This window comes from Euleptes europaea, chromosome 18 (genome assembly GCF_029931775.1).
Source record: "Euleptes europaea isolate rEulEur1 chromosome 18, rEulEur1.hap1, whole genome shotgun sequence".
Classification (NCBI taxonomy): domain Eukaryota; kingdom Metazoa; phylum Chordata; class Lepidosauria; order Squamata; family Sphaerodactylidae; genus Euleptes; species Euleptes europaea.
In genome coordinates this window covers 12,299,518-12,440,851 of record NC_079329.1, presented here as the reverse complement: position 1 = coordinate 12,440,851, position 141,334 = coordinate 12,299,518, and the positions used below count along the sequence as shown (strand labels likewise).

The window sequence follows — 141,334 nt, the reverse complement described above, 5'->3', positions numbered from 1 at the left end:
GGCTCTACCACTGAGCCATGGCCCCTCCCTATAAGCATGGGGGGAAACTGAATGATGGGACTTTTGGGGGCCCTTGGGACGGTTTTCTTAATTGCGCTGTTGAGAATCACTATTCCTGCGTTTCCTGGGAGTGAGGTCACATTGGAATGACAGCACAGAGGGGGAAAGCCAGTACCTCAAAAAACTCCGAGAAGGGATACTCCGTGGATGGTGGGGGCATCTTTCTGCCCAGATGCCTGGCAGGTCTGACCCATCTCTGTTTTCTCAAGGGGATCCAGTTCCTCGTGGAAAATGAACTGCTGCGCTCCACCCCCGAGGACATTGCTCGTTTCCTCTACAAAGGAGAAGGACTCAACAAGACGGCCATTGGCGACTATCTGGGCGAGCGGTGAGAGGGGGTGGGGCAGTGGGGGGCAAGGAGCAAGAAAGGATGGGTCAGGCTTGGGAGCCAGCTAGAAAGAGGTTTATTATATAAACAATTTATTTGTTTATTAGTTTTATACCCCACCACCCCCTCGACAAGCAAGGCTCAGGGTGGCTTACAACAAATTAAAATGCAATTCAGTGGGCAATCTTAAAAGCAATAGTGGGAGAGAGGCAAGAGTTAGGCCGTATTTGGGCTGGGTTTGCTTGGGCTGTCCTGCTGGAGACCACTAGGACAAAATATCACTGTTTAATACTTCCCTATATTAAACCGGGGGGGGGGGGGACACACAAATCAGCAGGTTATAGATCAAATCAAGCCTGAACTGACCCTAGAAGCTACAATGACTAAACTGAGGCTATCGTACTTCGGTCACATCATGAGAAGACTGGAAAAGACAATCATGCTAGGAAAAGTTGAGGACAGCAGGAAAAGAGGAAGACCCAACAAGAGATGGATTGACTCAATGGCCATCTGTCAGCAATGCTGATTCTATGACCTTCGGCAGTTCATGAGAAGGAGGGCCTCTTGGCCATCTTCTGGGCATGGAGTAGGGGTCACTGGGTGTGTGTGGGGGAAGTAGTTGTTAAATTCCTGCGTTGTGCAGGGGGTTGGACTAGATGACCCTGGTGGTCCCTTCCAACTTTATGATTCTGTGATTCAATCAAGGAAGCCAGGGCTCTCGGTTTGCAAGATCTGAGCAAGTCTCTTAGGGATAGGACGTTTTGGAGGACATTGATTCATGGGGTCGCCATGAGTGGGAAGTGACTTGATGGCACTTAACACATACACACACACACATTAAAGAAAGCAGGCACAGCATGCAAAAATCTGGGCTGGAATTCTGGTGTGGTTGTTTTATGTTTTTTTTGGGGGGGGGGAATCAACGTAGGGGTGCATTCAAAAATGTAGTGGTGCAGTTCTTCCTACTAACTCGTTCGGCTGCATGCCATAAACCAGGCCTGAGTAGCGTAGAGTCAAGTCACTGGGGAACGGGTGTTGGTTGGGCTCGTTCCTAGACGGGTACAGATGGTGTTGTCAGGTGGGCCAAGGGGATCCGCTTCGCTTTAACCTTCTCTCCCCACCTTTATTCAGAGAGGAGTTCAACATTGCCGTGCTCCATGCCTTTGTCGACTTGCATGAATTTACTGACCTCAACCTCGTGCAGGCCCTGAGGTGAGTCTCCGGATCCCCAGCCCTTTTTCCTGATTTGGACTTTTTTTTAAATTCAAGCTGCTGACCTAACTGCTCTCGCCAGGTCCCCAACGTGAATCAGCCATTTGCTCTTCGAATACAAAAGCCTTTTTTGGCATTAAAAGAGAATCGTACAGCGTTTACAGTAAAATCATGATATAAGAGCATGCAAATACCATACGATAAAGTTTGCTATAAAATCATTTTTATAAGAGCATACAAATTCCAGTAAATTGGTTACTTGATTATTCAATCCTGACTTAACTGTTGTGTGCTGCAGAGCAACAATCACACTGTCTAATTATGAGCTGAAAAAAACCTTGACACTGAGTCAATAATTATTGGCTCCTGTGTGGTCATGAGGTGGGGACACCTTAGATTTGGCAGGTAACCATTCCCTATCAGCAAGTAACGAGTCTGTGAGATTAGATCGGCCACTCTTCTTGGAAAAGGCCTGCAATTTTCCTCCTCTGTGCATCAACCAGTCTTGCAGCGGCCAACAAATCAAAACCAAGCCCTGGTTTTGTTTGGGTTGATTTAAAAATTATGACTGCAGTTCAACAGGAAATGTTCTGGTACAGAAGGAAGGTTTCTGTTTAAGAGAGCCAGTGGGGTGTAGTGGTTAGGAGTGGTGGACTCTAATCTGGAGAACCGGGTTTGATTCCCCTCTCCTACACATGAAGCCAGCTGGGTGACCTTGGGCTAGTCACAGCTCTCTCTGAACTCTCTCAGCTCCACCTACCTCACAAGGTGCTTGTTGTGGGGAGAGGAAGGGAAGGTGATTGTAAACCGGTTTGATTCTCCTTAAAAGGAAGTGAACTGGATTTGTTTCCCCACTCCTACACACGAAGCCAGCTGGGTGACCTTGGGCTACTCACAGGTCTCTCAGCCCCACCTACCTCCCAGGGTGTCTGTTGTGGGGAGGGGAAGGGAAGGTGATTGTAAGCCGGTTAGATTCTCCCTTAAGTGGTGGAGAAAGTCGGCATATAAAAACTAGCTCTTCTTCTTGTGACCAAACCTCTTTCTTTGCCTGTTTGTGGCATGTCTCCCTCGCCCCCAATCCAGACAATTCCTATGGAGCTTCCGATTGCCAGGAGAAGCCCAGAAGATCGACCGTATGATGGAGGCCTTTGCCCAGCGGTATTGCTTATGCAACCCGGGTGTCTTTCAGTCTACAGGTACTGGGTTGCGTGCAAGGGGGGTGGGGGTGGGGGAATGCTTGTTCAGAACAAGACATGCTGGGAGCCAGTCATCTCTAGGATTGGAATGAATTCACTGCTAATCTAAGTAGATCAACCATAAACTCATCTGCACTAGCTGTCGAAGCTGGAGCAGTGTGGGCCAGGTTATCCAGGTACCCCCTGGCGACTAGCGAAGGGGGGACTTACCAACAGCAAAAGGAGGCCTAGGCCGGCAATGTGGTGATGTTTTTCCAGCGCACATTGCAAGGGACATCAGCACAGGGACACTCTGTTATCTTGGCAAAAACTCTTATGATAGAAGTCATTTTTACCATAGACTTTTGCCCAAATACCAGAGCTTCCCTATGTCACCGGTGGAACCGGAAGCAGCATTGCCATGTTGCCAGTGACGCAAGCCTTGGCCTCCTTTTACTGTTGGTAAATCCCCTGCCAGTTACCTGATTGGCGCCAGGGGGGAGAGCCCCAGAGCAGGGGTCCCCCCGCCTCCAGTGGGGACCTGGCAACCCTAGTGTGGACACCAAGCATTTGCAACACATTTCTCATCTTTCCTGTTTGATGGGTTGGCCAACTCAGTAGCTTTAATAAATCGGGGTGGTGACTTTTCCCCTCACGTGGAGCTGCAGGGGCAGGGGAAAGCTGCACCTGTTGCGTTTCTGCCTGTCACACAGGAGCCACAGCTGGGGAAGGCACTGCGAAACCTGGCTAGTCTGTGGTTTGAATTGTATCCCACGGTAATGTTTTGTAGTAGGTTGGAGAGATGTACATTCTTCTTCTTGGTCATCCTGCCCTGAAAAAAGATATGCATGCAAAAGTCCTCAGTATCCAGCAGCAGGGGCGTAGCCCCTTCCTGCCTGGAAATGTAACTCACTAGCTAGCCTTAACAAAACCACTGTCTCTCAGCCTCCGAATCACAACAGTGTTTATCGCTGGCCTATCTTAGAGGGCTGTTGTAACAGTTGATTATGTGATTGGTGAGAAACAGTAAAAAGTTTGTTTAGCCTTTTGGATGAAGTGAGTGCCATAGTACTAAAACATCAGTCAGAAACCCATAACCTCTTCAGTCGATTGAACCAACAGCAGCAATATCCTTAACCATAAGAGGGTATATCAACAGGCAACTGGTTGGCCACTGTGTGAACATACTGCTGGACTTGATGGACCTTGGTCTGATCCAGCAGGACTTTTCTTATGTTCTTAAGTGGCAAAGGTCACAGGGGAAAATAATCAAGATTCCATCCGCACTAAGCGAAAGTTCAGTTTTAATCCCTTGAGCCCAAAGGCTTTGCCACCCTACTAAAAACCATAAGAGAGGCAGCAAAGCAAGATTTAAAAAAAACAAACACAAACCTTTTCCTGTTTGTGTTCTTTCCCCCCGCCCTCCCAGATACCTGCTACGTCCTCTCCTTTGCGGTGATCATGCTCAACACCAGCCTCCACAACCCCAACGTCCGCGACAAGCCCACGGTTGAGAGGTTCATCACCATGAACCGCGGCATCAACGACGGGGGGGACCTGCCTGAGGAACTGCTGCGGGTGAGAGGCTGGAAAAGGACACGCGAGGCCCCCGGCCTGGATTGATGGGCCCGTCGGTCTGGCCTGGGGCGCTTTTCTGGGTGACGAGGAGGCCCCCTTCCATGCATGTTTCCACCTTCTCAAAAGTCCACGGCCCTCTTGTGAGGAAATTTTTACATTCTCCTCTTTTTTTTGCGTGTAACGCTTGTACCGCCGGCTGGCAGTTGGTATCTATGATGTGCACATTTGTTGCCGTTTGGGGGATAATGGCTGTCCTGAATCCTTAGACTCTTGCTCACCCGCTCCCCTTGCTTAATTATCTTTATTTGCCTCCGCTGTCGGGGACAACGTGGTCTCGGTTGCTGTGCCAAACGCACGTACGTGTGCCCATTCGCGCACCCTTTATGCTTGCCTTGGGAAGGGGAGTGGTCTGCCTGTAACTCCTCCCCCTTGCTCCCCTCCCCTCAGAACCTCTACGACAGCATCCGTAACGAGCCGTTCAAGATCCCCGAGGATGATGGGAACGACTTGACACACACTTTCTTTAACCCTGACCGGGAGGGCTGGCTCCTCAAACTGGGTGAGAGGTGGCCCCCCTTTAAACGCTACGGCCTTTCCCCTTCCATTCCCGGCTTCCCTTGCCCTTGCCCCCCCCTCACCACCGCTCCCCTCCCACCCCCCACCCCGCGATTCTTTGCACGTTCTCTGCGCTCTCCTCTCTTCCCCCCCCACCCCACCTGTTGTGTCATTTGAAGCATGACCTCTCTCTCCATCAGATCAAAGGGATCCTCCTGAAACCCGCCCTCGTATCCCTCCCCTACAGCCAACGCATAAAAGACCTGCTGGGAATCCACTGCTCATCACATGACAAGGATCTGGTGAAAACCAGTATCCTCCCTCCCTCCACCCACCTCCTCCCCCTCCCATCTCCCCACCGCTCCTCGTTGAGGTGGATCTCCTCTGACGGATGATGGGAGGGGTCTGCTGGGATCTGTGTCATCCGCCTTGAGCCCAAGTGAGAAAGGCAGGCTGTGAATAACATCTATAAATACATATTTGGGGGGGAGGAGTTCCCCCTGGAAAGTGCGGATCTGTTTGAAGAAGTTTGTGCAGGTCATTGAAGCCCCGTCCCCTGACTACTGAAAGACTTGTCCATCCCTTATCTGTGCCATCTTTCCCCAGGCATCGTTGACATGATTTCATGCCAATGTTATTCAGTCTTTAAGTATGTGAAACTTGAATTTTTTAAAAAAGATGGACTTCTTAGGATGCTAAAGACTGTATCTAGTACCACATTCAACGCTGACGCTTATTCGGTCCATAGTCTTACACATTCCCAAATAGGGATAACTCAACAACAACAACAGCAACAAATAGGGATAACTCTATTAGTTGTAGGGTGACTTCTACCAAAGACGTACAGATTGTTTGATCGGTACTCAACCTTCTCATCATCTTAAAATGACAGTTGCCAAATTACTTTGCTGCATACCTGTTCTCTCTAGTATCAGAGGAGCATGCCTATTATTTTGGGTGCGGTGGAACACGGACAAGATGGTGCTGCTGCAGTCGTCTTGTTTGTGAGCTTCCTAGAGGCACCTGGTTGGCCACTGTGTGAGCAGACTGCTGGACTTGATGGGCCTTGGTCTGATCCAGCAGGGCCTTTCTTACGTTATGTACTTAAACCTGGGAGAGGGGCTGATCCCCCTTTGGATAAAATTCTTGCAAGTGGACCTCCCCAGTCGACAAGGTCTTCACCAAGCATGACATGAAGGTTTTGTACCATCAACTTCAATGAGGGTAGAAGTTCCATCTTGGTTGTCTCCTTCCACTGACAGTTTGGCGGCACTTGGGACCACTCGGAGCAGAGGGCGCTACAAGTTTAGAACTGGAAACGAGGCATTTCTACTCTTACAGGAGAAGAAGCGGAGTTACATTAACACCGTAGCTTGGTCACTTCATCCTCTCTGGCCTGAATTGGGGCACCAGAACGATACAGCCGAGGGTTGCAGAGGGGCTAGGAAAATTGTATCATGGGCCACCAACCAGCCAGCCCTGGCTTAGAGGCAAGTGGGTCGAAAGTGAAGGGGAAGGAGAGGCGGTCCGTGTGGCCCCGCAGCATAGTTTTAAGGTAGGCGCCAAGAGACACGACAGAGAAAAAGGGCTGCTTACCCCACTGGCTGCCCACACAAACGGAAGGGGTGAAAACACACCCCTCCTTCCTTAAAGCTAGTTCAAAGGTTGTGAGCCTGGGGCTCCAGTTCCTGGCCCAGTTAAGACGCCAGCGGGGGGACAAGCTAGGCATGAATTTTCACCTCCCTTAGCATCTGTCTGTGCCTCTCTAGGAAAAACCTATCGCCGACCTGCAGGCGGTGGCAGCAGAAGCGATTGGCTCCCACGCTGCTCGAGAGCCAATCACGTCCAGCCCCACTGCCTGCAGTAGGGCGATAGGTTTCCATGTGACGTGGCCGCATTGAGGGAGCCCAGCCATTGGCCCATGTGACTTCTCTTATTCCCCCTCCCCCAGTAAAATTAAACCATCCCTTCCCCTGCCTCCCCACCCCATCCCAGTGCCCCCAAATGCCTGTGTCTGTGTCGGAGGATTTTTGATTTGACCATGTACTTCTACCTTATGTTGATGTAACTTGTTCTCCTCTTTCTCTCTCTCTCTCTCTTCCTCCTCCTCTCTCTCTCTTTCTCTCTCTTTCTCACCCCCATTCTCTCTATCCTGGCTCCCCTGTCCCCGCCTCTCTCTGCCCCCTCTTCCCCCACCACTGCTGCCCCGCCCCCCTCTCTCCTCTACCGTCCCACGGCGCGGACTACATTTGTTCCACTGTCTGAATACTGCCCCCAATCCAGGAGGTAGGTGAGAAGGGGGGGCATATGCGTTTGAGCTGAGAGCTGGGGGGGCGGCGGTGGTGGGGGCACGATAACTTGGGGTTAGGAGGGCTGGGAACGAATTGTGCTGGATTATCCAGAACGGGTCCAGTGGGTTAGAGATTGACGGTGGGGCTGAGTTTCAGGTTAGGATCTCTTTTTTGTTGAAGAGGTACAGAATGAAAGGGGTGGAGAGATAAAGCATGTATTTGTTTAGCGGGATTCAAAATTGAGCGATTGCGTGGGCGGGATGGAGAGTGCAACTCAGGTTCTCCCAGATTGGCCTTTCCTAGGGGTACAACAATTTGTCCAAAGCAGCATAGGAGAAAATGGAATCCATCTCCAGACGGCCCATTGCCTGAAGCCAGCAGCTGGCAGTGCCCATAAAGTAAATCCACAGTTGTAAAAAGATGCTCCACGGATTCTTATTTTAGGAAGGTAGGGCGCTCCCTAGTAGTCATCGCTTTGCAGCTGGGGCTTGATAGAGAATCATTCAGTTGGAAGGTCTAGTCTAACCCCCTGCACAATGCAGGAAATTCACAACTACCTCTGCCCCCCACACACACCCAGTTACCCCTACTCCATGCCCAGAAGATGGCCAAGAGGCCCTCCCTCATAATCTGCCCAAGGTCATAGAATCAGCATTGCTGTCAGATGGCCATCTAGACTCTGCTTAAAAACCTCCAGGGAAGGAGAGCTGACCACCTCCCAAGGAAGCCTGTTCCACTGAGGAACCCCTCTAACTGTTAGAAAGTTCTTCCTAATGTCTAGACGGAAACTCTTTTGATTTAATTTCAACCCGTTGGTTCTGGTCCGGCTTCTGGGGCAACCGAGAACAACTTGGCACCATCCCCTTTATGACAGCCCTTCAAGTACTTGAAGATGGTTCTCATATCCCCTCTCAGTCTTCTCCTCTCCGGGCTAAACATACCCAGCTTCCTTCAACCTTTCCTCATAGGACTTGGTCTCCAGACCCCTCACCATCTTTTTTTGAAAACATCGCCACCCCATCCCACTGGGGTTGCCAGGTCCCTCTTCGCCACTGGCGGGAGGTTTTTGGGGCAGAGCCAGAGGAAGGCGGGGTTTGGGGAGGGGAGGGACTTCAATGCCATAGAGTCCAATTGCCAAAGCGGCCATTTTCTCCAGGCGAACTGATCTCTATGACCTGGAGATCAGTTGTAATAGCAGGAGATCTCCAGTTAAGTACCTGGAGGTTGGCAAGCCTACATCCCACCCAAGACTCTTGGGGCAGTTGAGAGGCTAGCCTCTTTATTGTGGCCCACACCATCTCAGATTGCACTAGGGGGAGGAGGTTAGGGATGGTCACATATTATTTTTGCAGAAGCCCCTGCAAAACAGGAAGCCAGCACAAGAAGCAAAAGGTGTGGGGTGGGTGGGCGTAGAACCTTTCGCCTTCCTGTGCAAGTTTCCTATTTGCATTGAACATTGATGCAAAGAAACGTTCAAAGCTGGAATCCACCCCACACACACAATCCAAAATGGAGCGCTCCATGCAGTCACCTCCTGGCATCTCATTCTCCTGTAAGTAGGGTTGCCAACCTCCAGGTACTAGCTGGAGATCTCCTGCTGTTACAACTGATCTCGAGCCGACAGAGATCAGTTCCCCTGGAGAAAATGGCCGCTTTGGCAATTGGACTGTATGGCATTGAAGTCCCTCCCCGAACCCCGCCCTCCTCAGGCTCCGCCCCAAAAACCTCCCACCGGAGGCAAAGAGGGACCTGGCAACCCTACCTGTAAGTGTGAACTAGGCGTTAAGGTGCCGCAAACCTTGTGTGTGTTGTGTTCCTCTAACAGTGTAACGTAGCGAACCCTTCCGGAGTTGGTTGTCGTGAGTGACCCCTGTGCTCTTTTTCTCCCCTTTCCAGTCCTGCCCTGTTTGCTTGCTTTAATTGGTTTATTTTTTTAACTGCATCTTTTATTGCATTGATACGTTTTCGTTTTGTTTTTCGCTAAGCAAGACTTCCTGCTTCAGGCTAGGGAAGGGTTACCAGCCGAAAGAGAATGCATTAAAAAAAAAACTAAACTCCACTTTCGCTTTCAGGAGGGCGAGTAAAGACCTGGAAGAGACGCTGGTTCATCTTGACAGACAACTGCCTCTATTACTTTGAGTACACTACCGTTAGTACCGTTTCTCTCTTTCCCTCTTCCCCCTTTCCACCCCACTCTCCCTTCCCAGCATCATAGAATCCAAGAGAGCCGTCCAGTCGTCCGCTATACAGGGGCATCATGTGGGCAAGAGATGAGGGCTTAGGTCTGTTTAGCATGGAAAGGTGGTGGTTAAGGGGAGACATGATAGAGGTCTATAAAATGATGCATGGTATGGAGAGAGTGGACAGGGAGAAGCTTTTCTCCCTCTACCAGAACGCGGGGTCATCTTCTGAAGCTGAAGGGTGAGAGATTCAAAACTGATAAAAGGAAGTATTTTTTCACACAGCGCATAGTTAAACTGTGGAACTCCTTCCCCGGGATGTGGTGATGGCTGCCAACTTGGAAGGCTTGAAGAGGGGAGTGGCCATGTTCATGGAGAAGAGGGGTATCCATGGCTACTAGTCACAGCACTGGTGTGACTTCACCTCAAGATCATTGCCCTGTGCTTTGGTAACATCTGTGTTAGACTACCATAGTGCATTATTTGCAGGGCTGCCTTTGGAACAAAAGTCTGGGGAAACTTTGGAACCCGGCTTGCTGGGAGGTAAAGTGTAGACGACTGGGGAACACAGTGTCAAACCACCACGTAAACATAGTCTGCCGAGTAAACATCGGGATGTGACGTCACCCCATGGGTCAGTAATGACCCGGTGCTTGAACAGGGGACTACATTTACCTTTATATTGTGTAAGGCCCTGGTGCAAGACAGATGTGGGTAGGGTTGAGGGGAGAGACAACACAATGTCCAGTTTTGCTTGGATCAGCAAGACCATCTGAAGTCCCCTCCCTGCCCCCTTTAATGTTGGCCCCATGTTGGGATCACAGATCTCCCAAGTACTGCACATTGTTGGTGAAGCCAAGGGATCAAGAGGTTCTGTGCTATACATTAGCTCACAGGGAAAAGAATTTCCAGCTCCCTTGTCTAACTGCAAAAGAAGAGCAATCTACATTCATAGGTTCAAGCTGCAGCCTTTCACCAGCTCCCAGGCCCATCTAGCTTTATCCCATATCTATGATTCTTTGGGCCTCCAAATGATCAGTTTTCTCCTGTTCCAGTTTTTTTTTTAAAAAATAAATTTATTCATAGGACAAGGAGCCGAGGGGAATCATTCCGCTGGAGAATCTGAGCATCCGGGAAGTGGAAGACCCACGGAAACCGGTGAGTGGCATTGTGCTGCCTTTTTGTTTGTTTCCGCATGAACAGTGGATCGGCCTGATGCTTGCATTTCAGAGCAAGTGTGGGATAAATTCTATACCTCTTTGATAGGGTGTTGCGGAGCAGGTCCAGGGGTTATAACACTTCTCGGCCTTTTCGAAGCACTCTTTAAGCAGTTTTCATTGCATTAATCCCTGGAAGAAATCCAGTACCACAGGGGTGTGGAACCTGTTTTCTGCCATGGGCCTTTTGGATATTTATAAAATCATTCGCGGGCCATACAAAATTATCAACTTAACAATTAGCCTGCTGTGTTTGGTCAAACATTTAGCCAAAAGGCATGACTGGAGACGGCTCCGAGTGTCTGCCACGTAGAGCGACTTGCTTTTGAGCTCTGCCGTCCCCAGCTGGGCCCGAGAGATTCAGGCAGGTCAGCAAACACAAGATGGAGTGAGCAACAAGCCGCTTGGGGCTTGTAGGCGAAGGAGCCTGGTCTAGTAACGCCCTGGTCTGGCACTTTCCCGCCCTATGCGTCTTTTGCAGGACTTAGAGGGGAAAGGACTAGAAGGGAAATGGGGTACCGACCAAGCCCCAAGCAGGCAGCTGCCCAGATGGATACTAGTCATGATGCATACCTATTGTCTCCAGGATCAGAGGAGCATGCCTATTACATTAGGTGCTGTAGGACACAGGCAGGACGATGCTGCTGCAGTCGTCTTGTTTGTGGGCTTCCTAGAGGCCCCTGGTTGGCCACTGTGTGGACAGACTGCTGGACTTGATGGGCCTTGGTCTGATCTAGCAGGGCCTTCCTTATGTTCTTAAGATCTGCAACTGGTTCTTTACAGAACTGCTTTGAGCTCTACATTCCAAACAACAAAGGCCAGCTCATCAAGGCCTGCAAGACTGAAGCCGACGGGCGGGTGGTTGAGGGAAACCACATGGTCTACCGCATCTCTGCGCCCACCCAGGAAGAGAAGGACGAGTGGATCAAGTCTATCAAGTGAGTGCAAGGCAAAACGTTCCTTTTGGGTGGGGTGGGGGTTGGAAATCCCAGCGTTGGGTTCTTCTCTGCTCACTTTTCTGGTTAGGCCTCACCTGGAGTACTGTGTTTAGTTTTGGGCACTGCAGTTTAAGAAAGATGTAGACAAGCTGGAACATATCCAGAGGAGGGCAACAAAGATGGTGAGGGGTCTAGAGACCAAGTCCTATGAGGAAAGGTTGAAGGAGCTGGGGATGTTTATCCTTTTTCCTTTCCTTTTATCCCTTAGAAGCTCCTTGATCCATTGATCTTGAGCAGCATATATAATATATAATAACATATCCTGCGAGAAGCCCAACAATGACAGTTTCTCATCTAAGATTTTTTGCCATGAGGATTTAAAAGGGTCGTGCTTCAGAGAAGCTAGGAACCCCTCAGTGCTAAAGCACAGTTCAAGGTGTAGTTTAAAGGCGGCTAACCATGCCCTAGCTTCAAGTGACATTTGGCCAAACTCGGAACGAAAAGTAACGCCAGCAACACATCGAGGGGCGTTTAGGAGTTTTTGTAAGAACTGAAGCAATGGATGATCTATAGATTCATTAACAACTGTTATCCAGATGGCAACACCAAAAAGAATAATTGCGATAATTTTTAGATTAAAAACCTGAATAGCCGCTGGAATATATTTGCCCCCTTTGGTGTGGAAAAAGGTGACAATAGCACCAACCCCAGATTTAATTTTGTTGGCTCTGTTTATCCTGAAGAGGAGAAGACTGAGAGGGGATAGGATAACCGTCTTGAAGGGCTGTTATATAGAGGATGGTGCCGAGTTGTTTTCTGTTGCCCCAGAAGGTCAGACCAGAACCAACGGGTTGAAATTAAATCAAAAGAGTTTCCGGCTAAACATTAGGAAGAATGTTCTAACAGTCAGAGCGGTTCCTCAGTGGAACTGGCTTCCTTGGGAGGTGATGAGCTCTCCTTCCCTGGAGGTTTTTAAGAAGACGTTAGATGGCCATCTGTCAGCAATATTGATTCTATGACCTTAAGCATAGAGAGAAGGGGCTGTGGCTCAGTGGTAGCGTCTCTGCTTGGCATGCAGAAGGTTCCAGGTTCAATCCCCAGCATCTCCAGGGACTAGGCAGGTAGGTGATGTGAAAGACCCCTGCCTGAGACCCTGAAGAGCTGCTTCCGGTCTTAGTAGACGATACTGACTTTGATGGACCAGGGGTCTGATTCAGTAGAAGACAGCTTCATGTGTTCATGTGTCCAGCATGCTTGTCTGTTACACCACCACAGGAGAGGATGCAGTACAGACAGGAGACCCTGCCCTTTCTCCGCACCTCGCTGTTTCCCGACGGGTGACGTGACTCTGCCTTTTCCTCCTTTCTCCCAGAGCTGCCGTGAGCGTCGACCCATTCTACGAGATGCTGGCCGCTCGTAAGAAACGGATTTCTGTGAAACAGAAACAGGAGCAGGCGTGAGGTGGGGCTGCTCCGGCGTCTCGCCCCTCCCTCCCCCAGCGTACCTCCCTGCCCTTCTCCTCCCCCTTCCTGGTCCTACTGCCGAGCCCACCTGCCTGGAGCGCCATGAGACACAACCGCCCCCATCCTTCCTCGCCCGTCGTGGATTATCTGACTGCAATGCAGCTGTGCCGTTCTGACGGCTCGCCAGCACCCCCCCCCAACACCCCCCCTTCTCGTCTCCAGAGCTTCCTCTTAGCCTTTTAGGATTTGCCTCTGGTGGGGCCTTGGGAGCCGTGGGTTTGTGTAGAGAAAAGGAGGAGTCGTTCCCCGTCTAGGGGCGGCTTTGTAGGCTGTCGGCAGACATGAGCCGAGGGCTCAGAAGGCCAACCGGCGCCTCACCCCACCTCGACTTCCAGGGTTACGCTCCTGGACCCTGCGCAAGGGACATTTTCCACTAGGCTGGACCATCCCACTCCTCCCCCGCTTTTGAGCCAGTTTACACGTTTGGCGAAAAAGCATGTGGTAAAGGCAGTGCCGGGCTTGTTATCACACCAGGACACAGATGGGGGGAGTTGCACGTTCGAATGGCTCCCCTCTATGTTCGAGCGAAAATCTCGCATGCTTAAAACGATTGCGTCAAGTAGAAAGCTAGGCTAAAACCCTGACAAGCTAGCTTTCTGGAACTGCAAAAGGATCCTGCCTACCCTGAGCACCGGAAGGGAATCACCCGTCTAACCAGATGCCCTCCTTAACTCAGAGTAGAAGGGACCCTCCCGGGAAGTGATCAGGGGTCTGTTTTGACCTGGGAGAGTATTCCAGCATCCGATTTCCCTCATCTGCGTTCTAATGTGGCGCAGTCATAGGAGAACTGTCCACGCCACATGTTTTCTCCTGAGCATGTAGGTCGGCTCCTTAGAGTTCATTGCCAAACCAACTACACTGTGTTTCCGAGGAACCGGTGTCCTGGCCCTGACCGACAAATACGAACCGGGGCTGTGCCGTGCCTGTTTGGCGGCGGTTCTGCGAAAGGAAGTCGAACGTACTGACAACCAGCAAGAGGTGGCAGAGAGCCGGACAACTACGGACACCCAAAACAGAGAGCCGGACAACTACGGACACTGTTTTGAACACTTGGTTCCTCAGTCAGGAACGCCCACGGCCCGTTTGCGCAACTGACAGTTCTGATTCTTCCCAGCAGGGGGCACCGTCGCCCCCACCTCGTTTATTCCCACTTTCTGCTGTATGGGAGAAATCGACCACTCCCCCCCACACACACACATTCCTATGGATTCAGCGAGACATCCTGTCTGAAACGGATCCTGTTTTCCGCTGAGCGTCCTTTTCTGCTCAGAGACTGCCTTCAGAGGACTACTCTTGGAGTTGTTTTCAAATATCCTATTTATTTTAGTTTTTGCCCCTAGATTGATAGATCTGTATGCCAGAGGATCTGGAAGGGTTAGGATCTGCCCCTGAGCCTGTTGCACAGACGAGGAGATAATGCCAGAATTATGCCTGGCGGGGAACTTAAAATTAGAAACACCTTCACCTTTCCACACTGTTCCCAGCGTTAAGCTATTACTTCACCTGAAAGCAGTTTTGTCTAATACTAGTGAGTTACTATTGTACATGCTCGTGACTAGACAGGAGTGCTAATGGGTGGATTTTCCCCTACACACATACATTTTCCCAATGCCTGTTTGTGTGGGCAGTAGGCATTCACAGCTATGTTCGTGATAAGAAGGACAGAAGCGGAGAGGTAGGGGTTCCAGATTAGTTAGACCAAGGCTCTTTTATTTTAAAAAAGTAAATGGGCCTGAGATCATATCATCCGAGCTTTTAATAGGCTTTCTCTAAATTCGTATGTGCAGGTATTGTCCCTTCCATGTCACTAGCAGACCTTCAAATCTAGTCTTCCACTACTGCCTTGCCTTAAGGGATCTCTTTGGTATAGCAGCTCAGGTTCTGCAAGGCTTTTTAAGGTTCTGTAATAGCATCTCAGGTTCTGCAAGGCTTTTAGGGGCTTTGGAGCTGAGCTTGCTCAAGCTCCTGCGGAGCACTTTGCCCCAAAGCCCTCCAATCTTCGCAAAGGACTCAAGCTGTGAGCCCTGTGGCGCCGAGTGGTAAGCTGCAGTACTGCAGTCAAAAGCTCTGCTCACGACCTGAGTTCGATCCGGACAGAAGTCGGGTTCAGGTAGCCGGCTCAAGGTCGACTCAGCCTTCCATCCTTCCGAGGTTGGTAAAATGAGTACCCAGCTTGCTGGGGGTAAAGTGTAGACAACTGGGGAAGGCAATGGCAAACCACCCCATAAACAAAGTCTGCCTAGTAAGCGTCGGGATGTGACGTCACCCCATGGGTTAGGAATCACCTGGTGCTTGCACAGGGGACTACCTTTACCTTTTGCCAAGCTGTGTTGCAAAGTGCTCGCACAGGTCCCTGGCTACAGCAAGAATGTGCTGCGGTCCACGTACATTTCTGTCCGATTGGTATTGCCTTCCACAGGGACCATGCAACCTGTGGAATGCGACCATGAGAGTCAGCATCCCTTTCGAATGCAGTTTGGTTTCAATGTGTGTCTCAGTACCACGCATCGCAATGCTGACTTTCCCCAGTTAACATAATGAAAGGAAGAACCATAGAACCAATTAGAGACAGTGAGGAAACAGTGTGTGCATTTGGCATAAATTAATTTTCAGCCCAGGCGCATGTGTGCATGCAAGAGAGAGGGGGTGAGCTATCCTATAGCAGTGTAACTGGTTCAGGAAAGGCGAAGCTAAATCAGAGAGAGTCATTGGCAATCTGAGTTAAGTACACAAAGGTTATTTACGCATGGGAGTTTTGCCTGAGGTTTGTTGCTGGCTGGACCCACACTTTCATGTTGGGGATCTATTCACCAGCAGTCTCCAAGCTCAATTCAAGTCCCCGCCCCTTGAAATGCTGCTTTGTAATTGGCTTACTTGTAGTGCTTACTGTGAGAGAAAATCCCCCCCAAACCCAATTGCCACATAAAAAAGAATTTTAAGAACAATGACATAAAAAAATGGAGCAATCTGAAAGCGGGGGAGAGAAATCCAAGCCTTGGTTTTAAAAAGATTTTCTTCTCAGAAAGAGCTCAGAGGAAGCAGGAAGTATTTGAATCTCCGCCTCTGGACTCGCTGCTTTGTAATTGGCTGTGAGCGAAACCAAGCTTGGGTGCTCCGCCCTTTGCCTTATGCATGGGGATTTCACCCGGGCTTTGCTCAGGGGAGAGGGAAGAGTCGGGTTAACAGGAATGGGAAGACCCGGACATTGTGCGGGCTGGCAGCGAGGTCATCTCTAATGGACAGAAAACTCCTGCATAACTCCAAGAAACAGCCGAGACAGACCTGGGGGTGGGGTGAACGTGATTGAAAGTACCCATGCATAAACAACCTTAGGTTGGTTCCTAGCTTGGATAGATGATTCTGGTCAGCAAGCCAGGCATGTTTATTGCCTGTATTTGTCCTCTCTCAACTTCTAGGGAAAGCTACTAACTGAAGAGCCTTGCTCAAGAGAGCCAAATGTTTCTCTCTCCCACCCTGCCTGTTGAACTTTTTCACCGTTACACCCCTGGCTAGGCTCAGGTCCCTAACAAGTCCTTCGGCTTTGCACATCTGTCCTCGGCTTCTGACTTTTCAGCCATTGGACTAAACCCCACATGAGGCCTACATCCTTTATATTGGCATAATGAGGTGCGTGTTCAGATGGTCAGCCCCACTGCCAAAAAAAAACCCTTGAGTCTCTCAGCCGCCTTTGACTAACGCACATCTCCCCCCCCCCAGAAAGCCCAAGATTCTACTAAGCACCTTTTCTATAATATTCAACCCCCCTCCCCTCTAGAACATCTCTGTATCCAGGCGTGAATTCCCCCCTCACCCACATATTACCAGCTGGGCCTCTGCGCCTTCCCTATAACGCCAGGATATCTCAGTGGGGAGGGGCGTGGCTCAGTGGTAGAGCATCTGCTTGGCATGCAGGAGGTCCCAGGTTCGATCCTTGGCATCTCCAGTTAAAGGGACTAGGCAAGTAGGTGATGTGAAAGACCTCTGCCTGAGACCCTGGAGAGCCACTGCCGGTCGGAGTAGACAATACTGACTTTGATGGACCAAGGGTCTGATTCAGTAGAAGGCAGCTTCAAGTGTTCAATGTAACGACTCCCCTTCTGGATTTTGTGTATGTATGTGCTGCCAAGTCACGGCCGTCTTATGGCTTTCAAGGCAAGAGATGTTCGGAGGTGTTTTGCCATTGCCTGCCTCCACGTGGGCTGAGAGAGTTCGGAGAGAACTGTGACTGGCTCAAGGTCACCGAGCAGGTTTCATGTGGAGGGGGGGGGATCGAACCCAGTCCTCCAGATTCGAGCCCGCCGCTCTTCACCACTGTACCACACTGGATTTTAGATCGTCCCAAATTCAGTCCATTTCCCCCCTCCGTTTTTTGGCAACTACAAGAGAACCACTTCTACCCTCAAAAAAATAAAAACTCAAAATCTACTTCTTTTTAATAACTGTTGCTAAGAAGGCCAGTAGTTCTGGAGAACTTCCTTTCGAAGCTCTAGACCTGAGGCAGCTGAAACGAAGTAGTCCTTTCAGGATTACGTCTGAGTTTTCCAGCAATATCCCTGATTTCCTCCTCTCCCAACCCCTTGGATTTCTGTAACTTTATTTCGGGGCAGGGCCGACCTGTTCCAGAAGAAGGAAGGGAGAGGGGGCATTCCTCTGGTTTTTAAATCCATTTCCTATTATGATAATGATGATGTCCATCTTTTTTTAAAGAAAATTTATTATTTAAAGATTTAATGTATGCATCTCTGGATGAAATGTAAACATGACAAGACTTGTTTATGCTTTGCCATCGTCTTTTGTAAAAAAAAGGTATTTGGGGTAAGTAGTCAGCCTAGAGTATTTGGGATGCTCTAGGCTGATTCTGCATTAAGCAGGGGGTTGGGCTAGATGGCCTGTATGGCCCCTTCCAACTCTATTATTCTAGTTAACGGAGAATTTATTTGCACAGTTACCAGTCCGGGTGGGGTGGGGGTTGAATCACAGCAAAGTCACATGCCCCAATTTAGAGAATAGCGATTGCTGAGAGAGCAGGTCGCTGTAGAGGGCTCACTTGGGGTGATAGGGGACTGTTCCTTGTGCATCAGCCCCTTGCTGGGTGCATTTCCTTTGCCCCCTCCCCATTGTTCACTGGGCATTGTTCAGTGTCTTTTCCACAGTCATGATTCAGTGGGCATCTCCAGGCGGCAGGACAGTGTTTGCTCAGGGCGCCGTCCCCGCAAATCAGCGTTTTGCCACAAAAGCAGCTGACGTTTATACCGCTTGCATAAATGTGTTGGTTCTGTGGGCCACAGGGAAGTCTATAGGGAAAGTACGCACAAAAAGGATTCTGCAGTTGCTGAATTCGGTGTCCCCAGTACCAAATTCCAGGCCATTTTCCCGCACGTGCTCAAAATCACAGAATACGCCCAGCCCTGGTATCCAGGTTTAGCAAGCAAGTTGGCAGTGGTCAGTCACTCCCTTCTGAGCAGCGGCAGCTGACCATTTCAGCTGACCCTGCTTTTCCTGCGGGAGCCACTGGATTAGGTAGATCAGTTTAAATCCCAAGGGATTTGGTCCCCAGGTATTAAGAGTGGGAGCTGGCAAGGCAGAATTGATCTTCCCTGGAGCCTCCCGGATCCATCTTCTCAGTAGCTGAACATCTCCCAAAGCACTTTATTCGTTCCCGAATAATACTTGGTGTTTATATAGCGCTTTCTAGCATTCAAGGTGCTTCTTGTATTCTACCTGATAATCTTTGCAATGAGCCTGCTTGGTCTCCAAGAAGAGGCGAACAGTAGTATAATTTTCTCTCCGATCTTGTGAGCATTTGCCGGTCTTCGTTTCAGGAGGGTTAGCCATGTTGGTCTGCAGTGGAAGAGCAAGGTTCGCGTCCAGTAGCGCCTTAGAGACCAACAAGATTTTCAAAGTATGAGCTTTCTGGAGTCCAAGCTGCCTTCATCAGATCCGACAAAGGAAGCTTTCACTCTCCAAAGCTTATACCCAGGAAATCTTGTTGAAGCAAAGTGCCTCTGGATTCGCATCTGGCTCCTTTGCCGGTCTTGGTGCTTAAGGAAAACCGGACTTCGCTACACCCTGGCGCTGGCCCTGCCTCTGATGTCCTATTTATACGGAAAACCAAAAGAGAAAATTGTAGAGAAGACACCAGAGCTAACACAAATGTCTGTGATGAACCTGAGATGTGCACTGGGGTCATTCTCCTATCCCCTCAATTATTGTGCCATGGGTCACAGTCTTTGCCTCTCGAAGATGCTCTTCAGCCTTCAATTGTGGTTTACAGTACTTTGAAATAGCCTCTTCCCTGTTGTTGTAAAGGCCCTCCTTTTGAATGAAGGTATCCTTGAAAAAGAACCACAGGTGTCCCTACCATAGGCTGTCCAGAGTTCAGCATATATTTCACCCACTGGTTGGGGGCACTATGGGATAATCTTGATGCACGTGTGCTACAGAAATGAGCCGTCCGCGTCCTACTCAAGAGGTCTAGTTCCCAGAGACTCCCCAGAAACAGGTGAGCTCTGAAGAACGGACACTTGCATGAACGAGATTTTTAATGCATCCCCAAAATGTGAACAATGGGAACATAAAGGGGGCCCTTTCAGTGGACTAACAGAGTTCCTGACCAGCCCACCTTGGAGAATAATAGAGTTGGAAGGGACCACCAGGGTCATCTAGTCCAACCCTCTGCACAATGTAGGACATTCACAGCTAACACTTCCCCCACACACCCCAGCGACCCCTACTCCAAGCCCAGAAGAGGGCCAAGATGCCCTCCCTCTCATGTACTGCCTAAGGTCATTGAATCAGCATTGCTGACAGATGGCCATCTAGCCTCTTCTTAAAAACCTCCAGGGAAGGAGCTCTTACCACCTCCTGAGGAAGCCTGTTCCACTGAGGAACCACTTTAACTTTTGGAAAATTCTTCCTAATGTCTAGACGGAAACTCTTTTGATTTAATTTCAAGCAGTTCTGGTCCGACCTTTTGGGTAACAGAAAACAACTCGACACCGTCCTCTGTATGACAGCCCTTTACTTGCAGATGGTTATCGTATCGCCTCTCAGGCTTCTCTTCAGGATATACATACCAGAAGGGGAAGCAAGAGACATTCTCACCACCACTCTCGTTGCAATAGCTGGGTTGGATCTGTCCATTGGCCCTGGGGTCACTAATGCATCCTTCTTGAGGCTATTAATACCCTGCTGCCTGGAGACCTGGTATATCCCTCTCATTGTCAAGAAGCCAGATCTGGCTTAAGGCATTGCTAATGAGATCAAGAACAAGTGAGTAACCTGTCTGGGCTTGAGCCGGAGACGACCTGGGACCCATTTGCCCTAAAAGGAAACTGTCCTCTCTGCACATTTTGATGTCAGGTGGTCTCTAAACATTATTTAATCACAAATCGATAAATGATGCTCTTCCTCCAAGCAGTATGTGTGTGGTTTCCAAGAGCATTTCCATCCACACAACTTACAAAGACAAGGGAGAGATCCTAAGCAGGTCTACTTGGAAGTAAGTTTCATGTTCTTTAACAGGGCTTGCCGGAAACCGTCCCTAGGATTGCAGACCAAATCTACCTAAGCTTCACTAATAGAACTCCATTGCGTGGCCAAATGGTTGCAGAACTTTTCATATTTGCATTCAGTACTTTATGGTAGGTAAATTACAAGGTTGTTGTTTTTTTAATGTGTGTGATACTTTATAGATGGAATTGCAGGAGCAATTGGCAGTGCATGTAATTACAGGTTTGGCACCTCCGAAAATCAGACCAGTCAACCACTGGCCACCCAGACTGGAGAACTCCATTTTCCGTTTTTCCCTCCAGTAAAATTGCATGTTCAGAATCTCAAGTTCGCATTGCAGGATTTGAAAAATTCGGAAAACTTGTGAAAATTCGCTTGAGTTCGAAGCCCAAAACAAAGGAAAAAGAACAGACTTATATGTGTTCCATGTACTGCTCTTCCCCATATATTCATTTTGGGTGTTCTTTAATGCATCTTCATACATTTCATCCCTATAAGATACCATAAATGCCAGCACTTCGTGATATTCGGTGGCTAAGGAGCTCAATATTCTCCCATTCAAACTTTAGCTTAACGTAGATCTCACTGCATCTTCTTGGACAAACTCCCAGGGCTGATTTACACGTTAGAAAGTCTGAATGGCTGCAACAAGAGCTTTCGACTGGACATGCACTGGGAGTTCTCTGAGGACTTAATACCCATGCATGCAGTGGCCCCTTTCAGACTGGGACTGGGCATACATGGATAAGGGGATTCAGCCTTTCCCCCAATACCACTTTGCCCACTGGACGCAGCCCTGAAGGGACCCTACTGGTCCCGTTGGGGAAAGGTGTAGCCAGCAGTGCATGCAAGTTGGCCCAACGTGCAAGTTGTTAGCCTCCCTGAGCCCAGCTTTGGCCGGGGTCAGAAGAGGAGGAGTTGGTTTTTACATGTCGACTTTCTCTGCCACTTAAGGAAGAATCAAACTGGCCTCCAATCACCTTCCCTTCCCCTCCCCACAACAGACACTTTGTGAGGTAGGTGAGGCTGAGAGAGCTCTAAGAGAGCTATGAATAGCCCGGGCTTCATGTGGAGGAATGGGGAAACCAACCCAGTTCAACAGATTAGTATCCGCCGCACATGTGGAGGAGTAGGGAATGAAACCCGGTTCTCCAGATCAGAATCCACCACTTCCAAACCACCGCTCTTAACCACTACACCACACTGGCTAAAGTCTAAATGAATAATAATACATAATACACAATACATAATAGTGTCTTTCCAGGGCTGTTTTGAGCCAGGAAAACCGCATGAGAGAGGAAGCTTAAGCTGCTCTCTCCAGGTATAGCAGTCCTCATGGAAATCAGGCCTCTACACACTGGGGAATGTCATTCTCAGCAGGAAACTCTAAGAACACATCGATAAATCTAAAAAATAAATAAAATACATCGGAAGTCCACATAGCGGATATGCAGACTTCATTATGTAGGAATCAGACTTCGTCCTTCCAAGAGGATAATACCTTATGGAACTGTTAAGGATTGCGGAAGGCCAGTCTAGACATGAGTCAGGGCTGTACACCATTTTCCATCAGTGGTTTGTTTTATTGTTGAAAAAAAGCCACGTAGGCTGCAACTGAGAGTGAGAAAGTAGGAACGGTGATGCCCTATATAGCCATTCCCCTTCCTGCCATTTGTCTACTAAAGAAGAAGAGTTGGTTTTTATATGCCGACTTTCTCTACCACTTAAGGAAGAATCAAACCGGCTTACAATCACCTTCCCTTCCCCTCCCCACAACAGACACCCTGTGAGGTAGGTGGGGCTGAGAGTGTGTGACTAGCCCAGGGTCACCCAGCAGGCTTCATGTGGGGGAGTGGGGAAACCAACCCGGTTCTCCAGATTAGAGTCCGCCGCTCTTAACCACAACACCACGCTGGCTCACAAAATTGCACACTGCCAGGTTTTCCCACTGGGTGGGTCAGGGCAGAAGAGCTTCTCAGTGTGTCCTAGAGGGAGAAAAACAGTTTGAGAGATGTATTTTTAGTCTCTCCGCACTCGCTTTTCCTCTGCTCAGGCAGCCTGATGAGGAGGTGGTCTTTGCAACAAGCTCTGGATGAGTTTTATGTCATAAAAGACTTATTGGAACCCTTAAAAGTCAGACCAAGAACATGTGGTGGAAAAGTTGCAGTTTCTTTGGCAGATTTATTGCATCCAATTTGCAGTATGAAAATTCAATATAATAACATGATATCCCACCCATTTCCCCCTTTCACAAATAAAACACTATCAAAGCCCAGAAAGATCCCATATTTACAAAGAGAGAGATAGAAAATCCTATCCTATGATATATATATATATATATGCACAAAAGAAGACATTTGGTGTTCTTTCAAACCACCATCCCCAGGCATTATCCCCTATGTTCCATCTACATGCTCTCTTCCAAAGAACCCAGGAGTTCTGAACGCACTAGAGACAATACTTGGCTTCTGAAGGATTCAGGATTCCTGGCTTCCAGTACCACCCGACCTAATGTGCTCACCTTGCTATTTTTTCCACAGAATCAAAGATTCCCATTCTCTAAACATCTGCATGTTCCCTCTTCTATTTACAATTAAAAAAAAACAAAACACAGACCTACGGGACAATCTAACTGATCTATGTATTTTGACAATAGGGATAGATTGAGGTCATTTATGCTTGGTCGCTTTAACTTCCTTTATTCCCTGTTTCAGCCAGGATCAAATTTTTCAGTATGCACGCTATCTCATTCCTTGGAAGCTCAACGCTGTTTCGACACAGAACGAACCTGGCTTTTCCCATTCCTCTTCTGGCCCGAATTAAACCGTTGATCCTGGCTCATTCCGGAGTCACAGAGCGTGCATACTCTGTTAGGGGGAAACACAGAAGATTGGCTTCTCTCACAGCCAATCACGAAGCAGTGTGTAAAGAGGGGATTCAAGTGCTTCCTGCTACCTCAGAACTCCTTCTGAGCAAAGAAAGGCTTTTTAAAAATGAGGCTTGGATTTCTCCCCCCCCCCCCTTCTTTCAGATTGCTCCGTTTTTTGTTTTTTGTTCTTAAAATGCTTTTTTATGCGGCAGCTGGGTTTGGAGGGAAGGAAATTTTCTCTCACGGGGAGCACTGCAAAGTAAGCCAATTACAGAGCAGCATTTAAAGGGGTGGGACTTGATTTGAGCTTGGGAGACTGTTTTTCTGTATTCATGGCTCGATTAGCACACAGTTTCGTCCCTGATCATTCAAGCCAATGCATACAGTTTTCCCCAAATCGGGTTACATTAATGTGCAATGAACCCAGGTCCAACCAGGGCGATCCAACCCATGCATAAAAGGCCTGAGTCAACCATTTCCCCACAGTTGTTTTTCCAACCCACGTTGCCTTTTTCAGTCAGTCTGGGCCGAATGGGCATGTATGGAACGGGCTGGCTGTGTGTACATGGCCAGATTCTGCCTAGGCATAATCATTTGTAATCTCATATTAAGGTGTGCTTGTTGTGAAGTCACCCTTAATGAGGGTCAAGCCTGTGATGCATTCAGGCTTTGCCTGAGAACGGTAGCTTTCAGACATTCTCTTTGCCATGGCATGTCAGAATCCAGCCCCACCCCTAAAAATAAAAACAAAACATGCAGGCACATTGTAAAGAAGAGGTATGATTGCGTTACCATACACCCACACCCATTTTTTCAATGGATGCAAACAATTTAGCACATTACCATAAAAGAGTCTGAGAACTGGTCATTGGCACAGTAAAATGTTTGCATCCATTGGAAAAACTAGGTCTTTGTTGCCCGATGAAGTAATCATACAGCTTTGCCGGTCCTCCAGACTCTGGGCATGCACCATCAATCCACATTTCAGTGCGCTTGTACAGTTATGTGAATTAGCCCTTGGTTTGGGTTCCGCACAAGTCCAGGAAGATCTAAGCAGACCATGTTCCGATTATTCAGTCCATTTTTGGAAGACATTCACAAATACAGGTTGACTAAATCAGGGTTTCCTTATACCTGTGAACATAAGGTCTACTGCACACAAATTCAACACTGGACGAGATGAAACTAATGGGGTTGAACGAAACACCAGAAAAAGAGGCCATGGGAATCTACTAAGCAAGATGTATCGGTGTAGAGGCACACGTTATACATGTGTGTGTATATATTACATATATCTGTGTATATTATAGGGCGAAGGAAGGAAAACTCTCCTTTAGATCCCTCCCCAGATCCCATATTAGAAGTGATTTTTGATCAGCAGAAGGGAAAAATTAAAATCAACGGAAGCCCCTTCCACTAATTTTGAGGACAGGTTGTCAAAGGCCTGATCTTTTACACAGCATTGTGATTTGCCATCTATGATATAGAAGATGTATGTGGCCGGCCGATGCATTTAGGAAGCAGACAGTGCAAGGTATGAGTTCACCAACGAATATCTGGGTTGGTAGAAAGCAGAAAATCTTGTTAACTGAGGAGGGACTATCCGAATCTTTCGAGTAAGGTAGGTGTCCATCCATTTCCTCAATGGAGCATTGGTCAAAACAAAACAAAAAAGAGTCAGAAAGACATAACCAACTCTCCCTCCAATTCCTGCCCAGCATATTCCACAAAGGCAACATTACGGAGGCTACCAGTCAAAATTAGGGGCCGCTGCTTCCTAGATGAGCAACAGTTGCGCAACTCGGTTTACCAAAGGTTGGCTGATCCCCATTCTTCCAGCCATCTCCCCAGTGAAACAATTCTCTCAAATCGGGGCGTAAACAGTCCCACCTGGTGTATGTACACTTCCCCACTATGAGGAACATAATTTCCAGTTGGCGCTTATATTTAAAAGAAAAGCTCCTGATTCCAAAATCCAGCAGCCCTAAGCAACATCTGAGCATCTTCCCTGTTGCAGGGATCTCACGGCCCCATAAAATGGCTCTGTAGAACCGACACCAATGCTCCAAAGGTTTCCTTACTTTAGTCAAAAAAAAAAAACTGGGTTTTTAAAGCAGGCACCCTTGTTGTGAATACAGGCCTTCCTACATGCTAAGACTTTGCTGCATGAAATTGTTCTACCCTGCATTCCTCCTTGAGAACCCAGGTGTACTGAAACCAGCTCTATCTCTTTCTCCAAGAAACCCAGGAAAGTTCATTCCCAGCTTTTTCTTCCTTTTAAACTATTAGATGCCTCCCCCCCCCAAAGAAATCCCAAGGTTCTCATATCCCAGCCCCACCCTTTGTTAAATAGCTAAATTTCATTCTCTTCCCAAAGAACCCAGTCGTCTCTGTTCTGTCGTGGCTTATCAGTGGCAGGCATTGAAAGGGAGCTTGACCACTCCTCCGTGAAGCTCCACCGAAGATTCGGTCCAATTGATGAGATCGCCGCCAAGGTCGCTAGTGCACGTCGCCATCTTGTAAACCTCCCCTGGTGTCAAGATGTGGCCCCACATGTTGAAATCTGAGATCTCCCCAATGAAAGCTTGAGTGGCATCAAAGCGACCACCAAGAGTGTCCTGGGGAAGAAGGAGGAAGAACAGGAAGAAGAGGAGGAGTGGGAGTTGGTTTTTATACGCCAACTTTCTCTACCATTTAAGGAAGAATCAAACTGGATTACAATCACCCAGCTGGCTTCATGTGTTGGAGTGGGGAAACAAACCAAACCCAATTCATCAGATTAGCCTCCGCCGCTCATGTGGAGGAGTGGGGAATCAAACCCGGTTCTTCAGATCAGACTCCACTGCTCCAAACCACTGCTCTTAAACACTACACCACACAGTTCACAGCAGGCCTTCTGAAGGTGGAGACGGAACTCAGTACGGGAGGGGTATTTACCTGCTCCTGGCCGAGTACGAAAACACCCCCAGGCTTCACAGGATGCCACGGAGCCAGATTCTCTCCGCTCCCTCTCCGGACCCCATCTTGGTATGTTTCCCAGATGCCATCTCGGGTTGACCAGGTCACACAGATGTGGTGCCACTTGGCATCATTAATGGCCAGTGGCAATGTGGCAGCCTGCCAAGACAAACAACAGGGATCAACATGCTGAATCCAAAGGGTAGTCCCACAGGAAAAGACTATCGCTTAGTGGTACAAGCACAAGTTTTGCACGTAGGGTTGCCAACCTCCAGGTGCTGAAAAACGTTAGTTAGGGAGAATAAACAGCACCACAGCTCATATAATTAATAGTATGCAATACAATTCTTACAGTTTTTAGAATTAAACTAATAAACAACCAAATGCAGAGAGACAAGTTCTAGAACTAATTTAATGCAAAAACAATATATATATGGCTTGAAGTAAATATCAGCCTAAAATAAATTGAGGAGTCCAACAGAAAACTGGTTGAAATTCACCAAATAACTGTCCAATAAAGCTGGTTAACATTCACCAACAGTTCCTCCTGGCAACACAGTTGCTTTTCCAGTTCTTCAATCTAAATAATCAGATTCCAAGGCTCCAAAATCAATCATAGAAGGTCCATATGAAATAAATATGAATGTGAAGAGTAACGAACAACAAAACGCCACTTCCGGAGTCTGTGTACGTTTCGCAAACTTGCTTCATCAGTTGTGCATTTGTTTGTTAAAGAACAATATTTCCACGGGTGCAAAGACCTCTGAAAGAAAAACGTTACATGAAGGAAACAACAATGGCGGAAAGAGCTCAGCATTTGTACTTAAAATACAAAAAATGGCATCAGTTCTAGCTTACCAATAAGCTGACCAGCGACCCTCACGGGTATCACACTTAACTCTGAAGGCTGGTAAAGCAGTAAATCTGCTTCTTAGTTTTAAAAGGTATTCTAGCCCTGCCAGCTGAGGAGAATCTTATACTTTACAAAAAGCTAGATAGGTCGAACTCATTGTTCAATCCTGAGGGGGACAACGTCTTAAAGAGATAGATGTACCTTAATTCTTGCTGGTGTAATATTTTCATAATATTCTCCTGGTAGTATCGTCTGGATCGATACTGCCATAGTGCAAAAAAGCGAATGTCATTTTCAGAATGACCGAGTTTAAGATAATGTTCAGTGAGCGGAGCCTCCATTATCTTAGAGCGGATCCTCGTACGGTGTTCATTAATACGTATTTTTAATTGGCGTGACGTTGAGCCAATGTACATTTTTGAACACGGGCAAAGGACCGCGTAGACGACGTTTTTAGACAAGCAATTTGTAAAATTTTGGAGAGTAAACTTGAAATTATACTGTGAGGCACTCAGTTCTTTAATAGGAAGACTCAATGGACATAAGGCGCATGCGCCACATCTGAAATGGCCCCGGATGTTAATTCTAGGTTTCTCCACTAGCCTATCTGTCCTAACTAGATAATTACGTAAAGACTTGGTTTTTCTTAGGCCAAATGTTGGTAAAGCTGTACAGCCCGGAACACCGTCCAAGATATGCCAATGACGGCGAACTATTCGTTGTATCTCATGCGTAAGATGGTTAAACTGTAAGGACGCAAAAATGCCAGTAGATCTCGGGTTTTCTTTTGCAGATGGCCGAAGTAATAATTCTCTCTGTTGGCTGTCAACTTTATCAATGGCCATAGAGATAGTGGCCTCATCATATCCTCTCTGCATAAAATTAGAACACAAGTCCTGTGCAGCTACACGAAAGTCGTGCGGGTCAGTCGAATTCCTTTTTAGCCTCAATAGTTGGCTGTATGGTAAATTACGCCGCAAGTGCAGCGGATGACAGGAAGTAAAGTGGAGGCCAGCTCCAACATCAGTTGGCTTCCTATATGGCTTTACGGCAATGGTATCTGAGTCGGTCCTAAAGACCATCAGATCTAAAAAAGAAATCGTCCGTGCATGGTAGTTCCCCGTGAATTTGAGGTTAGGGTCCATTGAGTTCAGATGAAGCAGCAAAGTATTATAGGCTTCCACGGAGTCAATCACACAAAATAAATCATCAATAAACCTGAAAAAATATAATACATGATCCCGAAAGATCGAATCTTGGAACAAAAAATCCTTTTCAAAAGAAATCATGTAAGTATTTGCCACAGACGGGGCGCAGGCGGCGCCCATGGCTACCCCCCGTGTCTGAAGATAGAACTGATCACGATATCTAAAAAAGTTGTTCTCAAAAATGATATCAACTAAACTTAACAAAAAATGTGTGGGCACACTCTGGTCCGGTCTCTTGTGGAGGAGTTCCTCAATGATATTCCGAGCCTGCTCTAGGGGAATGTGGGTATAAAGAGAAGTAACATCAAAGGTGGCAAAGATAGCTTCTGCTGGAATTTCTTTGTGTTCAATTTTATTGATAAAATCTCGTGAATCCTTAATGTAGGAACTAGTATCCTTGCTAAAGGGTTGCAGGAAGTAATCAACAAATCTAGAGATAGGTTCCAACATACTACCAATTGCCGAAATAATTGGGCGACCCGGTGGGTTAGTCAAAGACTTATGCACTTTTGGTAGTGAATAAAAAATGGGAACCCTGGGATACTGTACTATAAGAAAATCGGCCAGAGCTTTGTCAATGTAATTAAGAGATAATCCCTCAAAGATCACAGTCTTTATTATCTTCATGACCCTACTGGAGGGATCCATAGGCAAAGGTTTATAAAAATTACTATCTCCCAATTGTCTCAAATTTTCTAAGTCATAGGACGACGAGTCCAAAATCACCAGGGCTCCGCCTTTATCAGCCGGCATATAAACAATAGAAGGATCCACAGAGATTGTTTCCAATATTTTAAGTTGCTGTGCAGTTAGAGTCAATTTTTCATTATGCCACCTCCTTCTTTTCTCAAGCTTATCGACGTCTCTCAGCACAAGGGACTGAAAGGTGTTAACCAAATGGCCAGGATTTTTTGGTAAAAAGGTGGACTTATTCCGAAATGAACTGAACTCCTTAGAACCTCTGTCTTGCCCCTTAAAAAATTCCCTAATCTTAATATTGCGAAATAATTTGTATAGGTCAACCCGCGTCTGAAAACCTGAATAAATGGGTGTAGGGACAAACCCTAACCCTAAATTGAGAATCTTCATTTCGTCAGTGGAAAAATCACGTGAAGATAGATTAATCACGAAGTTATTTGCTGTTTCCTTCGCGGACCCCGTTGCGGTCCCGGGGCATAAGAAAAATCCCGTCGGCCAGACCTTAAATGGTACGAGGAGGAGCCAAAGGATCCGCCACTCGAAATACTTGATCCGCCTCTTTCTCCAGAGGAACCTTCTGAGTCAGAATGTTGGAACCTATCTCTAGACATGTTGGAACCTATCTCTAGATTTGTTGATTACTTCCTGCAACCCTTTAGCAAGGATACTAGTTCCTACATTAAGGATTCATGAGATTTTATCAATAAAATTGAACACAAAGAAATTCCAGCAGAAGCTATCTTTGCCACCTTTGATGTTACTTCTCTTTATACCCACATTCCCCTAGAGCAGGCTCGGAATATCATTGAGGAACTCCTCCACAAGAGACCGGACCAGAGTGTGCCCACACATTTTTTGTTAAGTTTAGTTGATATCATTTTTGAGAACAACTTTTTTAGATATCGTGATCAGTTCTATCTTCAGACACGGGGGGTAGCCATGGGCGCCGCCTGCGCCCCGTCTGTGGCAAATACTTACATGATTTCTTTTGAAAAGGATTTTTTGTTCCAAGATTCGATCTTTCGGGATCATGTATTATATTTTTTCAGGTTTATTGATGATTTATTTTGTGTGATTGACTCCGTGGAAGCCTATAATACTTTGCTGCTTCATCTGAACTCAATGGACCCTAACCTCAAATTCACGGGGAACTACCATGCACGGACGATTTCTTTTTTAGATCTGATGGTCTTTAGGACCGACTCAGATACCATTGCCGTAAAGCCATATAGGAAGCCAACTGATGTTGGAGCTGGCCTCCACTTTACTTCCTGTCATCCGCTGCACTTGCGGCGTAATTTACCATACAGCCAACTATTGAGGCTAAAAAGGAATTCGACTGACCCGCACGACTTTCGTGTAGCTGCACAGGACTTGTGTTCTAATTTTATGCAGAGAGGATATGATGAGGCCACTATCTCTATGGCCATTGATAAAGTTGACAGCCAACAGAGAGAATTATTACTTCGGCCATCTGCAAAAGAAAACCCGAGATCTACTGGCATTTTTGCGTCCTTACAGTTTAACCATCTTACGCATGAGATACAACGAATAGTTCGCCGTCATTGGCATATCTTGGACGGTGTTCCGGGCTGTACAGCTTTACCAACATTTGGCCTAAGAAAAACCAAGTCTTTACGTAATTATCTAGTTAGGACAGATAGGCTAGTGGAGAAACCTAGAATTAACATCCGGGGCCATTTCAGATGTGGCGCATGCGCCTTATGTCCATTGAGTCTTCCTATTAAAGAACTGAGTGCCTCACAGTATAATTTCAAGTTTACTCTCCAAAATTTTACAAATTGCTTGTCTAAAAACGTCGTCTACGCGGTCCTTTGCCCGTGTTCAAAAATGTACATTGGCTCAACGTCACGCCAATTAAAAATACGTATTAATGAACACCGTACGAGGATCCGCTCTAAGATAATGGAGGCTCCGCTCACTGAACATTATCTTAAACTCGGTCATTCTGAAAATGACATTCGCTTTTTTGCACTATGGCAGTATCGATCCAGACGATACTACCAGGAGAATATTATGAAAATATTACACCAGCAAGAATTAAGGTACATCTATCTCTTTAAGACGTTGTCCCCCTCAGGATTGAACAATGAGTTCGACCTATCTAGCTTTTTGTAAAGTATAAGATTCTCCTCAGCTGGCAGGGCTAGAATACCTTTTAAAACTAAGAAGCAGATTTACTGCTTTACCAGCCTTCAGAGTTAAGTGTGATACCCGTGAGGGTCGCTGGTCAGCTTATTGGTAAGCTAGAACTGATGCCATTTTTTGTATTTTAAGTACAAATGCTGAGCTCTTTCCGCCATTGTTGTTTCCTTCATGTAACGTTTTTCTTTCAGAGGTCTTTGCACCCGTGGAAATATTGTTCTTTAACAAACAAATGCACAACTGATGAAGCAAGTTTGCGAAACGTACACAGACTCCGGAAGTGGCGTTTTGTTGTTCGTTACTCTTCACATTCATATTTATTTCATATGGACCTTCTATGATTGATTTTGGAGCCTTGGAATCTGATTATTTAGATTGAAGAACTGGAAAAGCAACTGTGTTGCCAGGAGGAACTGTTGGTGAATGTTAACCAGCTTTATTGGACAGTTATTTGGTGAATTTCAACCAGTTTTCTGTTGGACTCCTCAATTTATTTTAGGCTGATATTTACTTCAAGCCATATATATATTGTTTTTGCATTAAATTAGTTCTAGAACTTGTCTCTCTGCATTTGGTTGTTTATTAGTTTAATTCTAAAAACTGTAAGAATTGTATTGCATACTATTAATTATATGAGCTGTGGTGCTGTTTATTCTCCCTAACCTCCAGGTGCTGGCTGGAGATCAACTGGAATTACAACTGGTCTCCAGACAACAAAAATCAGTATCCCTGGAGAAAATGGCTGCTTTGGAAGGTGGACTATATGTCATTATACACTCTGAGGTCCCTCCCCTCCCCAAGCCCTACTCTTCCCAGGCTCACCCCCAAAATCTCCAGGTATTTCCCAAGCCAGAGGTGGCAATCCTAAGAAGGTCCCAGGCTCAGTCCTTGGCATCTCCAGTTGAAGTTTTCTGATAGCAGATGCTGAGAAAGACCTCTGCCTACATAAGGGCCTGTCCTGGTCCAGCCTTAATTTGAGAGGAAGACTTCTTGGAAGAAGAGGGAGGTTCCTCAAGGGTAGAGGATCCCCTGATGTTCCCCACTATTCCCAAGGCTCCCTACACCCCATAGCCTCCAGAGGGAGACCCCCTGCTTTCTCTATCACAGCAGGCTCCCATTCAAGTGCAATTGGAACAAGCAGACCAAGAACCCACTTACTGGACACGTCCTCTTTCAGCATCCTTCATGTCCTCCCCAGGATCCCAGGAACAAATACACATGAACACACACATGCATGAACACACATGAAGCTGCCTTATACTGAATCAGACCATCAAGGTCAGTATTGTCTACTCAGACTGGCAGTTGTTCTTCAGGGTCTCAGGTAGAGATCCTTCACATCATTTTCTATGTGATCGTTTAAACCAGGGGTCGGCAAACTCATTAGTCAAAAGAGCCAAATATCAACAGTACAACGATTGAGATTTCTTTTGAGAGCCAAATTTCTTAAACTATATAGGTAGGTACACTGTTTATTAACTTAATAAACTTTAATTAAAGCTTTAAGTCTTAATTAAACTATAGGTACACTGAATAAAACTTGATATCATACTTAATACAATTTAATTTTTATCAATAAATAAGTAAGTCCCTGCCATTTCCCCCTCCCCGTCCGGAGTCCTCGTCTGGAGGCCTGGTCTACCGCCATAAAAGCCTATTGGTAGACCTGGCTTCCGTCTGAGTCCCATTGGGAGGCCAGGTCTCTGAAGGGGGACTTTTTCCCCTCCTTGGAGTCCAGGTCTACTGCCAAGAAAGCCAGTGGGTAGACATGGCCTCCCAATGGGACTCAGCCGGAGGCCAGGTCTACCAAAGGAAGCCCACCCCGCCCAACAGCTGATAGACGGGGGGGCCGAGGAACCGCTGAGCCGCCCGCCCAGCAATCGCGCGGCTAGAGGGGAGGGGAGGCTTTAGCCTCCCAACCATTGAGGGCAAGGGAAAGGGGGACCCGGCCATTCTCCACGGTGTGTGGGGGGGGGAGACAGCGCGCCCGCGCTCTCTCTCAGGCGCGCCGGCTCCGCAGCCCGGCTGCAGGGGCGAGAGGGCACAAGAGCAGGGGCTCCGAACCAAGTTCGGAGAGCTGCACTCAACGGGCCAAAGAGCCGCATGCGGCTCTGCAGCCACAGTTTTGAGACCCCTGGTTTAAACTGTTGGGGACTGAACCTGGGACCTTCTACATGCCAAGCAGGTGCTCTGAGGGAATATGGCAAGTTCTGTCTCTGAGGCCCTCTTCATATAAGGGGCAGGAAGGGGTATTTTTCACCCAAGTGACCATAAGGATTTGAAACTTGTCTTTGAGCTACAAATCAAAACTGTCAAGCAGAGGTACAAAAATATGGACGTGTTCTTTACATATGTTTTCCCATCACTCAGCCCAAGATGTTTCTGGATGATTTCTAACCCAACCAGGGTTGCCAACCTCCAGGCACTAGCTGGAGATCTCCTGCTATTACAACTAATCTCCACCCAATAGAGATCAGTTCCCCTGGAGAAAATGGCCGCTTTTGGCAATTTGACTCTATGGCATGGAAGTCCCTCCCCTCCCCAAACCCCCTCAGGCTCCACCCACCCCAAAAACCTCTCATTGGTGGCGAAAAGAGACCTGGCAACCCGAACTATGCAGTGTCCATACTGCCATTTTAGACCCTGCAGTGGCTGAGATAAATATTTTGAGCTATTGTTGACATATTTGTAGGACAATACCATGTTTCTAGAATATCTTCACCATAAAAAACCATTCACCTAGAGAAATCAGTTCACCTGAAGAAAATGGTCGCTTTGGCAATTGGACTCTACAGCATTGAAGTCCCTGCCCTCCCCAACCCACCCCCTCCTCAGGCTCTGCCCCAAAATCCTCCCGCCGATGGCAAAGAGGGACCTGCCAACCCTAAACCCAACCCCCAATGCCAGCCTCAAGTACCTTGTCATTGATGAGCAGTTCCATGGGGTTATTGCCCCACTCGATGAGCACCACTTCATTGGCTTGGCCCGGCACAGAGTACGAGAACGGGGTGCCCATTCCCGGTGCTGAGCTGGATTTGAGCCAGAGACAGATGGAGAAGGCAAAGATCTCATGAGGCAGGGTGCTCTTCACCTTGACATACATGTAGTTGGTGCGAAGAGGAAAACCAACTCGGAAGTCTTCGGAGCGTTTCTCCAGCTTGTGCCCTGGGGGATGGAAGGAATCAGAGATGTGGTAGAATGAAAAGAGTTTGTTTTTATATGCTGACTTTCTCTACCACTTAAGGAAGAATCACCTTCCCTTCCCCTCCCCACAACAGACACCCTGTGAGGTAGGTGGGGCTGAGAGAGTGTGACTAACCCAAGGTCACCCAGCTGGCTTCTTGTGTAGGAGCGGGGAAACCAACCCAGTTCACCAGATTAGCCTCCGCAGCTCATGTGGAGGGGAATCAAACCCAATTCTCCAGATCAGAGTCCACCGCTGCAAACCACCCCTCTTAACCACTACACCAAGCTGGTTCTGAACTGCCAAGAGAGAGATGTGAAGTGGGAGTAGATTTGCTCAGCCATGTGCTGACAGCCACCCCACCAAGCACCCATCCCTGGATTTTCTGCTGTGTAGATATCCATCCATCCATCCCTTGCAGACAACTGCCTGTGTTTCATCTGTCCACCTCCACAATCTCTGCCATCCAATGACCTATCTCCATTCATCTGTGTTCACACTACCCTTGAGGTTTCCACCTATTTCCCCCCATCCAGTCATGTGTTGCTGTTTATCCAATCAGCTCGGCTTCCAGCTACCCACACCGGTGTCTCTCGTTTCTCTCTCCGCATTGACCTAGCTCTCTAGTAATCCAGTGACCTAGCATTCTTTCCCTCCATCCTTCCGTCCATCTCTTTTCATAACGAATTCTAATTCACCCCACTTCAGCACTCACTAACACAGCTACCTTTCTTTCAGCCGTCTCATCAAATGATCTCCCTGATCTCTCCACCCACCTATGTACCTACACAAGTACCCACCCATCCGCTCATTCATTTTTCATGACATTTATTTATAGGCATTCTACCCTTTTCCTCATCACGGTGGACCAGTAGGGTTGCCAACCTCCAGGTACTGGAAACTTATCGGTACTATAAACGGACACATTGCTAAAAAGCAGCCCAGGCTACTCAAAAGCAACACCAATATGTACAAATGCACAAGCCAACTGTAATAAATAAAGCTTAATTCATGTGCCTTAATATCTGGTCAGAAAGACTCTGCTTCAATTAGACTCTATGGCATTGAAGTCCTTCCCCTCCCCAAACCCTGCCCCCCTCAGGCTCTGCCCCCAAAACCTCCCGCCAGTGGCGAAGAGGGACCTGGCAACCCTATGCACCAGACCCAGACTGCCTTAGCTTCAGTACAACTTCTGTCCCAAACGCCTTCCGACCATACCTTGGGACCGCCTTCTCATAATTTCAATCCTTCTGTCTATGTTTCCATATACTTAATCCTTCCTCCTTCCATCTGTCTCCCAACCTCCACCTCACTGGCCCATGACCAAGTTCCCTTCCTTCATGACGCCCCTGTCAACTTCCGGCGCGGACGCTCACCTTTCTCAGCACCGTTCCCGTGGGAGATGTGTGGGTGTCTAAGTCCTGCTACTGTTGATGCACTGTGTTCCCGGTGATCGGACGTGTTTGATTTTGCGTGGATCTGATGTTCCAGTATGCTGATCTTTTTCTGGAGAGCATCACGCAGGGATGCGGAAAACAGGGAGCTGTTCCGATTGTGCTGCAGAGGGCAGGACCAAATGCTTATATCAGCTGTGATTTTTAAACGCCTCTGTCCTTTACCTCTTGGAAGGCCTTATGCCTGGAACCCTCTCCTCCAAAGCCCTCCTTTCAGGGGTGTGCTTAGTGATTCTGGAGCCCTGCACCAAAAATCCAGCATGGAGCCCCAGTGTCCCTGCTTGCCTTGCCAGGCTCTCTGCTGTGCCTACCCCCTGCCAACTAAGTACAAGCAAGGGGCGGCCCTCGCCTCATGTGAGGCAGGCAGGAACCTCTACAGCAGGGGTGGGGAACCTTTTTTCTGCCAAGGGCCATTTGGATATTTATAACATACAAAATGATCAACTTAAAAATTAGCCGACCAAGCTCCAAGCAAGCAGCTTCCCCAGATGACACACACACCCCCGCCACTGTACGGACAAGCAGGCAGGCATCCAACCGGTGGCGCACTCGCCCACCTGGTGGCACAGTATGGTCTGTTGCACCAGCCGGGCGTCAGCCCTCTTGTAGTACAAAGGGAATAACGTTTCTCCATGGCCCGGGTGGGAAAGGGTTAACACAGTTTCTTGGGCGGTCCTAGCAGCTCCATAGTTAATGACTCTTCTGCAAGGGGGAAAGAGGGTCCCTTTTCTCGGCAAAACAAAGTCACATCCACCTTGTATAAAGGCTATTCCTGTCCGCGGGAGGGGGCGGATCACCAGTCTTAGATCCTTCTGAGCTAGAGATATGCCAGGACCCACAAAGGGCCAGACCAAATGATTTCGAGGGCCTTAAACGGCCCTCGGGCCTGCTGTTCCCCACCCCTGCTCTACAGCCACCAGAATCCTACAGCCTGAGCTTCAAGTGGGGTTAGGGTTGACAACTCTGAGTTGGAAAATACCTGGAGATTTTGGGGGTAGAGCCTGAGGAGGGGAGGGACTTCAATGGGGCATAACTAGGGTTGCCAACCTCCAGGTGATGCTCTGGAGCTCTTCTGCTATTACAACTGATCTCCAGGCGATAGAGATCAGTTCCCCTGAAGAAAATGGTTGCTTTGGCAATTGGGCTCCACGGCATTGAAGTCCCTCCCTTCTCCAAACCCCACCCTCCACGGGCTCCACCCCCAAAATATCCAGGTATTTCCCAACCCAGAGCTGGCAGCCCTAGGTATAACGCCATAGACTCCACTTTCCAAAACGGCCATTTTTCTCCAGGTGAACCGATCTCTGTCGCCTGGAGGTCAGTTGTAATAGCGGGGGATCTCCAGCCACCACCTGGAGGTTGGCAACCCTAGGTGTGGTGGGCACAAGCTGCTGCTGAACCAGCTGCCCTCCTCCATTGGGGGGGGGGACAAAGTCATGGGCACCTCCCCAGTGTGGAGCCCAGGGCAGCTGCTCCTTTTGCCTGTTGGTCAGCGATGTGATGCAGTAGCAAAAAAGTCAGCAGTGTGTGTCTGTGGCGTTATACCTAGGGTTGCCACCAGCTCTGGGTTGGGAAATACCTGGATATTTTGGGGGGTGGAGTCAGCAGTGTGATGCAGTAGCTAAAAAGGCAAATGCGGTCTTGGGCTGCATCAACAGAGGTATAGTGTCCAGATCACGCGAACTGATGGTATCTCTTTACTCTGCTCTGGTTAGACCTCACCTAGAGTACTGTGTTCAGTTTTGGGCACCACAAATAGTAAGAAAGATGTAGTCAAGCTGGAACGTGTCCAGAGGAGGGCAACAAAGATGGCAAGGGGTCTGGAGACCAAGTCCTATGAGGAAAGGTTGAAGGATCTGGGTATGTTTAGCCTGAAGAGAAGGAGACTGAGAGGGGATATGATAACCATCTTCAAGTACCTGAGGGGCTGTCATATAGAGGATGGTGCCGAGTTGTTTTCTGTTGCCCCAGAAGGTCGGACCAGAACCAACGGGTTGAAATTAAATCAAAAGAGTTTCCGTCTAGACATTAGGAAGGATTTTCTAACAGAGCTGTTCCTCAGTGGAACAGGCTTCCTCGGGAGGTGGTGAGCTACCCTTCCCTGGAGGTTTTTAAGAAGAGGTTAGATGGCCAGCTGTCAGCAATGCTGATTCTGTGACCTTGGGTAGATGATGAGAAGGAGGGCATCTTGGCCATTTTCTGGTAACTGGGTGTGTGTGTGTGGGGGGGGGAGGTAGTTGTGAATTTCCTGCATTGTGCAGGGGGTTGGACTTTATGACCCTGGTGGTCCCTTCCAAGTCTATGATTCTATGATTCTATGACCGCCTCACTCTGGCCACTTCCATTTAGCCCATTTTCACCCCATTCTTCCTTTCTGCCACCCCCTGATCTGATTTTTGTACTGACCCCCCCCTTCCCTCACCTCCAGGTCTCCATTACCCTGGATGTATAATTCTTTCTTACACCTTAAGAAGGCGGAAAGCCAGGGGAAAGGGCACGCCACGTATTTTTAGTCGCCACACGTAAGGTAACACCTCAGCTGCTCCTGTAATCTCCCCACTCCTGCCCACACGGATGGCGGCAGCTCTGTCCCATCCCTGGTTTTGTAAAAAAAAAAAAAAAAAAAACCAGAGCAGAAAGAGAAAACTGAGGAACTCAGCGCTTTTGGGGAACAACAGAATCAAAATGGAATCGGGATGTATGGCTGCCTGGGTACTCACTCCATCTTTACTTCTGTAGAGAGACCATGTTAAAATAACTATCCCAAAGTATAAGGAAACATAATCAAATCCAGAACTCCACATAGGGTTGCCAGCTCCAGGCTGGGAAATACTTGGATATTTTTGGGGGTGGAGCCTGAGGAGCGTGGGGTTTGGGGAGGGGGGGACTTCAATGGGGTATAATGCCATAGAGTCCAGCTTTCAAAGTGGCCATTGTCTCCAGGTGAACTGATCTTTGTCATGAACACATGAAGCTGCCTTATAGTGAATCAGACCATCAAGGTCCATCAACATCAGTATTGTCTACTCAGACCAGCAGCAGCTCTCCAGGGTCTCAGGCTGAGGTCTTTCACATCCCCTACTTGCCTAATCCCTTTAACTGGAGATGCCGGGGATTGAACCTGGGACCTTCTGCATGCCAAGCACACGCTCTACCACTGAGCCACGGCCCCTCCCCACCCAGAGATCAGTTGTAATCCCAGGAGATCTCCAGCTACCACCTGGAGGCAACCTTAACTCCCCATGCTATAACAATGCCATTAAAACCTCATGGCTTCAAAGCTCTCCCTTCACCCAGCTTGAACTCACTAGCTCTAGAGTTGCCAGTCTCCAAGTGGGACCTGGAGATCTCCCAGAATTACAACTGATGTCTAGACTATAGGGATCAGTTTCTCTGGAGAAAATGGCTGCTTTGGAGAGTGGACTCTATGGCATGATAGCCTTCTGAGCTCCCTTCCCCTCCCAAAACTCTACTTTCCCCAGGCTCTACCCCCAAATCTCCAGGAATTTCCCAACTCAAGAGTCGCCAACCCTACAAGACGCCTACAATGAGGTGTATGTGTATAAATCCCAGTCCCCCTCTGGGAAATTCCAGGTCCCTTACCTCATCTTTCATTAACAGACAAAAAGAAAGACATCTCTAGTCTTTTTATCTATGGGCCTGTTACTGCCTTCCAAGCTCTGAAGGATCTACACACCATCTGTATATATCAGTTTCCTCTGAAATCACCCATACTCCACTGATGTAAAAACTGAGATGTAATGGTTCTTTATGGTGAAGATTTTCTAGAAACATGTAATTGTCCTACAAATATGTCAACAATAGTTCAAAATATTTATCTCAGCCATTTAGGGGCTAAAAAGGCAGAATGCACACTGCATAGTTAGGGTTGCCAGGTCCCTCTTCGCCACCGATGGGAGGTTTCTGGGGTGGAGCCTGAGGATGGCGGGGTTTGGGGAGGGGATGGACTTCAATGCCATAGAGTCCAATTGCCAAAGCAGCCATTTTCTCCAGGTGAACTGATCTCTATCGGCTGGAGATCAGTTGTAATAGCAGGAGATCTCTAGCTAGTAGCTGGTTGGCAACCCTACGCATAGTGCTCATTTGCACAGATAAAGAGTTGATAGTATCTGCAGTCCGCTGCAAGTTTTAAGTTGCTGAGGCCTTGTGGGAATAACTGATGCCCAAACTTTTAATGAGATATCCCAAAAAGGCAAAGACAGGAGAAGTAATTTACTTGGGGCAGTTACCAGAAAACAGGGACTGTCCCATGTAAACAGGGACAAGTAGAGTACATAAGATACGGTAGTTGTCAAGTGCTAGACAATTATTTTTAAATTTTACAAAATTAATTTCATGTTATTAATATCCCCACTCAGCGACAAAGCTCACTTCAGATTGGGACATTCCTGGAGATTTGGGGGCAGAGGCTGGGAAGGGCAGGGTCTGGGGAGGGGAGGGAAGAGACCTCAGCAGAATATAATGCCTTAGAGTCCACCCTCTGAAGCTGCCGTTTTCTCCAGAGGAACTGACCTCTGTGGTCTAGAGATGAGGTAATTTAGGGAGGTCTCCAGCCCTCACTTGGAGGTTGGCAACCCTACTGGGTGACCACCTTGGCCCAGTCATCTCCCTCAAACCTACTTCACAGGATCGTTGTGAGGTTACACTGGAGGAGGAGAAATACGTACAATACCCTAAGCTCCTTAGAGGAAAGAAAAGAGAAATATGTAAATGAATAGATAATACATTAAAAACCATAAAACATATTAAGAAGAAGAAGAGATGGTTATATGCTGATTTTCTCTACCTTTTAAGGAGAATCAAAGCAGCTTACAATCTCCTTCCTTTCCTCTTGCCACAACAGACACCTTGTGAGGTAAGTGGGGCTGAGAGAGCTCTAAGAGAACTGTGACTAGCCCAAGGTCACCCAGAAGGCTTTATGTGTAGGAGTGAGGAAACCAACCCAGTTCATCAGATTACCGTCCGCCGCTCCTAACCACTACACCATGCTGGCTCTGGATTCAGGATCTAGCTGTCCTGGTTCCCCATCCTAACACTAACCAGGACCAATACTGCAAGATTAGAGTAGGCTGGGCCATCGAGGTCAAAGACAGTGTGCCTTCCCAAAAGCTTGTGGTCCTAGACAGAAGAATGGGAGTAGGTATATGGGACACAGTGCGCAAACATGACAAAAGAGGAGGGCCTGAAAGAGGATGGCCTCCTAAGGGAATTAACAAGTAATGGAGGAGGGCTATGAAGGTGAAGACAGGAGGATTGGAGGAGAGAGGGACATGCCATGACAGGTAGGATATTTTGTGGTGACACAGGTGATGGACAATCTCCTGAAGTCAAGAAGAAGAAGAAGAAGAAGAAGAAGAAGAAGAAGAAGAAGAAGAAGAAGAAGAAGAAGAAGAAGAAGAAGAAGAAGAGGAGGAGGAGGAGGAGGAGGAGGAGGTGGTGGTGGTGGTGGTGGTGGTAGTTTTTATATGCTGACTTTCTCTACCATTTAAGGAAGAATCAAACCGGCTTACAATCACCTTACCTTCCCCTCCCCACAACAGACACCCTGTGAGAGCATGACTTGCCCAAGGTCACCCAGCTGGCTTCGTGTGTAGGAGTGGGGAAACTAATCCAGTTCACCAGATTAGCGTCCGCCGCTCATGTGGAGGAGTGGGGAATCAAACCCTGTTCTCCAGATCAGAGTCCATCGCTCCAAACCACCACTACACCACGCCAGAAAACATGCCTGCGCTCCCTTGCAGCATCTCTTGAAATGCTGTACAATGGCACCTGGGTGGATGGATGGATGAGTTTGTAAGTCAATTTCTTTCTTTCTGCAGACTCATCCATCCTTCTCTCCTTCTCACAAAGACAGAGATGGTAAAGCTAAAACTCTGGCACCTGTGCTTAGGAAAAATGAGATAAACCGTAACTCTTGACCTTTGGGTTGTTAAATTTTGGATTGTTAAACTGATTACCCATTCTTGCTGCTCACACACAACCAGATCCTCAGGAGAATTTCTGGACCTAGGGAAAACCAGCATTCATGAACCCCGTCTTCCCACATTCCTCCTAATACATGAGGTAATACCACCCACACAACAGCCTCCATCTCGAGGGCTACAGTCCCGAGAAGAGAAGCAGAAAGAAAGCCTTCTTTCCCTCCTCTCGAGTCGTGAAATGTAATTCTAATCCCAGAGACAAACATACGTAAGAACATAAGAAAGGCCGTTGCTGGGTCAGACCAAGGTCCATCAAGTCCAGCCGTCTGTTCACACAGTGGCCAACCAGGGGCCTTTAGGAAGCCCCCAAATAAGACAACTGCAGCAGCACCATCCTGCCTGTGCCCCACAGTTCCATAGTGAAATATTAGGTCAGAATTCCATTATAGTTTGGTAGTACCTGCTCCCTTTTCCTTCTGAACTGCTCACAAATTCCTCCTCGCTCTCTTCATTTCATCCCTCTCCCTTTGTGCATCAACATATGGCTGGAGACAGATAATGGTTTTTAAGGGTATTGAAGGTAGTGTGAGTCTGAGAGAAGCCATACTTGGCCATGGTGTGCTCACTCATTCCTTAGTGCCTGTTTCGCCTCACCTTAAACAGGTGTTGCAGGTTTTGAAACACCATTAATAAAATCCACAATTTGTTTATCACAGTTGGCAGCGGGATGAGTTCCTCACCCATGAGAAGTAATGTTTGTTCCATAGCACCAGACTCAAGTCTGAAAGAACGATAGTCAATCTAATAATATTAATAAGGTTGGAAGAAAGAGGTACAGGATGAATGAGTGCGTGGCAAGTGAATAACACATGACCCGAAGGTTTAGAAAGTGTGTCACATGAGGAAAGGTTAAGGAAGCTGTGTATGTTTAGCCTGGAGGAAAGAAGATTAAAAATTGGATCAGTTGCAATCTATGCCTATTTAAAACACAAAGAAGGCAGCAGGCAAATTAGTCCCTAGTGCCTCAAATACTGGGAAAAGGGGCAGAGGAATTACACTATAAGGTTTAGGACAGAAACGTTCAGAAGTCTTTCCTAAATGTAATAGCTGAAGTTAGTTTTATAGCACGGATTTAGAACTGCAATTTCATGGGTGTATGATAGATGAAGAAGGAGAAAAAGAGGTGCCAGAGAAAATGGGTGTGCATTTACGTTTGAGTATATGTGAATTAGCTCAACAGGGGTCATTAAGAAATGGGGTCTGGGAAATTTCATTTCTAGAAGTTATCAACTTTGTGATTTTTCTCGTTTAGGTGGTTGCTGGTGGGTGGGAGAAGGGGTTTCACGGATTAAATGGCAAATGTGACTTCAAAATCATTCCTCTAGGAATCTGGGATAAGAGTTTACTTCGGAATCCATATATGCATTGGGCAGATGTAAAGAGATAGCAGAGAAGCTTGATGCAAGAGAAGATGGGTATGCAAGGGGGAGAAAAGCTGTTGGGGGAAGCAACATGGGTGGCAACCCCCATAGGCAACCCCATCTGGTTGGCAGCAACCCCATAGGGTTTTCAAGGCAAGAGACGAACAGAGGTGGTCTGCCATTGCCCGGTCTTCCTTGGTGGTCTCCCATCCAAGTACTAACAAGGGCCAAACGTGCTTGGCTTCTGAGATCCAATGAGATGGAGTGAGCCCGAGCCATCCATGACAGGGTAAAAGCAATTTCAGGAAGGTGGAGTTTATAAAGGTTTTGTATGATAGGTGAGACCATAGAATTGCTGTTCCCAGGACAGTGAATGGTAGGGTGGATAAGATCGGTTGGGATGGTTTGTGGTGATCAATTGACAATGAGTGTTGGGGAAGGATGGAAGATTATATGAAGAATAATACATGCAATGTGATAAATGCAAGGAAATATGATGGTAGACAGCTGGGTTACAAGTGAGTTTTTGTAAAGGCAAACTGATGGAGAAGGGATGAGAAAGGGGGAAGAACGGGATGGCAGATGCATACGGGGAAGAGTGTAAAGCTGGACAGAGGGTGAATCACTGGATAAGGAATAGATAGGTGAATATAAGAAGAATAAATAAATGCGCTGGGAAATATACGGGATATTTTTCTCAAGGGGAGGTGAGCGATGCACAAGCCTTGGTACCTGCAAATGCTCCAGTCTCTCCTTGAGGGATTCCAGCATCCTCTCCATCTGGTGGACCCCAGCAGTGGTGTCCTTGGGTGGATCCTCCATGGTGTTGGCCGCTGCAGCCCCCTTACGAAAGGCATCATGAGTCTTGTGCCCTAACTGGTGTTCATGGTGTTCCCGTTGTCCGGAATGATGGTACTCGTTCTCCCGGGTATGGATGCCTTTGTGGGGATCTCGGTGGGCCTCTTCGTGGCGTAACCTGTGAGCATCTTCATGGTGACCTTGGTGTCCGTCCACATGGTGGCTCTGGTGAGCGTTCTCATGATGCCCCTGATGAGGATTCTCATGATGCCCCGGATGACCATCCTCGTGATGTCCCCTGTGACCATGAGGATGCCCACCCTCGTGGTGGCCTCGATGGACTCCCTCATGGTGACCTCGATGGACTCCCTCATGATGGCCATGGGGGTGGTTCTCTTCGTGGTGGGTACCATGGTGTTCCCCAATTGGCCTCCTGGAATGGGCTTCGCAGCGGGTGAGTTTGGCTGTCAGCTCTCGCACTGTCTCCCTTTGGTCCAGGATCATCTCCTTTTGGTGCACCACCGTCTCCCGCAGGTGTAGGATGGTTTCCTTGGCTTCCTCCAGAGTCCCTACCCAGTGTCCATTTGCTCCGTTGTTAGGTTCACGTCGCTGCTGGCTGGCTGACTGGCAACCATGCTCCATGTCCAGCGGCATAGGGCTGCAGATAAATTTGGGCAAACCGTAGTCAGCTGCCAACACTAGTGGGAAGAAGATGAAACAGAGAAACGCCCACTGCAGGACCATTTCCACAGCTGCCTCTAACAGATGGGAGAGAGGGTACTGTCAAGAACAGCCTTGAAGAACAGAGGCAATTCCACTTAGGAGCCACTGGTCTAGAGATTAAAGTTCCTGTTACAGAGCGGATGTAAACGCAACATCGATCACAAAGACCTGCTGCGAGAAACCAACAAAAATCCAAGAATCTCTTCCGTGCCACCAAAACCCAATTCAAAGATCTCTATCAGAAAGGAGACCTTATGGTCTTTGACGAGAAAGTGGATGTTCCAGTTAGAGCATACGGTGGGCAATCTCCTGAAGTCACGTTGAGTCCACAGAGCCAGAAAACATGTCTGGTCTTTCCCCAAGAGCGCCACCTCAGCAAATGGTGCCTTTCTTTCTCTCTGCTACCTCTACCTTACTGCCAGCAGAACCAAGATACCGGCAGGTATCCCAACATTGTGGGCACACGGGATTTGTGCGGTTCCTGCCTCTCCTTCCTGTCCAATTTGCCAAATCCGCTCGTGATGCGGAGAGGGGCATCGGTCTCCCTTGGCAACCAAGGAATTAATGGGCTTAAGGTGTCAGGGCCAAGCTTCCTTCATCCCAGCCCATCCTCCCACTCCACAGCTCGGCTGCCCACAACCCCTCTTCCTGCCGGCTGCCCCAGGAGATAAGAATCTAGGGAAGCTTAAAACTCCACTCGGGGAATTAAGTGACCAGTCAAGAGACAGGAAAGCTAAGTATGTACTTTCAACTAATTCGCCGAGTGGGTTGTACACAGGTAGAGTTTGAATCTGTGGAGTTGGGTGCAGCCGACAGGAGAGAAGAGTGTGCCATGCTGGTCCTGGGTGTGAGAATAAAGATAAACAGACACACCCACCTTTTCACACAAATAGCTAATGCTCAGAAACAGTGAGTCACTATTAAAAAACCATAAAATCTAGCTCATGAACAAGAACACAAAACATCCATCGCACACTAAAATGGAAGCCTAAAGTTTGCTACCCGAGTTACGACGTCATAAAATGGTGATAATAGATTGACCCCCTTAATTAAAAGACTGGGTGCACGGAAACATTTTGGCCTGGGACTAAAAGAGAGCAATGCAGGCACCTGATGGGTCTCAAGGGGAAGGGTGTTCCGTGAGGCGCACTACTGAAAAAGTCCCTGTCTCTGTTCACTGTCCACCTCGTCTCTGAAGGCAAAGGAACAGAGACCAGGACCTGCGAGGCATATTGCAACTTCTGATCCCCCTCCCCAAATTCCGCCCTCCCCATACTCCACCCTCAAACCACCAGGATCTTCTAGAGGTGAGGGTTCTAGTCTGAGGTCCTCTTCTTCAGCCCAAACCCCCTTTACTTCTTGCCCATGCGCTCTTCTTTGTAAAATGATTATTTCCGTCATTTAGATACGTGGTATACAAAGTGTCCCAACCGTTATCTGCGTGGACCAGACAATGTTCACGTGGTCCCCAAGCTCCTTCTTCTGGAGGACTCTTTGGTTCTCCATGCGCACCCCTGACGAACAGAGCTGTGGCAGATCTGAGGACAGGATTGCTTTGTAAAGCAAATTTTATTTTCATCACCCCAGTTATAAATGCTATTACTTGTAGGAGTCGTAGGAGGGAAACCCAACATGTTGTAAGTGGAATGGTTATCCTTCCTCTTGCCCTTACAAAGAGGAAGCTGTTGAAAAGTTTTTACTCTGTGGTCTACCAGGACAATTTTTTATCTGACTTTTCTTCCCAAGGAGCTCGGAGATATATGGTTCCTCCCTCCTCCATTTTTTCTTCACGGTTGTGACATAGGTAGAGAGTAGCTAGACTAAGGACAACAAGTGAACTTCGTGGGAGTATGTGGATTGGAACACAGGTCTCTCTGTGCCATGTAATTCATAACCCTCACTAGGGTTGCCAACCTCCAGGTAATAGCTGGAGATCTCCTGCTATCGGCTGGAGATCAGTTGTAATAGAGGGGATCTCCAGCTACTACCTGGAGGTTGGCAACCCTAGAGGGTAGGGACTTCAATGCCAGAGACCAATTGCCAAAGCGGCCATTTTCTTCAGGTGAACTGATCTCTACCAACTGCTCTGATCAGAAGCAGCTCTCCAGGGTCTTGGGCAAAGGAAGTCTTTCCTGGTGCCTGAGATCTTGTAATGGGGAGTCCTTTCAAGGGAATGCCAGGGATTGAACCTGGGGCTTTCTGCGTGCCAGGCATGGGCTCTGCTATGAGCCACAGACACCACCCCAACCAGGAGCATTCGGAAAGGAGTGTCTGAAGCTTTGTAAGCAAATTCAATTGAGAAAAACTTACTGTATTTAAAAAATCCCCACAGATTCTTTTCTGCCCTAATGCATGCCTGACGCTTCTTTACACTAGTCTGGTTCATGTATCTAATGAAGGAGATTCTTCCTTACAAAATAAGCCACTAATGCTCACCGCTGCGATGGGGAATATCAAATTCCATGCCAGAATTACTTGTCCTATCTTACTGTCCCTCATCTCCGGAGGGCATTTATGTTAGCCCGTTTTAATGTTCTCCCTTCTGCTATTCTGTATGGGAGATATAAGAAAATTCCATAATCTGCCAGGGCATGTAAATGTGCCCTGGGGGAGATAGAGAGTATTGACTATATGCTCTTGTATTGTCCATTTTATTGTGAAATTCATGCTTTTAGATCCCTTTCTCTCAAATCATGTAGATCAAGCTGATGATAGTAAGATCAAATTGTTGTTATCCTCCCGAGATTCTGAGACTATTGAATCTGTGGCTAAATTATTTGATGAAATTGTTAAGAGGTGGAGGTTAAATGATGTCTAGAGGATTGGTTTTATTGGATCGACTGCTTGATGGTATGCCAATAAAGGTATTGAAATTTGAAATAAGCCACTTGGCTTCCCAAACAGAACACATTTGCTGTCGTGCTGTTGAAGATAAACTTTGCAGCTTTTTAAGAATAAAGTACATCAGAATAACCACCTGTGATCCATATTCACACAAGAAGCAGGAGTAATGAGGTATAGTGTTATTCTTCCTTTTGGAAACGTATGTGTGCGCGTGTGTAAATCAGGTGAAATAAAAAATTTTGCACTGTTGTTAAAGTTCCAAGATTTTACCTTTAAAATTTCAAACCTTTTAAAAAAATATTAACATTTGGATAATATTTACATTTAAAAAAAACCCATAACATTTTAGTTCTCGTTGGTGAATTCTGGGGTCATCGTGTTAAGAATCGGCTCACTAGATTCAGTGTTTCCACACCTTGGCTGTTCACCATTAGGTGTTTTGCCACTGTAGAAAATGAACGTGTCAACCAAACTGCCTGATATGCCCATTCCCGCAGCGCAGTTTGAATAATATCCCAGCAGCTGCCATCAGAAAGCCAGCGGTGGCTAAAAGTAGAAGTACATTACATCGTGTTTACTTCAGGCCACTCTAGCCTGTTGTCAAGGACTGTCGGTGTCTTTGGGTTCCCTCTGTGCCATCTATTGCTGAATCACATCGAATCGCATGAGTTGTGCTTCTTGCTCTCTGTAGTAGTCCAGGGCCTCTCGAAGTTTGGCCCAGAAGACATTCTCAGCCTCTGGATTTTCAGGCCAACTGATATAGCTATTTTGCTTGATTAGTTTCCTCAGGCGATGATACGGAGACAGCCTAGAAGGGAAGGCAAACAGGACTGAGATTTTCTACTCTCTGGTGTATTTCACCACATGCTCTCCCTCTAGGGTTGCCAGCCTCCAGGCACTAGCTGGAGATCTCCTGCTGTTACAGCTGATCTCCAGCTGATAGAGATCAGTTCCCCTGTAGAAAATGGCCGCTTTGGCCATTGGACTCTATGGCATTGAAGTCCCTCCCCTCCCCAAACCCTGCCCTCCTCAGGCTCTGCCCTAAAAACCTCCCGCCGGCAGCAAAGATGGTGGCTGGAGATCTCCCACTATTACAACTGATCTCCAGGTGACAGAGATCATTTGACCTGGAGAAAATGGCTACTTTGGAAGATAGAAGTCCCTCCCCTCCCCAAAGCCCGCCCTCCTTACACTCCACCCCAAAATCTACAGGTATTTCTCAACCTAGAGTTGGCAACCCTACCTCTCCAATATGAAAAACCTCCCCACATACCTGTAGTTAGGAATGTCCTCCAGAAAGACTACAACCAATGGGTCCTGCCCGTGGTAGTGTATCTTAGAACAAGCGAGTTGGATTTCCACTGAGCACCACTCATTTTCCAGGTAACCCTTGCTCACCAAGCACAAAGTTTTGCGGCTTCGGCTTACCCCGTTCTGAACATTGTTCATGAAATACTCTCCGGGGGCAAAATCCCTAGGCCCAAAGCATAGCCGGAAGTTAGGTTCCCCCTCCTCTTCCAGCTTTACCAGGAGGGTCTTCACCACCCATTCATAGTCCTGCCCGCAACAGGAAATGTAGGCATCGTACTGATAGTCCTGTACTCTCTGATTCAGCTGCCTCTGGCCCCAACCCTTCAGCAAATAATAACAGTGCCTTAGGGTCCAACCAAACTTAGCATTTACCAAACAACTAAGCAGGAGTGAGAGAATGATCGCTGTGGTCACAGCAAAGAAATACATTTCCCAAGTCTCAAAGCAGAAGGAAAAGTCTTGCTGGACAAAGAGCTGGTTGTTCAAACCAGGGCCGAAGCAATGATAGGAGCCCAGTAAGCCCACCTGAATATTTGGTTCAGACATAGACCAGTTATGGAACCACACGTTCTCGCATGAGCAAGTTAGTGGGTTCCCAGAGGCATCCAGATACTTCAGCGAGGAGAGTCTACCAAGAAGCTGTTTACTGATGTTCCTCAGTTCATTCTTGTTCAAGGACAGCTGCTCCATGGATTCCAAATCAGAAAAGATTTGTTCGGGCAAGTCCCTGATGGAGCTGTCTTCTATCTGGAGTCGACTTAGGTTCTTCAGACCTTGGAAGAAGTTTGGACGCGGCCTCCAAAAGCCATCCCTGCCTGGATAGATGTCAGAGAGATCCAGGGATTCAAGTCTAGTCAGGTTGACAAAAGAGAGGTTAAGGAACAAGGCACTGGGGTTGTCCCTCAAAGACAGGCGCTGGAGATTCTGCAGACCTTGGAAGAGTTGGTCTGGAGGACAGATGGGCAGTCTAGGCATCTGAGAACTGAGGTCCAGGGTGCGGAGGCCATAGAGACCCAGAAAAGGGCTAGAATGGTCATACTTGTTGTAAGTGAAGAGGTAGTTGTTACTGAGGTCCAACGTTTCTAGCTTTTTAAGGTAGGCAAATGTTGCCACCGGCAGCTTGTAAAGGTAGTTGTGATCCAGGAAGAGACTCCTGAGAGAGGTGAGTCCCTTAAAGGCATGTCTTTGGATAGTAAGGATTCTGTTTCCAGAAAGCAGGAGCGTCTGCAAGTGTTTGAGGAACACAAAGGCAGAATACTTGAGTAATTTGATGCTGTTATCTCTTAAGTCCAAGAACTCCATTTTGCGAGCATAACGGAAAGTGTCACGGGTCACAGCCGTGATCTGGCAGCCCTGAAGGATGAGCTTCCGCAACGCCTCCATATGCAAAAAAGATGTCTTCTGAAGATTGGTCAAGCGGTTCTTGGACAGATCCAGATAGCTCAAACTCCTCAAAGGACCGAAAATGTTATTTTCCAGCTGAGATATAGAATTTCTTTTCAGGATCAGCGTCCGTAGCCGGCTCTGTTTTTCCCAGGCGCTAGCATGGATGGTCAGCAATTTACACTTGTCCAATGAGAGGAACTCCAGGTTCGGAAAGGCGCTGAAAGCCCCTCTTGGAAAGCGCTTGAAGTTGGTGGCAGACAGATCCAGCCACGTGAGGTTAGCGCAGGAACCCAGCTGGCTCAGGTGAGAAGCTGCAATCTTGGAATGCTTGATGTCCAAAGAGGTCAAAGATGGGAGGCCCCGGAAGACAGTACAAGCTTCAGGCAAGGTATGGTTTAATGACTGATTCATACTGGACAAGTGCAGTGTAGTAAGGTTAGGAAGCGACAGATTGAGAAGGTGGGAGATGGGAAAGGGGTTCATGTCCAAGGACAACTCCAGCAAAACCGGGGTGGCACGGAAGGATTCAGACTCCACTTCCAACATGTCGTTATAGGTCAGGTTCAGTTGTTGCAAGTGAGGCAGAGAGCAATTGGACAGGTCCAGCTTTGAAATGCCATTGCTGTTCAAGCTGAGGTTCCTCAGGACAGGCAAAGCAATCCACCCAGGACCCATACATGGGGCGGAGATCTGGTTGAAATCGAGATTCAGGAAGGTAAGGTTGGCCAAGCCTTTCACCGCTGTCGCTACCTCCTGGAAATCAGAGAGATTGTTGTAGGAAAGGTGAAGTCCTTGGAGAGCCATCGGGAACACGAAGGCCTGAGGATGCAAGGAGGCTATTTTGTTGTGACTCAAATGAAGCAGGCGGAGATTCCTCAGGCCGGCCAATGTGGAAGGCCCCACGTAAGCTAAGTAGTTCCAACTCAGATCGAGCATCTCCAGGTCCTCCAAGCCTTGAAAGGCATTGGGCTGAACACTCGATATGCGGTTGTTATCCAGAAGAAGTTCCAACAAGTGAGGAAGGTGAGAAAAGACCTTTGAGGTCACGTCGTTTACATTGTTGTGGGAAGCGTTGAGCCAGCGAGTGGAGTTAGGCAGGCGAGCAATGGCGGAACTCAGGTTGGAAAAGGCTTGGGAAGTACAGATCGCTAGGCCTGGTTTGTTGGGAGAAAGGACACAGTGCCCGAGCCCAAAAGAATCAACACCCCAGTGGGAACCCATCAAGAGGGTCAGCACTACACAAAGCACTGAACAGATAGGTTTGGCGTGTGACATGATGAGTCAGGAGCTCCGTATGATGCTCAGCGTGACCCTGGCCTGTATTTTACATACTGTGGCTTCTTCTTGGTCAGAAGAATTTGTTTCTTCCTCTTCTTGGAGCTCCTGAAACAAGATTGCAAAATATCTTAAATGAGTCAGTAATGGGGATGGCGGATAAAGCTGCTGTTCTGCATTCATGTCAACCCAACAAGACAACTTCTACAATGAAGTACTGCAATGAAGTACCAGAGTCAGTGTTTTACTAGGGTTGCCAGGTCCCTCTTTGCCATTGGTGGGAGGTTTTGGGGGTAGAGCCTGAGGAGGGCGGGGTTTGAGGAGGGGAGAACTTCAATGCCATAGAACATTTTCTCCAGATGAACTGATCTCAATCGGCTGGAGATCAGTTGTAATAGCAGGAGATCTCCAGCTAGTACCTGGAGGGTGAACACATGAACACATGAAGCTGCCTTATACTGAATCAGACCCTTGGTTCATCAAAGTCAGTATACTCAAACCAGCAGCGGCTCTCTAGGGTCTCAGGCAGAGGTGTTTCACATCACCTACTTGCCTAGTCCCTTTAACTGGAGATGCCAGGGATTGAACCTGGGACCTTCTGCATGCCAAGCACATGCTCTACCACTGAGCCAAGGCAACCCTATGTTTTACATTGTACTGTTCATATTCCTTTTTTATCTACAGGAGCTATTTTAGGGCAGCCAACCGCCAGGTAGTAGCAGGAGATCTCCTGCTATTACACCTAATCTCCAGTCGATAGAGAACAGTTCCCCTGGAGAAAATGGCCGCTTTGGCAATTGGACTCTATGGCACTGAAGTCCCTCCCCTCCCCAAACCCCACCATTCTCAGGCTCTGCCCCAAAAACCTCCCGCTGGGGGCGAAGAGGGACCTGGCAATCTATGCATGGTGAGTACTGAAAAAATATATACTTTTACCCATAACTCCTGGCAAGGCCTCAGTGATCATGCTTCAGCTATTCAATGAAAGAAACTACCACAGAAGGAGAAACGGCATCTAAGAAGTCATTTTTTTACCAGCTCAACTTGCCTTGGCCAACCAGATACATGCACTTGAATGGAAATGGTATGTTGGGGAGTGTCTTATTCATAACCACACACACACAGCCCCGGAGTGTTACCATTGGCCTGGACCAAAGTAGCACAGTTTGCAAGCATAAGAACATAAGAAAGGCCCTGCTGGATCAGACGAGGGCCCATCAAGTCCAGCAGCCTGCTCACACAGTGGCCAACCAGGTGCCTCCAGGAAGACCCCAAACAAGACGACTGCAGCAGCACCGTCCTGCCTATGTTCCAGTGCACCTAATATAATAGGCATGCTCCTCTGATCCTGGAGAGAACAGGCAGGCATCATGACTAGTATCCATTTTAACTAGTAGCCATGAATACCCTTTTCCTCCATGAATATGTCCACTCCCGTCTTAAAGCCTTCCAAGTTGGCAGCCATCACCACATCCTGGGGCAGGGAGTTCCACAATTTAACTATGCGTTGTGTGAAAAAATACTTCTTTTTATCTGTTTTGAATCTCTCACCCTCCAGCTTCAGCAGATGACCCTGCGTTCTAGTATTATGGGAGAGGGAGAAAAACTTCTCCCTGTCCACTCCCTCCAAACCATGCATAATTTTATAGGCCTCTATCATGTCTCCCCTCAGCCGCCTTCTTTCCAAGCTAAACAGCCCTAAGCTTCTTAACCGCTCCCCATAGGACAATTGCTCTAGTCCCCTAATCATTTTGGTTGCTCTTTTCTGCACCTTCTCAAGCTCTGTACAAAGTAGCAAAAGCAGCTTAGAGTCTTGTGGGGGTACCCGGTGGCTGGAAAAGGATGCCTTGAGGTTCAGGGGGGCCTGTTATGCATGACTGCTTCCCTCATGGTCACCCCTCCAAAGACTTCAGGTCTTTGTTTTGGTTATGCCTGCCGTTTCCAACTGTCAGAGGCCACCTCGCTCTCCCCTGCATTTCACCTGTGTTTTGAGGGACCTGTTTAACCTCAAATTTGAAAACACGGACAAAATGCGGGAAAAGGCACTGGGAGGGGGAGGAACTGGAGGGATGACTGTGAGGGAAGCAGCCATGCATAAAAGGCTGTGCATGCATTTTAAACACGTGTGTGCATAGGGTTGCCAACCGCCAGGTACTAGCTGGAGATCTCCCGCTATTACAACTGACCTCCAGCCAACAGAGATCAGTTCCCCTGGAGAAAATGGCTGCTTTGGCTGTTGGACTCTATGGCATTGAAGTCCCTCCCCTCGTCAGGCTCATAAGAACATAAGCAAGGCCCTGCTGGATCAGACCCAGGCCCATCAAGTCCAGCAGTTTGTTCACACAGTGGCCAACCAGGTGCCTCTAGGAAGCCCCAAAAATCTCCCGCTGGTGGCAAAGAGGGACCTGGCAACCCTATGTGTGAGAGACAAATGCCTTCACTTACCCACCAGCAGATTTAACTTTGAGAGACTTGGAGCAGGGGGTCAAGTCCTGTGGGATGGCATTGCTAGCAATTCAGCCCCAAGGACTGAAATAGGGACAGTGATTTAAAAGGGACAGGTGCCAGGAAATGAGAAACGTCTCTGGTCAATACGGACAGTTGGAGCACAAGCTGCTGTTGGATCAAACCGATGCTTGAAAAGACAGCTGGTTCAAAAGCTGGGAAATCTAAAAAAGACGGCAGCAGTTGAGTCAACAAGTTCTGCAGTATAGTTTTAACAACCCTCCCCGTGTAAATGTCAAGCTCTGCCCAAAAGTTTCAGAACTTCTCACACTACCGCGCAGGTTTAATATGAGTAAGAGCGTTGAGCGTTGAGCCCTTGGAAAATGTGAGGTAATGATGCCTTTACAGGAGGGACTGTGGCTCAGTGGTAGAGCCTCTGCTTGGCATGCAGAAGGTCCCAGGTTCAATCCCCGACATCTCCATGTAAAGGGACTAGGCGAGTAGGTGATGTGAAAGACCCCTGCCTGAGACCCTGGAGAGCCGCAGCCGGTCTAAGAAGACAATACTGACTTTGATGGACCAAGGGTCTGATTCAGTATAAGGCAGCTTCAAAGCGAGATCTCTAGCCCACACAATCTTACCCCTCAGTACTTTTGCGCCCAAACACTCCTTTTTTTGGTTCTTGCTGCAGCAGACTAACACGGCTGCCCCCGCTAGGATCAGAACATGGGCAGAGTGCCGTTCCTTCTGAGGTCAACCCCTGCTGACCTGAGCACAGGCGGCAGGAAGCCCCTCTCTCTTAGAAAGTAACCGTTTCTAAATGCCCCGAAATCAAAAGCAACCGTTAATCAGGGAACGTAAAGGGAGGGCAGCGATCAACAAAGTAATGATCTTAAATATGTCCAAAGTATGTCTTTTAATTTTACAGCTGTCAGGCAGAAGAGGAAGACGATCATTTCAGTTCTTCTTCAGTTCCTCTTCTGACACCTTCAAAGTTCCATTGGTATTATTTCTTAATAATCTAATTTTCATGAACACCCTATGGGTAGTAACAGTTACATCTTATCTGCCTGCCACCGGCTAGTCAGATATCATGAGAGTTTAGTATTCCCCTTCAGGATAGCAATATAGTTGTTACCTTGTATATTGGGGTTTATATTTAAACCAGACTGTGTGTTTTTTTGGATTGTAACCTCCAGGTGGTGGCTGGAGACCTGGCAACCCTAGCCTCCCCCCCCCCCCGCACGCCGGGAGATCTACACCTGGTTATGGCCCCCGAATGATGTGATAAATGAGCAAATGGCCCATGGAAGGAAAAAGGTTCCCCACCCCTGCTCTAGGCTGATCCTGCATTGAGCAGGGGTTGGACTAGATGGCCTGTATGGCTCCTTCCAACTCTATAATTCTATGAATACTGGGGAACCTTGAGCCAGTGTCTCTCAGGCTAGTAGGGCTGCCAGGTCCCTCTTTGCCACCAGCGGGAAGATTTTGGGGTGGAGCCTGGGGAGGGAGGGGTTTGGGGAGGGGAGGGACTTCAGTGCCATAGAGTCCAACAGCCAAAGCAGCCATTTTCTCCAGGTGAACTGATCTCTATTGGCTGGAGGTCAGTTGTAATAGCGGGAGATCTCCAGCTAGTACCTGGCGGTTGGCAACCCTACTCACACACATGTGTTGGCAACCCTACTCACACACACTGATCTCTATCGGCTGGAGATCAGTTGTAATAGTAGGAGATCTCCAGCTACCACCTGGAGGTTTGCAGCCCTACAGGCTAGCCCACCTCACAGAATTGTTGTTGTGAAGACAAAGCAAAGGACAGGAGAATGACATTGTTGTAAACCACTTTGGGTCCCTATTGGGGAGAAAAGCAGGATATAAATAGCTAAACAAATAAAACCACTGCTCACGTAATTGGGCTGTACATAACAGTATCATTGCAAAGGAAGCGGAGAGGCAGTGAGGATAGAGATCAGTTCACCTGGAGAAAATGGTAACTGGATTCTACGGCATTGGAGTCCCTCCCCTCCCCAAACCCCACCCTCCTAAGGCTCCGCCCTGAAAACCTTCCGCCAGTTGCGAAGAGGGACCTGGCAACCCTATTTAGCCTAGAGAGAACCACTGGCTCAATGGCACTCAGGGAATTCGGTGGCAAGCAGGGACTTGAGGCTAACCACTATACAACACTGTCTGGGCTTTCTCCCACCCAGTTGTTTGACCGGCTCTTCTGTCTGCCCTAACCCCCCTCCCCGGGAATCATGATAAATATCCTACTGACCTGAGCTGGCCCTCTTGGGATTCCTGCCTGTCATGCAGCTGTTCAGGGCATAGCAGCCCTGCCAGAATGCACACAAGAAGCATCAGCTCTGTGGCGGCTGTTGTTCCAGTGCATGAGACTCAAGGCAGAGATGGGAAATACCCTTCCGGGCCAAATTCACAGCTTTTTTTTCCTGCTCTCGCCAAGCCTCCACAGCAAGGTGCACCCCTTACCTTCGGTCCCCACTGTCTTTTCCCAGCCTTTCTTTCGTCTCCTAAACGCAGTACAAAACGGCTTCAGGGCAAGTGTTTTTCTCCTTCCCGTGGGAGTCTGTAAATCTGTGTGGTTACTTTCTCAAAAGGTAGTGAGAACCAAGACGGGTTTTGCCAGTGAGCTTAGCGCATAAAAGTGAAACCGCTGGCGCTTTTATGCTCAAGGAGGAAGTGGCGGAGCAGAATTTTCTCACTGCCAGGAATGCCCCGATTTGCACTTCACTTTTAAGCTGCCTGCGGAGGGGGGACAAAATACACATTGCCAAAGTGCTCGAGATTTGACATATCTTCACCAAGTAGAACACTTTTAAGGAACCGGAACCCTGCCTAATAGGCCTATTACCCAAAGGAATGGAGAAGGCAGATTAGATAATTTGTCATTATAATTTTGCGGCTGCAAGAATAATAATAGCTAAAACCTGGAAGGGAGAAACTAGGCTTCTTTTAAAGGACTGGAGAGATAAAATATATTACTTTGTACAAACGGCCAAATTAACTAATAGTCTACATGGAAGTGATGTAGAAGAGTTTAAAAGAGAACGGCATAAGGCCTTTGTACACTGGGCTAACACGGCAAAGACTGATTTTACGAAGATTGTGAAAGAGTTGTAAATAAAATATTGTAGTAAAGGGAAACTAAATAAATAATGGATTATATAAAGCTAAGGGGTACTTCTCCGGAAATTACAACGGGGGGGGGGGGCACGTAACATGAGGGAGGGAAGGGGACTCTCACTTTTAATTCTATATTACCTTTCATTTTTTTCTGTTAACTTGCTTTAATTTTGTTAAAATCTTTTTTCTTTTTCTTGTAATTTTTCTATTGGTAAAATTTTTCCTGTTAATAAAAATTCTATTAAAAAAAATTCTATTCTGTATGCCAAGCAGATGCCCTACCACTGAGACACGGCCCCTCCCCAAATCATCCCATTAAGCTTCTTTTGGAAAGGAAGGTGGCATGGTATAGGCGACCTCATCAGATCTAGGAAGCTAAGCAAAGCCAGTACTTGGAAGGGAGACAACCAAGGAAGACTGTGCAGAGAGAGGAGGAGGAGGAGGAGGAGGAGGAGGAGAATTCTACACGCCGACTTTCTCTGCCACTTAAGGGAGACTCAAACCAGCTTACAATCACCTTCCTTTCCCCTCTCCACAACAGACACCATGTGAGGTAGGTGGGGCTGAGAGAGCTCTAACAGACCTGTAACTTGTCCAAGGTCACCCAGCTGGCTTTGTGTGTAGGAGTGGGGAAACCAATCCAGTTCACCAGATTAGCCTCCACCGCTCATGTGGAGGAGTGGGGAATCAAACCTGGTTCTCCAGATCAGACTCCACCGACCCAAACCACCATTCTTAACCACTAAACCATGCTGGAAGGCGTTGGTTAACCACTTCTGCTTCTCACTGGCCTTGAAAGCCCCTTGCTGGGGTCGCCATAAGTCAGCTGTGACTTGACAGGGCTTTACACACACACACAAGTGTCTGTTGAAGGGGCAAGGCATTTTTTCCCCTCCCGGTTGTTGGCAACCCAATTCCAGGATCCCAGCGGCTTCCTTGCCATTCTCTGCCCTTGCAAGTGCTAGAAACAGCCAGTAGAGGCCAGCCCAAAACCAGATTCCGCCTCTCATCCAAACACACGCAGCAGGTCGGCGGAGGAAAAGTCTCTGATTGATTCTGGACTTTCTCTACAGGGGATCTGGACTGAGTCCCATGGGAAAATGAGTCTCCCAGAGTTGGCGCGGCACCACCTGGAATTGGGCCAGCCCTGGAGCGCAGCAATAGCAGATGTGGCCAAACTACCAGGGTTGTTTGTGTCCGATCCCCAGACCAGTGGTGTTGCCAGTAATGTGCTATCTATGTCTCTCAAAGTAATCTTCCGAGCTATGTTGGTCAATTGGAAGAAGAAGAAGAAGAAAAAGAAGAAGAAGAAGAAGAGTTGTCTTTTATATGCCGACTTTCTCTACCACTTAAGGCAGAATCAAACCAGCTTACAATCGCCTTCCCTTCCTCTCCCCACAGCAGATACCCTGTGAGGTAGGTGAGGCTGAGAGAGCTCTAAGAGAACTGTGACTAGCCCAAGGTCAACCAGCTGGCTTCATGTGCAGGAGTGGGGAAACCTACCTGGTTCACCAGATTAGCCTCCGCCGCTCAAGTGGAGGAGAGGGGATTTAAACCTGGTTCTCCAGATCAGACTCCACCGCTCCCAACCACCGCTCTTAACCCCTACACCACGCTGGCTCTCTTATGGCAACCTCATAGGGTTTTCAAGGCAAGAGACACTAGAGGTGGATTGCATGTCATTCCTGGACTTCCTGGGTGGCCTCCCACCCAAGTAGTAACCGGGGTTGGCCCTGCTTAACTTCCGGGATCTGATGAGATCAGGCTAGCCGAGATTATCCAGGTCAGGGCACCTCTCTTGTGTCTGTGTGTGCCAGCAAGTTACAGCTCTACCACTGAGCTGGGGTCTCCTCAAAGGACTTAGCAACAAATGGTGTCTCCGGCATTACATTTTTTAAAAAAGCCAGGCCGTGTTTAGGGCCATTTATGCATGGGAGGCTTTGCTTTGGATTTGCCACTCTCTAGATCAGTGGTTCCCAAAGTGGGCAGTACCACCCCCTGGGGGGCAGTGGGATTACCTGGCGGGCACTAAGAGGCAAGAGGGCAGCAGGGGGGTGCTAGAGGTGGGCCCCTTCAACTGTGTTGTTGAGTAATTTACAAGAGATCAAGCTCTGGCACCATGCTGGCAAATTTGGTGGAAACTATCAGAATTTTTTCCCAGACTTTGAAGAGCTGGTGCCGCTGGATCCCGTTCACCAGTTTTGTTGAATACATTTCAACTAAAAAGTTGTAACTTGATTTTGAATAGACGTGCAATTAATTGTTACCGTTTTGAAATTTTATTGTCCTTATCTTATTTAGTGCATCATGCAAACCCGTTTTGAACAATGCTTTTTATAAGATAGGGTAGGGGGCGCTGGAGTTGAGTTTGTGGAACCAAGGGGGCGGTGGCCCGAAAAGTTTGGGAACCACTCCTCTAGCTGCACATTTCCCCCATCCCACTTGTCAAAACTCAACAATATGCCTCCGAGCAGAGTTTTGAGAATTGGGATGGGGAAAATGTGCATTTGGAGAGGGGCAAATCCAAGGCAAATTCTCCCATGCATAAATGGCCCTGTGTGTTTGTTAAGTGCCGTCAAGTGGCTTCCAACTCATGGCGACCCTACGAATCAAAGTCCTCCAAAATGTCCTAACTTTGACAGCCTTGCTCAGATCTTGCAAATTGAGGGCCGTGGCTTCCTTTATTGAGTCAGTCCATCTCTTGTTGGGTCTTCCTCTTTTCCTGCTGCCCTCAACTTTTCCTAGCATGACTGTCTTTTCCAGTGACTCTTGTCGTCTCATGATGTGACCAAAATACGATAGCCTCAATTTAGTCATTTTAGCTTCTAGGGTCAGTTCAGGCTTGATTTGATCTAGAACCCACTGATTTGTTTTTGTTTTTTTGGCAGTTCACGGTATCCGTCACACGGTATCCTCCAACACCACATTTCAAAGGAATCTATAAATGGCCCTAGAGAGGGGCAAATCCAAGGCAAAACCTCCCATGCATAAATGGCCCTAAAGGTAAAGGTCCCCTGTGCAAACACCGGGTCATTCCTGACCCACGGATGACGTCACATCCCGACGTTTAATAGGCAGACTTTGTTTGTGGGGTGGTTTGCCAGTGCCTTCCCCAGTCATCTTCCCTTTACCCCCAGCAAGCTGGGTACTCATTTTACCGACCTCGGAAGGATGGAAGGCTGAGTCCACCTTGAGCTGGCTACCTGAAACTGACTTCCATCGGGATCGAACTCAGGCCCTGAGCAGAGCTTGGACTGCAGTACTGCAGCTGACCACTCTGCACCACGGGGCTCGATAAATGGCCCTAGAGAGGGGCAAATCCAAGGCGAAACCTCCTGTGTATAAATGGCCTAGGACCAGTGGCGGACCTACATTTTTGGGGCCCTGAAGCTTGAACTGTTATGGGGGCCCCATCGTAACCAGCAACAACAGGGCAATATCGAGCAATATCGTCCAAAGGGCCTTGCTGCCCTTGCAAGGATCTTGAGGCCCAAATGGTGGAGAACAGAGTGGTGGAATGGAGTCCTTGAAAATGGGCCATACAGTGATGGAATAAAACTATAGAACTATTAAGCCGTGCATCAACAAAGAATTCGAGGATCCAGCTGCCAAAATGTAGGCTATGAATAGATTCTGGTGAGCTCAGTGAGCCCTTACAGCTGGGGGTTCAAGCGCTGCAAGCCCCTGACAAAATTTTGATTTTTTTTTTAAAAAAAAATTCATTATTTTTCTATATTAATTAGACAAAGTATTCAACAATCAATATAGGTAAACATCAAAGTATAAATTCTAATAAACAATTGTTGAAAGTACATACATATATAGATAAAAGATAAAAGATAAAGACTTCCCCTACACCTTCCTCAATCTTGTCATTTATTTGTAATCTCCTTTGTTTAAGGTTCTAATCCTAATATTGTTACAAACGTTTATAAGATATATTTTTTATTTTGTTTAATTAACATTACTCATAATCTAAGTATTTGCTATTTCATTTGTCTATATTCAAACAAAGAGAAAGAAAATAAAAATAAAAAAGAAAGAACAGAAATAAAAAGCACTATTTTTATAATAAAAAATGGATTAGATAATAAGTATCATTTTTAACTTCCTTTGAGAATGAATATCATTATGATTCCTCCAGTTCTCCCACATATCTAATAAGTATCAGTTATGTTAATGCCATTAATTATTGTTTTTGTCAAAGCCAAGCCATTTAATCAGTCCTTTTTAATTAAATCCCGAGAAAGACTAAACCCTTTGACCCAGTCTCTTTATCTTAAATTTCCAGCATCTTCCTCTTTTTCCCAGTAGCACAAAATTTTGAAATTTGATCAATTACAGCCTGAATCTGTTGGGCCCAGCTGGGGACAGCAGAGCTCAAAAGCGAGTCGCTCTACGTGGCAGACACTCGGAGCCGTCTCCGGGTCGCACCTCTTGGCTAAATGTTTGACCAAATATAGCAGGCTAGTTTTTAAGCTGATAATTAAAAACTAGCCTGTGAATGATGTTCTAAATATCCAAATGGCCCTTGGCAGAAGAAAGGTTGCCCTGACCTGGATGGCCCAGGCTAGCTTGATCTCGTCAGATCTCAGAAGCTAAGCAGGGTCAGCCCTGGTTAGTATTTGGATGGGAGACCACCCAGGAAGTCCAGGGTTGCTGTGCAGAGGAAGGCACTGGCAAACCACCTCTGTTCGTCTCTTGCCATGAAAACCCCAAAAAGGGGTCGCCATAAGTCGGCTGCGACTTGAGGGCACTTTCCACACACACACACACACAGAAGAAAGGTTCCCCACCCTTGAATTACAGGGACATTTTCAGGCCATACGAAATGGGCATTCGAGCATATTCTAAAGTCAGCATTAAGTACTTCAACCCATTGGCTTATGATCCCATCGCTAAAAAACTCCATCGATTTTGTTGAGAAATGCACATTAAAAAAAGTTGCTTCAAGGGGCCCCTCTGGGATTGGGGGCCCTGAAGCTTAAGCGTCATGAGCATCATAGTGGATCTGCCTCTGGCTAGGACGCCCGCGGCGAGAGCCGGACGCGCCTCGGCGCATCTCACTGCGGCGGGGTATCGCGCCGCGCCGTCCGCCCGCGGACCCGCCGCCCCTGCAGCCAGATCCCGGCCTCGGGCGGCCCCTCTTCCCTCTCCCCCACCCGGCTCCCCCTCCTCTCCCTCCTCTCCCTCTTCCCCCCCTTTAAGACCCTCCCCCTCGCCCCCCCTCCCACCCCACCCCTTCCCTAGCACGCCCCGTCCGGGCCCCGCTGTGCTCACTGCCCCGGCATCATGTCCCGCTCGGAGGAGGTCAACCGGCTGACGGAGAACGTCTATCGGGTGAGCAGCGCCTCTCCCCCCCGGTCCTCCCTTTGCCTGCCCCCCCTGCCCCCCTCCGATCCCTCCATCCAGCTGCATCCCCCACTTTGCAAGCCCCCTCGGCTTCCTCCTTCCCAGCCCACCGCCTGCCTTCCTTCCTTCGCCCCTTCCCTTCATTCCTCCAGTCCTTCATCTTAACACCCCCCCCAAAAAAACCATGCTGATGTGGTTTCCCTCCCTACCATCCACCCACCCTGCATCCTGCCCATCAGATGCCATGCCCCCCCCCCTCGCCCTGCATCTTCTTTGCTTGCTGGCTATTTCTACCCAGCTGCTCTCCCCCCCACCAACCAATTCCCAAAGATCTGTTGAAAAACAGATCCCCTGAAAAGGAGGAGGAGAGGCAGAGAGGGGGGTGAAAGGGGGTTCCCACAACTCCCCCCTCCCCAATTCTCCAACATTTCTCAGTGACAAAGAATCCCAAATTTGGAAGGCTAACCAAACATTAGTATCCGGGCTTAGTTGTTTTCTTCTCCCCCAACATATCTAATCAGTACAAAAATTCTCTGAGTGGATTAAAAGTTTTATTTCTTTTAGATAACTGGTACATTCCATTGTTTAGAGGATTAACAAAGCAAAATGCAACTCTCTAGCTATATGTGTCTCTTTGGGTGTGTACTGTTATGTTATTAGACTTTAACTTGCGCTATATATATGTATGCCCTGCTGTTTTATTAGACAAATTCCACAGTGAATTTGGGTGTGTATCTGGAAAACTTAGGAAAAGTTTGTCAAATGTTATTGCTTCCCTTCCTGCCTTGGAAAGAAAAACACAGACTTTCTTTGACCAGCTACGAGAGGGGCTCGGGGCCAGATTCTGAGTTTTTGGCTCTGGGATTTTGAATGAAATCGGCAGCCACCTTTTTTTTCTTCTTTCTGGTGAGTTTCTGCTTAAAGCTGGAAGGCTTCTGCAGCCCCTTTATTTCTCGGTCTCTCTCCCTTATGGAAATGAAGCAAACACCGTGCCAAATCTTGGCCTCAGCATACTTGGCCCGGAGATGAAGAGGGAAACTTAACCCGTTCTTTTCCCTACCCCCGGCTCGGAGATGCGGAGCCCGTTCCCTGAACGTCTCGCCTCCGACTGGATGGGAGATTCTGTTATCCGGAGAGGAAACGCGCACATCGGCCCCAGTTCCTGTGTTCTGGCTGTCTTCGCTGAGGCACATCTGACAGCTGTTAAAGCAACAGGGAGGAGATGTTGTGGTTGGGAAGGGGGGAGGAGGTTGAGGGGAGACCTTGGCGCCCTGGGCTCTGGGAAATCTAGGCTGCAAAAGGGAGCTTTGCCCGTGGATGGGGTGAACTTTCTGATCATTTTATGCCTGTCAGGGTTTGGAGGCCGTTGAAAGATGCCTTGTGGTGTTTTCACAAACAAGTATTTCTCCACGCTGTTTGGATACGCATGTGAATGCAGTTCATAGAATCATAGAGTTGGAAGGGACCACCAGGGTCATCTAGCCCAACCCCCTACACAATGCAGGAAATTCACAACTACCTCCCCCACACACACACCCAACGACCCCTACTTCATGCCCAGAAGAATCCCAAGATGCCCTACCTCTCATGAACTGCCTACGGTCATAGAATCAGATGGCCATCTAGCCTCTGCTTAAAAACCTCCAGGGAAGGAGCACTTACCACCTCCCGAGGAAGCCTGTTCCACTGAGGAACCGCTCTAACTGTTAGAAAATTCTTCCTAATGTCTAGAAGGAAACTGTTTTGATTTAATTTTAACCTGTTGGTTCTGGTCCGACCTTCTGGGGCAACAGAAAACAACTCGGCACCCTCCTCTATATGACAGCCCTTCAAGTACTTGAAGATGGTTCTCATATCCCTTCTCGGTCTTCTCCTCTTCAGGCTAAACATACCCAGCTTCTTCAACCTTTCCTCATAGGACTTGGTCTCCAGACCTCTCACCATCTTTGTTGCCCTCTGGACACGTTCCAGCTTGACTACATCTTTCTTACTATTTGTGGTGCCCAAAACTGAACACAGTACTCTAGGTGAGGTCTAACCATTTTATATCCTGCTGTCCCCCACACTGAAGCGGATTTCAGAGCCGCTTCCAACAAATTAAAATATACATGTGTGTGGGGTAAGTGCCGTCAAGTTGCTTCCGACTCATGGTGACCCTATGAATCAATGTCCTCCAAAATGACCTCCAAAATGTCCTGTCTCGCTCAGGTCTTGCAACCTGAGGGCTGTGGTTTCCTTTATTGAGTCAATCCATCTCTTGTTGGGTCTTCCTCTTTTCCTGCTGCCTTCAACTTTTCCTAGCATGTCTTTTCAAGTACATACATAGTAAACAATAAATACATAGTAAAATAAATAAATAGTAAAATAAACAATAGTAAAATAAATAAAACATAGTAAAATAAACAATAAATATATAGTAAAATAAAAACAATACATAATAATGGAATATGTTTACTTTCACGTGACAGAATTTTAAAAAGGTATTTGTGTTTGGATACAGTGAAATCAACGTGGGTGGTACTTGGTGGCCTGTGGCAAGTGACTCCGCTGTGAGCCTCAGCTGTCCTACCTTGCAGTGTGGAGATAAGGACACCGGCCTTCTTCACACAGGACTCTTGTAGTGGTTAAGAGCGGCGGACTCTAATCTGGAGATCTGTGTTTGATTCCCCACTCCTCCACATGAAGCCTGCTGGGTGATCTTGGGCTAGTCACCGTTCTGTCCGAGCTCTCTCGGCCTCACCTACCTCACAAGGTGTCTGTTGTGGGGAGAGGAAGGGAAGGCGATTGTAAGCTGGTTTGATTCTCCTTTAAAAAGGGAGAGGAAATCGACATATAAAAACCAACTCTTCTTCTTCTTGTAATGCATGTGAAACATTCAGAGAGTTTGCGAGGCGAATGCAAAACAACCACGGATAACAACTTAAACGTATGTAGTTGAGGAATGCCCGGTCGAGGGAGACCCTTCCCTATTGCTTGGTCTTTGCCAGTGTTTTGCCAGCTGGTGCGAATTGTTCTCTTTTTGGCAAACGTTTGTAGGTTAGAAAGAAGGCTGTGTTATCTCACGTAGGGCGCTGATTGTGCTTGTTGATGAGTGATCGATTTTAATGGTGCTAGATTTTCTTTTTACCGAATTTCAAAGTTGTTGGTTTTGATTATTTTATCTGCTGGTTTTATTGATTTCGGCCTCCTTTTGCTGTTATTGTTATATTGTTTTTAATATCTGTGGCGATGCGTCCTGGGAATCCTGTATAGGATGGAAACATAGGGTTTTTTTTAAAAAAGTGCTTTCCATAAAGACAGCCAGTTGGTGTAGTGGTTAAGAGCGGTGGTTTGGAGAGGTGAACTCTGATCTGGAGAACCACCGGGTATGATTCCCCACTCCTCCACATGAGCAGTGGAGGATAATCTGGTGAACCGGGTTAGTTGCCCCACTCCTACACATGAAGCCAGCTGGGTGACCTTGGGCTAGTCACAGCTCTCTTAGAGCTCTCTCAGCCCCACCCACCTCACAGGGTGTCTGTTGTGGGGAAGAGAAGGTGATTGTCAGCCAGTTTGATTCTCTTTTAAGTGGTAGAGAAAGTTGGCATATAAAAACAACTCTTCTCCTCCTCCTTCTTCTAAATATCTGTCCCTCTTCTCACCCTTCTGTTCCTCCATTGACAGCCATCTTTATCTCTCCTTCCTGCCTCCATATCTATGTGTGCTAGTCTGTGCGGTTGCATCCATACAAATATTTATTCAGCCTTGGCTGGCCTACTGGAGCAATGTTTTTTGCAGCACCTGCATGTCATCATGTTTCTTTGATCCAATCTTTCCCAAAAGATCACAGGCTGAGTGGGTTTGCGTGCCGTGTGGACAGTAAAGCGCGCCTTTTTTAAGCTCCCGTCCAAATCAGACCCGTTGTATTGCTGCCGTCTCTGTCAACCACTGTTTCCCCGATCTCACCACCCAAGGACTTTTGCCAACTTTTAAAAGAGAGCCAGCGTGGCGTAAGTGGGTAAAAGCGGTGGTTTGGAGCGGTGGAGTCTGATCTGGAGATCCGGGTTTGATTCCCCACTCCTCCACATGAGCAGCGGAGGCTAATCTGGTGGATTTGTTTCCCCACTCCTACACACGAAGCCAGCTGGGGGACCTTGGGCTAGTCACAGCTCTCTCAGTCCCACCTACCTCACAGGGTGTCTGTTGCGGGGGGGGGGAGGTGATTGTTAGCCGGTTTGATTCTCTCTTAATGTGTAGGCCGATAAAGGTTTGTTTGTTTGTTTGTTTGATTGATTCTCCCTTAAGTGGTAGAGAAAGTCAGTATATAAAAACCAACTCTTCTTCATCTTAGTAGCAGCAACTGCCTTTAAATTAAAAAAAAAAAGCCAGTGAGAAAATGCAATTGTGGTGTGATGAATACCAATGTTCGAAGCCAATATGGTGGGAAGCTCTGGTCTTCCATGCTCTGTCCGTAGACCCTCCAGGAGTATGTGGTTGGCTGCTGTGTAAACAGTGATGCTACCATGTCTACATTCTTAAGTCAGGCCCATAAATCTGTCTCACATGAACACATGAAGCTGCCTTCTACTGAATCAGACCCTTGGTCCATTAAAGTCAGTATTGTCTACTGAGACCGGCAGGGGCTCTCCAGGGTCTTAGGCAGAGGTCTTTTTCTTCACCTACTAGCCTAGTCTCTTTAACTGGAGATGCCGGGGATTGAACCTGGGACCTTCTGCATGCTAAGCAGATGCTCTACCACCGAGCCACGGCCCCTCCTCTGCATCCCCTAGTCAATCCATTCATCCCATCTACATGTCACCAGTCCCTCTGGGGGTTACTGCACTTGTATTCTCAGCGATGTATTAAGAGTTTGAAAATGTTATAAAAAATACTGTTCACACTTTCTATGTATTCCCAGTGATGTATTAAGAGTTTGAAAACGTTATAAAAAATATTGTTCGCACTTTGGCCCCTTTAGCTGTGAAGACGTCTTCCAACCATTTATAAGCTGTGGTATCCAAAAACCCTTTTAAAGCGATGTTTTTAATAACATTTTCAAACTCTTAATACATCGCTGGGAATACAAAGTGCTGTAACCCCTTCTGTCCCTTGTCCATCTCTCTGTCAGCCACTTTCTTTGCACCTGAACATGTTGCAAGTACTGTGTCTAGAGAAAACAGACATGATTCACTGTTAAGAGCTAGCCAAAGTTAAGTCTGTTTAATTCCCGTTCATTTTCATGGGAAAGATAAGCATATGCTTGAAATCTTTAAACCAAAGGGGGGGGCGTAAATGTCCTTTGCTTCGGATGGATCACACTGCAAGTATTCACGTGAGTTACGTATATCCTTTTCCCTTGTAACTAGGCCATTCTGGACCAGTTCAACCCCAGCCTAAGGAATTTTGTCGCCATGGGAAAGAACTACCAGAAAGCACTCTCAGGTAACGAAATACGCCAATCCATCTCTTGACCTCAGGTCAGGTCAGAGTTAGGGCTTCTTTAAAAAGAAAGGCCTGGGCATGCGTATGTGCCTGTTAGAAGTTCATTAATCAATAGTGCACCCCCCCTTTTTTTGCAGGAGTAACGGTAGCAGCCAAAGGCTATTTTGATGCCTTAGTGAAACTCGGTGAGTTGGCGAGTGACAGCCAAGGATCCAAGGAGCTGGGTAAGAGCCAGTGTGGTGTAGTGGTTAAGAGCAATGGTTTGGAGCAGTGGAGTCTGATGTGGAGAACCGGGTTTGATTCCCCACTCCTCCACATGAGCGGCGGAGGCTAATCTGGTGAACTGGGTTTGTTTCCCCACTCCTACACACGAAGCCAGCTGGGTGACCTTGGGCTAGTCACACTCTCTCAGCCCCACCTACTTAACAGGGTATCTGTTGTGGGGAGGAGAAGGGAAAGTGATTGTAAGCCGGTTTGATTCTTCCTTAAATGGTAGAGAAAGTCGGCATATAAAAGCCCATTCTTCTTCTTCTTCCTTGTAACTGTTTTTATTGACATTGGCTTAGCCAGGGATCGTAGAATCATAGAGTTGGAAGGGACCACCAGGTCATCATCTAGTCCAACCCCCTGCACAATGCAGGAAATTCACAACTACCTCCCCACACACACACATACACACACACCCGCACTGACCCCTACTCCATGCCCACAAGATGGCAAAAAAAAAAAAAAAAACCTCCAATCTGGCCTGGAGGAAAATTGCTTCCTGACCCCAAAGTGGCGATCGGCACTACCCTGGGTATGCAAGAAAGGGCCACGGGAGTCAAACACTGAGGCAAACCTTCCTGCCCCCCCCTCTCATGAACTGCCTAAGGTCATAGAATCAGCATTGCTGACAAATGGCCATCTAAAAAGTTAAAAAGGTAAAGGTCCCCTGTGCAAGCACCCGGTCATTCCTGACCCATGGGGTGATGTCACACCCCGACATTTACTAGGCAGACTTTGTTTATGGGGTGGTTTGCCAGTGCCTTCCCCAGTCATCTTCCCTTTACCCCCTGGGTACTCATTTTACTGACTTCGGAAGGATGGAAGGCTGAGTCAACCTTGAGCCGGCTACCTGAAACCAACTTCTTTTGGGATCGAACTCAGGTCATGAGCAGAGCTTGGACTGCAGTACTGCAGCTTACCACTGCGCCACGGGGTTCCTGATGGCCAACTAGCCTCTGCTTAAAAACCTCCAAAGGAGGATGGTTCCAGGTTTTGAGGGATCCTGGGCAGAGAGTTCCTAGGACCCCCCCCCTCTCTTCTACCTCTCATCAGCCCCTACCCACACACCCTCCTTCCCTTCCCCCCCCACCTACATGCCTCCCAGGTGCATGCGTATCCTTCCCCTGCCTGCTTGTGAGCTCTCCCACTGTGCATGCTCACCACCGCCTTCAGCCCTTTTCCCAGGGCACTGGGCAGTGTGTGTAGCTGAGAGCATGGTGGAGCATTAGCAAATAAGTGATTGTGGGGAGGGGATCAACAGCCATGGGCCGTGTCAGAAGCCCTGGGCCTTGGCAGCTGCCCCACCTCTGGGTATGCTGACACCGGCCCTTGCTTAGACACCCTGAAGAGCAAATCCAAAGCAAAACGTCCCATGCATAAATGGCCCTAACTGCTCCACATGAGCCACAGAGGCTAATCTGGGGAACTGGATTTGTTTCCCCACTCCTCCCCATGAAGCCAGCTGGGTGACCTTGGGCTAGTCACAGCTCTCTCAGCCCTACCTACTTCACAGGGTGTCTGTTGTGGGGAGGGGAAGGGAAGGTGGTTGTAAGCTGGTTTGATTCTTCCTTAAGTGATAGAGAAAATCAGCGTATAAAACCAACTCCTCCTCCTCCTCCTCCTTCTTCTTCTGATGGATTTCCCTCCTTGTGGAATTCAAATTGCTCACCTTCCACCCACCACAGCTGCCTGAAATGCCCCCCAAATCCTGTTCCTGGGGGACCCTTGTCTTCAAGAACAAGATCTGGGAAAGCATTTCAGGCAGCCGCGGGAGGAGGGAGGCCAGAATGCTGTGCCTTTGCAATCCGAAATTCTTCCACTTGTGGAAAAACTCTTGAGGGATCTAAGCCTATAAGATTATCCTGTCCTTCTTCCAAGGGGCTCAGGGAAATATGCGCAGTTTATCCTCCTCCATTTTATCCTCACAACGATTCTGTGAGGTGGATTAGGCTAAAAGAGAGCAACAGAACCATGGCCACCAGGTGGGCTTCCAAACAGAGCAGGGTTTTAAACTCTAATTCTAGTCCAGTTGTCCTTGCTTTAGCAGCACATGAACTAAAATTGCAAATTCTAGTCCAGTATCACTAGAGTAGAGTCTCTGTCTTCCTCTCTTGGTTGTCTCCTGAGAAGGGAAGGAACTTATATCCCACTCTGCTCCACTTTAGCCAGCGTAGTATAGTGGTTAAGAGCAGTTGTTTGGAGCGGTGGACTCTGATCTAGAGAACCGGGTTGATTCCCCACTCCTCCACATGAGCGGCGGAGGCTAATATGGTGAACTGGATTTGTTTCCCCACTCCTACACTTGAAGCCAGTTGGGTGACCTTGGGCTAGTCACACTCTCTCGGCCCCACCTTCCTCACAGGGTGTCTGTTGGGAGGGGAAGGGGATTGTCAGCTGGTTTGATTCTCTTTTAATTGGTAGAGAAAGTTGGCATATAAAAACAAACACTACTACTACTACTTCTTCTTCTTCTTCTTCCATTTGCACACACAAAAAGTGAGGGTCTTATCAAATTGGGACTTTGTGAACATCTCTCAAAGAGGTGAGCTGGAGACTTTGAAGTGTATATAACCAGCATCACACCTCAAACACCAACATGTTGCCTCTTGTGTAAAATCTGGCAAGAATTACATGGAATGGATTGATCACCTGGCTATTATATACCCTGTTGACTCTCCCTCCCCTAAAAAAAATCTGGGCCATTGATTCGGGGACAGCCTCATGTGATCCTGGCCAACCCATGCTCTTCTATCCATCACACATTATTGGAACATCATGGGATCAGAAGTAACCACATAGCTCTGGTAACATATGAATTGAGCCCTTGAGACATTTTACATGTACAGCCAAACAATGTGGTAGAACTTATTCTGGGCTGTATTATTCCAAGGCAGCAGATGACGGCGGTTTAGGGTTTGCATGCTTAAATGCTCCCATGTGACAAGGCAAAAGAGAAAGGAGGGGTATCAGGGAGAAGACTAAGGTGGGTCCTCCTGCCTGTTCCGTTAGCTCCTCCAGTGCAGGGATTTTCGTTTCCGTGGATTCTTATCCAAACTAGCAACACGCACACACTCTCCCCCATCACTTTTAGCGTGTAAAGCCTTAAACCCTTCCCCGGGCATTGGTCCCAATCTGAATTCCACCTCCGCCCCCAACTTCTATTATTATTATTTTTAAAGCACTGGAGATTCTAATCACAAATCTCATGCTTTATGCATAGTTTAGCCCTTAGAAAGTGGTGGACTCTGATCTGGAGAACTGGGTTTGATTCCCCACTTCTCCACATGAGCGACGGAGGCTAATCTGGTGAACTGGATTTGTTTCCCCACTCCTACACACAAAGCCAGCTGGGTGACCTTGAGCTAGTCACAGCTCTCTTTGAGCTCTCTCAGCCCTACCTACCTCACAGGGTGTCTGTTGTGGGGAGGGGGAGGGAAGGTGATTGTGAGCCGGTTTGAGTCTCCCTTAAGTGGTAGAGAAAGTTGGCATATACAAACCAACTCTTCTTCTTCTTCTTCTTCTTCTAGAAAGAGTTAACTTCTTACATATTGTGCAGGTAGTTTTTTCCTGCCTAAATATTAGCCTGTGTTATCAAATCATGTGTGGTTACCCAGTCAATAACACTGTGGCCTTCTTCTGTACCTGGCCGTACTTTCGTTTTTGGATACGTTTCCATCCCGGTGCCTCTAGAACGTCCTGTAGTTTTCATATCTAACCACGGTGTGCATTAGGCAAAACATGTACATTGCACATGCTATGCCCAAGACAGAATTTACACAGTCCTGCTCAAGGGTGGACATATGTACGCAGAGGAAGTCCTGCTTCTGTTTATGTGTTTGATCAGAGTCTTGGGGGTCATATTTAAAAGCAAGCTGGGATCCCCTGAACAACTCCGAGAAAAAGGAATTAGCTTGAAAGGAGATTATCCTGGGACAGACTAGGTTGAAGGGACAAAGCGTGTTTTCATAGGCCCGGGAACGTCTGAGGTCGGTTAATTCTCCATTCACCCCGGCCTACAGGTGACACGTTGTTCCAGATGGCTGAAGTCCATCGGCAGATTCAAGTACAGCTGGAGGAGACGGTGAGTCTCCGAGACGGACCCCTTTCTATCCTGGTATCACACCTGCCGGGTTGAAACTGACAGACCATCATTAGAACTGTGTCTCCATGAGCCTGCCTTAGAATGAGTTAGGCCAGTGGTCTATCAAGGCCAGTATTGTCTGTTTTGATTGGCAGCAGCTCTCCAGGGTCTCCTGCAGAGGTCTTCTACTGTACATCACCTGCTACCTGGTCTCCCCTTCAGGCCCAACCCCCCCCCCCGCCCCGCCCCGCCCCCGATAGCCAGCGTGGTGTAGTGGTTAAGAGCTGTGGTTTGGAGCAGTGGACTCTAATCTGGAGAACCAGATTTGATTCCCCACTCCTCCACATGAGCAGGTGATGCTAATCTGGTGAACCGGGTTGGCTTCCCCACTCCTACACATGAAGCCAGCTGGGTGACCTTGGGCAAGTCATACACTCTCAGCCCCACCTACCTCACAGGGTGTCTGTTGTGGGGAGGGGAAGGGAAGGTGATTGTAAGCCGGTTTGATTCTTTCTTAAGTGGTAGAGAAAGTCGGCATATAAAAACCAACTCTTCTGCTGCTGCTATACAAATCCTGTTGCATCATTTTATTGATTATATTACCTTTCTGTGTGTAATCCTCCTTGAGTCCCAGTGACAAAGGCAGACTATACATAACATAAATAAAATAAGATATAGCCTGGTCGTCTGCCATGCCCCTTAGCCAAGCTATGGGTGGTAACAGGTGGGCCCAGGCCCCTGTCTTCCTGGCTCTTATTCCTTCCTGTTTTCTCTTGCCACCTGGTCCCAGCTGAAACTTTTCCAGTCGGAGCTCCTGTCCCAGTTGGAACACAAATTAGAACTGGATATCAAGTATCTGATGGTAAGAGAGACTGATTTGCGCTCCTCTCTGCTGTGACTTTGATTCCCCCCTTCTGTTTACACTCCTCCATCCCTCTCTCCATCCACATTCCTTTCTGATGTGGTCATCTAAGGCTGAGTTTGTGCCGGGGCTAGGGTTGCCAGGTCCCTCTTCCCACTGGCAGGAGGTTTTTTGGGGTGGAGCCTGAGGAGGGCAGGATTTGGGGAGGGACTTCAATGCTATAGAGTCCAATGGCCAAAGCGGCCATTTTCTCCAGGTGAACTGATCTCTATCTGCTGGAGATCAGCTTTAATATTGGCAGATCTCTAGCTAGTACCTGGAAATTGGCAGTCGATAGTGGAATCAGCTACCTGGGGAGGTGGTGAGCTCCCCCTCACTGGCAGTCTTTAAGCAGAGGCTGGACAAACACTTGTCGGGGATGCTCTGGGCTGATCCTGCATTGAGCAGGGGGTTGGACTAGATGGCCTGTATGGCCCCTTCCAACTCTATGATTCTATGAATACTGGGCAACCTTGAGCCAGTGTCTCTCAGGCTAGTAGGGTTGCCAGGTCCCTCTTTGCCACCAGCTGGAAGTTTTGGGGGTGGAGCCTGGGGAGGGCGGGGTTTGGGGAGGGGAGAACTTCAGTGCCATAGAGTCCAATTGCCAAAGCTGCCATTTTCTCCAGGTGAACTGATCTCTATCTCCCTAGCTTTAATAGCAGGAGATCTCTGGCTAGTACCTGGAAATTGGCAACCCTAGCCGGGGCCTTAGCCCCAGAATCTGTTCAGGCCCTTGAAAATGTGAAGCAGTAAGAAAGGAAGGTGCCTCTAGAGGCATCTGCAGTCCTCCCCCCCCCAAGTATAGTGCTGTTCTTAGAATTAAGGATTGTTTTCATGGCAAACAATATGGCTTCCAGGCAAGCTTGAGTCCCCTCACCTATTTTAGTCAGAAATTAAGCACCAGTTCTGTCTCGGTTTCCATTCCTTTCAGCTGGCCATCTGAGGGATCGTATCAGATTTCCCTACTGAGGCAAGAGTTACAAGAGAGCATAGCAGTGAGGGAAATAAATAAGATGTATTCCAGGGGTGTCGAACATATGGCCCGTGGGCCAGCTAGTACCTGGAGGTTGGCAACCTTGGGAACTCCTGTTCTTCCAAAGCTGACCCAGCCATGGCCCTTCCTAGGCTACCCTGAAGAAATACCAAGGAGAGCATCGCTCCAAAGCGGAGTCCATCGAGAAGTGCCAGGCGGAGCTGAAGAAACTGCGCAAGAAATGCCAGAGCAGCAAAAACCCGCAGAAGTATGGGGACCGCGAGGTGCAGGTAAGGTCCGTGGTGGAGAGAGGGGAGTCTGTCATCAGGCCATCCACCCATCGACGGAAATGCTCAGGAAATCAGTGGAAATGCTGCACGCTCCCTCAGGAATGGCGTCACGTCCTGCCAGAAACGGACGTGCCAAATACCAGAACAGGCTATCTGGGGAGGAGGTGGGATGGTCAGAATCTTTCTTCACAAGCCAGGGAGCGCGTTTGTAAATATGTGAAGTCTCCTTATGCAGAGCTAGGCCAAAGAGCTATCTAAGCAAGTACCATCTACCCAGGACAGATGGGATCTCCCTGCCCTGCTGTCCAGGATGGCAAAACTTGAGCCTGAGACACATGAACACATGAAGCTGCCTTATACTGAATCAGACCCTTGATCCATCAAAGTCAGTATTGTCTACTCAGATTGCCAGCAGCTCTCCAGGGTCTCAGGCAGAGGTCTTTCGCATCACCTACTTGCCTAGTGCTTTTAATTGGAGATGCTGGGGATTGAATCTGGGACCTTCTGCATGCCAAGCAGATGCTCTGTCACTGAGCCACAGCCCCTCCTAGATGGACCATAGATCTGATCCATCAGGGCTTTTCTTTCCCAGCCCAGGCTAGCCCAGGCTCATCAGATCTAGGAAGTTAAGGAGGGTCAGCCCTGGTTAGTACTTGGATGGGAGACCACCAAGGAAGTCCAGGGCTGTTACTCAGAGGCAGGCAATGGCAAACTACCTGGGTTCGTCTCTTGCCTTGAAAGCCCTATGGGGATGCCATAAGTCAGCTGTGATTGAATGGCACATTCCATCATTCTGCTGCTGCGTACCTAATAATGAAACATATCCTCCAACCACTTGGCAGATGGATTTGGTACAAAACATAACCACCTTCCTGGCACATGCCAAGTTTTGAAATTCAGAAATATGTGTAGCATTTGAACACATGAAGCTGCCTTACACTGGATCAGACCCTTGGTCCATCAAAGTCAGTATTGTCTACTCTGACTGGCAGCAGCTCTCTAGGGTCTCAGGCAGGGGTCTTTCACGTCACCTACTTGCCTAGTCCCTTCAACTGGAGATGCCGGGGATTGAACCTGGGACCTTCTGCATGCAAAGCAGTGGTTCTACCACTGAGCCACAGCCCCTCCCCTAAAAGAGTGGGGGGTTATCTGTAACAGATTTGTGGCAGAGGGCAAGAGCTGAACTTTCTACTGGTCCTTTCCTCTCCACATGAACACATGAAGCTGCCTTATACTGAATCAGACCCTTGGTCTATCAAAGTCAGTATTGTCTACTCTGACCGGCAGTGGCTCTCTAGGGTCTCAGGCAGGGGTCTTTCCCATCACCTACTTGCCTGGTCCCTTTAACTGGAGATGCTGGGGATTGAACCTGGGACCTTCTGTATGCCAAGCAGATGCTCTGCCACTGAGCCACAAGAGCTTTGTTTCTGTGCCATTAAAAATGCAGCTAAATGCAGAAATACATAGGGGTACATGTAGGTTTGAAGAAGAGTTGGTTTTTATATGCCGACTTTCTCTACCACTTAAGGAAGAATCAAACCGGCTTACAATCACCTTCCCCTCCCCACAACAGACACCCTGTGAGGTACGTGGGGCTGAGAGAGCTGTGATGAGCCCAAGGTCACCCAGCTGGCTTTGTGTGTAGGAGCAAGGAAACAAATCCAGTTCTCCAGATTAGCCTCCGCCACTCATGTGGAAGAGCGGGGAATCAAACCCGGTTCTCCAGATCAGAGCCCACCTCTCCAAACCACCGCTCTTCTTAACCACTACACCACGCTGGAAGTTTGAGTTCCTGGCATTCTTCACTGGAGCATGCTAGCCGCTCGATCTCACAGGAGCAGCCAGTCCATGCTTCCATCTTGTTCCCTGCTATGCATGAGGAGCAAGTGTACAAAACAAAACACTCCAATTTTCAGATAAGAAATGGTGGAGAGTGTAGAATTCCACCGCCTGTGCTTTCCTTCCCGTTCTTATTCCAGTCTGGGGTTGCTGCCTGTTAGATGCCGTCTGGGTGCTGGGATTGGGGTCACTAAGAAGTTTATGTCTTTAAAGGGTTTAACATTCTTTGGCCATTTGGTGCCTGGAGAAGTAATCTCTCCAGAGGGGCTACCTGGGCTGTTGACAATAACACCCAACACAGATGCACACACACACACAAACACACACAATCCCCTCCTGACCCATGCGCACACGTTTTACACACGCACCCTTAATCACAAGCCGACACAACTGCTTACATATTTTTGCCTGTACTTTCTTGCCCGCGGAGCACACGTCCGCATCATGTCCGGAGCCTCATCGCCTCCGCACATTTCCCAGCCTGTATGCACATGCGGAGAACTCTTTGTACCCCCTGAAAAAACTACCGAGAGCTCTGCGCAAACATTACTGCTCAGAACACTGGACAAAAAAGGCATCGTGCATTTCCCATCCCGGCATGCACATTTTTGCACACCTGTGCAAACACGGCGGGCGTGCAAGCACACCGTGCGCGTGCATCTTCACAATACCGCCCTGTGCAAAGGGAGAAGTTTAAAATGCGCAGTGTTGCGCTCACGCATAGAACCCTATAATCAGTAGGGTCCTAAGGGGAGTCCTAAAGAGCAGGCAAAACAACGCTGTGAGAGGATGGAATCCCAAGCATTAAGAACACACATGAGCATTAGACTCACATCCAAGTGCCACACGCTCAAGCAGCTGTGTGCTCCCGTGCACGCACGCATCATGCGCTTCTCTGGCTCACTTGGGCTTGATGCTCTGTCTCCCCTGTTTACCATCCCCCCTCCCCTTTCCACCCCCAATCCTGTGAATCCCGGCAGAGGAAGAGGACGTTTGGCTCTGGAAAGGCCCCTTTTGTGAACCTTGTTGCCCCAGTAACCATTACTTCAGGATCAAGGCCTGCTCAGCTAGAGGCCGCAAAGAGGGGGGGCAGTGAGGACGGGGGGGTACAGGTAACCCGTTGTCTGCTGGATCCTTTTTAGATTGTCCCCCCCCCAGCCCCTACCTTAATAAGGACACAAAGGTGTACATGCTCAGAATGGCTTAACACGCATTAATTGCTTCCCTTTTCCCATCCATTTATGCTCACAGCTGGGGTTATTCAAGAAGAAAACATTGAATTTCCCCCCTCTTTTTCAATGTTTGGCTATGGGTGGAGCCCAGATTTGCACGCCTGGAATGAAGCAGCGGTCGTTTCTGCAGCATCACGAATGCAGAATAAAAAGCATGTTCGGCAAATGCTATTCAAGGCTGAATCGGAAACCCTTTTCCTGGAACAGCGCATGCGACCTTTCATTTGCATTGTGGGCAAAATGATTCTGCCTACCATGCCGCCCCTACATTAATATTAAATTGAACACATTTGAATGTTTTATGATGGTGCCGTCACCCTGTGAGTTATGCAGCCTGTTGAGAATCCTCGGCATTTGGGAAACGTTTGATCCAGAATATGACCAGCAAAATATTTTACCTAATCCTTAGACAAAATTACAAAATGGGGGAGGGGGATAAGCTGTTCTTGAGTGTGCGTGTGTGTGTTGGAGGTATGTTATTAACTTTTAATGCACAATTTGTAAATTCTGTTGGACATGCTCTTACCGTTCTGGGGTTATGAGGAGGGACCATGGCTCAGTGGTAGAGCATCCGCTTGGCATACAGGAGGTCACAGGTTCAATCCGTGGCATCTCCAGTTATAAAGATCAGATGGAAGGTGATAGGGAAGACCTCAGTGCATTGCAGTAGTCTAATCTGGAAGTCTTTGACAACTGCTCGAAAAGGTTTTTGTAACAGGTAGCTAAAAGGTCAGGAATGGAATGCTATAGTTCAACTATGAAATGAACACAATTTAGCCATTCAGCTTCCAACTCGTCCTTGCAGCCATAAGGACTAAGAATTTGCTTTTTAAAAATATGAAAGCAGAAATTGAGGTGTGTGGTTAACAACATTTTCCCAACAACCTTGTGAGATTGGTTTAAGCCTGAAAGATAATGCCTTGCCTGAAATCTAAGCGTCATAGTTGAGTGGGGGGATTTGAACCTAGAAATCCTCAGTCCAAGCCCGATACTATGTCTGCTCCATCACATTTGTATAGGCTGAATAATATCATCATATGGGAAAGTCTTAATTCTGTACAGTGTTGGTATGTAAGCCCGGCTGTGAAGTGGTTGGGCCTGAAATTGGAACAAGACGGCTGCTTCCCATCTAATTATGCCTTTGGATTTTATTTTCTTTGCCAAAGTATGTGGAGATTATGAGCACCAAGCAGAGTGAACTGGATCGGTTTGTGGCGGAAGGATACAAGGCAGCTTTGACGGAGGAGAGGCGCCGGTACTCCTTTCTGGTGGACCGCCAGTGTGCCGTGTCCAAGCACTTCAGCACCTATCACACCAAGGTGAGCTGCATCCGCCTCACTGCATAAGGGCTGAAGAGAGACCGCTACCTGTGTGCGATTCAGCTGGAAACCCCTCTGGTTCTTCCCTTGTTGGGATGGGCATAAAATTCAACCTTCTGGGAATCGCCCTTTGGAGAGAAAAAAGTTCAAGTTTGCAGTAATAAAATAAGCTTGAAATATTGCAACTAAGGTTGGGCATATTGATAAACCCAAACCGAAAATAAACCCAGAAAAGACCTTTTCAGCTTCTTTCAGGTTTAATTAAAGCCGAATATTCAAACGGGGAATAAAGCCGGAGCTGGGTAGCCAATCGCCGAATCAGCTGAATAGGTATTCTGCTTCAGCTTTCCCCAGGATTTTCCCTATGGGAATTTTTAAAATGAGTTCTGGGAGAGGTGTTTTTGGAGGTAGAATGACCAAATTTTCAGGGTAGCTTCAAGGGACTCTCCTTGCATGAACCCTGATGTTTGGTAAAGATTGGGTCAGGGGATCCAATTTTGGGGTCCCAAAGGGGTCCCCCCACTCCTCCATAGAGAAGCATTGTTAAAAAAAATCCTCATAGACTATAATGGCCATTGTAACAAATCCCCATAGACTATAATGGGCCCAAATCAATAGCTATTACACAATTGTGATACAGTGATTAAGCAGAGGTGGTTTGCCATTGCCTTCCTCTGCACAGTCTTCCTTGGAGGTCTCCCTTCCAAGTACCGACCCGGCTTCACTTCTGAGATTTGATGAGATTAGGCTATATCAGTGGTTCCCAAACCTTTCGGGCCACCACTCCCTTGGTTCCACAAACTCAACCCCAGCGCCTCCGACCCTATCCAACAACACAGTTGAAGGGCCCCACCTTTAGCGCCCCCTGATGCCCTCTTGCTTCTTAGTGCCCCCCCTAGGTAATCCTACCCCCCCAGGGGGTGGTACTGCCCACTTTGGGAACCACTGGGCTATACTATACCATTCCACATCCCAGAGGCTGGTTAGTGGGAGGGAAACCCCAGACAGAGATTGATCTTTGTGTCACTCTTTCCTTGCAGGTGCGGGAGCTGTTAGCCGCCAAGTTGCCTGTCTGGCAGGTATCGTGCACCCAACCCACTCGCCTCCCCGAGCGCGCCCTGGCCTTGGTCAAGCTCACAGCCAACCATCTCCCTGGAAGTACACCCGTACCAGCTGCTGACCCCCTTCCCAGCTCTAAGGTCCTGGAAGAATTGTTAGAGCATGGACCAAACCATGTGAGTGTCTACCTGGGAATACCAGTGAATACACCATTGACTGCCAGGACTCCCCCTTTCTTAATCTCCATGGGGTTCAAAGTCCCCAACCCCAATGGTGTAACCAGATGTGTGATCTGGAGCTCCCAACAGAAATCAGGAATGAAGAGGGGGCCCATGGCCTTCGATTCAGCCCGAAGGTTGTATGTACTTGAACACATGAAGCTGCCTTATACCGAATCAGATCCTTGGTCCATCGAAGTCAGTATTGTCTACTCAGACCGGCAGGGGCTCTCCGGGGTCTCAGGCAGAGGTCTTTCACATCACCTACTTGCCTAGTCCCTTTAACTGGAGATGCCGAGGATTGAAGCTGGGACCTTCTGCATGCCAAGCAGATGCTCTACCACTGAGCCACAGCCCCTCCCCAAGAAGGGTAGCGGTGGAGTAGAGACCTCCAGGGCTCTGACCATAATCTTGTTCATGACTATGGTACGTCCTTTGGCACTAGTTTTGTGTTCTTTTGGCTTGCTATTCCGGTGAACTTAAATGCTATCCAGTTGCAACCAACTTATGGCGACCCCAGCAAGGGGCTTTCAAGGCAAGTGAGAAGCAGAAGTGGTTTGCCATTGCCTTCCTCTGCAGAGCCTTCCTTGGTGGTCTCCCATCCAAGTACCAACCCTGCTTAACTTCCGAGATCTGACAAGATGGGGCTATACCACCCCGCCTTCCCTACCCTACAGAGGTTGTAAGAACTAAGAAAAGTTGTTGTTGGTGCAAAGTACCTTCAAGTCGCCACCCCTGTGGGTTTTCAAGGCAAGAGATGTTCAGAAGTGGTTTGTCATTGCCCGCTTCTGCATAGCGACCCTGGACTTCCTTGGTGGTCGTCCATCTAAATACTAACCAGGGCTGACCCTGTTTAGTTTCTGAGATTGATGAGCTCGGGCTAGACTGGATCATCCAGGTCAGGGAGAGAAAAGTTAGGATGGGGCAGTATCTGAATGCTGGTATGAAGAAGAAGAAGAGTTGGTTTTTATATGCCGACTTTCTCTACCACGTAAGGAAGAATCAAACCAGCTTACAATCACCTTCCCTTTCCCTCCCCACAACAGACACCCTGTGAGGTAGGTGAGGCTGAGAGAGCTGTGACTAGCCCAAGGTCACCCGGCTGGCTTCATATGTAGGAGTGGGGAAACAAATCCAGTTCACCAAGTTAGCCTCCGCCACTCATGTGGAGGAGTGGGGAATCAAACCCAGTTCTCCAGATCAGAGTCCACCGCTCCAAACCACCACTCTTGACCACTACACCACACTGGTACCTCTTTGTTTCTTTCTTCTCCCTTCCTCCTGGTATCCATATAGCGTGTTTTGGTCCAGGAGGCAACGCCACTGCAGAATGGTGATTCGCATCGTGGGAAGGGATCGAGGGAACCGAGTCACCCGCCAGTCAGCGAGCCCATCACTGCCACCACCCCCTCAGGTCTGCCGCCCACACAAACCACTCAAGCACCCCAACACACCAAGACCGCCGACAGCTATTCCTGCACTCTTCCGATGCCACGCAGGATGTCAACCGAGACCCGTCTCGCAACACTGGGTGAGTGTCCCGTGCCAAGCATAAACCACAACCTGCCCCAGGGCCCTCTCGCCTTGTGTAGCAAGCGTCAAAATCGCTACAACTCTTATCTGTGCAACCTTCCTGTAAGTTGATCCACCTGTTTTAGGACAGTGACCTTCAGCCTATGGGTCGGGACCCTCAGGTGGGTCGCAGAGTCCCGGCTGATGGATTAGCAGCCCCTATCCAGCCGCCATGTTTGGCTGCCTTTTGGAAGCCCCTGCTGTGGAAAGAGCAGGTGTGCCTCCTACCCTGCTTTGCATGCATGCTGAGAACATAAGAAAGGCCCTGCTGGATCAGACCCAGGCCCATCAAGTCCAGCAGTCTGTCCACACAGTGGCCAGCCAGGGGCCTCTAGGAAGCCCACAAACAAGACCGCTGCAGCAGCATTGTTCTGCCTGTAGAGATGGGTCGCGGTGGAGAAGAGACCTCCGGGGCTCTGCCCATAAGCTTGTTCCGGACTATGGTGCTTCCCTTGGCACTTGTTTTGTGTTTCCTGTCCCTGGCTCCTTTGGCTTGCTGCCTCCGATCCTGGCCTAGGAACTGGTGAAGTCACAACCCCTGACTTCCCCTGCTTCCTGACTCTGATGTGCTATGACTTCCTGCCACATGTTTGTAGCTTAGTGGGTCCAGGTCTGGAAAGGCTGAAGACAACTGCTCTAGAGCGCGTTGTGCCCCAAATGGATAACTCCTGCCCCCTGATGCCCGCCCTGCTCCCCCTCCCCCGCAGTGGAAAACAAGACCCTGCCTCGCATCAGTCCGCTGTCCCTCCTGCCTGCCCGTTCAGAGCGTCGGAAAGTCCAGGCGATCTTCTCCCACTCGTCGGGCGAGAACAGCACCCTGCTGAACTTCCAAGAGGGAGACATCATCCTCCTGCTGGTGACCGAGGCGCGGGACGGCTGGCATTACGGGGAAAACGAGACGACCAAAATGTGAGCTCCTCACCACGCCCTTTGCGTCCCCAAATGATTCAGGAATCCCGACTGCTGGCCTTTGCCTGTTCTATGGATGTGTGCGCCCGGCCGTCTCTCCTGAGCTGCTCAGCCTGTGTGCGGCTTATGGGGATCGATATGGGCTGTGAGGTCTACTGAAGAAGACTCTGGGGCCATTTTCGCATGGTCAGTTTTGATGCTCGCTGAAAGCTCTTTTTTTAAATGCGACTTTAAAAATGCCTTTTCACGGTCCCGACGCAGAAGGAGAAGTTCCACTCCCCCCCCCGCTTGCCTGCTCCTTTGTTCCTGTTTGCATAGCTATTAGCTCCGCTGTTATTTTCCATGGTTCCTTCAGAGAGATTTTTCTTGGCAAACACAAAAGGTGGCGCTGGATGGACTCTTTAGTAATGCGAAGCAGGTATGCACCGGCTTCACAGTCACTTCCGGAATGACGGTTCAGCGTGCAAAATTCAAAAAAATACGCGGGGCAATTCAGCCTGGAACGCGCTGCTACTTACCATGCAAAAATGGCCTGGGAGTGGTTGTGGCTCATGGATAGAACACGTGGTTTTGCATGTAGAAGGCAGGGCTGTAACTAGGGGGGGGTTGAAGAGGGCAGCTGCCCCTGTGGCATGCAGAGAGAGTGGCAGAACTGCCTCTCCTACAGGAGGAGCGGGCACCTCTGTGCCGGGTAGTTCTGCCGCCCTCTCTGCATGCCACAGGGGCAGCGGCTGCCCTTCTCACCTCCCCCCATCCCCAGTTACAGCCCTGGCAGAAGATCCCAAGTAGGGTTGCCAGGTCTGGGTTGGGAAATACCTGGAGACTTTTGGGGCGGAGCCTGGGAAGGGCATGGTTTGGGGAGGGACTTCAGTGCCATAGAGTCCAATTACCAAAGCTGCCATTTTCTCCAGGTGAACTGATTTCTATCGGCTGGAGATCAGCTGTAATAGCGGGATATCTCCAGCCACCACCTGGTGGTGGGCAACCCTACTTCCCCCTCCCCCAATCTCAGTAGCAAGGAATAGGAAGTCTATGTGCATCTTCTCCCTTCCTGTTTTAATGCAAGTGTGTTCCTCTTTTATCCCACCCGCCGCTTCTTCTGTACAGGAAAGGCTGGTTTCCTTTCTCCTACACCCGCCCCTTCCCCCCAGCTGAAGGGGCCGACAAGCCGTTCATCAGGTAAAGTGGGAAGCCTTTGAAATGGATGGGGTAGGCGGGACTGGCCAATTTGAGCCCTTTGGGTTAACTTAGAATCATAGAATCATAGAGTTGGAAGGGACCACCAGGGTCATCTAGTCCAACCCCCTGCACAATGCAGGAAATTCACAACTACCTCCCCCCACACCCCCAGTGACCCCTACTCCATGCCCAGAAGATGGCCAAGATGCCCTCCCTCTCATCATCTGTCTAAAGTTATAGAATCAGCATGGCTGACAGATGGCCATCTAAACTCTGCTTAAAAACCTCCAGGGAAGGAGAGCTTACCACCTCCCGAGGAAGCCTGTTCCACTGAGGAACCGCTCTAACTGTTAGAAAATTCTTCCTAATGTCTAGACGGAAACTTTTTTGATTTAATTTCAACCCATTGGTCATGTTGTTCACCTGCCTTTCCCACTAGCTGTGGGGCAGCACTGGAGTCTTCCTTGCTGAGAACAAGGGAAGGCACTGTGACAGCTGGCCAGGAGACGCCATTGATATCTTACTGCCCCAGAACTCTAAAAGAACACGAAGTATGTCTCTGGGTTAGGACAATGCCCTGTAAGGGGAAAGACCCTCTCATAGGTACTGTGAGTATAGCCTTGCCCTTTTATCACCGTGCCTCTTTAGACCCACAGTATCATATTTTGGTCACATCATAAGACGACAAGACTCGCTGGAAAAGGCAATAATGCTAGGGAAAGTTGAAGGTAGCAGGAAAAGAAGACCCAACCTGAGATGGATTGACTCAGTAAAGGAAGCCACAGCCCTCAGTTTGCAAGACCTGAGCAAGGCTGTTAACAACAGGATGTAGAATCATAGAGTTGGAAGGGACCACCAGGGTCATCTAGTCCAACCCCCTACACAATGCAGGAAATTCACAACTACTTCCCCCACACACACCCAGTGACCCCTACTCCATGCCCAGAAGATGGCAAAAAAAACAAAAACCCTCCATGATCCCTGGCTAATCTGGCCTGGAGGAAAATTGTTTACTGACCCCAAAGTGGCAATCGATATTACCCTGGACATGTAAGAAAGGACCACGAAAGCCAAACACTGACACAACCCTTCCTGCCCTCTCCCTCATGAGCTGCCTAAGCTCACAGCATCAGCACTGCTGATAGATAGCCATCCAGCCTCTCCTTAAAACCCCCCCAAGAATGAGACCCCACCACCTCCCCAGGAAGCCTTTTCCACTGAGGAACCGCTCTGTCGGGGCTAGTCCAGCCCTGCTTCCTTCCAAGGGTCCCTTCCAAGAGGCATAGGGACGACAAGGTTAAATCTAAATGGTGGGAAGCAACAACCTACCTTGGCTTGAATTACCTCTCTCCCTCTCCTTCCCTCTCTCGCTTGCTCTCTCTTTCTGTGCAGCTTCCCACTTAGTAAAATGAATAGTAGCAGCACAGGAAATTTGGATCTAGCTGGCTGTCCTCCTGCGGGCCCTGAGGGAGGGGACGGGCCACGCTACGGACTTTCGCCACGTGCCAGCGCGTCCCGCCAGCGGCCGTACAGCATGCTAAACCCTGACCTGTCACAGGTGAGTGTGGAACTCAGTGTCTGTAGGTATCAAATCCAGGAGTCTGTTTGGGAGCTGCTTCGGTGTTTCTCTGCTGCCCCCCAGTGCCCAAAAGCTCCCAAGCATCACTTCTTAGAAGAAACAGCGTCTCTCTCGATGCACTCAAAATCCATTTATTTATTTATTTTGCAAAACTCTTTCTGAGCCATGGACCTGAGTGGTTTTCCTTATGTCTGGCTTGGAGCACATGCCTGGGGGTATTTTGGCCACAAATGGAACTGGAATTTGCTTTCTTTCTTTCCTTTCCAGTTAGCAAATGAGTTTGGGAGTCCAAGCGCCTCTCCTTCGAGGTAAGCTACCCCCTCCTGCGACTTCAGGGGTCTTCTTTCTTCCTGTGTGGCTTCCTGTCTCTGATAATCCATTTTGTATATCTAGGGTTGCCAGGTCCCTCTTCGCCACTGGTGGGAGGTTTTTGGGGCGGACCCTGAGGAGGGCAGGGTTTGGAGAGGGGTGGGACTTCAATGCCATAGAGTCCAATTGCCAAAGCACCCATTTTCTCCAGGTGAACCGATCTCTATCAGCTGGAGATCATTTGTAATAGCAGGAGATCTCCAGCTACTACCTGGAGGTTGGCAACCCTATGTATATCTCTGGTTTAGGAATGCCATATTCTCTGATTTAGAACGTGGGGCCCAAAGCATCTGGGTGACTCCCTGTACTGTAATTCTAGCCTGGTTGGCACATGCAGAACAGGGATGTGATAGAATGGATTGTACCACTTCAGCCTGCAGGTGGGAGACTGGGTGTGTTTTTTTAATGCTACCTTGTGTTAAAAACTCCCTGCAAATTGGAAACTAGCTGTACAGCATAGTGTAGGACTAGAAGCTTTCCCCCTGACATGCTAGTTCTGTATTTGCAGTGAGATTTTTTTTAAAAAAACATGGGGGAGTATTCACAAGTGGTAACCCCCTCCCCAATTCATAATTTGAAGTGATCTATTCCATCTGGCTACCTCAGTGTTCTGGTATCTCTAAGGAGCTCAGGTGTTGTACATGGTTCTCCCTCCTTCTATTTTTCTCATCACAACAGCCCTGCGAGGTAGGCTAGGCTGAGAGATAGTCACTGGCACAGGGTTGCCACATGAACTTCTGAAACGATCTTCATGTGAACTTTGTGGCTGAGTGGGGATTTGGACACAGTTCTCCCCAGTCCTAGCTTGCAGCTCTAACCACTACACCACACTGGCCTTAGAACTGGTCTGCAGAACTTCCTCACCAAACTCCTGAGATCTGAGCCTGACACTTTCTTTCAAGAGAGCCAGCATGGTGTAGTGGTTAAGAGCAGTGATTTGGAGCGGTGGACTCTGATCTGGAGAACCGGGTTTGATTCCCCACTCCTCCGCATGAGCAGCGGATGCTAATCTGGTGAACCGGGTTGGCTTCCCCACTCCTACACACGAAGCCAGCTGGGTGACCTTGGGCTAGTCACAGCTCTCTCAGCCCCACCTACCTCACAAGGTGTCTGTTGTGGGGAGGGGAAGGTGTTTGTAAGCCGGTTTGAGTTTTCCTTAAGTGATAGAGAAAGTCGGCAAAAAAAACCCCAACTCTTCTTCTTCTTCTGATGCTTCCTTTCCTACCTGACTACCCCTTTCCCACTGCAGGACCAACCCTTTTGCTCACATCAAACTGAAACGCACCGTGACGAACGACCGCTCAGCCCCACTCATCCAGTGAGAGCCGTCGGGATTGGTGGGGCCAGACCATAGCCCCCCCCCCCCCGCCTGCTGCCCCTCTCCACCACCTTCTCGACAGTCTTCCCTAACAAAGTACATCTGGCTGCCTCTTCACCACCACCCTCTAGTGCCTAACGAGAGTATTGCAGCTCCTGGGGCTGGGACCAAGTGCCATGCAGTGTCAGCGGAAGGAAAGGAAACGGACAGAAGCGGGAACTAGAACGAGGAGCGTTGCAGATGGAGAGACGGAGGCCAAGGAAAAGCGGAGGAAGAAGGATTGGAGGTCCGAGGGAGGGAAGAAGGGGGAAAGTGGGGGGGGGGTCGATAGGAGGACTTGCTTCACACCTTGCAAAATGTCTGCCTGGAAGGCGCTCGTTGCTAGATTGGGGCACCCGGATGCAAGTCACGCCTCTTGAAGCACCCACTGGTTTGAACATCTCTGGGCTGGAGCCCTGGAGTTTAGAGCAAGGCCTGGCCCACGCATGCAGCAGAATGAGGTGGTAGAGTCACAGAGGGGTAAAAATGGACTGTACCACTTCAGACTGCAAATGGGAGAATTGCCTTTTTGAATGCTTTGCTGCAGTTTAACGAAATCCCTCCCTGTAAGAAGAAAGCTAGCAAGCAAGGGATGGGATGGGATCCTACAGCGGGTTTTTTTAATTACTAGAATTTTCAGTTTATTTATTACGCCTTTATCCCACCCTTACTCCAAGAAGCTCAGAGTAACGTGCATAGTGCCCCCAATACAATTCTTACAATGACCCAGTGACGGAGATGATGAAGAAGAAGAGTTGGTTTTTATATGCCAACTTTCTCTGTCACTTAAGGAAGAATCAAACCGGCTTGCAATCACATTCCCCTCCCCACAACGGACACCCTGTGAGGTACGTGGGGTTGAGAGAGCTGTGACTAGCCCAAGGTCACCCAGCTGGCTACACGTGTAGGAGTGGGGAAACAAATCCAGTTCACCAGATTAGAGTCCACTGCTCCAAACCACCGCTCTTAACTACTACTCCGCGCTGGCTGAGAGAGGAAGCTGAGAGAGGAAGAGTGAATGACCCAAGGTCACTCAGTGAGTGTCATGACAGAGGAGATTTGCACCCAGGACTTCACCATTCTAATCCGTTACACCACGCTGACATTTTCATGGGGGCAGCATTCCAAATGGCATTTCCCCCATCAACAGTCTGGAGGTCTCTAGTCTCTTGCTGCAGGATCCTACCGCCTCATTCTGCTGCCTGTGCAGAGACGACCCCACAGGCCCCATCATCCCGGCGGGCTGCATTGCCAAGAAAGATGGCTGAGGTCAGAATGGAAGTGAGGTTTCCTGAATCCCATGGGAATGCCGTCGATTCCCAGGGGATGACTTTGGCTCACCTCACTTCCTCTAGATTGCATATAGGAAAGTGGGATCAGCTGGCTAGGTTACTTCCACCATGATGAAGGGTTCTCATGGAATAGCCTGGTCATTGGAAACAGTGGTCATGCGGTGGGGATTGTATTTTCGTCTCCTAAGGATGCCCTGCAAGGGCAGCAGCCCTTGTGGGTAGAGAGGGCAGACATGACAAGTTCATCACCACGCTAACGGATTGCTAAACAGCAAGTCTAGGGTTGCCAGGTCCTACCTCTCCTCCAGTGGGAGACTTTTAAGGCACATCTTGGGATCGCGCAGCAGTGCGCCGACGCGCCAACACGCTTGCTTGCCGGGGGTTTGCCCGCCACCACCAGGCACCTGGCAACCCTAAGCAAGTCTCCTGAAATCTATCCCTATAGCGTAGGATTTGGAGATGTCAGAATAAGGGGCAGAGAAAGGGAGAATGGTTTGGGGGGAGAGAAGCAGTCAGCCTAAAGGAGGTTTGAACCATCCAGACAAGGGTGGAGTCGCACATGGGGCCTTTTCTATGGGTCTTTTCACACGGTTTTCCTGCAGAGATAGATAATGATGTTAGTCTGTCCCGAGCAGTAGAAAAGCAACAGTCCAGTAGCACCTTAAAGACTAACAAAATTTCTGGCAGGGTATGAGTTTTCCTGTGGTTTGGCTGCTAAACTGCAGCATTTTTTTCTTTTTCCGAGCTTCCTCACATCTTGTGAGTCATTTTTTGTCTTTCTGTGGTTTCCTTATCGTGTCTTCATACTTTTTCAAATTGGACCAAAGGTAGCTTGAGAAAGCATGGAGAGATGACGAGGAAGACAAAAAAAATGGAAAACAAGGAAGCTTGTAAACTCAGAGGGGGAAAAGTGGGAAAATCTCTGTGTGAAAAGACCTTAAGTCACTTGTTGTTTCATTGCTCACGTTACTTACAGCTGGTTCACACATGCATTTACATGGCATGATTCTAGGGTTGCCAGGTCCCTCTTCGCCACCGGCAGGAGGTTTTTGGGGCGGAGCCTGAGGACGGTTTGGGGAGGGGAGGGACTTCAATGCCATAGAGTCCAATTGCCAAAGCGGCCATTTTCTCCAGGGGAACTGATCTCTGTCGACTGGAGATCCGTTGTAATAGCAGGAGATCTCCAGCCACCACCTGGAGGTTGGAAGAAAAAAGGCTCTGTGCTATATAATATGGGAAAGAAACAGCAACAGCACAAATTACCAATGCAGTTATTTATATTGGGTGCAAAAAATATATACAGTGACTACATAAATAACAAACAGTACATAAAAAACAAAAGACAAAAATTCACTTAATAGTTATAACGTTTAGTACTTACCTTTATTAGGTGAATTTTTGTCTTTTGTTTTTTATGTACTGTTTGTTATTTATGTAGTTACTGTATATATATTTTGCACCCAATATATATAACTGCATTGATAATTTGTGCTGTTACCACCTGGAGGTTGGCAACCCTACATGATTCCTGGACACACAATGACTTATTTGAGGAATGGTAACTGACGGTGTGAAAAAGCTCCATTGAAAAGCCCTACCTGTGATGGCCCGTTCACATTTATGAGTCGCGTTGTCCTTCTCAAGCGGTCAAACATGCATGTGCGAACCAGCCTTGGTTGACTTGCCGGCGAACGTGCGAATAGTCGCTGCTGAAAACAATTGTGAATGATTGGAAAAGCCTGTCTGACGGTGTAACTTGGGTTGGGGGAGTCGGGGCGGGATTTATGATCCTTGAATTCTCTGGGCATGCCATAGTCCCTGAAACATTGCTGTGGACTGCTGGTAGTCTACAAACTTCACTGAAGTGACCCTCTCAGCATGTGGGTCTTCTTTCCGTCTGCTGTGGAAATGGCTTCATGGAAAGGGCAGTATTCATCTCACTAACACGCTTCCATGAAACAGAAGCCACGCGTTTTGATCCGAGTTTCACCTTGTAATTTATACTGATCTCTTTTTCTTGTAGTGTGTTTAATCAGAACCTTATTACTAGGTTATATGGTGAGCTGTAAGAAATTTAGAGACTTCACCATGTCCCCAAATGTTGGGGAACGCGTAGAGCGGTTGGATATAGACAGAAAAGCCAGGAGCCTGGATTCCTGCGTCCTCTGGAAGGTAGCAAATTAGAGCAGAGCGGATGACACAATATGCAATAATTTGGGTGTGTTCATTTGTTTAATTTCAGTGGATGGAATGAATAACAAAAAAAATAGTATCCTCGTTGGCGGCAACCAAAATGCAGGCGTTTTGGTCAAACCAAGGGTGTAATTCAACTGTAAAATCTCTGCCTGAACAAAAGAAACATTATTTTTCTTTTTGAGGAAAAGGCATGCTGTGCCCCCCCCCCCGCCACCCACCTTATCCCATCTTTCCCTGGGAGAAATAACCCACTAGGGAAAGTGTAGAGATTCTGCTCCTGCAGGTGTAATGTGCCATTGTAAAGTCCTAGGCTAGGCCTGGTTACAGGTATCCTAATCCATGCTTTGATTTGGATTCCTCCACGTTTTTGATCAATGAATCCAGAGGCTGAAAAGAGGTGACACATGGACACACATGAAGCTGCCTTATACTGAATCAGACCCTCGGTCCATCAAAGTCAGTATTGTCTACTCAGACTGGCAGCGGCTCTCCAGGGTCTCAGGCAGAGGCCTTTTACATCACCTACTTGCCTGGTCCCTTTAACTGGAGATGCCGGGGATTGAACCTGGGACCTTCTGCATGCCGAGCAGATGCTCTACCACTGAGCCACAGCCTCTAGAAATGAGTTGCTGTTCGTGCCTCGCCACGGTACGTCTTGGGATAAGCCACCATAAAAGCGAGAGCAGGCTTATTGCCTCTGAGTGATTCTCAGACCTGTAGTAAAATGATGGCCAGCAAATGATAGCCAGAAAGGAGGTGGGCCTGGGGGTTTGGGGGCAGAGCTTTTTAACTCAGGATAACAACCTCTACAATTGAACTCTGTGAGCAAGCCAAGTGAGAGGTTGCCAGGATGCCTTTCTGAACCACCGCTTCTTGTCATCTTTCCTTTGCAACACTGATTGAGCGTGTCAATTCTTGATGCCCCCTTGCCTGTAGATTCAGGATTGGGCGCAGTTAACCACGTTAAACCTTACCTGCTGCAGACATGGAACGTTAGAGAACAAAATCAGCAGTGTACACTGGGCTGATTTTTAAAAAAAGGTTGTCAATCTGAATATATATAATACACTTCCAAATTCCACCTCTGATATTAGTATTTGATAAGGGCTGGGAGACTGCCACACCTCTGATGATATGGTGGCCAGCCTCCAGGTAGTAGCTGGAGATCCCTTGGCAATCCTACTTGATGATGAGGTGAAATCACATGCCGTAGAAGGTGGATACAGATGGGACTGGGAGGGGGGGATCTAAACAGAACCGAGTACAACCAGTTGGTTGTATATCCTCTCTTTATGTTTCTGATGTGACGTCTAAAGCAGAAACGTCCGTTTTTACTCAGCAGTGAGATGGTTCAGACGCAGAGAAAGCTCAGACATATAATGCAAGGGAAAGGGAGGGTGTTGCTCCAACTCCCAGCTGGGCTCAAAAGCATGAAAAGTGGTTTTTGCTTCCTTTGCCGTCCTCCTGTGTAACTTCTGAGTCTGCTCTGGAGAAGGCAGCTAAAGCAACACGTTGGAGAACGATGCTTGGATTACCAGATGTCGTTGGTTTTCTTTGATAGAAACCGAGGGAGAATTTGGATCAGAACCAGGACAGCGGAGAGTTACTCTCCCCCCCCCACACTTTTGCTATTTCCCTACAGAAACCAGGTGGGACAAGTTGCTATTTAGCCCCATTAGGGGAAAAAGACAGGCAACCTGTCTTTTTCCCGTGTCTTCCTTCCATATTGGTGTTAATAGCAGCCGGCAGGGGCCATTTTCTTGTGGGAAATAGCACCAGGAAGGTAGAAGAGTTGAACTCCCTGTGCCCCAGAGCCATGGCCCCGATCCAGTCCGAATTCCACCACCTCCACCCCCAAGAAGATGAATGACATCTGAAGATCCAATCACAAATCTCTGGTGTCTCTTATAGGTGTATCCTCAATATAGAGAGTCCCTCCCCATTGGACAGTTGTCATCAGTTTGCGGGACAAATTTGTCATTGGGCTTTGGAGGACCAAATACTGATGGAAGGGGGAAACGTTCACTGTGTAATTTCAGTGTGGAAATATGACGACAAACGTTTTATCTCAAATAACCAGTCACTCCACTTTATGTAACAGGTTTTGATTGTGATAACTCTAAACTTCGATGTGTGCCTTATTAACAGGGAAAGCCTAATTTAACCATCCTTTAGGGGCGGTACTAAAGATATATATGCTATGTACGCATTTCCTGCCTACTTGCTAGAGAGAAATGACCCCAACCACCATGTGTATGTGTTTTGATGTATGCGTGTGCTTTATGTCTGTATGTGTCACAGCTGAAGGTAAACCAGGTGAAGCCCTAGAGACCAACAATTGTATCTCCTGATGTATTTACTAAATAAATCTGGGGGGTGGATCAGGGGATAAGGTTCTCCCCCATGCCATTTTCTCAATATAAAATCCTTTCTGTGAGCTATTACTAACAGTGAGAAAAAAGATAGATATGATACAATCACCTATCCCCCCAACTCACCAGGGCTAATAGCAGCTCAGGGAAGCCAATTTCTATTTGGAAAATTATACAAGAAGAGGGAGATAAACACATGTTTTGGCCACACGTTGCACAGGGCCCTGGGGTGCTTGTTAACCTTAGTGGTCAGATGATCTCCCATGTGCCGTTTAGTTGTGCCCTGAAACGATTCGGTTCCCGGGAATCAGAAATTAGGGCCTTTTGCAGTCTGCGTGTCTCCGTGTTGAAGCCCAAAGTGCGAATTTAAATGTCAGCAACGTCACATCTGACATCAGCTTTTCAATACGGGGATTCAAATTTCGAGCAGTGAAAAATCCAGGAAAGTTGCAATGTTCAGGCGATCCACTTTGAAGGCACGAGAAAGGTGGTAGTATTTGAACTGTGGGAGCGCAACGCAACGAATCCAACCCCCAAAACAAAATGAAAGTGTTCTGCCACAGAAGAAAGTGTTCTGACAAAAAGAGGGTGAAATTTTGTCTCACGTTGTTTGCAATCTGCAGCCCCGGATGGAAAGTAAAATAAAAATAAAAATCCTGCTTCTTTGTGGCAACAGAGCCGGCAAAAATAGTTTAATACGGACAACCCCGTGATAAACTTGAAACGGCTTGATACACCAGCTGGTTTGATTCCAAAGCAGGGAGGGCTTTTCCACCCGTACTGAATCAGAAGGGAACTAGTAAAGTTCTCTTCGCCATGTGGAAAGCGAATACAGACAACCAGCTTACCAACAGGTTGCTTGGTTAGTTATCACTTAATAGTTTTCTGTATTCACACAGCAGCTGCATGCGCTCATGTGCATATTCTCAGGAGTGCGCACTACTGGTGATGCACTGATGCTTTTATAGAGTTATGAGATTCATGGGGCAAGACAGTATACCTATTAGTGTATGTTTAAGACAAAAAGTATCCATGTGTAGGGACACAGGTCTCTGCAGGTGTCCATGGAGGTGTGGGGGAGTCTCATTAGCTGTGTATATATCCATCTGTTGATACTTTACAATTCTAATATTAATAAAGTTTAATATAAACCTGTCTTTCTTAGATTATACTATACCGAATCTCATCAAGGTGGGCGGGATGAGGCATATAGGAAAACATGGTATGAGAAGGGCAGGCACCCTAGACTAGAATACCCATAGGGTTGCCAGGTCCTTCTTCACCACCAGCAGGAGATTTTGGGGGCACAGCCTGAGGAGAGCGGGGTTTGGGGGGGGGACTTCAATGCCATAGAGTCCAATTTCCAAAGCGGCCATTTTTTCCAGGGGAACTGATCTCTATCGGCTGGAGATCAGTTGTAATAACAGGAGATCTCCAGCTAGTACCTGGAGGTTGGCAACCCGAGGTACCCAAAATCCTTGGGCTGGCCCTGTAAAAAAAAGCTAAAGGTCCCCTGTGCAAACACTGGGTCATTCCTGACCCATGGGGTGACGTCACATCCTGACGTTCATGAGGCAGACTTTTGTTTTACAGGGTGGTTTGCCAGTGCCTTCCCCAGTCATCTTCCCTTTACCCCCAGCAAGCTGGGTACTCATTTTACCGACCTTGGAAGGATGGAAGGCTGAGCCAACCTTGAGCTGCTACCTGAAACCGACTTCCGTCGGGATCGAACTCAGATCGTGAGCAGAGCTTGGACTGCAGTACGGCAGCTTACCACTCTGCCCCACAGGGTTCCTCTTGGGCTGGCCCTGCCACTGCTCATTTTCCCCTCTGAAAGGGCTGTGTCCCTCCCCTCATCCTAGTCCTTCCCTTTCTTTTCCTTTCACACCCATTGGAGGCAAAACTCGTACTTCGCAACTGGAAAATTAGGCAAATCAATTCAATGTATGCAAATATGCACAATTTATTCATTGTAGAATCTGGAGATGTTCTGATACGTAAGCACTCTCTCCATCCCAGCATTCATTCCCACAACCCCCTCCACCGACGCATCCCCCCCCCCACTTCTGGCTTCCAGGAACGTCTCTTGACCATCCGCTCTCTCCGCATTACCTACACCCATCTCCAACAATACAGCCTTTGTCAACCATTCATTTTGTCTCCCCACTTTCACATTTTGTAATATCCCTATTCCTTTTTCCTTCACCCATCCACCTACTGACGACTTTCAACCCCATCCCAAGAAATAGTAATCTGTATTGAAAATTGTGGGTTTTTTAACCCCTCTCTTTCATTTTGGCAGATCAGAAGTTTGGCACAGCCCCCTCCCACTTCTTTATGTGACATTATGTAGAGGGGTCATAACACAGCATTCATAGTCTCATGCGTCCCTCCATGGGCGAAAACGCATGGTCGCTTCATCCTCCTTTAATCCCTGTTTCAGCCAGGAGTCATCCAGGATCGAACACATGCGTTTCGCCTAATGTGCGCTCGATCCTGGCCAAAACAGGGATTAAAGGAGGATAAAGCGACCGTGCGTTTTCGCCCCATGTTGCCCAAAAAGGGGATTTGAAATTAGTGTGTAAGCCATTATCATTGAACAAGGGCATCTACTTGAGTCCTGGCCGGTGGGAAGCCTAAATTCACCCTAGACCCACAGACCTAATATAAGGTCATGAGGCCTGGCACCTCGGTAGATGAGCATAATGTTCTCGACTGGGGTATTGATTTACAATCTTGGTGCTTTTGAGATGCAGCAGTTCCAAGTTCATCTGCAAAAAGCCATCGATTATAGTGACGGCACAATCGATAAGGGCTGCTCCAAATCAATCTTAACAGATCAGAGGCGGCATTCTCTGGGGAAGAGGGAAACGTCTCAGGTGAGCAGCCTCATATTTTTCAGTCAGGGTTCCTCACAGTGTGAAGCAGGTGACCCAGCAGGGGCATGGATGGTTGGCGTCTAAAGCGTAGAGCTTGGAAAAGGAAATAGAAGCCTAGCAGAGCTTTGTGCATGACTTCACGAGCAGAAGACTTCAGTGGGGCACTTCTTGGGGTCTTGGGTGAGTATTGTCAAAGCTTTCCCTTTCCTTACAGCTATTTTCATTGGGATGGCGTGGCACTGCTTAATGCCTTGTAACCTGGTTGGCCACTGTGTGAACAGACTGCTGGACTTGATGGACCTTGGTCTGATCAAGCATGGCTTTTCTTATGTTCTTAAGCAGCCTACAGGACTCCGGGAGATGGAATGTTGCAATGGCACCTAGCAGAAATGCCTTTGGGCCAGAAGCAGCTACAGTAAGGCATCAGGAAGCCTTGTCAGGGATTCTGGCAGCCAGACCCCCACGTGCCTTCATTCTTTCTCCAGCTGCGGGCCTGTTCTCTGCTGCACTTGGGCTCCATCACTGCAGATGGCCAGAAGGCGGAACTACAGCTACTGGGTCACCATGGCTCAGGTCTCAAAGGAGCAACGTTCCTATAGCCTCTCCTGGCTCTGTCGGGTAACTTGCCTTGGAGATGAAGGCCAGGCTTTGATGAGATTGCACTTAACTTGCTTCCTTGCCTCTCAGCTTCTCTGTTCATCCCTGAATGCCACAAACTAGGGTTAAACAAAGTGATGTTCCCATCATGCCTTGCTTGGGACATCTGGATGGTCACTATCATTAGCCATTGGCATGAGCCAGCATGGTAATATTTACATTCCTATTTGTATTTGGATACTAGTAGAAGCTGCCAGTTGAGTATCTCTTTCTTTCTCTCTGACCTATATGTTGGCAGGCTCAAATGGTCTTTTCTTGATTGGAGGTGGTGGGGTGGGGCAAAGACCCTAAAGATGCCTAGCGGGAGACACACACCTCGTATCACACCTTTTGAGTCCAACCATCTTATTAAAGCTCCACCTGAGACCCTGGAGAGCCGCTGCCGGTCTGAGTAGACAATACTGACTTTGATGGTCCAAGGGTCTGATTCACTATAAGGCAGCTTCATGTGTTCAAAGCTGACCTGCACCATAGACTCAATACAAGTCAGTGATGTGCTGAAAACAAATAGGAACCTTGTGGAACCTTAAGGACAAACAGATTGATCGTGGCAAAACTTTTGTAGCCTAGAGTCCTCTTCTTTAGGTATACATATCCTCAGATTTCTATGCAAAGCTGCACCTCTTGTGTTTTGCCGTCTTTTGGCTACTGTTTTAACCTTGTTCCTCTAAATCGCTGTATATATCTGGCAAGTGAAGGTAAAATTTCATGTATCTGATGCCGTCAGCTCTAGTTCACAAAAGCTTATGCCAGCATAAGTCTTTGAGGCACCACAAGACTCCCTTTTTCCTTCTTAATGCAACCAGCTAACATGCCTACCCTCTGGAATTTGTGAACAATATGCTCTTTGTAGACTGGTTAATGTTTCCCACAGAGGCTGATGCAAAAAGGGATCAGGTAGTGGTTGTCAGGTCTAATCCCTTCCCTGCTATAAGGCAAGATCGTGTACATATCAGCCCCCCCCCCACAAGATAAACCCACATAATATCCCTACCCCAATGATCCTTTTCTTCCCCTCCAAATCTGGCCACACCACACCACACCCCGAAAGCAGGAATGAACCAGACCCATCATCTTAGGATTCCCACTAGGGTTGCCAACTCCGGGTTGGGAAATTCCTGAAAATTTGGGGGTGGAGCCTGGGGAGGGCAGGGTTTGGGGAGGAGAGGGACCTCAGCAAGGTAGAAAGCCATAGAGGCCACCCTCCAAAGCAGCCATTGTCTCCAAGGAAACGGATTTCTGTAATCTGGAGATCGGTTGTAATTTCAGGAGAACCCCTGGGCCCCACCTGGAGGTTGGCAACCCTAACTCCCACACAGCCAACAACCTGCGCAGGATTCCTAACATTTCTAATCTCCCTGTTCTCATTTCCCAGACAACTTGCCTCTCTTCATACTGCACTTTGGGTACAGTGGGTTATCGGCTGGTCCAATCGCTGGGAAGTCCCGTCTTTCCAGTTGTTACCCAAGGAGGACCCAGAAGCCTTGACTAACCTCCCAGAAGGGATTGGGAAGGTCAAGACAGGTCAATCCCATGAAAAGCCATTCCTCCCAAGCACCTCTCAATATGAACCATGATCAAACTCCAAGTAGGACACCTCATAGTATGAACCATGCTCAATCTCCAAGTAGGACACCTCTCAGCATGAACCATGATCAATCTCCAAGTAGGACACACAAACCAACCGGGGCAAAATGCAAGGTTTCCCCATTGACCAAGACTGTCCAATGGAAACCCACCACAAGCCAGCGGGGTGACCCACTCAACCTTCTCCCATGACCTTTCCATCTGTCCACCAATGGCTGCCAACTTAAAATCATATCACTTCTGAAAAATAATACCTGTGGATCATCCCCTTGGCGTCAAATAAAGGTCCCCACCCAACCAAATCATGCCACCTGGCTGGTCGAGTTCAGTCCTCCCCGAATAAATCCAGGGTAGTGGATCCAATGAGGTTGCTCCGTCTTGCCGGTGAAGTTCTGTCCAAGGTTTAAATCAACGGTCTTTTTCCCCCCTTAAATACAATGCTGGTTAAAAAGGGCGGGTCACTGGCCCCATTCGGTTCCGTTTGGCACAGATGGGGTTAAATCGGCAGTCCTATTCCACATTCCAGGGTGCAGCTGATGAAACTCGAGGAGGCACAGAGGGGTGGGTCAGAGGCAACTCCCTGGACATTTCGCTTTCCCCCCACCCACCCCATCCCCCACCCTCTCAATTTGGCACAGAGGGTCCTTATAAGGGACGTATCAGAGAGCGGAAGGGAGACAGGTGGGGAGAGGGGTTATACATTCAATAGCCAGTGCCGGGCAAGGGCCCTTAAAACCGAGGCGATGCCTCCCCTTGTCACTTGGCAGCCTGTGATTGTTCGTACAAAAAGTTCCACATCTCACCACCACCCCCAAGCGGGACATGTCGATGGGCCGGAGAGAGAGGAGGGCAACGGTCTCTGTATCTCAGGCTCCAGTTTGCGACGGCGGCCCCCGTTCCATGCACGCAAACGCACGCCACACGCACACAAATGCATCCGTCTGTCCATCCACCACAGGGACTCGCGTGGGGTCTCCTGGCAAGTTGACTGGGTGACAGGGCGTCGTCCCCGCGCACTGAAACGACAAGCAGAGCTATCGCACCCCCTACGACATCTCAATTCTCGACGGGGTCTGGAAGAGAAAAGAGGGGAGGTGTATTTTAACTGGGGGAGCTCTCTTTATGCCAGGTTATATTCTATGTACTTTATTAGCAGTCGCAACTGGAAAGGAAATTTAGAATTAAAAAAAATAGAAAGAGTGAAGCACTAGGAATCAACTCGGCATCATGAAAAGGGAGAGATTTTGGGATCTGTGTGCATGGAAGATTATCGTTTAGATTTGTGTTCATGGAAGATTATCTTCTCCCCAATCTCTCCCTCTCTCTCTCTCAATCTCTCTCTCTCTCTCACACACACACACACACACCATCCCATCTTCTTGGGACACTACACTTTCCACAAACTCAGTAACAGCCCAGTTCTACACATACTTACTCAAAATTGAGTCCCAATTAATTCAATGGGGCTTACTTCTCAGTAAGTGTGCACAGAACCATACTGTAAACTTGGGGGGGGGGAAGCTCACAAGGTTTCCTCAGTTCCAAAAGTACTAAAGTGTGTCTGTGTTTTGCTCTATAGCAGGGGTGTCAAACTCAATTGTTACGAGCAGTGGCGTAGCGGGGGGGGGTGCAGGGGGGGCTGGCCACACCGGGCGCAACATCTGGGGGGGGCGCTCGCACTCGCAGCTCTCTGCCCCTGCCTGGCTCACTCACTCACTCTCTCTCACTGCAGTGCTGGCTGTGCGAATCCGATCCGAGCCGCCGGGTCGCCGCCCACTGTGGAGGGGGGGGTGCGTGCCAGGCGTGCGGTGCGGTGCGGAGAGAGAGCGAGGGACTATCTGGGGGAGGGACAGTGCAGCAGCCGCCCAGCGCAGCGCTGAGCGCGGGAGAGAACCAGCATGCAATTGGCTGAGCTGCCGAGCAGGAGGCGGGAGGACTCGAGGAGACGCGGGGAACTGAGTAGAAGCCGCCGCTGCAGGTAAGTTTGGTTGGTTCAACAGTGACGAGACAGATTTCGATCCATATGTAGCTGCTCCAGCTCAACATAAGTTGATGTAAGCCAGTGGGTCTAGCAACCTTTAATTTATTTATTTTTTTTGCTGAAAGAGTAAGGCAATAGGCATGAAGGTGAATAAACATTATGTTAAGAGTAAAGAAATGGTTATACAATGAAGGGGTGCTAAAAGTGCAGCAAGGCAAGAAAGTGATTTTCTTTTTTTCTTTTTTTAGAATTTTAGCAGAATACTACACCTATATCATGCCATACAAAAAAGAATCTGGTGCACAAGGCAGGAAAAGGAGAAAAATAGAGACAGAGCAACAAGCTAAGTTAGCTGGAAGCCTTCACCGGTTTTGGTGAGTACTGCTGAAATTACAGCAGGACCATCAGCAGCACCACAGGAGACTCATAATCCTGATCCTGTGTCGGTGGACATTCCTCTTCCTGCATTAGAAGCAGAGACAGTTTCATCTAAGGATGTTTATACTCAGCCAAATCTGCCAGAAAATATTGACCAAAAAGTTTATACTGATATTGGCTATTGGCCTGAAACCATGGATGAAACCTTGAAAACTGAACTTGTCAGGCGAAGGACAGAGGAACTGCAGAATAAGGATGCATGGTTTCCAAGAGACAGTAATGGCAGGTCATTTTCCAAGGATTGGTTCTACATACATTTGGAGAATGGTGAGACTATGTTAAGGACATGGTTGGTGTTTTCTCCTGTAAACAATGCTGCATATTGCTTTCCTTGCATGCTTTTTCAGAAGGCTAAAGGGAAAAGTTCATTTGGAAAGTCAGGTGGATTTAATGCATGGAGAAAGTTAAGCCCTAGATTACTAGAGCATGAGCGCAGTTCATATCACTTGAGTGCATTTACAAAGTGGAAAGAATTAGAAATGCGGCTGCATAAACAGGAGACTATTGATGCTGCTGCCCAGCTTGCACAACAGAGGTCATTTGAAAAATGGAAGGCAATCTTAGTCAGAATACTTGATTGTGTTCTGTATCTAGCCAGGCAAACCTTACCCTTACGTGGTCACTGAAGATTTAAATACAGATGGTAACTGTGGAAATTTCTTAGAAACTTTCAAGTTACTCGCCAAATATGACCCAGTTGCCAAACAACATCTTCACAGAGTACAACGCACAGATGGTTACATTGTGTCCTATCTCTCTCCACAGAGCCAGAATGAGTTTATTAGCCTGCTCGGCGATCACATTCGAACAGTCATCTTTCAAAATATCATAAAGGCCAAGTATTTTGCTATAATGTTTGATAGCACTCCTGATATTTCACACACTGACCAAATGTCCCAAGTGATTCGATATGTGCATATTGAAGATTCAGGAGTCCATGTGACAGAGTCTTTCATTGACTTTACTCAGTTATATGGGAAATCAGCTGATGTCATTACAAAACAAATTTGTGACAAGTTGCAAGCTGATGGCCTTAAACTAGAGCATTGCTACAGCCAGGGATACGACAATGCTGCGACTATGGCTGGACACATTAGTGGTGTACAAAAACGTATTTTGGATATGAATCCCAAAGCAATGTTTGTGCCATGTAACAATCACTCGCTCAATCTTGCTGGGATGCATGCAGTTGGTGTTGGGACAAAGGCTGTTACTTTCTTTGGCACTGTGGAAAAGGTGTATGCATTTTTCTCAAGCTCCACCCACAGGTGGGATATCCTTAAGAAACATGTACCAATTCGTGTAAAGCGATCGTGTAACACAAGATGGAGTTCAAAGCATGAAGCTGTATGCGTACTTGCTGAACACACTGAGAAAATAATAGACGCTTTGGAAGCGTTGAGAGATGGGCCGGAAGAAACCTCTGAAACCAGGGGTGATGCAGGAAGTCTTTTAGTTTGCATAATGACATATGTTTTTTTCTCTTTCTTGCATTTTTGGAACCCAGTACTAACCGAAGTAAATGATACTCAGATCTACCTGCAGCAAGAAGGACTTGCGCTTGATCAATGCGTGCAAAAGTTAAAAGCATTGGCTTTATTTTGTCATGAAAAACGTGATAGTCTAGTGTCAAAGGCAACTGAGAAAGCTCTGCAGGTATGCAAAACCTATCGCATACCTACAGAGAGAAGAGTTGGAAGACGCAAGAAGATGGATGGTGAGAACAGTTGCGATGCTGGCTTGACCTTAATACAGGAAACAAGCAGAGAACAACTGGAAGCAATTGATCAGCTCCAGGCAGAAATTAAAAAACGTACTACGCAGATGAATACGCTTCACCAGAGATTTGCTTTTTTGCAAATCCAAACATTGTTGGATACTGAAAAAGATGATTTTATTAAGAAACAAATTCAGCACACGTGTGCTCAGTACACAGAATTGAATGCTGCATCTATGCTCACCGAAATAACTCGACTTCGGCACCACATTATCTTGTATAAGGAGGTCAATCCTGATGAGCAGGTTGCAAACTGGTCAGCTTTAGATTTGCTTCGCTGTATAAGTGGAAGCTGCAAGAAAGTTTAACTAACTTTGTTGTCACATTAAGAATCTTTCTTACTATCACTGTTTCTACAGCGAGTTGTGAAAGAAGTTTCTCAAAACTTAAACTAATTAAAACATATCAGAGATCTACAATGAGCCAAGAAAGACTGAGTAATCTAGCAATACTGTCCATTGAGAGAGACTTTAATGTAGATTTCAATTCCGTTGTTGAAAAATTTGCGCTAATTAAAAGCAGGCGAATTTAAATTAATCTGCATATACAGATTGATATCTTGCACTTCTATTAAAGAATTACAATTAGAGGTACAGGACTGAGGAAGTTGGCTCCATCTAGCCCAGTCTTGGATCATCTCCAGGGTATGGTTCCATTTTGATGTTTAGTTTTTGTTCTTGATATTTGTTGTCGTTTACGATGGTTGTGAGACGACATATAATAGCATGGCCCATGCTAGGTTACTACATTTGTAGATTTGTATTCATAGACCTGCTGAAAATGTGGAGAATGTGTAATGCATGTTCCCACTCAATAAAGTGTTTGAAAATAAACTTGTATTTAGATGCATTTTACTTTAATTACATCAGTATTTTCATAACAAACAATACATGTGCTTAGGGGGTAAGGGTTTCTTTAACTAATCTAGTGGAAGAGACTCGAGTGCTAAAATCCACGGGTTAGGGGGCGCAAATTACTTGCCTTGCCCCAGGTGCTGACAACCCACGCTACGCCACTGGTTACGAGGGCCGGATATGACATAGATGTAACTTGGTTGGGCTGGGCCATGCCTCGCCAGCCCAGATCAGGACTGAGGGGCAGGACAGATGCCTCGGCTGGCTCGCGGGACGGATAAGAGCTCTCAAGGGGCTGGATCCGGCCCGCAGGACTTACGTTTGACACCACTGCTCTAGACGGTGTTGCAGTCCTGCTCAATGGCCAAGGTTTCCACTGGTTAAAGATCAGAGGTCGTTTCCTCATGCCAAATTGTGTCATTGAATATACCCTGCCCCCAACGCCAGACCCAGCCTTCCTTCCTTACAACTTGGAAGCCCCACCAATCTGGAAAATAACCATGAGGTTCCACGTCTACTTACCAGCCGTGGTTCCCAATTCAGTGTCACAGGCCGGAGACAGATGTGGCTCCAGGGCGGGAGAGACGGTGAAGCGAGAAAATCGCAGGGCGTCGACGAGGCTGGAATCGGCCCTCTTGGCTGTTGGCAACAATGCGGGGGCCATGGGCACTGGTGAGGACAAGAGAGTGTGGGTCTTGGCAGAATTGGGGTCAGACACCATGGAGACGTAGGATGGGTTCTGGGCCATCAAGGGGAAATCATCATCCCACTCAAAACTGCCACCTGAGTGGTGAAGGAAGAACAGGAAAGGTAAACAAGATGGCGGGCTCTCAGGCCACACTCAGGCCTCGACCTGAGCCACAGCTCAGCCTTTAGAGCCAGTCTTCTCCTTCAGGAGAAGGATTCTGAGCCTCCCAAAATATTCTCCTCACGTCTTCCTCACGTCCGCCACAAGTACATTGGATCCGTCTTGCAAGTTCTGTGCCTGGAATTCAATTTCCAGGGGCCCAATTCAGACTGGGATGGAATGGAGAGGGAGCTTCAGGGGAGGGGCTGTGGCTCAGTGGTGGAGCCTCTGCTCGGCATGCAGAAGGTCCCAGGTTCAATCCCCGGCATCTCCAGTTAAAGGGACTAGGCAAGTAGGTGATGTGGAAGACCTCTGCCTGAGACCCTGGAGAGCTGCTGCCAGTCTGAGTAGACAATACTGACTTCGATGGATCAAGGGTCTGATTCAGTATAAGGCAGCTTCATGTGTTCCTCCCTGCCCTACCCGGTTTTCCAGACGTGAAATGGACCTAAGGAGCCACTACATGTCCCATCAGTGAACTTACGTATTACCCATCAGTACATGTAAGTGTACTTAATGGGGCAAACAGCAGCAAGAATTCTCTCAGGGGCCGGTTCAGGTCAGGAAAATGGCGCAGGGAGAAGGCCGGAGCCCCCTCTTCTCACACACCCCAGTTTCCTGTGGCCTGGGAACTGTTCTGAGCACAAAACTCACAAGCTGTGCCTGATCCAAAATCTTGTTGGCCAACCTGAGGAGGAGGCAAGGGTAAAGTAGTAGGCCGTTGCATGTGCTGTCTTCGTTTTTACACCTGATGTGAAAAGTCCAAATCACTCCAGCCTTTGTTCCCTCCTGTCTAACTTGTTTTCATATTGTAATTGACTGCAGTGACAGAGAAAGGAAGAACCTAGGAAGAACCAAGACTTGCCAACCTCCAGGTGGGGCCTGGAGATTTCCTGGAATTACAGCTGATCTCCAGACTACAGAGGTCAGATCCCCTGGAGAAAGTGGCTGCTCTGGAGGACGAAATCTAGGGCATTATACTCCATTGAGGTCCCTCCCCTCCACAAACCTCACTCTGGCAACCCTAGAAATACCTGAAGAAGGGAGCTGTAGCTCATGACCACAAGCCCTGCCAGAAATTTTGTTAGTGCTACTGGCTCTTTTTCTCCTGGCAACCCTAGAAGAGCTTTTCTGGATCAGACCACAGTGGTCAACTCAGTGAAGGCCACAAACAGCATGAAGATAACAGCCCTCCTCTGCCATTTGTGCCCCCCGCCCCGCCCAGCAACTGGCATTGAGAGATATACTGTCCGAGAACATGAAGGTTCCATTTAGCTACCACAACAAACGGCCACTGACCGACTGCCCTCGCTATTTCCTTTCTGGTTAAGTTACTTCCTCTGGGGCAAAACGGTTGGGCTTCCTCATCTCCCACTGGTCATTCCAAGACTTGTCAGAAGGGTTGAAATGAGCCCCCCGCTTATTCTTTCCTCCTTCTCTCAATACTCACTGAAGCCATCCGCTGTTGGGAAGCTATCAAGCCCAGGTTCTGGGACTGCACCAGGAGAGGGGGATTCGCCATCTGGAGCTCCCTGTGAACTCAACTCATTGGTGGGTGTCTCCTACATATAGGAAATTATACAATAACGGTAAAACCCCATCCCTTTATTTTGGGCTTCTCCCACTATGGATCTGACCCCCCAACATTTTAACCCAGCATTTCTGTTGGTTTGTGAAATCTGGCTATTGCTTGTCACCTGCGTAGAAGACCCTCCTAGTGACAGTTTCAGCGGATTGTTATCATGGGACAGTCACAAAACGTTCTCTGGATGCTCAGGAGAAAACTGTCACCCCCTAGAATCCTGGCAAACAGTTTTTGTGAGGAAAGGGGAGGTCTGAGTATGGGTGGGACTCAACCAAGTCTAGAAGGTTGTGTGTGTTATGCGGGCAAGCAAGGAAGCTGAAGTCATTTATGCAGGGGAAGTTTGTGTTTGGTTTGCTGCACAGTTTTCTGATCCGAATTCTCAAATATCGTATGCATGAGGGCTTCCCCCTGCAAAGAAACTTCAGGTGTATCTTGTGATTAATTATGCATCCCCACTGAATCACCGAGCTTCCTCCCCCTGAAAACGCAGCCTTGTTGCAGTTTATTTGGAGGAGGCGGGTCAGCCCTTAAAAGGACTGCTCCCTGTCTGTGCATGTGCTTTTGCAAAGCTGGGTATTCCTCTCTACCTTTCTTCAACAGTTCCCTGCCAGGAGCTGCCTTCCAGCCTTTCTTCGGTTGGTGTCTTCCTGCACATTTCATGAAGGTTTCACTCCATGTTTTATATTTTGATTTGAGGGAAGGGGTTGGATGGGAGGGACAGACATGTGGAAGGGAGAAGCCAGAGTGGGCTTGGGAAGAGAAACCCGAAGTTAGGACTATGCATGAAAATGGCAGGGATTTGCCTCGCTCTTGCCTTGAAGCAGAATTTAAATTCGTTATAAAACAGCATCCCAGAACTACGGGGAAAGAACGAGGCAGGAGCAAAGAGACTTCTAAAGGTTGGTAAAACCATGAATAATGCAAAGGAAGCCTCAAAGCAGTCCAGCAGGGATTGCGAGCTAAATACCCCTGCAGAAAGGGCCAGAATGTCTGAGGTGGAGAGGACAGACCGGGATATGTGGAACCAGAGCTAAGGTGGCTGCAAGGACAGAGCAGGATGCTGGCTTAAAAGAAGGCCCTCAGAGAAGCCTCCTTCATCCCACTGAGGCCCCCAATGGACATACTCTCTGCCCTGCTCCTCAGAACTCACCTGATCGAAGAGGTAGACAGTGACGTCATCAAAGAAGGAGACCATCTTCCGCTTGCGGTCAAGCTCGGCAGCTGCCTCCTCAGCCGAGCGGGGTGACTTGAGGAGGCCGCGCAGATTACGGGCATCGTCGCTTTCGCTCACCACGATCGGGATGCTCCTCCCTCCACCTCCAGCCAAGCCTCCTTCCTCTTCCTCATCAGCGTCTTCCTCCTCCTCCTCCTCAGCTGCTACAGCGACCTCTCTCCCTCCCAATGTTGGCCCCTCCCCCAAAGCAGCCCCTTCCCAAAATGGCCCTTTCCTGCCTCCACCAGGTGGAGGAAATGTCTGCAAGGCCAGAGGGGGGAGCGAGAGAGACAACCTGGACAGCTTGGCTGGAGGCAGTGGTCCAGAGGTGAAGAGAAGAGAGAAAGGTAAATGGCATGGAAGCAAAGTAAAGAGGGAACAGTTGGAGTGAAAGAGACAGAAGGAGAGTTATTTCACTCAAAACTTGCCCTTAACATTCCTGCCCAAAATATACCTGCATAATACCTCTCCTACTGACTACCCCAAAACCTGATTAGGTTAATTGAAACATTAGCCTTAGGGGAGAAGGACATAAGAGAGCCCTAGGAAATTAGACCAAGGGTAGATCTAATCCAGAACATTCTCTCCAATGGGGGGCAGCGAGATGAAGCCAACTTTCTTCCCCCATCACCTGACCTGACCTCCATGAATTTGTCTAATTCCCTGTTAAGGCCACCTAAAGCAACAGCAACAAATTCCATAAATCAATTATCCACTGTGTAACATCATCTGCCATGAATTTGTTGCCAAGCAATTTCATCAGGTCACCTTGAGTCCTGGAATTAAGAGAGCAAGAAAATACATCTCTATTGTATGCCTCTCTCTTAGCCCCCCCCCCCAAAAAACCACCAAAGCTCCAAATACGTAGCTTTTCCTTGCATGGGAGGTGCCTCAACCCCTCTGATCCTCTCAGTGGCTCTTTTCAGCCCTTGGTTGATCAGGCAACCAGAACTGTATGCAGAATTTCAAAAGTGGCTGCAGCATAAGATTTGTGATACTAGGGACAGTGATACTGGTCATAGTTGCATGTTTTGTTTTTTTCACTCTGGAGGCATCCCTTACTCTTTTAATTACCAATACACAGAGATGGAGGCAGCCAAATAGCAACCCCTATTTGCTTTGTTTCTCCATCCCTTCCCTCCCCTTTCCCAGCATGCTTTGCTGATGCTTTAAATCAATAGCTCTGGGTTAAGCAACAAGAAGGGTCCTTCCCACTTGGCTGTTCGTCAGCTCCCCATAACTTCATCTTAGATGGGATCCCTACCTTTGATATCTTCTCCAGCTTGGGTTACAGGAACAACAGGTTCCTGCTCCTTTTTGGGGGGTTCAGCAGCCCTGTGACAGTCTTCTTGTGCATCCTGCAAGTCTTCCATATCAGACACAGTTATGTTTTGGGTCCCCATCTGGACTAGCTCCTCCCCTTCTTTCAGTTTCTCTTCCTCCCAATCTGGCTGCACCTCTTCAGGTTCTCGACTTCCCACCACATGCTGTTGATGCTCTTGTTGCTCTTCTTCCTCCTTCACATTATCCTCCACACTCTCCAGCTGTCTGGACTCCAGGGCATCTCCGTTGGGGCTTTCCTTTACCTCCTCCTCTACATCTGTCTCCTGCCCCTCCTCTGGCTCCAGTGTCCACAGCTTGATAACAGCCTGATCCTTCAATGGGGCAATGGGAGAAGGCGCCAATGTTGATATTCCCTGGCTACAGAGCAGGTTGCGCGTGACGTTTTCTTGCAACGTGACCAACAGTTGCTCCTTGCACACTTGTACCACAAATCCTCCATCCACAATGGTCTTCTCGGTGGGCTCATCCTCCTTGTTTCTAGCAGCTGGTGCCACAGTGGGCTCTGCTTCCCCATCGGAGAAGTAGGCAGAGTCACGGTGAGGCGTTGCTGGTCCTAAGCTCCTGCCTACATCTTCCTCTAGCTCCGCCCCTTCCTCACTCACTGACAAGGTAAGGTCACTGGTGGACTGGGAGATCGGAGTTGCTGGAAGCTTGTCTGAACCTTCTTCCACTTCTATTTCTTCCTCCTCTCCAGAAGCTGGTGGTGGTGGTTCCTCTTTGAATATGAACTCTGGTGAGAAGGTGCTTTCTGTTTCATAACCACTGTCACCAAATTTTTGCCCTGGAGAGGAGTAATAGGATGCTGGGCTGCAGACATCTGAGGAGCTGGTGTTTGAAGGAATGTCCAAGGAATCTACCGAGTCTAGGGTTCCCCTTTGCCGCTCTGGTGCTGCTGGGGAGAGGCTAAGGGTTGGAGGACCAGCAGAGAATCCATCAATGGCTTCTGGGAGAATAGCAATAGTCTCCTCATCGTTGGTCTCTGCCAGAGTAGACAATGGTGGTATCTCTATGGGAACGATCACATTGCAACATCCAGAGGACATAGCTGGGAAGGGCGATCCGGGCGGACGGGTACTTCCTCCACCTCTCTGTTTTGGGTAGTCGTGGAGTTCATATGTCTTCACAGCAGCACCCATAAGCGGGTCATAGAATTCACTGTGTCCTCCTCCATCACCATCGCAGTCCCTGGGGGGTAGCATAGGACAGTCAGAGAGCGAGCCTCGCTCCACTTTCAGCGAGGAGTCATCCTCAATGCCGTAGCTGTCACGATGAGGACGCTGTAGGGGCGGGCCATGGTTGCTCCAACCGCTCACCACATCCCCCCGAGGAATGGCACACGTGCAACGCACCCGGCTGCACAGCGGGCATGGGAAGAGGTTACGTCGCCCACCCCCAATGCTGCTCCCGCCGTCATCAGTACTGCTGCCAGAACTGTGGTCCTCCATCAATGAAGGTTCCTGTTCCCATGATGGAGACCCCTGGAACTCTGAGGGATCCCCAGCCAGCGTCTCCCCTGCCCCTCGTTCTTCCATCATCTCAGCATCCCAGCTACGCTGCTGATCCTCCATTTCTCGATACACAGTGAGGAGAGACTCAGCCAGGAACGCCTCACCCCCCGCAGTCGGAGTCTCGGTCAGCGACGTCTCTTGGATCTCGCCATCTGCGCGGAACGGGTTGCTGTCACCGCCACCGCTGGCCAAGAAGGGGTTAGTATTGGACTGCTCCTGTGGCCGATAGGGGGCACTGTGGCAATCCCAATCTGAGGGGAAGAGGGGCTGGGCTGGGGAGCCAGGGCTGGGGCCGCAAACAGGCCCCTCACCGCCACCGTGGTCTTCCAGGCGGATGTAATACTCGCTGCTGACTGAGGGGCTGCGGGCGCTGATGACCGGAACCACGCTGGGAGTCTCGAGGCTGTGCCCACGCTGTGATGCTTGTTCATAGAAAGGATTGCCCCCAGGCACCGCTAGCCCCCCGTTGCTGGAGGGATACTCTGGCGGTGCCGAGGAAGGCCCTTTCCATCTTCCCAGACGGGCCTTTTCCCACATGTATTCAAAGTTCAGCCCCCCACTGCTTTCCGTCACTGTAAGAATGTCATCCATGTCACCACCATGGAACCCGTCCAGTAGTGGGTAGGCCGAGATCTCTTCTGACGGGCGCCGGTGGCGTGCAGAGGAAGAGGAGGCAGGTGGCGGCGAGGAGGAGCGCTTGGGTTTCAGGGCGCTCCAGCGCCACTCAAAGCTCTCCTCCGCCTGAGCGTTGGAGCGCTCGTTCAACAGGTAGCTCACCTGCAGATGTAGCTCTTCCATAGTTGGGCGATGGGAAGCCGGGAGCCAGCAAGACTGCATCACCTCATACCTACAGCAGGGCAGGGATGGAGGAAGGATAGAGGAACAGTCGGAAAAAACAGGCAGAAACAGGAGAAAAAAAACAGCTGGGGTGGGAGAAACAGCCTGAAAGAACAGCAGGGGGATGGGAGGGGAAACACTGGGACCTTGAAAACAAATAGAAAACAGATTCAGAGTGGCAGTCAGAAGGGAACAAGAAGCAGAAACAATGCCAGTGACCTCGAAAAGAACCGGTAAAGATGGGAAACAGGTGGAAAATAAAAGGAACCTGAAGACAAGAGGGACAAAGGCAAGAACTATGTGTGGGGAGGATGTTAAACTGGGTAGAAAGAATATATATTAATAATAATATATATTAATAATATATATACTAAAATATAATTTTATAGAAGCGCTAAGTAAAGGTTAAAAATATTTAAAAACATTAAAATAGCACAATGGCATTTCCTAGGGTTAATCTCTGTAACCACATCCCGAACGTGTTTCGGCCTATTGGACCTTCATCAGTGGTCAATTAAAACCCATGTTAAGCCTGCGCACATTTACAGAAATAAATACATAAATACCTAGGAGCACGCCGAATATATTGGGTGCTGTGGAACACAGGCAGGATGCTGCTGCTCTACTAGGTTGATACCTGCACACATAGTATATGAGAGGCATATACTAACCAGTACTACAGCTAGAGCCCTGACCTGGATGGCCCAGGCTAGCCTGATCTCGTCAGATCTCAGAAGCTAAGCAGGGTCAGCCCTGGTTAGTATTTGGATGGGAGACCACCAAGGAATACCAGGCTTGCTGTGCAGAGGAAGGCACTGGCAAACCACCTCTCTGTTAGTCTCTTGCCATGAAAACCCCAAAAGGGGTCGCCATAAGTCGGCTGCAACTTGACGGCACTTTACACACACACTATAACTAGAACCAATCTGACCAGATGTTTGAGTAACTGGTAATAGATTTTACAACCTATACACATGCCTGGTTGGGTTTGAACTGTTTGTATATGTATGTATGTATTTCTGTAAGTGTGTGCAGGCTTAACATGGGTTTTAATTAACCACTGATGAAGGCCCAGTAGGCTGAAATGCGTTTGGGATGTGGTTACAGAGATCAACTCTAGGAAATGCCATTGTGCTATTTTAATGTTTTTAAATATTTTTAACCTTTACTTAGCGCTTCTATAAAATTATATATTTTTTCTTCCATGAGGATGTTAAACTGAACATTTGGAAAGTCAGGGGGAAGCCAGAAAGTCGGAAGGACAAGCAGAGATGAAAACCCACAATAAAGGAAGAATCGCTGAAGCAGCGGAACAAGTAAAAAGGTGCAGAGTGCTGTCAGAAATACGAAATGTCAGGAGACAGCTGTAAGATGATAACCAACAGCAGCAGAAAGGATAGGCAGAAGACTAAGGGAAGACCCATCACTCTGCGTTATGCACAATATGCACATGTATAATTCCAGGTTCAAACCCTGGGATCTCCACTTAAAAAGATTCCCAGAGAGAAAGCGCTAGGGAAAATTCTACTTGGAGAAAGCCTGCCAGGGCTCAGTGTGAGCCTGCAGAAATTTCGAGAGCAGAGACGAAATTCACCAAATGTTTGGTGAATTTCGTCTCTGCTCTCAAAATTTCTTCTTCTTCAGAAGAAGAAGAGTTGGTTTTTATATGCTGACTTTCTCTACTACTTAAGGGACACTCAAAGCAGCTTACAATCACTTTCCCCCCCACACACAACAGACACCCTGTGAGGTAGGTGGGGCTGAGAGAGCTCTACAGAGCTGTAACTTGCCCAAGGTCACCCAGCTGGCTTCATGTGTAGGAGTGGGGAAACAAATCCAGTTGACCAGATTAGCCTCCACTGCTCATGTGGAGGAGTGGGGAATCAAACCTGGTTCTCCAGATCAGAGTCCCCTGCTGCTCCAAACCCCCACTCTTAACCACTACACCACATTGGCTCTCAGGCTGCAAGAACCGTGGCAACCTCAAAATAAGTGGAGGGGGCCATGACTAACAGTTATGCCCTAACTCACACTTTAGTACCACAGCTGTAACATCAATCCCAATGGCTGTTTTTTTGAGGTAAAATTGCACATCAAGAGATCATACCCCCCCCCAAATGACCATGTGTGGTTTAGCACTCAGAAATATAAGAATTCTTGGGAAATGTTCCGCCAGACAGAGAACAAGTGGTCAGCATACCAGGAAAGCAGAGGAACAGCCTGAGAAAAGTAGGACAGTTCATAAAACAAGGTCGTAATTAAAGAGGTACCACTGGGAAAGCATTGTAGAAAGAGCATCTCTCTAAGGTTATATCTACATGACAAAATAATATCGGTCTACATGTTATGGCTCTTACTCCCGCTACCCCGAAGAATCCTGGGAAATGAAGTTTGTTTCTGAGCTTCTGCACAAAGTTACAGTTCCAAAGATTCCTTGAGGAAGAGGGCATAAGTATTGAACCAGTTTGTCTAGATATGCCCTTAGAAGAATATTTACAAACTCAGAAAGGACATCAATAGCCAAAAGAAAGGGACAGCCTCTAGAAGGACAGTTCGGAAAATACAAAATCCAGCAAGAAAATTCACAGACCGCTAGCATAGCTGAAGTGACCTCAGAAGAACAGGGCAGGAAAAGGTAAAAAGGTGCATTGCAAACATCTGTCAGAATGACAGTAGAGGCAGAGAAACGGGTGATTGGTCAGAGGAACAGTAGGAGGAACAGAGAGAGGGAAGAATGGAAGAACATTAGGAGAAACCGGGACGCTGAGAAGAACAACCTTAATGCACAGCACAACAACCTGGAGAGAAAAGAAGATCAGACTACCCAGGAGACCATCACGGATGTCTCCAACGGAGGAGATTCAGGAGGAAGACGTCTCGGCTTCCGGGTTTCACCTTCTTTGCACCAACAGACCACAGCAAGCGGTGTTGGTGTTTTGCAAGACTCACCAGTAGTCCGAGTAGGGAAGCTTAAGGCGTGGCTTGGCTAGCTTCATCTGCTGCTCTTTGACGACAAAAGTTAACACCTCTTCATCAGAGAGGTGCCTGTAGGGCTGGGAGCCAAACTCAAAAAGCTCCCAAATGGTCACCCCCATCGACCTGCCAACAGCACAAACGAGAGAGAGAGACAATTAAGGGTCCAGCCCAGATACGTAAACCATGAAGGGTTAAATAGGCCAAAAAGAATAAAAATATTTTGCAGCTGAAGGGAGGAGCCGTGGCTCAGTGCATCTGCTTGGCATGCAGAAGGTTCCAGGTTCAATCCCTGGCCTCTCCAGTTAAAGGGACTAGGTGAGTAGGTGATATGAAACACCTCTGCCTGAGACCCTGGAGAGCCACTGTCGGTCTGAGTAGACAAGACTGACACTGACAGGCCAAGGGTCTGATTCTGTATAAGGCAGCTTCATATGTACGTATATATATGTTCTATAGGGGTGAGTTTTTGGAGTGCCACCTATAAACTTCCCCATTGATCCCCACAGAAAAAAAGGTACCCTGCCCATGAACACCAAGATAAAGCACAGGAATCTGTTTTCGATACAAAGGTGAGTCCTGGATTATTTCAAATATTGATTCTGGCACTTAAATTATTAACTGAAAGAAGGTTAAGTATTAAGTTGTCAAATCCTTTATGTACCCTGTTTTCCTTTTCGCAAAGTCCTAAGCCCAAAATCATTTCTACAATGCTTTTGAGCTTACATTGTAAGGAAGGTGATGTGCAAATATTGGCATGGCAATACAGATACAAAATAAATATGTACGGACTTCCAAGAAACCTTTGGCACAACCTGTTTTGAGTGAAATGAAGCCTGAGTACCTGTAAGTGGAATGGAAACACATTCCTCCCATTTATCCCCACCTTCATCTCTCTCCTCTTCCTCTGTTTTCTCTGCCATGTCAGAAATCAGACTGTAAGCTCCTTAGGGCAGGGCCCCAAGTGACACACACTTTGATGGTGCTATATGGTTATGTTGTGTTGTTTTATACTCTGACCTGGATGTCCCAGGCTAGCCTGATCTCATCAGATCTCAGAAGCTACTTGGATGGGAGACCATAAAGAAATACCAGGGTTGGCTCTGGTTAGTACTGGGATGGGAGACCACCAAGGAATACCAGGGTCGCTATGCAGAGGAAGGCAAAGGCAAACCACCTCTGTTAGTCGCTTGTCTTGAAAACCCTACTGGGTTGCTATAAGTCAGCTGCAACTTGACAGCACTTTACCCAACACATATTACATTATGTTACATTATATTATATGATATTATAAAGTAGGGATGTTGTTTAATTAGTCAGATATCAATATTAATGTTGGTAAGCAAATTCAAGCTAGAGGTTGAGGATCTTAAAGCCACCTTGGTTTCACATAAGAACATAAGAAAGGCCCTGCTGGATCAGACCAAGGCCCATCAAGTCCAGCAGTCTGTTCACACAGAGGCCAAACACCTTGGGCCCAGCTGCCTAGGGTTGTGAGAATTCCCAACAAGGCCCCCCTCCACAGGCACCTACCAGACGTTGCTCTCCTTGGTTTGATCCACCACAATGAGGTTGCCGTGCATCTCATCCAGCAGCTCCGGGGCGACCCAGCGCAGAGGAATCCAGAGCCGGTCGGGCGTGATGTAATAGTCCTCCTACAAAATCAAAGTCAGAATCGACGCTGGAGCAGAACTGAAGCCAATGTCTTCCTGAGGAGTAACGCTGTGCATATTATCAACAAACAAATGCAGGCCATTCGGTTACAGCAATGTTAAGTAATAAAACTACCTAGAACTGCCTTGCGGGGACCAGAGCCAGATTCAGGTTTGATGAGGCCCTAAGCTATTGAAGGTAATAGGGCCCTTTATATGTCCAGCTGTCCTTTGTCAACAACAAATTGTCGCTGTTTTTTTGTGTTGAATATATGCTACATGGTAATTTATGGACCTAATAGGTATCTAAAGCCATTTGCACATAACAAAATATGTATTTTATCAAAGTCCATGCAGAATGTAGGCCCCCTATATATAGAAATGAGCAAACCAGTGATATTTTAGGGAGCAGGCTAGCAGGCGGGGCCCATTACTTACATCATAGGAGCCTACACAACACAAAACACTGTTGCTTTATGTAGGTTTTATTTTATTTGGTTTTTTATCTTATATTTTGGAAATGTACATCCAGGTTTTTTTTTACTTTTAATTTTTTGGGGCCCCCCAAGAGAGTGGGGCCCTAAGCTATAGCTTGTTTAGCGTATACGTAAATCCGGCACTGGCGGGGACTAGTGGCCCACCCCCTCACCTTGTAGTTGTTGTGTGAGAGGCCGTAGTCACCAACCCGCACGGTCAGGTCTGAGGTCAGCAAGCAATTCCGAAGTGCCAGATCGCTGTGGAGGGATAAAAATTCCCCTGGTTAGTAACACTTGGAAACGCTTAATGTGGGAAGAAGGGGGAATGGAGGACCGGCACTCTCTCACACAAACTTTCCTTATTAAAAAAAAAAAAAAAAGCACTTCAATGAACAAGGAAGAACAGAGAACATTTTCTCTTCCCTTGGAGGACTGAGAATCTGTTTTGGAAAGACACCTCCCTACTACTTGAGAGACTCCGTCAGACATCCCTCTTCAACTCTGTTACCCAGTCACACTTCTAGCTGTGGCCAATTTAGCCAAATTTTCCTGTCACAGAACCAAGGCATCTGTGCTCTTGACCACACACCATATTTGAAGCCATCACAATCTACTTTTAGTCTAGAGAAACCAGGAATTCTGGAGGGGCTCAGTGGAAGAGCCTCTGCTTTGCATGCAGAAGGTTCCAGCTCCAATCCCTGGCATATCCAGTTAAAATGACCAGGCAGTATGTGACGTGGAAGATTCCCACCAGAGACCCTGGAGAGCAGCTGCCAGTCTAAGCAGACAACTCTCATCTTGATGGAGCGATGGTCTGGTTTAGTATAAGGGAGCTTCATGTGTGCAGATCCTAAACCCTCCTGAGCTTTCAGACTGGTCCGCATTTCCTTCCTAAAGTACCCAGGGAGCCTTATTTTCCAGCCTCCGCCCCTACCTGTGGATGTAGTTGTTTTTATGGAGATGTAGCACTCCCAGCGTGATCTCGTAGGCCATGCGCTGTAGTGTGCTGAGATCACGGGTAAGCAGATCAGGGGTCATCCCATCCGCTTTGCGCTGGGCTCGAAGGTAGCGTTTCAGGTCTCCCTGGAAGGGTGGGGAGAGGAATTGGGAGAAGTCAGCAAATCTAATGCCAAGCTGCCAGTAAGTCCAGGAAGATCATCCAACATTTAGCACATTATAGTTTCTACACAGCACCACAACAATGGTCGTTTATGCATGGGAGTTTTATCTGGGTTTCGATGCTTGCTTGACCCACACTTTTCTGTTGCGAATCCAAAAATCGCTATGCACCAGCATTAACCAAGCTCAAATCAGGAAGCATTTGAGTCCCCGCCCCTTGAAACTCTGCTTTGTAATTGGCTGTAGTGCTTTCTGTGAAAGAAATGTCACACACACACACACACACACACACACACACACACACCTGTCGCAAGCTTTGATTTATGCATGGAGATTTAATCCGGGCTGTTCTCAGGACAGATTGAAGAATTGGGTTATTACAGGAATGGGAAGACCAGGATTTGCCAGGGCTGGGCACAAGGTCATCTCTAATGGACGGAAAACTCATGCATAACTCCAAGGAACATCCGAGTCAGACCAGGGGCAAACGTGAGTGAAAGTACCCATGCATAAACAACCACAGATAAACAACAAGCGTTGCAATTAAATAATCCCCCTTCATGGCAAAGTGAGTGGGCTGTACTGACCAACATAGCAGCACAAGGGGGTAACTCAAGGAACAAGGTGTGGTTTTGGCATACCTGGGGGGTGTCCAGGTGTGTGAAAAAAATGTTTTTAGCTCAGCAGCCTTTTCCAGAGGGAGATTACTCACATTCCGGGCTACTCAAGTATTTAGCAAATCACAAGCCAAATTACCCTAGCTCTGTTTCTCCTCAGGAGCAAAACAGCTCGGCATATTTCACAAGAAGGACTGAGTGATAGACAGCCAGAAAGGGTGACTAATGAATGGATGGATGAACAATTTATTGCTCAACCTGATAACCACAACTATAATGAATATTCAAATGTGAAACTCAAATAGACAGAAATACAACCATGCAGAAAAGGTGTTTCAAACACTACCCACGACTACAATTCAAATATCACCCAAATATGACTTATGTACACTCTCACCATTCTTTCTTTCATAACCAGTTTCTCTCGCACACCACAAAATAGAAAACTCATCAAAAAAATCAAATTCCTATGTCAAGTCTCAGCATATTTCGTAATCAATATCTTCAGTCTCCAAATTCAACCTATGATTGTCTGGTGAGGTATTTTCATACATGTATTCAGAAGCTGGCCCTGACCTGGGATGGCCCAGGCTAGCCTGATCTCGTTAGATCACAGAAGCTATGCAGGGTCAGCCCTGGTTAGTATTTGGATGGGAGACCACCAAGGAATACCAGGGTTGCTGTGCAGAGGAAGGCACTGGCAAACCACCTCTGGTAGTCTCTTACCATGAAAACCCCAAACAGGGGTCGCCATAAGTCGGCTGCGACTTGACAGCACTTTACACACACACACATTCAGAAGCTGCAGACTATTTGAAATGAGGGTTTCCCGCAAAGAAATTCCCAAAACAATATTTGGGATTCAGGGGGATTTCTGCAACAAGATGGAAAATCTAGATTTTGAGATGAGGTGTTTCTCAACACAAATTCAGTAGCAGATGTTTCAGGAGGGTAGTGGGAAATAACCGCCACATTATAAGTGTTCTTTAAATGCAGCCACATACCATTGAAGACCAGTTTGGATAGGGGCTGTGGCACTAGGCAGGGAAGTTAATTCTTACTCTCTCTCACACACACAGTGCTGGCTGGATAGAAACCTCTCCAGCACCCTAGGGGCTTCCACAACACAACAAATAATCATGGGGGGTCTATCCAGAAAATGGCATGGGGGGAGGATTCTCCCATTCCAATGCCTTGGCACTGATCCAAATCCACACCACTGCTTTTAAACAAAAATAATGACATTTGGCAATCCCATGATCGATAGCCAACAACATAGAATCATAGAGTTGGAAGGTACCACCAGGGTCATCTAGTCCAACTCCCTGCACAATACAGGAATTTCACAACTACCTCCCCCACGCACCCTCAGTGACCACTACTCCATGCCCAGAAGATGGCCAAAATGCCCTCCCTCTCATGAACTGCCTAAGGTCACAGAATCAGCATTGGTGACAGATGGCCATCTAGCTTCTGCTTGAAAACCTCCAGGGAAGGAGAGCTCACCACCTCCCGAGGAAGCCTGTTTCACTGAGGAACTGCTCTAATTCTTCCTAATGTCTAGAAGAAAACTCTTTTGATTTAATTTCAACTCGTTGGTTCTGGTCCAACCTTCTGGGGCAACAGAAAACAACTCGGCACCCTCCTCTATGTGACAGCCCTTCAAGTATTTGAAGATGGTTATCATATCCCCTCTCATTCTCCTCTCCGGGCTAAACATACCCAGCTCCTTCAACCTTTCCTCATAGGACTTGGTCTTATATAGCTGAGCCATAAGTTGTCAAATCTCCACATGCAAAGCTGATACCTGAGTTAGGGAGAGAGGCCCGAGAGGATATTATTTCCCAAAACAAATGTGAAACCAGAGAACTGGAATAAGATTGGTTTTTCCAGCTCAAATGCATTTTGGGGTTTTTGTTTACTCACCAGCTGACAGAATTCCATGATAAGCAAGAAGGGGATAGTCTCCGTACACAGGCCAAGGCATTGCAAAATGTTTGGATGTTGGAGGCTTCTTGAGAGCAAGGGACGGATGGACAGAGAGAAGGAAAGAGGAGAGAAGAAAAGAAACAATGCTTGTTACCTCTTCATTTTGAGTTGGTTTGGTCTCACTCTCAGTCACTTCCCTCCTTCCTGACAAACGGGGTGCCTTTCAGGCTTGTGCCTTTGTATGATCCCCCAAAGTTAGGGTTGCCAGGTCCCTCTTCGCCACCAGCAGGAGGTTTTTGAGGCGAAGCCTGAGGAGGGCGGGGTTTGGGGAGGGGAGGGACTTCAATGCCATAGAGTCCAATTGCCAAAGCAGCCATTTTCTCCAGGGGAACTGATCTCTATCGGCTGGAGATCAGTTGAAATAGCAGGAGAACATTATGGAAACAAGGAGACATTCCAGATTTAGATAAATGGCAACAAAAAATGGATGAATTTGTTGTGATGGCCAAATTGACCAGTATGTTGAAAGAGAAGACGACAGAAGAATTCCAACAGAATTGGGAAAGCTATTTTGATTATGTTAAACAAAAAAGATAGATTGCTATTTAGATTCTTTACTTAGGACAGAAGGAATTTGTACCTAAAATGTAGAATATAATGACAATGTACAAGATGTTTTCAAATGTAAGATGAAATAGACTCCCCGAAGGAGTATAAACTGTGTGAATGTATGTGTAATTGTTTGTTTGTTTGTTATATATATAAAAAGAAATAGCAGGAGATCTCCAGCTAGTACCTGGAGGCTGGAAATCCTACACAAAGTACACCCTAACTTCCTTTCTTCCTTGTACAGAAATTCTTGTAGGCTTCTACTGCATGTTACAGATTAGAGCAACAGCTCTGTTTTCCCACCCTTTTCTTTTAAAATAAAAATCCTGGCTGGATAAATATACCCAGTGCTCCAGCACACAGGTGAGAATCCAAGAAGAAGGTCTACACAATCACACAAGCGGTCGTTAAAAGGGATTTTTAAAAAGCAGCCATTTAATACCCGTGTGGGAAAAGCATTGAGCCTCGCCAGAGTGAAAGCTCGTCTTTGATTTGGGGAAGTTAAAAGGTTAAAATATATGGGAAGAACTTTTGCCGGCGGAATTCCCATTACAGCAGCACAACAAACTCGACACGTTCTGCATTGGGTACTACTGAAGTCTAACCTAAATAATCTTTGCCTCAATTCTTCACTGCCTGGCCCCTAGGGTTGCCAGGTCCCTCTTCGCCACCGGCGGGAGATTTAGGGGGTGGAGATTTTAGGGGTTTAGGAGCCTGAGGAGGGCAGGGTTTGGGGAGGGGAGGGACTTCAATGCCATAGAGTCCAATTGCCAAATTGGCCCTTTTCTCCAGGTGAACTGATCTCTATCGGCTGGAGATCAGTTGTAATAGCAAGAGATCTCCAGCTAGTATCTGGAGGTCGGCAACCCTACTTGCCCCTACTGTTTATTTCAGTTTCTCCCATTTCTTACCGATACGGCTGGGCCTCTGACAAGAATTTCCTCTGCTCCAGCGGTCCAGAGCTCACCCGCAATTCTTTTACTACTACCTGTGCGGGGGTGAAATCCGAGAATATTTCACCCAGAATAACCTGTGAAACAGAAGGAGATTGTAAGAATATGATGTGGGTAGCATATATGCAATAATATGATTAATCTCCTTTCTTGCTTGCTTAAGATGAACAGAATAGTCAGCATTGTTTAAAAGGTATATTTTAATTGCATTATATTACTTACAGAAATGTTAAAACATATATTACATGTATTATGTATGATTAACAATGTACTGCGAAATTTATTTTACATAACGGTAATAGATGACTGGGGAAGGCACTGGCCAACCACCCCGTAAAAACAAAGTCTGCCTAGTAAACGTCGGGATGTGACGTCACCCCAAGGGTCAGGAATGACCCGGTGTTTGCACAGGGGACCTTTACCTTTAATAGAAAGTATAGGGGTTAATGTCTCTTTCCTTCCATTTTTAAAAAATAATTAAAAATTACAATCTAGAATAAGATAGAAGGTACAAAATGAATCAGATTCGCCCAGAGAAATACATGTTAACTGGCAGATTATGAATGTATTGTTATGTGTTTTGTATTATGAATCTATGTGGTGTGAATTGTAGTAATTGTTTTGTATTATGTGTTTGATGTTTTTTATTTGAGTTTTGAAAATAAATTTTTTAACTAATATGATGTGAGCTTTCCATATTCCCCATACTATGCCATTTTCTGGGATAAATCCAACTCTGGTAGGCAGAGAGAAAAATCTGGATGCCCATCCTTCAGCCCCTCACATAAGAAGATCTGAAGAAGTTCTCCCTCACCTTTCCAAACCAGCCATTTCCAATCTCCTGCAGATAACTGAGGTGTTGTCTGCTGAGACCCAGGTGTTTCACCAGATCTGAAAGGATGACACATGTTTTCCGGTTAAGGAGCGCTAAGGACATCAAGCAGGGCCCAAAGGGCTACTTCTCATTAAGACTCCAGGCCTGCTCTAAGCCCCCAAAGCTACTGGAGAAAATGGTGGGGTAAAACAAGCTAGAGAGATTTATGAAGACCTTGGGAACCAAAGCGGCTTCCATACTAGGGTTGTCAACCTCCAGGTACTAGCTGAAGATCCCCTGCTATTACAACTGATCTCCAGTTGATAGAAATCAGTTCCCCTGGAGAAAATGGCCGCTTTGGCAATAGGACTCTATGGCATTGAAGTCCCTCCCCTCCCAAAACCCCACCCGCCTCAGGCTCCGCCTCCAAGACATCCTGCCAGTGGCAAATAGGGACCTGGCAACCCTACTCCATACCGAGGCATGAAAAGATGTCCTTACTGTTGCCAGGTCCCTCTTTGCCACTGGTGGGAGATTTTGGGGGCAGAGCCTGAGGAGGGCGGGGTTTGGGGGAGAGAAGGGACTTCAATGCCATAGAGTCCAATTGCCAAAGCGGCCATTTTCTCCAGGTTAGGGTTGCCAACCTCCAGGTACTAGCTGGAGATCTCCTGCTATTACAACTGATCTCCAGCCGATAGAGATCAGTTCATCTGGAGAAAAGGGCTGCTTTGGCAATTGGACTCTATGGCATTGAAGTCCCTCCCCTCCCCAAACCCCACCCTCCTCAGGCTCCGCCCCAAAAGCCTCCCGCTGGTGGCAAAGAGGGACCTGGCAACCCTATCTCCAGGTGAACTGATCTCTATGGGCAGGAGATCAGTTGTAATAGCAGGAGATTTCCTGCTAATGCCTGGAGGTTGGCAAACCTAGGAGTCATGCTGGGCACACAATAGAGAAGGGACAGCGTGAAGGAGAAACTGAGGCAGCCCTTAGAGGGAGGGAGGGAGGGCACAGGACAACAGACTGTGGCAAGCAGCGCAGGACAAGAATCTAGTCAGAAGCTACTGACATTCCCCCCCTCCCACACACACAAATACACAAGAAATCTTACCAGTCTTGGGCATCTGTTGGTTGGAAGATGGGAGTGAGACCTCAGAGAGAGGCAAAATATAGACATCTGGGATGGACTGGGAGGAGGAGGTCTCCTCAGCAGGTGGTGTGTACTCTCCAGAATATTCCTCTCCATCAGGGTTCTCAAACTCCTGCCAACAGACAGAAGGTGGTTGTAAGGTTGACACAAAAAGAAGGTCTGAGGCCACAAGGGAGGCCTTTGCACATTGCTGGATGTGTGTTTATACTAAATACATCCTATCCTGCCCTTTGAGGGCTCATACTCCCAAGTGACTTTGTTCAGGTTGAGTGTGGGATCTGGAGGATATCTACAAGCTTTGGAATGCTCCAGAATGCCAGTAGGTATAGTTTCACTTAGTAAACAGAATGCAAGCCATTATTCCTTTTATTAACCTGCCCATAGTAAAGGATAAGAAAAAAATTCTTACGAGGAAAGGTTGAAGGAGCTGGGTATTTTTAGCCTGAAGAGGAGAAGACAAGTGAGAGGTGATATGATAACCATCTTCAAGTACTTGAAGGGCTGTCATATAGAGGAAGGTTGTTCTCTGTTGCCCCAGAAGGTTGGACCAGAACCCACAGGTTAAAATTCAAAAGAGTCTATCTAAACATTAGGAAGAACTTTCTAACAGTTAGAACAGGCTTCCTTGGGAGGTGGTGAGCTCTCCTTCCCTGGAGGTTTTTAAACAGAAGCTAGATGGCCATCTGTCAGCAATCCTGATTCTATGACCTTAGGCAGATCATGAGAGGGAGGGCCTCTTGGCCATCTTCTGGGCATGGAGTAGGGATCATTGGGGGTGTGGTGGGGGAGGTAGTGGTGAATTTCCTGCATTGTGCAGGGGGTTGGACTAGATGACCCTGGTGGAAGGAAGGAAGGAAGGAAGGAAGGAAGGAAGGAAGGAAGGAAGGAAGGAAGAAAGAAAGAAAGAAAGAAAGAAAGAAAGAAAGAAAGAAAGAAAGAAAGAAAGAAAGAAAGAAAGAAAGAAAGAAAGAAATGCGCAACCTTCCCCAGCCCACTTCAGAAAATAGATAATTCCCATCCACCCCCATCCTCCCAGGATGGCTTACCTTGAAGCCCACATCACCGCGCTTACAGCACAGGCAGGTGAGGAGGAGGAAGATAAATGCCAGCAAGCCTGAGCAAGAGATCAGGACCACAGCATACGGAGGGGCCAGGGGACTCCGGCCTTGAGATAGGCCATCTAGGAGAAGACAAGAGACAGGAGAAGAGTAGGAATTCTTTAGAAACAGCCATTACCTTTGAAATCCTTCAACCTGGCCAAGGTACAGCTGATGGAGGGCAGATTTGGGGGGACGTATGTCCTTAAATCCCAAGATGTACAAAGATCTTGGAAATTTCAACGCACATGACTTGTTCAGTTCAGACGCCAGTCTTGAAGCACTCTGTGCTCCGTGCCTCTCTGATTTCTCATCTACCCTTACATCTATACTACCTCGGCAGCCCTGGCTGGGCAGAAAGACAGGATATAAATGTTACAAACAAAATAAAATATAAAATAGAAACATTCTTCTCTATATACTTTCAACCAAGGCTGCCTATACTGTCTGTGACTTCGGAGCATCTAAGCCAATGGCACAAATCCATCCAACTAATCATCCCCCACCAATATTTCTCCCTCTCTCCTGCTCCACAAATACCTCCTGTCTTTACCACCCATTTACCTCTTGCCTCCTTCCACACACATCCCTCCGTTCCCATTTAATCCATCTGTCGACCACTGGACATTTTTTTCTTTCACCCACTTTGAAATCCTGTATCTGTCCCACACACTGCCTTCGTCCAGCATTTTGGCACCTCAAAAACTAACACGTTTGTATTTTAGCATAACGTTTCATGGTCCACTTGATCAGATGCAAGAACTGACATACATTTTCCCAAAAGGCATCCAGGGAACTGTAGTTTGGTAAAGGTACTGCTAATTCTAGTTGCTTCACACACACACCCTCCAGTTCCCAGAGTCCTGTATGGACAGGGAATGACTATTAAAACAGCTTATGTCTGCGAGTTACACTGTTTGTTTCAAACTTTGAGGCTAGACTTGGCAGCCTCTCTCGGACTCCGACCTGATCTGAAATCTCCCTCTTCGGGATTCTTTTTGGGATGATTCCAATGGTTAAATACACATGGAAAAAAGTTGTGCCAGAAATTGACATCTACCGTACTTAGATTTTCCCAGAAAGATCTGTGAGAAGACACTAGCCCAACCTTCACTGGCTTCCACTATCAGATCTTTCCTGGCAATTCATATGGATTTTCAGTTCCAGTGTGTTAGCTCCATGGTAATGTTAAAAATATATATGAACAGAAGAAAACAAGCAGGTCGCCCGAGGGCCAAAACAGACGCAATGAAGATATTCAATGTTATGCTGTTACTAACAGATGCGCAGGACCCCAATCTAGACTGGGGCCACACAGGGGAGAAGGGATTTAACCCTCCAGTCCCAGTCCCCGCAAAATGGCATTAGCCACTAGCCCCTGTGGTATTATTAGCATTTTAAAGGGAAAACTCTTCTGAAAATAGTTTCAATAAGAAAAAAACTGTGTGGGAGTGAAGAGTGAAAAACTCTGCTCCCTTCCCTGGGAAAAACCTGGTCCTAACTAGGGTAGCACGACCCTATTATTTATATTTAAAAGACAAGCAAAGAGTCCTGATTTTTTCTTTTCTTTTGGTCACATCTGTTGTGACCCTAAGAGAGGCCCAGGGAAATAGTCTATGGGAACCAGTGGACTGTTTGCTAAGGAAGGGCCACCTTAGTTCTGTTATACATTTCTGCTTTCTCCTCTTGGACACTGTGGTAGGGTTGCCAACCTCCAGGTGGTGGCTGGAGATCTCCTACTATTACAACTGATCTCCAGGCGACAGAGATCAGTTCACCTGGAGAAAAATGGTCACTTTGGATGGTGGACTCTATGGCATTACACCCCATTGAGGTCCCTCCCCTCCCCAAACATCACCCTCCTGAAGCTCCACCCCCAAAATTTCCAGGTATTTCCCACCCAGAGCTGGCAATCCTACCCTGTGGCCTCAGTAGAGATGCCAGGTCCCTCTTTGCCATCGGCAAGAGGTTTGGGGGTGGAGCCTGAGGAGGGCGGGGTTTGGGGAGGGACTTCAATGTCGTAGAGTCCAATTGCCAAAGCGTCCATTTTCTCCAGTTGAACTGATCTCTATCGGCTGGAGATCAGTTGTAATAGCAGGAGATCTCCAGCTAGTACTTGGAGGTTGGCATCCTCAGGCGTCAGCCTCTTCTGACAAGCCAAGTGGCCCTGATTTAGCAGCCTACTGGATTTTTTGGCTGTATTTCTTTATGTGCACTGTCAAGAGAGCAAAGCATTAGGGCAAGAAAGGTTCAAGGCCTGCAGGGCTCCCTTAGCCCTAGACTGCCTTCTATAGCTGACATCAGAGCAGGTAAGCTAATAGCTGCCAGACATTTGTGGCACCTCTGAATGCCCAGGTCACATGATGACATTGGAACCCCCCCCCAAAAAAAAAAACCAAGCGTGGACCATATACTCATGTTAACACACATAGAAAAGGGAACAAAAGAAGAAAGAATGGTTTGGAAGGGACTGCACATAACAGAGAGCAAGAGACAAAAAAGACAGCTTTGATTATCGTTTTGGGGATAACTTCCCAGCTGTGCAAACATTTGGGGTAACGAACAGGGTTCTGAAGCCTCCAGCTAATAAGGAAAAGTATTCATTAGCTACCTTGTCAAAAATAGGTTTACACTTGTTTAATCCAACGGAGATGTGGATGAGACAGGCTTCGTGGCATATTTAGCAACTAGCACTTCTCCTAATCCAACGATGCTGGGAGGAACTAACGTTTGTGATTATTTACACAGCTTTTTTTCAAAAAGCAGGGATTCCCAGTCCTCATCTCATGCACACAAACACACTCCTAAGACTCATGAGCGAAACCTTTATTGTCCCCATTTTTCAGATAGAAAGCAAGGCCTCCGAGAGGCGGTTTAGCACAAAAATGCCCAGAAAGGGCAAGGTGGAGTGAGATTTGAACTCATCTTTTGCGGAGCCACCTCCAATGCTGTATCTAGCAGATGAGGTCATGTTGCTTACTTTTACTCATTCGTTCCCACTAATGTGTATACATTCATCCCCAGTTGTATGCATGCCAACATCTAGGATTGCCAGATCCCCCTCTGGCCACTGGTGGGGGGTAGGGTTGCCAGATCCAGGTTGGGAAACTCCTGGGGATTTGGGGATGGAGCCTGGGGAGGACAGGGACCTTACAGCCCACCTTCCAAAGCATCCATTTTCTCCAGGGAGACTGATCTCTGTAGTCTGGAGATGAGCTGTATTTCCAAGGGATCCCCAGGTCCCACCTGGAGGCTGGCAGCCCTAACTCTTCTCCACACAAACACACATATATACATGCTTCACGCCTTCTTTCTTATTTTGGCCCATCTTAAAAACTCCTTCCACCCACCAAACCTTTTCCCTATCCACCCTATTAAACCACTCTTCTCCACCTCACACCCTGGCCCCAACCCTTCCTCCAGGCCTTATACACACCCCTTCACATGAACACATGAAGTTGCCTTATATTGAATCAGACCCTCAGTCCATCAAAGTCAGTATTGTCTACTCAGACCAGCAGCAACTCTCAGGCAGAGGTCTTTCACATCACCTACTCCCTTTAACTGGAGATGCTGGGGATTGAACCGGGGACCTTCTGTATGCCAAGCAGATGCTCTGCCACTGAGCTAGGGCCCTTCCCCTTCGTGCGGCCACAAAATTCTCCCACTAAACCTTATGCAAATTGAGTCATGCCACTCTCCCCCAGATGGCTGTCAGACCAAACACAGCTTCCTACTATATTCTGGGTGCCACCGACCTCCCTCACACCCACTTCACACAAACACACACATACACACACACACCTGGCTTTCTTCATACACAAACATGAATTCCACAGATCCATGTTCACGTGCTAATTATAGACTGCACCATGTACAAAAAAAGAAGAATCTCCCCAAATAACTTCTATTTTTGTTTCTCCTTTGGCTTTCAGGCTTTGCCAGTTCTTAATCCTGCAGAGGGGAGAATCGTAGAAAAAAACCCACCAACCTGCAACCCTGGCTGCTGGCTCACACATCTGACGAAAGCCAAGAACGATTAATTTGCTCCGTATAGGAATCCCAACCCTCCCTTGAGAAGAGAATTTATAGCCCAGACGTTGCCGCTAATGTCTTGTCTGGGAAGACACCCCCCCTCCAAGTCTACCACTGTACCCACCGTGAACATAAAAGTGATAGGGGGGAATGTCAGGTTTTGGGCAGGTAACCCACACGTACACAAACAGGTGGCCACAGATGGAGGGAGAGGTTGTCAGATGAGAGAAGGCAGAGGGATGGTTGCTCACAGGCAGAAGGGAGACCACACGACCTGCCAAGACTCACCGTTTTCCGAAGGCGCTGCCAAAGCTTTCTCCGGGTTGAAATACGACATGGACGCAGCCAGAAGAAGGAAGGGGCCTGGTCTTAGCATCTTAGGGGGAGTCTGGAATCATGGATGGGGAAGGAGGGGAGGGAGGCGGGGAGAGGGACCGGACCAAGACGCAGGTGCGGGGCTTGTGGGAAGGGGGGGGACGGCCACCCACCAAAGCGAGGAAAAGGAGAGTCACGGTGGGCTTCAGTCACCAGAAATGATGGAATGGAGCAGGAGACGCGGAGAACAATGGTATCCGACACATCGTGTCGCCAGCATCCTTCAAATGATGTGCTGCCGCTTGGCTAGATGCTACCTGGATTTCAGTCCTTGGCATCTTCTGGCATGGCCCAAGGAAGGAGACGGGTGGGGAAATGAAATAATCAATCATACGGGGAGGAGGCAGATATCAAAGGTGGCTGATGCAAAACTGGCGAGAAGGATAGGGGGGAGAAAGACAGCGATTGCAACAATAGGTGATCTCACATGGGGAGGGGGGAGGGCATGCAAAGAAGCAGATGTGGGGGGGGGACAGAGGGAGGGATGGGAAAAGAGGTGAAGGAGAGGGGGAAAAACCTAAAAGCCCAATTGAAAGAAGGAAGGAAGGAGAGAAAAAAGGGGGAAGAGAGAAATGGGAGGGAAAGGAGGTTGGGTTTTCTCTCCCCCCCCCCCCCAGATCCTTGCTCTCTGGGTAGCAGGGAAATTGATGGAGAGAAAAGCCCTCCCACCCAAGCCGGGCCGTTGATTGGACAAAGGGCATGTCACTTAGGCTGAAGGGAGGAGGATGCAGGAATGGATGGAGGGGGGGTGTTGTCACCATGGAGACCTGCTCCTGGGTAGCAGCAGCAGCAGCAATAGGGAGAGCTGGGTAGAGAAGGTGGGGTGCGGGGAAAGATGGGGCGATTTAAGAGAGAGGTTCAGGGCAGAGACGAGGAGCGGAAGGAAGCAAGGCGTTTTACAGACGAGTAGTGCTACCCACACCATAACCCAGATTCAGTATTGTGTGGACACACACATGCATCCACAGAATCTCCCTCACACACAAACTTATCGTATAATAGGCCATGCACAATGGAAGCATCCTATATAGCCTTGAGCTGTTTTGCCACTCAGATGGTTCTGGGAAAGCGATACTGTACATTTTATGCCCCACTCTTCCATACTGTCGCTCAGACACCATCCCTCATGCACACCAGAGAGCATATTTGAAACTGAGGAGCCGGGATTCAGATCCCCTCTCAGCCATGGAGATGATATTGGGATGGCTTTGGATCAGTTGCATATTCTCAGATTAAGTATGTCACAAGATTTTGTGAGAATAAAAGGTCACGCTAAGCCTCCCCTCTGTAATTATATTTGTGGTTGATGTTTCACGTTGGTGGTTTTGATAGGAAAGGGGTTATCCCTTCTCTCCTTTAGGGGCTCCTAATAATTCTCTTCTTTTTTAATGTTTGAATTATTGACAATGACACTCGAAAGGGGGAAAAAATTGTGATTTACTGTCACGTGTGCCTTTCGGAGCCCCTCAGAGGCAGAGCAAGATACAGAGGTGGCAGATAAACGAATTACAAACAAAATGGCCAAGCCTCGCACAGACCGAAACAGCCTCTCAAGAGTATACAAAGATTGTTCGCATGTGAAATGTCTTATGCTTGTTCGCGGAGTCCCCTTCAAAATGTTGTCAACTGCAGATGTGGCAGAGGAGGGAAGGGGCCGTGCTGTAGCCCGATCGCATCCGATCTCGGAAGCTAAGCAGGGTCGGTACTTGGAAGGGAGACCACCAAGGAAGGCTCTGCAGTGGAAGGCAATGGCAACCCCCCCCCCCTCTGCTTCTCACTTGCCTTGAAAGCCCCGGCTGGGGTCGCTATACGTTGCCTGTGACTTGATGGCGTTTTATACACACACAGAGATGTGGCGTGTTATTTCACACAGAGACACATGTCACAGTATTTCACAGAGGGCTGTCTCAAGGTAGTTGATCACTGCAAGCCAAGTACATCCACTGCCTCCTCCTACACCCCTGCTAGGGTCCCAGCTGAGCCCCTGAGGCAATGGATTTCCTTGGGTATGCAGGGTCAGGAGGTGATACCCATCTAAGGTTGCCAATCTCCAGGTGGTGGTTGGAGATCTCCTGCTTTTACAACTGATCTCCAGGCGGCAGAGATCAGTTCCCCGGGAGAAAATGGCCGCTTTGGCCATTGGACTCTATGGCACGGAAGCCCCTCCCTTCTCCAAACCCCGCCCTCCTCAGGATCCACCCCCCCAAATCTCCAGGTATTTCCCAATTCGGAGCGGGCAACACTATGCCTGACATTTCCTGCACCATAGCTGGCAGTGAGTTGATCTCCTCTGGCACATTGATGTTCCCCACACTCCGCAATCTCTGCCCCCTCCAAGCACCATCCCCACATCGCTTGGAGGTGGCAACATTGAATTCAATAAGGGCCCGACTTGTGGACTTCCCACAGGAATTTCTTGTGGGCCACTTTTGGAAACAGGATGCTGGACTAGGTGGGACCTTTAATCCAATTCTGCAAGGCAATTTTAATGTTTATATCTCGTACACATACACCTGTAAAATGCCTCATATAGAAATACTGTCATACATGGTGTCACATGAACACATGAAGCTGCCTTATACAGAACCTGACCCTTGGGTCCATCAAAGTCAGTATTGTCTACTCAGACCGGCAGCAGCTCTCCGGGGTCTCAGGCTGAGGTCTTTCACATCCTCTACCTGCCTAGTCCTTTTAACTGGAGATGCCGGGGATTGAACCCGAGACCTTCTGCATGCCAAGCAGATGCTCTACCACTGAGCCACAGCCCCTCCCTCATGCATACTCAGACACACGTGCAGACACAGAGATGGCGTGGAAACAACCAGACCGACTCACCAAAATACCTCTGGTGAAACAGGCTCTAGGCCACAAAATTACACCAGAATAAAGACGTGCTAATCTTTGTGCCATAAGACCTCCTTTTGGTTTCCACCAACACAAATAACACATCATATCACATTGACAATATCTCCTAGAAACAAACACTGTGGCATTTCAGAGGAAAAACCATCAAGACAGCATCTATACAGCAAGCTTTAACTGGTTTGAAACCGGCTTAACGCCCATGGTTTCCTTCAATGAACCGAGGGAACTGTGATTGTAATAATGCTGAGAAAAAGAGCTCTTTGAATCGCTAACTCCTTTATGAAACTACAATACCCATGATGCCTTGTAATGAGTCCTCTGCCAATTTAAAGGTTTATTTGCACTGATTCTTTTCCGATGATCTATATTTCTGGAACTACTGCAAACAGGTATTTGAAATGCATGCATCAAAGGAGGCTCTGGAGCATATAAATCACCCTCCTCGATTCTTCTACTGCCAATCACATCCCACCCTCCTGAAACTGTTTTTTCCCTAGGGTTGCCAGGTCCCTTTTGCCACCGGTGAGAGATTTTTGGGGTGGAGCCTGAGGAGGATGGGGTTTGGGGAGGGACTTCAATGCCATAGAATCCAATTGCCAAAGTGGCCATTTTCTCCAGATGAACTGATCTCTATCAGCTGGAGATCAGTTGTAATAGCAGGAGATCTCCAGCTAGTACCTGGAGGTTGGCAACCCTATTCCCCCCCTTAAACAAACAAAAACAGCCATCTGGACTTAGGGTTGCCAACTGGGGTTGGGAAATACCTGAATTTTTTGGGGGTGGTGCCTGAAGAGGGAGGTGTTTAGGGAGGGGAAGGACTTCAATGGGGTATAATGCCATCGAGTCCACCTTCCAAAGTGACCATTTTCTCCAGATGAAGTTATCTCTGTTGCCTGGAGATCAGTTGTAATCCCAGGAGATCTCCAGCTACTGTCTGGAGTAGGGTTGCCATGTCCCCCTTCGCCACCGGCGGGAGGTTTTGGGGGCAGAGCCTAAGGAGGGCAGGATTTGGGGAGGGACTTCAATGCCATAGAGTCCAATTGCCAAAGCAGCCATTTTCTCCAGGTGAACTGATCTCCATTGGCTGGAGATCAGTTGTAATAGCAGGAGATCTCTAGCTACTATCTGGAGGTTGGCAACCCTAATGTGGACTCATGCCCTTAGAAATGGCACATTGTGTATAGTGACCCCTAATGTAGCAAACTCAGGATTGCTTTTCTGACTGTGGACAAAAGCCTGTAGAGAAAGGGGTTGGGAGCCCAGAATGCCTGGATGCTTTGGAAAAGAACAAATGGTGGAATCAGAATTGGGGGAAAGACCTGAAGCCCAAACCAATGCTTACACTAGGGTTGCCAACCTTCAGGTGGCACATGGAGATCTCCTGCTATTACAATTGATCTCCAGCCAACCTTCAGGTGGCACATGGAGAAAATGGCAGCTTTGGAGGGTGGACTCTATGGCATAATACCCTGCTGAGGTCCCTCCCCTTCTGAAACCCTGTCCTCCCCAGGCTCCCCCCAAAAAAATCTCCAGGTATTTCCCAAATGGCAACTCTAGCTGAAACAGACCATTTTTTGTTTTCACTTTAGAAGACATCCAGTAAATTAGAAGCTTCATTTATCCAGCATTTTCTGTGCCTTGGCACTTTATTGCTTACCAACTGAAAGCGTCTAATGAAAAGGGGGGTGATTTACAGGCCTTCTGCCTCCCCGAGCCAGGAGCGATTATCTGCATCCAGGAATGCAAAGCGGGAGAAAGGACAATTCATTCCCAAATCAAATTCAGCCGCCCACAGACTGAAATGGGGGATGATGGAGATTCGAGTGGATTCTGGTGTTCTGTATCACAGGGTTGGCATTGTAGCACTGAACAGGAGTAGGATACTCTGCGACCTCAGGCATGAAATGGAGAAAGTTCTTCTTAACCCTGAAAGTATCCAAGGCTGCTTCTATACTGAGGTGTTGCTGGAGTTTAGCATCCAAACCAAAGCAGGGTTGTTTTAAGAGCATCCACACAATGTTGTTCCCTAATCATCCACTTCCCGTGTCCCCCCCAACTTTGCTACAATCTTTCCCAAACCTGGTTTGTTGTGGTCTTTTTATTTATTTATTTATTTAAAACATTTATTAACCATGAAACTCAAGGCAGCTTACAATGTAAGAAGAAGAAGAAGAAGAAGAGTTGGTTTTTATATGCCGACTTTCTCTACCACTTAAGGGAGACTCAAACTGACTTACAATCACCTTCCCTTCCCCTTCCCACATCAGGCACCAGGTGGGACTGAGAGAGCTCTAACAGAGCTGTAACTTGCCCAAGGACACCCAGCTGGCTTCGTGTGTAGAAGTGGGGAAACCAACCCGGTTCACCAGATTAGCATCTGCTGCTCATGTGTAGGAGTGGGGAATCAAACCCGGTTCTCCAGATCAGAGTCCACCACTCCAAATAAAACAACGATTTAAAAAAACACATTAAAGGCCACAATTTAAAATCTCCAATTAGGACTGCCAATAAATAAAAACTAAATTAGGCAAATGCAGCCCTGTCTTCAACTTCCTCCTGAAGATCAAAAGTGAGGGGGCCAGGCTCACCTCCCTGGGGAGGTTCTCTATAATCGTGGGCCTGTCACTGTTGCATGCCCAGATGGAAAGATTACAACCATGGCATGGAAAGATTAGATCATGTTCCTATACCATGTAAACAGAAAGGTGCACATTTTTGCCACCAGAGGGCTTTGGTGTTTGTTTTTTAATTAGCAAATGACATATTGCTATAGCACTATAACGTTATAACAATACTTAATTTTTATTGCCATCAGGTCACAGCTGACTTATGGCAACCCCATAGGGTTTTCAAGGCAAGAGACATTCGGAAATGGGTTGCCATTGCCTGCCTCCGCGTCACACCTCTGGTAGTCCTTGGTAATCTCCCTTCCAAATACTGATCAGGGCTGACCCTGCTTTGTTTTATTTTATTCCCTCACATTTATATCCCGCCCCCATTCCAGGCAAGCCGGGCTCAAAGCAGGTCACAAAATTTAATATAAAACAGATTAAAACATATTTAAAGTCACACTTTCCAGCAACAAATAAATCAAGATGGCAACAGTAAAATGTTCAAAGAGAACTGTGACTAAGCCAAGGTCACCCAGCTGGCTTCATGTGGAGTAGTGGGGAAACAAACCAGTTCTCCAGATTAGAGTCCGCCACTCATGTGGAGGAATGGGGAATCGAACCCGGTTCTCCACTGCTCCTAACCCCTACACCACACTGGCCCCTCAATTTGAAGGTGGAAGCTTTTGAAAACAAGTAATGTTTGTTTGAGGATGCTGGGGAAAAGTAAGTAAAGGTAATCTGTTGTGTCCACCCTGCTTTCTCTGGAGAAAATATAGGCTTCAATTTTTCCTAAGAGTAACTGTGGGGCAGTTGTGGAAAGAGCATCTGTGTTGTGGAGGAAATGCAACAGAAGGAGGCAGAGAAACGGGCGGGTCAACAGCAGCAAGTCGCTCAAGAACACATGGGTGGATGCTATTCCCATGTCCTTTGCTATCGCTGCTGTGGTGCAATCATACTTTCATGTGCTCATGGAGAGGATCCATATTTTGCCTCTTCTATGCTATGGTAAATGCGGCAACCATTAATAAAGTCTGGAATTAGGGTTCTTATGCCTTCTAAAACTACATATAGAAAATGTTTCTTGATTCAGATTGGTTGGGTTGTGAAGCTTCCCATCTTTGCCATGGGTGGGAAGTTTTGGGGGCGGAGCCTGAGGAGGGCAGGGTTTGGGGTGGAGAGGGACTTCAATGCCATAGAGTCCAATTGCCAAAGCAGCCATTTTCTCCAGGGGAACTGATCTCTGTCGGCTGGAGATCAGTTGTAATAGCAAGAGATCTCCAGCTAGTACCTGGATTTTGGCAACCCTATCTGGAAAAGAATTAGGCTAGTATGCCATACCGCCCCCCTTGTGGATAAAGCTCAAAAAAATTATTTAAAAGTTGCAGTTCACTTCACTGCGTGATTTACTTTTTACTATTGTTGTGGTCCAATTTCCAAAAAGAGAAATCAGCATTTCCCGAATCATATTGGCTGGAGACCCTGAGGGGGGCGTGGATGTGGTCTGTTGTGGTTGGATAATCTAATGGGAGGCTTCCAGCGCCTTCCTGCAATGTAACGCACACTTGCACCGAGCCAGATTAGCAGGTTCATCTGCACAAGGAGAAATGGCCGAACCAGACATCGGGCAGCAGCTTGCAGAGACAGCGAAAGACTAGAAGGGCGCCCAGCTTGAATTTCCAGTAAAAAAAAACAAAAAAAACGCCACCGTTGCTTCTGTATAAGCATGCGGCGAACCCCTGTAACCTATGGAATCTCTATTGTGAAAAAGCTGTGAATGTGCATTGGAGGGAGGGGGGCCAAACGGGAAGGACCGTTGATGCACGGGAAGTTTTGCCTTGGATTTGCCCCTCTGTAGATGCGCATTTTCCCCCTCCGAATCCTCAGAACTCTGCACGGGGGGCAATTTGGATGAGGAAAATGTGCATCTGCAGAGCGGCAAATCCAAAGCGAAACCTCCAGTGCGTCAATGAAAAAAAGCTTTTAGATCCTCTGCGGTGAAGAAAAACAACAGGACAGTCAGGCAATATGGCTGCGGACAACTCTATGATTTTGAAGGCAAATACTTCAAGGAACGGGGGGGGGGCAGTGGAGCTGCCCGTCTTCTCGCCAGCTCCAAACGACGAATGAGACTGACAGTTTCAGACAGCGGTTGCGACAAACATCAGATCCCCCCCCCCTCCTATAACAGCTCCGCAATGGCGACTTCCTTACACGCGACGGGAAAGACCCCCGCGCTCCTCTCTACTGCCCCCGGAGCAAGCGCTCATTGGCTGCCCCCCGTGCTAAAGGAGCCGCCGCCAATAGGTCGGCGGCGAAGCGTCGCCATTTTATTGGCTGCTGGGGACGGAAGGCGGGACTACTCAAGGTTCTATATAAGCAGGCTCTGCGGGCAGCCGCCTTCTTTTTCAGCCGGTGGAGCTGAGAGGTAAGGGCTTTTGGCTCGGGTCTGCGTGGGGTGGGGCCTCAGGGAGTGAGTGCGGGGAAGCCCGTGGGGGTCAGTCAGCAGCCGGTAACGGTTAACGGCCTTGCGAGGTACGGCTGATTGGGAGCCCTTTGCCGCTGGCGCGCGCTTTCGAGGCTCCAGGCTCACGCCTGCCGAGCCTTGCCCTTTTGTGCGCTTGCGCGGGGCCGGGGGCATGGCAGTCTGCGCATGCGCAGGTCTTCAAATCCCGTCGCCTGGCCCTCGTGGCTCGTGCTGGGTGTTTAGTGAGGATAGCCTTGGGAAACACGCGCAGAGTTGCGCTTCTGCGCATGTCTCCGAAGGGTTGCTTTCCCCCCCTTTTTAAAACAAGCACCCCTTTTAATCCACATTCTATTGTGCTGAAAGGACATTAGGGGCTTGATCGTACCGGTTTTTCCGCTTGATCTGGACTGATTTGCCTTCCTTCCAGAAACCCTCGTTCTGCACGGCTTTTGCCCTTGCAGAGCCCGTGATTCCGTGTATAGCTTTTTCAGGAGTTGAGACCCTCCTTCTCCCTCGGTTGCAATTAGAAAAGCGGGTAGGATCCAACCCTAAATCGCCAAGAGCTTTGTTGTCAAAACTAATTTGCCATAATTTAAAACCTCGCTTGTAGGAAAGGCAACTTAATTGCTCACTTATGCCTCTGTGTGTGTGTGTTTGCTTGTTGCTTTAATTAACTGGCTTTTTCCTTGATGAGCTGTTAAGTTGTGGAGGGGCCGTGGCTCAGAGGTAGAGCATCTGCTTCGCATGCAGAAGGTCCCAGATTCAATCCCTGGCATCTCCAGTTAAAGAGACTAGGCAAGTAGGTGATGTGAAAGACCTCCACCTGAGACCCTGGAGAGCCGCTTTCTGTCTGAGTAAACAGTACTGGCTTTGATGGACCAAGGGTCTGATTGAGTATAAGGCAGCTTCATATGTTCATGTGTCCCAAGTCTGTCTGATTATTTTGTGGGACTGCTATCAGCTTAATTTCTGGCGTTACTCTTCAGTATGGCATTCATACAATGCATAGTTAAATTGTGGAACTCCCTACCCCAGGATGTGGTGATGGCTGCCAAAACTAGGAAGGCTTTAAGAGGGGAGTGGACATGTTCATGGTGGATAGGGCTATACATGGCTGCTAGTAAAATTTGATACTAGTCATGATGCATACCTATTATCTCCAGGATCAGAGGAGCATGCCCATTATATTCAGTGCAGCTGCTGCAGTTGTCTTGTTTGTGGCCTTAGAGGCACCTGGTTGGACACTGTGAACAGACTGCTGGACTTAATGGACCTTGGTCTGATCCAGCATAGCCTTTCTTATGTTCTTATGCCTTCTAAAACTACATAATAGAAAATGTGTCTTGATTCTGATGGGGTGGGTTGTGAGGTTTCCCATCTTTTTAATGCTAAGCAATTACTGCTTGGCAACTGGGAATATTTTGGCTATGTTGGAGTGAGAAACTGGAAAATTTTCTTACAAAGACAATAGTAGCAAGCTAGAATTTGTTTGCTTTTGTTACGAAATGGTTGGGTATATACTCAAACATAATAAATTCATTCATCATAAAGTACTGACTCTCATTTTTCTGTCTTCAACTGTTCTAATTTGCCATCTGCGTAGATTATTTCATCTACCTTTAATTGTTTTGCAGGCCTGGTCTCAGTCTCTTTAGGCCAGAATGCCCGTTGCAAGGAGTTGGGTGTGTCGGAAGACATATGTCACCCCCAGGCGACCCTTTGAGAAATCACGGCTTGACCAGGAGCTGAAGCTGATTGGTGAGTTTTCTGCATTTAGGTAGGAAAAATCAAATGCATATTATAGGGTAGGGGAGACTTGTCTTAGCAGAAATGTGTACAGAAAGGATCTTGGGGTCTTAGTAGACCAAACACTGAACATGAGACAGCAGTGTGATGCAGTAGCTAAAAAGGCAAATGCAATCTTGGGCTGTATCAACAGAAGTATAGTGATGGTATCGATTTACTCTGCTCTGGTTAGACCTCACCTAGAGTATTGTGTTCAGTTTGGGGCACCGTAATTTAAGAAGGATGTAGAAAAGCTGGAACGTGTCCAGAGGAGGGCAACAAATGAGAGGTCTGGAGATCAAGTCCTACGAGAAAAGGTTGAAGAAGCTGGGTATGTTTAGCCTGAAGAGGAGAAGACCGAGGGGATATGCTAACCATCTTCAAGTACTTGAAGGGCTGTCATACAGAGGATGGTGCCTAGTTGTTTTCTGTTGCCCCTGAAGGTTGGACCAGAAATTAAATCAGAAGAGTTTCCATCTAGACATTAGGAAGAATTTTCTAACAGTTAGAGCAGTTCCTCAGTGGAACAGGTTTCCTTGGGAGGTGGAGCATTCTCCTTCCCTGGAGGTTTGAAAGCAGAGGCCAGATGGCCATTTGTCAGCAATGCTGATTCTATGACCTTAGGCAGACGATGAGAGGAAGGGCATCTGGCCTCTGAACAGGATCCTTGTTTTAATGCTTTTTTCCCAATCCTTTCCCCCCTTCCTGTTAGGTGAATATGGACTGCGGAACAAGCGCGAAGTGTGGCGAGTGAAGTTCACCTTGGCCAAGATCCGCAAAGCTGCCCGAGAGCTGCTCACCCTGGATGAGAAGGATCAGAGGCGTCTTTTTGAGGGTAGGTGGTAATGTTAGACCAAGGTGTCTGAATGAGTCTTGTACTGTTATGACTCCCAATACACAATGTCAGTGAGCTTAAACCTCAAGGGATTTGGAATTTCAGTTCACTTTCCTTATGGATCTATCTGCACAGTGGACAAGGCTCTTGAGGCTGAGTGTAGACTATCTCAATCATTCTTTCAGTGATTTTTCCCCCCTGCTTTGATTATGTCTGTGTCATATTTTTGCGTCTTACGAGGATGTTCTGTACCACGATTTTGGAATTTCATGTGGGGGGTTAGTATGGAGAGCAATTGCCGTGCTAAGGTAAAGGTCATACTGACCCATGGGGTGACGTCACATAACAGCATTGCTGTGCTAAGAGGCTACCACGTTTTCAGTGATGGGATTTGAATGCGCAAGGTCTGCTCCCAGACACACCAAATAATATTAATGGTGGCAGATGGGTATTCATAGCAGACCTTAGCTTGGAGGCTGTCACTTCCCAACAGCTAATTTTTTCCTGTTTCCCAAACTTTATGTTCAGTCACTCCTGAAAGCACATGAATAGAATAGAATCAGTAGAGTTGGAAGGGACCACTGGGGTCATCTAGGGGAGGGGCCGTGGCTCAGTGGTAGAGCATCTGCTTGGCATGCAGAAGGTCCCAGGTTCAGTCCCTGGCATCTCCAGTTAAAGGGACTAGGCAAGTAGGTGATGTGAAAGACCCCTGCCTGAGACCCTGGAGAGCCGCTGCCGGTCTGAGTAGACAATACTGACTTGAATAGACCGAGGGTGATTTGAGTTTAAGGCAGCTTCATGTGTTGCATCTATCCCAACCTCCTGCACAATGCAAGAAATTCACAACCACCTCCCCCCCCCCCACACACACACCCAGTTGGCCCCCTACTCCATGCCCAGAAGATGGTTAACTAATCCTTGAAAACAAAAATAGATTTTCATTTATGCCCTGCCTCTTACTCTGAGTTTGTGGACGCCTTCAAGTTTGCTTAGATTATCCTCCTCTGCTACACAGGCAATGCCTTGCTGCGCCGTCTTGTCAGAATTGGGGTGCTGGATGAGGGCAAGATGAAGTTGGATTACATCCTGGGCCTGAAAATTGAGGATTTCCTGGAACGGCGTCTCCAAACCCAGGTCTTCAAGCTGGGTCTGGCCAAATCCATCCATCATGCCCGGGTGCTCATCCGCCAAAGACACATCCGGTATGCCGCTGGGGGTGTGCGCGTGTACATGTTAGACATAAGCAAGTGTTTGCGACTTAAGCGGAAATGATGCTGAAAGCAGGGGCTCAGTCTGTTTGGTTACGAGGACAGGATCTGCCCCTGAAGCTGTGCCCTTTGGTCTCTCTTTTGCATGTAGCTTGTGCGGCTACGGCCTCGACCCAGCTGCGTGCCTTTTAGTCCCGGCGAGCTCCTTCCTTGGCTGGGATCCCGGATAGCCCCAATAGCTCTCTAACTCTGCCGATGTGCAAAAAAAAAAAGGTTTTCGGCAAGGCTCACTGCGGCTCAGCCGTACACCTTGCGAAGCTCTTGGCATTCAGGCAAGAGAGGTAACGACTGTCACAAAGCACTTCAGTGCTGGCAAGTGGGTAAGCCTGCTGGATGCAGAGTATTAAAGCCGGGTTTTGATCGCCTGGGGCATTGAGTGTTAGGCGCTGAAGGCGCTGGTGTGTTGGTGCATTGGGGAAAAATAACAATAAAACCAGTAATGTAATATCTTTGTTAGGACATAAGAAGAGCCCTGTTGGATCAGACTGTGGCCCATCTAGTCCAGTATCCTGTCTCAGTGATGGGAGCCAGCGTGGTGTAGTGGTTTGGAGTGGTGAACGCTGAACTGGAAAACCGGGTTTGATTCCCCATTCCTCCACATGAAGCCAGCTGGGTGACCCTTGGCCAGTCACACACTCTCAGCCCCACCTACTTCACAGGGTGTCTGTTGTGGGGAAGGGAAGGTGATTGTCAGCCGGTTTGAGTCTCCCTTAAGTGGTAAAGAAAGTCGGCATATAAAAACCAACTCTTCTCACGCGGTGGCCATCCAGTTCTTCTTGAGGCCCAGCAACAGGGCATAAAGGCCTTCCCTGATGTGTCCTCCTGGCACTGAGATTCAGATTTACTGCCTATGAATGTGTGGAGATTTCCTTCAGTCCCTGTGGCTCATAGCCAGTGATAGATCTATTCTCCATGTATCTGTCTGGTTCCTCCCTTTAAAGCCATCGCCAGAGCTTTTCATTCTGCAAGAGATGGGAGCAGGAAAAGATACTTTGGAACGTACTCTCTGCAGATTGCAGAACTTCAGATGGAACGTGAGGAAGAGTTAGGCTGTGCTAAAAATGCCCCAAGAACTAATCGGTGCACCTAAAGATGAGTAGCAGCTGTTCCTTTGGATGTACAAAGGTCAGCTATGATTTAGCTATCCTAAGTGTTAATTGGTACACAGGGGTCCCTCGT

The 141,334-nt window shown here is 47.9% G+C and overlaps 6 protein-coding genes across 7 annotated transcripts in view; 3 read left to right on the top strand and 3 right to left on the bottom strand.

The window, feature by feature from the left end:
* CYTH2 (cytohesin 2) overlaps nt 1-13,030 on the top strand; it is a 19,153-nt gene extending 6,123 nt beyond the window's left edge. For both annotated transcript variants that reach the window (XM_056863182.1, XM_056863181.1), the window contains exons 4-12: nt 270-388; nt 1,520-1,600; nt 2,684-2,796; nt 4,205-4,353; nt 4,801-4,912; nt 9,272-9,348; nt 10,466-10,537; nt 11,380-11,534; nt 12,907-13,030. In XM_056863182.1, coding sequence (XP_056719160.1) covers nt 270-388; nt 1,520-1,600; nt 2,684-2,796; nt 4,205-4,353; nt 4,801-4,912; nt 9,272-9,348; nt 10,466-10,537; nt 11,380-11,534; nt 12,907-12,994 — 966 coding nt within the window. In that variant the 3' untranslated portion in view covers nt 12,995-13,030. The remainder of the gene's footprint in view (nt 1-269; nt 389-1,519; nt 1,601-2,683; nt 2,797-4,204; nt 4,354-4,800; nt 4,913-9,271; nt 9,349-10,465; nt 10,538-11,379; nt 11,535-12,906) is intronic.
* Nucleotides 13,031-25,832: 12,802 nt separating this feature from the next.
* On the bottom strand, nt 25,833-44,865 carry LOC130490001 (neuronal pentraxin-1-like). The gene is made up of 6 exons (XM_056863794.1): nt 44,322-44,865; nt 44,056-44,273; nt 35,883-36,063; nt 34,240-34,544; nt 26,376-26,555; nt 25,833-26,056 (listed from the first exon to the last, which is right to left on the bottom strand). The coding sequence occupies exons 1-6, from the start codon at nt 44,863-44,865 to the stop codon at nt 25,847-25,849; spliced, it is 1,638 nt and encodes a 545-aa protein (XP_056719772.1). The 3' UTR covers nt 25,833-25,846.
* Nucleotides 44,866-48,327: 3,462 nt separating this feature from the next.
* On the bottom strand, nt 48,328-51,660 carry LOC130490427 (toll-like receptor 13). Its single transcript, XM_056864255.1, has 2 exons — nt 48,962-51,660; nt 48,328-48,496 (listed from the first exon to the last, which is right to left on the bottom strand). The coding sequence occupies exons 1-2, from the start codon at nt 51,658-51,660 to the stop codon at nt 48,328-48,330; spliced, it is 2,868 nt and encodes a 955-aa protein (XP_056720233.1).
* A 10,853-nt stretch (nt 51,661-62,513) lies between these two features.
* LOC130490203 (brain-specific angiogenesis inhibitor 1-associated protein 2-like) lies at nt 62,514-87,155 on the top strand. Its single transcript, XM_056864026.1, has 14 exons — nt 62,514-62,586; nt 67,944-68,019; nt 68,157-68,243; nt 72,306-72,367; nt 73,158-73,229; nt 74,394-74,531; nt 78,769-78,921; nt 79,962-80,156; nt 81,495-81,729; nt 82,478-82,679; nt 83,787-83,858; nt 85,251-85,416; nt 85,705-85,745; nt 87,056-87,155. The coding sequence occupies exons 1-14, from the start codon at nt 62,539-62,541 to the stop codon at nt 87,126-87,128; spliced, it is 1,620 nt and encodes a 539-aa protein (XP_056720004.1). The 5' UTR covers nt 62,514-62,538; the 3' UTR covers nt 87,129-87,155.
* Nucleotides 87,156-99,202: 12,047 nt separating this feature from the next.
* On the bottom strand, nt 99,203-128,357 carry LMTK3 (lemur tyrosine kinase 3). Its single transcript, XM_056864254.1, has 15 exons — nt 128,240-128,357; nt 123,866-123,999; nt 122,781-122,931; nt 121,673-121,749; nt 120,817-120,935; nt 119,294-119,378; nt 116,566-116,714; nt 115,805-115,889; nt 115,037-115,158; nt 113,480-113,629; nt 108,106-110,540; nt 106,779-107,149; nt 105,494-105,605; nt 103,719-103,979; nt 99,203-99,219 (listed from the first exon to the last, which is right to left on the bottom strand). Exons 1-15 carry the CDS (start codon nt 128,325-128,327, stop codon nt 99,203-99,205), a joined length of 4,356 nt encoding a protein of 1,451 aa, XP_056720232.1. The 5' UTR covers nt 128,328-128,357.
* Nucleotides 128,358-137,903: 9,546 nt separating this feature from the next.
* RPS9 (ribosomal protein S9) overlaps nt 137,904-141,334 on the top strand; it is a 3,853-nt gene continuing 422 nt past the window's right edge. Inside the window, exons 1-3 of the mRNA XM_056864033.1 lie at nt 137,904-138,025; nt 138,765-138,887; nt 139,903-140,089. Of these exons, the coding sequence (XP_056720011.1) occupies nt 137,929-138,025; nt 138,765-138,887; nt 139,903-140,089 (407 nt within the window). The 5' untranslated portion in view covers nt 137,904-137,928. The remainder of the gene's footprint in view (nt 138,026-138,764; nt 138,888-139,902; nt 140,090-141,334) is intronic.

What these genes read in the sequence shown, in the direction of transcription:
- LOC130490001 (XM_056863794.1), bottom strand. Translation starts at nt 44,865, where the DNA reads ATGGTCCTGCAGTGGGCGTTTCTCTGTTTCATCTTCTTCCCACTAGTG. An exon ending in CCATGTGGACGGACACCAAG is followed by an intron (nt 44,274 to 44,321) that starts GTCACCATGAAG and finishes AGGCCCACCGAG; the next exon opens with ATCCCCACAAAGGCATCCAT. An exon ending in TCGTACTCGGCCAGGAGCAG is followed by an intron (nt 26,057 to 26,375) that starts GTAAATACCCCT and finishes CTTCTTCCCCAG; the next exon opens with GACACTCTTGGTGGTCGCTT.
- LOC130490203 (XM_056864026.1), top strand. Translation starts at nt 62,539, where the DNA reads ATGTCCCGCTCGGAGGAGGTCAACCGGCTGACGGAGAACGTCTATCGG. An exon ending in CCAAGGATCCAAGGAGCTGG is followed by an intron (nt 68,244 to 72,305) that starts GTAAGAGCCAGT and finishes CCCGGCCTACAG; the next exon opens with GTGACACGTTGTTCCAGATG. An exon ending in CCAAGCGCCTCTCCTTCGAG is followed by an intron (nt 85,746 to 87,055) that starts GTAAGCTACCCC and finishes TTCCCACTGCAG; the next exon opens with GACCAACCCTTTTGCTCACA.
- LMTK3 (XM_056864254.1), bottom strand. Translation starts at nt 128,327, where the DNA reads ATGCTAAGACCAGGCCCCTTCCTTCTTCTGGCTGCGTCCATGTCGTAT. An exon ending in TCTCACACAACAACTACAAG is followed by an intron (nt 115,159 to 115,804) that starts GTGAGGGGGTGG and finishes TTGATTTTGTAG; the next exon opens with GAGGACTATTACATCACGCC. An exon ending in AGCTGGAGAAGATATCAAAG is followed by an intron (nt 107,150 to 108,105) that starts GTAGGGATCCCA and finishes CACTGCCTCCAG; the next exon opens with CCAAGCTGTCCAGGTTGTCT.
- LOC130490427 (XM_056864255.1), bottom strand. Translation starts at nt 51,660, where the DNA reads ATGTCACACGCCAAACCTATCTGTTCAGTGCTTTGTGTAGTGCTGACC. An exon ending in GAGGACATTCCTAACTACAG is followed by an intron (nt 48,497 to 48,961) that starts GTATGTGGGGAG and finishes CTTCCCTTCTAG; the next exon opens with GCTGTCTCCGTATCATCGCC.